Source organism: Ranitomeya variabilis, chromosome 4, assembly GCF_051348905.1.
Source record: "Ranitomeya variabilis isolate aRanVar5 chromosome 4, aRanVar5.hap1, whole genome shotgun sequence".
Lineage (NCBI taxonomy): Eukaryota > Metazoa > Chordata > Amphibia > Anura > Dendrobatidae > Ranitomeya > Ranitomeya variabilis.
In genome coordinates this window covers 124,976,984-125,121,162 of record NC_135235.1, presented here as the reverse complement: position 1 = coordinate 125,121,162, position 144,179 = coordinate 124,976,984, and the positions used below count along the sequence as shown (strand labels likewise).

At 44.8% G+C, this 144,179-nt stretch overlaps 1 protein-coding gene and 1 long non-coding RNA gene across 3 annotated transcripts; one reads left to right on the top strand and one right to left on the bottom strand.

The window, feature by feature from the left end:
* The first annotated feature begins 39,599 nt into the window (after positions 1-39,599).
* On the top strand, positions 39,600-101,197 carry LOC143770027 (very long chain fatty acid elongase 6-like). Of its 2 annotated transcripts, none has more exons than XM_077259206.1 (4): positions 39,600-39,762; positions 81,028-81,159; positions 85,936-86,087; positions 96,144-101,197. In XM_077259206.1, the coding sequence occupies exons 1-4, from the start codon at positions 39,665-39,667 to the stop codon at positions 96,563-96,565; spliced, it is 804 nt and encodes a 267-aa protein (XP_077115321.1). In that variant the 5' UTR covers positions 39,600-39,664; the 3' UTR covers positions 96,566-101,197. The 2 variants fall into 2 exon arrangements, with proteins under 2 accessions (XP_077115321.1, XP_077115320.1); XM_077259205.1 differs by lacking the exon at positions 39,600-39,762 and adding an exon at positions 64,372-64,520.
* On the bottom strand, positions 84,465-86,997 carry LOC143770028 (uncharacterized). The gene is made up of 3 exons (XR_013214524.1): positions 86,321-86,997; positions 85,509-85,641; positions 84,465-84,631 (listed from the first exon to the last, which is right to left on the bottom strand). It is a non-coding gene; the product is annotated as an uncharacterized LOC143770028 (long non-coding RNA).
* Positions 101,198-144,179: the final 42,982 nt, after the last annotated feature.

The window sequence follows — 144,179 nt, the reverse complement described above, 5'->3', positions numbered from 1 at the left end:
TAGAATAGGTATATATATATATATATATATATATATATATATATATATATATATATATATACACATATATGTCAGTGAGACACACATATACAGTAGAGACCAAAAGTTTGGACACATCACCTCATTTAAAGATTTGTCTGTATTTTCATGACTATGAAAATTGTACATTCACTCTGAAGGCATCAAAACTATGAATTAACACATGTGGAATTATATACTTAACAAAAAAGTGTGAAACAACTGAAAATATCTCTTATAGTCTAGGTTCTTCAAAGTAGCCACCTTTTGCTTTGATGACTGCTTTGCACACTCTTGGCATTCTCTTGATGAGCTTCAAGAGGTAGTCACCGTAAATGGTCTTCCAACAATCTTGAACGAGTTCCTAGAGATGCGTAGCACTTGTTGGCCCTTTTGCCTTCACTCTGTGGTCCAGCTCACCCCAAACCATCTTGATTGGTTCAGGTCTGGCGTAGCACCCCATCATTCTCCTTCTTGGTCAAATAGCCCTTACACAGCCTGGAGGTGTGTTTGGGGTCATTGTCCTGGTGAAAAATAAATGATGGTCAAACTAAACGCAAACCGGATGGAATATCATGCCGCTGCAAGATGCTGTGGTAGCCATGCTGGTTCAGTATGCCTTCAATTTTTAATAAATCCCCAACAGTGTCACCAGAAAAGTACCCCACACCATCACACCTCCTCCTCCATGCTTCACGGTGGGAACCAGGTACGTAGAGTCCATCCGTTCACCTTTTCTGCGTCGGACAAAGACACGTTGGTTGGAACCAAAGATCTAAAATTTGGACTCATCAGATCAAAGCACAGATTTCCACTGGTCTAATGTCCATTCCTTGTGTTCTGTAGCCCAAACAAGTCTCTTCTGCTTGTTGCCTGTCCTTAGCAGTGGTTTCCTAGCAGCTATTTTACCATGAAGGCCTGCTGCACAAAGTCTCCTCTTAACAGTTGTTGTAGAGATGTGTCTGCTGCTAGAACTCTGTGTGGTATTGACCTGGTCTCTAACCTGAGCTGCTGTTAACCTGCGATTTCTGAGGCTGGTGACTCGGATACACTTATCCTCAGAAGCAGAGGTGACTCTTGGTCTTCCTTTCCTGGGGCGGTCCTCATATGAGTCAGTTTCTTTGTAGCGCTTGATGGTTTTTGCAACTGTACTTGGGAACACTTTCAAAGTTTTCCCAATTTTTCGGACTGACTGACCTTCATTTCTTAAAGTAATGATGGCCACTCGTTTTTCTTTACTTAGCTGCTTTTTTCTTGCCATAATACAAATTCTTACAGTCTATTCAGTAGGACTATCAGCTGTGTTTCCACCAGACTTCTGCACAACACAAGTGATGGTCCCAACCCCATTTATAAGGCAAGAAATCCCACTTATTATACCTGACAGGGCACACCTGTGAAGTGAAAACCATTCCCGGTGACTACCTCTTGAAGCTCATCAAGAGAATGCCAAGAGTGTGCAAAGCAGTAATCAAAGCAAAAGGTGGCTACTTGGAAGAACCTAGAATATAAGACATAATTTCAGTTGTTTCACACTTTTTTGTTAAGTATATAATTCCACATGTGTTAATTCATAGTTTTGATGCCTTCAGTGTGAATTTACAATTTTCATAGTTATGAAAAAACAGAAAAATCTTTAAATGAGAAGGTGTGTCCAAACTTTTGGTCTGTACTGTATGTATATATATATATATATATATATATATATATATATATATATATATATTTATATTTAATTCAGCGCTAGATAGCAGAAAAGCCGGTAATTCAATTGCCGGCTTTTGCTCTCTCCTTCACAAACCCGACAGGATATGAGACATGGTTTACATACAGTAAACCATCTCATATCCCTTATTTTATTACATATTCCTCTTTACTAATGTAACAAGTGTGTCTGTGTACAATTTTGTGGCTCTAGCTATTACATTAAAGGGTTAAATCCCAGAAAAAATAGGCTTAGGCTCCCGCGCAATTTTCTCCGCCAGAGTGGGAAAGCCAGTGACAGAGGGCAGATATTAATCGCCTAGGGAGGTACCATGGTTATTGCCCCCCCCCTGGCTAAAAACATCTGCCCCCAGCCACCCCAGAAAAGGTACATCTGGAAGATGCGCCCATTCTGGCACTTAGCCTCTCTCTTCCCACTCCCGTGTAGCTGTGAGATATGGGGTAATGAAGGGTTAATGTCACCTTGCTATTGTAAGGTGACATTAAGCCAGGTTAATAATGGAGAGGCGTCAATTATGACACCTATCCATTATTAATCCAATAGTACTAAATTAATAAAACACACACACATTATTAAAAAGTATTTTAATGAAATAAAGACACAGGGTGTTTTAATATTTTATTATACTCTTAATCCACCTGAAGACCCTTGTCACCTGAAATAAAGTTAAACAAAACAAACAACAATATTCCATACCTTCCATCGTTCAGTCTTGTCCCACGCTGTAAATCCATCTGAAGGGGTTAAATTATTTTACACCCAGGAGCTCTGCTAATGCAGCTGTGCTCCTGTCTGTAAAACTTGGTGAATGAATGGAATGCAGGGGAATGTACTGTAGTTATCTCGAGTCGTGGTGACGCGCCCTCTGCTGGATGAACTCATATGAACTTGAGCCTGGGAAAATATTCTGAAAAGTTCTATGTTCTATGCCCTAACATGTTGATCCAGAGGAAGGCAAAAAAAAACCCATGTGGCAAATAGTAAGCTCCACATTGGGGAAAAATATTCCTTCCCGACTCCACATACGGCAATCAGACTAGTTCCCTGGATCAACACCCTAACAAGGAATCTAGTATATATACCCTGTAACATTATACTTTTCAAGAAAGGCATCCAGTCCCCTCTTAAATTTAAGTAATGAATCACTCATTACAACATGATACGGCAGAGAGTTCCATAGTCTCACTGCTCTTACTGTAAAGAATCCGCTTCTGTTATTATGCTTAAACCTTCTTTCCTCCAGACGTAGAGGAAGCCCCCTTGTCCCTGTCTCAGGTCTATGATTACAAAGATCATCAGAAAGGTCTTTGTACTGTCCCCTCATATATTTGTACATTAACATAAGATCACCCCTTAGCCTTCGTTTTTCCAAACTAAATAGCCCCAAGTGTAATAACCTATCTTGCTATTGCAGACCCCCCAGTCCTCTAATAACCTTGGTCGCTCTTCTCTGCACCTGCTCTAGTTCATCTATGTCTTTCTTATACACCGGAGACCAGAAATGTGCACAGTATTCTAAGTGTGGTCGCACTAGTGACTTGTATAGAGGTAAAATTATGTTCTCCTCATGAGTAGTGTTGAGCGATACCTTCCGATATCGGAAAGTATCGGTATCGGATTGGATCGGCCGATATTCAAAAAATATCGGATATCGCCGATACCGATACCCGATACCCATGCAAGTCAATGGGACCAAAATATTGGATTTAAAATAAACCCTTTCTTTCCTTGTAGGTTCATTCTACATGAAGGAAAACAACTAAGAATAATGTAGGATGTATTGGGAGAGGTGTTGGAGACATTAAAGGCATATAGGTTTAGCCCAATCAAATAAAATAGCAGGAATTTTTTATTTTTTTTTAATACGTTCGGAGTTACAAAGATATTGACTATGTTAAGATTTTTTTTATTTTGTCAGATATTGATGTTTCACTACTTTCATGCCCTTCACCTTTTTTTTTTACTTCTCCCACACTTTCTTCTTCATCATCCTCAGCAGCAGCATCTTTGACAATCAACTTCTTCACCTTATTCATCTTCTTCTTCATCTTCTACCTATTTTTTGTTTGTTACATTCTTCATATTCTTTTTATTAAACTATTCTTCTTCTTCGTATTCTACTTCATCATATTCTTATTTGTGACAGGCATTCCTGTAGTTGTTATCTATAAAAGTTTGAAGATTACACCTTACATTCTGCCTGTCTCAAAAGAGTTACAACAGGATTTGTACGCGTTCAGTTATGCCTGCAGCAGCAGGCTTTTTCCAGGGGCACCACGAGGAGGAACGGACTCACCCCCATACACTGCTTAGTCTTCTTCTGCTTATAATTTAGATAATATCTTTTGCTCTGATGTTTAGTCTTATGCTTAATGTTTTTCTGCTCTTTGTTCTGCAGCCTCTTGTTCTTCTGCTTCTCGGTCTTCCGGGTCGTCATCTTTAGGTCTTGAACTTGGAAATGTAGCAGAAGGTACAAGAAGGCTGAGAAAATGCCGCGAACCAGCTGATGAAACTGGAACTCGGATGGCTACCCAAAGGTCCAAGAGCCAGTGGAACTACCGAGGACCAGCTGATGTTACTGGAACCCGGTTACTAAGCAGGAGGTACCCATGCCAGAAAGCACTACCAAGGACCACCTGACGTTGGTGGAACTCGGATACCCAGAAGGAGGCACCTTAGCCAAAGGCTCTGCCCGGAACCAGCTGACGGTACTGGAACCAGGATTGGGAGCAGAAGGTACAAGAGCAAAAGACACTGCCGTGAACCAGCTGACGGTACTGGAACCAGGATGGGTAACCGAAGGTACAAGAGCCAATGGAACTACCGAGGACCAGCTGACGTTACTGGAACCCGGTTACTAAGCAGGAGGTACCCGTGCCAGAAAGCACTACCAAGGACCACCTGACATTGGTGGAACTCGGATACCCAGAAGGAGGCACCTAAGCCAAAGGCTCTGACCGGAACCAGCTGACGGTACTGGAACCAGGGGGACCTATTCAAGATTGTCTTCCTAGAGCCTCAACTAGCGGTGTTAGAGCCCAGGGAATCAAGGAGGAGCAGAGTGTAGGCTGAAGCCTGCACTGGAGGGAGGCAGCTTATTGTCTGTTGTGTCTGCGTGGCGTTTGCAGGACATGTTGCTGGCTACACAGCAGGGGAACAGCTGGCGTTACTGAACCCCACTGACACAGTGGCGAGTGTTTTTCTCTGTGCAGCCAGCACTTCCGAGCACCAACTGGCGGTGTTAGAGCCCAGGGAATCAAGGAGGAGCAGAGTGTAGGCCGAAGCCTGCACTGGAGGGAGGCAGCTTATTGTCTGTTGTGTCTGCATGGCATTTGCAGGACACGTTGCCGGCTACACAGCAGGGGAACAGCTGGCGTTACTGAACCCCACTGACACAGTGGCGAGTGTTTTTCTCTGTGCAGCCAGCACTTCCGAGCACCAACTGGCAGTGTTAGAGCCCAGGGAATCAAGGAGGAGCAGAGTGTAGGCCGGAGCCTGCACTGGAGGGAGGCAGCTTATTGTCTGTTGTGTCTGCGTGGCGTTTGCAGGACACGTTGCTGGCTACACAGCAGGGGAACAGTTGGCGTTACTGAACCCCACTGACACAATGGCGAGTGTTTTTCTCTGTGCAGCCTGCACTTCCGAGAACCAACTGGCGGTGTTAGAGCCCAGCGAATCAAGGAGGAGCAGAGGAGCAGAGTGAAGGCCGAAGCCTGCACTGGAGGGAGGCAGCTTATTGTCTGTCGTGTCTGCGTGGCATTTGCAGGACACGTTGTCAGCTACACAGCAGAGTAACAGCTGACGTTACTGAACCCCACTGACACAATGGCGAGTGTTTTTCTCTGTGCAGCCTGCACTTCCGAGCACCAACTGGCGGTGTTAGAGCCCAGGGAATCAAGGAGGAGCAGAGTGAAGGCCAAAGCCAACTGGCGGTGTTAGAGCCCAGAGACAACAGGAGGAGCAGAGTGTAGGCTGAGGCCTAATTGGAGCAAGTTGAAAGGTAACCTTTAACCCCCCCAGGCGTTTGTAGCTGAAAGAGCCAACTTGTGCAGCACTAATGCTGCAAAAGGAAAAGATGTCTCTTTTAATTATGCTCCTTGCAAACGCAGAACTAAACACTTATAAAATGTGTCCCCTGATACAGTGAAACCGTCCCGGAGGTGGGATTTTCCATCGTAATGGGATGCAGCACAGCCGTTATTCCTACCCCCTTGGCGCCGTGCGGCGCCTCCTCAGCCTTGTTTAAATCTGTCCTGGAGCCTGCGCTGTTATGTTCAACCTTGGCCTTGCGCAGTTAGCGCTGCCCGTCTTCTGACATCATTTGGTGTCAGGCTGGCTGCGCCTGTGCGTCCGCGTTGCCAGAGATCCCGCCTCGCAGTGTCATCTAATGTAATCACACTGCGGGCCTGGGATCCATGGGCATGCGCAGTGCATATCTTCGCCTCTCACTCATCTCCTTTCGGCTTCTTCAGACTGCGGCGTCACGGCCGTGGCATGCTAGTAGGGATCAGCTGACGGCACACAGTCTGAAGAAGGCGGAGGGAGATGAGTGAGAGCCTGAGGTGAAGATATGCACTGCGCATGCCCATGGATCCCAAGCCCGCAGTGTGATTAAATCAGAAGAAACTGCGAGGCGGGATCTCAGGCAGCGCGGCCGCACAGGCCCAGTCTGCCTGACACCAAATGATGTCAGAAGACGGGCAGCGCAAACTGCACAGGCTACGGGACAGATTCAAACAACGCTAAGGAGGTGGCGCATGGCACCAAGGGGGTAGGGATGACGGCTGTGCTGCGTCCCATTACGAAGGAAAGTTCCACCTCCGGGACGGTTTTACGGTATCAAGGGACACATTTTATAAGTGTTAATTCCGGCATCTGCAAGGAGCAAAACTAAAAGAGCTACCTTTTCCTTGTGCAGCATTACAGCTGCACAAGGTGGCTCTTTCAGTAACAAACGCCTGGGGGGGAAGGACTGGTTCCTTTACATTTCAGTTGTTGTGTCAGAATGGCGGTCGCAGGACACATTGCCGCAACACAGCAGGGGAGCAGCTGGCGTTACTGAACCCCAATAACAGAGGAGCAACTGTTAACTGTGCAGACAGCACTTCTGAGCACCAACTGGCGGTGTTAGAGCCCGGGGATAGCAGGTGGAGCAGGCTAGAGTTATTGCCGCAACACAGCAGGGGAGCAGCTGGCGTTACTGAACCCCAATAACAGAGGAGCAACTGTTAACTGTGCAGACAGCACTTCCGAGCATCAACTGGCGGTGTTAGAGCCCGGGGATAGCAGGAGGAGCAGGCTAGAGATATTGCCGCAACACAGCAGGGGAGCAGCTGGCGTTACTGAACCCCAATAACAGAGGAGCAACTGTTAACTGTGGAGACAGCACATCCGAGCACCAACTGGCGGTGTTAGAGCCCAGGGACAACAGGAGGAGCAGGCTAGAGTTATTGCCGCAACACAGCAGGGGAGCAGCTGGCGTTACTGAACCCCAATAACAGAGGAGCAACTGTTAACTGTGCAGACAGCACTTCTGAGCACCAACTGGCGGTGTTAGAGCCCAGGGACAACAGGAGGAGCAGGCTAGAGTTATTGCCGCAACACAACAGAGGAGCAGCTGGCGTTACTGAACCCCAATAACAGAGGAGCAACTGTTAACTGTGCAGACAGCACTTCCGAGCACCAACTGGCGGTGTTAGAGCCCGGGGATAGCAGGAGGAGCAGGCTAGAGTTATTGCCACAACACAGCAGGGGAGCAGCTGGCATTACTGAACCCCAATAACAGAGGAGCAACTGTTAACTGTGCAGACAGCACTTCCAAGCACCAACTGGCGGTGTTAGAGCCCGGGGATAGCAGGAGGAGCAGGCTAGAGTTATTGCCGCAACACAGCAGGGGAGCAGCTGGCGTTACTGAACCCCAATAACAGAGGAGCAACTGTTAACTGTGCAGACAGCACTTCCGAGCACCAACTGGCAGTGTTAGAGCCCGGGGACAACAGGAGGAGCAGGCTATAGTTATTGCCGCAACACAGCAGGGGAGCAGCTGGCGTTACTGAACCCCAATAACAGAGGAGCAACTGTTAACTGTGCAGACAGCACTTCCGAGCACCAACTGGCAGTGTTAGAGCCTGGGGATAGCAGGAGGGGCAGGCTAGAGTTATTGCCGCAACACAGCAGGGGACCAGCTGGCGTTACTGAACCCCAATAACAGAGGAGCAACTGTGAACTGTGCAGACAGCACTTCCGAGCACCAACTGGCGGTGTTAGAGCCCAGGGACAACAGGAGGAGCAGAGTGTAGGCTGAGGCCTAATTGGAGCAAGTTGAAAGTTAACCTTTAACCCCCCCCAGGCGTTTGTAGCTGAAAGAGCCAACTTGTGCAGCGCTAATGCTGCAAAAGGAAAGGGTGTCTCTTTTAATTATGCTCCTTGCAAACACAGAACTAAACACTTATAAAATGTGTCCCCTGATACAGTGAAACCGTCCCGGAGGTGGGACTTTCCTTCGTAATGGGACGCAGCACAGGCATTATTCATACCCCCTTGGCGCCGTGCGCCGCCTCCTCAGCGTTGTTTGAATCTGTCCTGGAGCCTGCGCTGTTATGTTCAACCTTGGCCATGCGCAGTTAGCGCTGCCCGTCTTCTGACATCATTTGGTGTCAGGCTGGCTGCGCCTGTGCGTCCACGCTGCCGCAGATCCCGCCTCGCAGTGTCGTCTAATATATGTAATGTAATGCTCTCACTCATCTCCTTTCGTCTTCTTCAGACTGTGCGGCGTCACGGCCGTGGCATGCTAGTAGGGATCAGCTGACGGCGCACAGTCTGAAGAAGGCAGAGGGAGATGAGTGAGAGCCTGAGGTGAAGATATGCACTGCGCATGCCCATGGATCCCAGGCCCGCAGTGTGATTAAATCAGAAGAGACTGCGAGGCGGGATCTCGGGCAGTGCGGCCGCACAGGCCCAGTCCACCTGACACCAAATGATGTCAGAAGACGGGCAGCGCAAACTGCGCAATGCCAAGGTTGAACAAAACAGCGCAGACTACGGGACAGATTCAAACAACGCTAAGGAGGCGGTGCACGGCGTCAGGGGGGTAGGGATGACGGCTGTGCTGCATCCCATTACGAAAGAAAGTCCCACCTCTGGGACGGTTTTATGGTATCAAGGGACGCATTTTATAAGTGTTAATTCCGGCGTCTGCAAGGAGCAAAACTAAAAGAGCTACATTTTCCTTGTGCAGCATTACAGCTGCACAAGGTGGCTCTTTCAGTAACAAACGCCTGGGGGGGGGGACTGGTTCCCTTACATTTCAGTTGTTGTGTCAGCATGGCGGTCGCAGGACACATTGCCGGATACACAGCTGGGGATCAGTTGACGTTACTGAACCCCAATAACACGGCAGCAAGTGTTGACTGTGCAGATGGCACTTCTGAGCATCAACTGGCGGTGTTGGAGCCCAGGGATTACAGTTCAGGTGGTAGAAACATGAACGCAGCAGGAGACCTGGATACTGTAGCCAACCAATTATTTAATCTGGAAGAGGAGTGGCAAATTCCTGCGAGATCCAGGCCTTGTTCATTTTCAGAAAAGTAAGCCGGTCAACATTATCGGAGGATAGTCGCATGCGACGGTCTGTTAGTACACCACCTGTGGCACCAAAGACGCGTTCCGATAATACACTAGCAGCAGGGCAAGCCAGCACCTCCAATGCATACTGGCTTAGCTCTGGCCATGTATCCAGCTTAGAGACCCAAAATTTGAAGGGGGAAGAGCCGTCTGGGAGTACAGTAAGAGGGCAAGACAGGCAGTCTGTCACCATCTGACGGAAACGTTGCCTCCTGCTGACTGGAGCCGTCTGTGATGGTGTAGACATGTGTGGCGGGCACACAAAACTATGCCAATGTTGGGCCATACTGGTCTTGCCTTGTGCTGAGGCACTGCTTCTGCTCCCTCTTTGTGCAGAGCTTCCGCCACTGCCTCGACGCACTGAGCTGCTTTGTAAAGCACTAGCAGCACTGCTCTAAGTTGGACTGGAGAAGATGATGGAATTCACCAGTGTGTCTTGGTACTCCCGCATTTTACGCTCCCGGTTCAACGGTGTTATGAGGCTTTGTAAGTTGTCCTGGTAGCGAGGATCTAGGAGGGTGTACACCCAATAATTAGCCGTGTTGAGAATGTTGGCGATGCGGCGGTCGTTTCTCAGGCACTGCAGCATGTAATCAGCCATGTGCTGCAGACTGCCAACTGGCCACGAAACGCTGTCCCCTGCTTGAGGCGTGATCTCTGCCTGCTCTGCATCACCCCACCCTCGCTCTACACACTGACTACTGGAGAATTGTGTAACTCCCTCCTCTGGACCGATGTCTTCCTCCTCCATTGACTCCTCCTCATCCTCCTCACAAAGTGTCCCCTGTTTAGGCCTTTGTGAGGAACCACGTAGCGCTGACTGTCCAGAAGCTGCTGGAATTGGTGACTCCTCATCCTCCACCTCTTCCACAACATCATCCCTTAGCGCTTGCAGTGTTTGTTGAAGCAGGCAGATAAGGGGGACAGTCATGCTGACTAGTGCATCATCTGCACTCACCATCCGCGTGGAATTATCGAAGGAACGCAAAACCTGGCAGACGTCCTTCATAGTGGCCCACTCATAGGTTGTGAAGTCTGAACGGCGCGGAGTGCGATTTATTTGCGCCTGATGCAGCTGGTACTCCATTACTGCTGGCTGCTGCTCACACAACCGCTCCAACATATGTAACGTGGAATTCCACCTGGTGGGTAGGTCACATATCATGCGATGTTCCGGAAGGCGGAATCGGCGCTGCAGAGCTGCAATGCGCGATCTTGCCATGCTGGAACGCCGCAAGTGAGCACACTCTAGGTGGACCTTGTGCAGCAGTGCATCAAGATCTGGATAGTCCCTCAAAAAACTCTGCATGACCAAGTTGAGCACATGTGCCAGACATGGGATGTGAGTGAGGTAGCCTAGGGCAAGAGCTGCCACCAGATTTCGGCCATTGTCACACACTACCATGCCAGGCTGGAGATTCGCTGGCACAAACCACACGTCGCTCTCCTGCTTGATGGCATTCCAGAGCTCCTGCGCTGTGTGGCTTCGATTCCCCAAGGAAATTAATTTCAAGACGGCCTGTTGATGTTTGGCCACAGCTGTGCTCATGTCGGTCGTAACAGGTAAACGTTCACGGGTCCATGTGGAGGTGGACTGTGACGGCTCCTGCAGCGATTATTCTGAGGAACTTGTGTATGAGGAGGAGTCAATGCGTACAGCCTGGATTCCTGCAATCCTTGGAGTTGGCAGAATACGTCCTGCACCACTCGCACGATCTGTACCCGGCTCAACAACATTAACGCAATGGGCAGTAAGGGAAAGGTATCGCCCCTGTCCATGGTGACTGGTCCACGCATCGGTGGTGAGGTGGACCTTGCTACTGACGGCGTTCAGTAGCACGTGTTTTATGTGTCCCTCCACATGCTGGTGCAGGGCTGGGACGGCTTTCCTGCTGAAATAAAAGCGGCTGGGCACATTGTATTGTGGGACTGCCAATGCCATCAAGTTACGGAAGCTGTCAGTCTCCACCAGCCTGAATGACAGCATTTCAAGGGACAGTAGTTTTGCAATGCCAGCATTCAGAGCCTGTGCTCGGGGGTGGTTTGCCGAGAATGGCCGCCTTTTCTCCCATGCCTGTGCTACCGATGGCTGTAGACTGGGCTGGGAGTGTGAGGATGACTGGGAACGTGGTGCTGTGGGTGGAATTACATTGGGTCTCTGGACAACAGTGCCAGAGGTTCTTCCATGGCGATCTTGTGAGGAAGCCGAACCAGCTGTGTGTGAGCTGGAGGAAGAGGCAACAACACGAGCTGAAGAGGTGGTAGGTGCCGCTGTTGGTTGGCCTAGGTCTTCAGTGTGTTTTTGTAACTCCACCGCATGCTTGGTCCGCACATGTTTCCACATAGTTGTGGTATTGAGGTTGCTGACATTTTTCCCTCTTTTGACTTTCTGATGACACTCCTTGCATTTGACAAAGCAAATGTCATCTGCAACTGTGTCAAAAAAGGACCAGGCACTGCAAGTCTTGGGAGTGCCCGTTTTGGCTTTTGGAAGAGGCGTGCTCCTAACGGGTGCCGAAGTGGAGGCTACAGGAACCGCAGTATTCCCCCTCCCTCTCTCTCTTAGGCCCGTTCGGAGAATCTCTTCCTCAGAGCTGCTCCCACCACCTTCCTGTACCTCACGCCACGATGGGTCAAGGACCTCATCATCTACACTACCCTCTGCCACCAACTGGTTCTCCTGGGTAGTCTCAGCAGCACAGTATGCACCAGAAAGTGGCACCTGAGTCTCATCATCAGATGCATACTGCTGTGTAGTGACCGGAGGCACTGGCCCACCCGTCTCTTCAGAGTCAGAGAGACAAAGCTGTTGGGCATCACTGCATACTGCCTCTTCTTCCATTTCTCCAATGCTGCTTGGCTGGCCCCCTGTTTCCAAGCCAAGAGATTCAGAGAACAGAAGTGGAGATGGCTCCTGTCCTGGGCTCTGACTGCCTGGGCAATTTGGCAGGTGGTGAAGAGACAGATGGGTGCTCTCCAGTGCTCTGTGCCTGAGAGGATGTGGCACTAATTGAAGTCGATGCCTTAGCTGCCATCCATCCGACAACGGCTTCAATTTGTTCTTCACGCAGCAGCGGTGTATGGCGATCTCCTACAAAGCTGCGCATGAAGGACTGTTCCCTGCTGAAACTGGGTGATAAAGAGTCACCGGTGCCCACAGCAGGCACAGAATCCCCATGTCCTCTCCCTGCTCCGCACCCACGCCCACATGCCTTACTCCCTGCCTTCTTCATCTTGGTTGACTGATAAAGATAAGCAGAAAAGTACTAAGGGCTTAGTGTGCTTATTCCTGAACAAGTGAACAGCTCCTAACAGGTATAAGAAACACTAATTTTCTAAAGTGTGGACTAGACTTTAATATGAGCTAATGTGGCCTACGCAACTGTAAAGTAGAGTGTTTGGTGAACTTTATTAATTTTATTTATTTTGACTACAGACTGAACTGCACTCACACACAGACCGTGCAGACAGCCGTAAACGGCGCTGCAAGGCCAAAAAAAGCTGCTCTGTGTAATCCTATGTAGTGTTTTTCCACAATTTAGCTGGATACGGATGGAAAGCCACTGTGGCTGCGGACAGACTACAGAGCGATGTGCACTCACACAGAGACCGTGCAGACAGCCGTAAATGGTGCTGCAAGGCCAAAAAAAGCTGCTTTATGTAATCCTATGTAGCGTTTTTCGAAAATTTACCTAGATACGGATGGAAAGCCACTAATAGGAAATATTTGAAAAAATGTGCAGCAGGCTGCACTAATTGCAAAAAAGGACAATGGATAGAACGGTATGAGGCAGTGACGCACTCTGAGCTGACTGCAACCGGCTGTGGCTGCAGACAGACTACAGAGCGATGTGCACTCACACACACAGACCTTGCAGACAGCTGTGAACAGCGCTGCAAGGCAAAAGCAAGGATCTCACACACATGGCCGTATTTGCCACTAGGCACTCAAGGGCACGTGCCTAGGGCGGGGACGATGTGGGGGGCGGCACGTGAGCAAGTGAGCAAGGTTTTTTTTTTTTCCACCTCCGAAAAAGAGCCAGACTGCCCATCACTAGTCTCAGCTTCTGTAGCGCGTCCTGAGTGAGCGGTCACGTGGTACCGCTCATTAAGGCTCATAAATATGCGCATATTCATGATCTTAATGAGTGGTATCACATGACCGCTCACGCAGGAAGAAGGTGCTGCGCCTGTGCGCCGGGAGTCGGGACAGAGCCGGAGGGATGTCGGCGCGCCCGCTCGGTGTGAGACAGCTGACAGGTGAGTATCAGGGACAGAGGACAGGGGGATGAAGGAGGACGGTAAGCCGCCCGCACCATGCAAGATGGGAGAAGGAGCGGGAGCGGAGGGGGGTGGTGGAGAGATGAGCCATGCATAGGGGGGGTGGAGAGATGAGCCATGCATACAGGGGGGTGGAGAGATGAGCCATGCATACAGGGGGGTGGAGAGATGAGCCATGCATACGGGGGGGTGGAGAGATGAGCCATGCATACAGGGGGGGTGGAGAGATGAGCCACGCATTGGGGGGAATATGAGTCATGCATACAAGAGGTGGGGGGGATATGAGCCATGTATACAGGAGGAGGGGGAATATGAGCCAGGCATACAGGGGGGGGATATGAGCCATGCATACAGGGGGGAATTATGAGCCATGCATACAGGAGGTGGGGGGGAATTATGAGCCATGCATAGGGGGATATGAGCCATGCATACGGGGGGGGAATTATGAGCCATGCATACGCGGGGGGATATGAGCCATGCAAACAGGAGGGAGGGGGGAATATGAGCCATGCATACAGGAGGAGGGGAGAATATGAGCCATGCATATCGGATGGGAGGAAGATGAGCCATGCATACAAGATGGGAGGGGGGCATTATACACTATTGAGCATCATGTGGGGTCATTATACAGTATTGAACATCATGTGGGGTCATTATACAATATGGAGCATCATGTGTGGCCATTATACAATATGGAGCATCATGTGCGGTCATTATACAGTATGGAGCATCATGTGTGGCCCTTATAAAGTATGGAGCATCATGTGTGGCCATTATACAGTATTGAACATCATGTGGGGTCATTATACAGTATGGAGCATCATGTGTGGCCATTATACAGTATGGAGCATCATGTGCGGTCATTATACAGTACTGAACATCATGTGGGGTCATTATACAGTATGGAGCATCATGTGTGGCCATTATACAGTATGGAGCATCATGTGCGGTCTGTTATGGTTCTCAATGGCAAGAGAACATAGCCCAGCAAACATAAGAACTAGCTCTTGGAAGGATGGAAACTAAACTGATCCAGGGGAGATCCCTAAGTATGTCCCCCTCAAGAGAGTAGACAGAACTGTTATGGTTCTCAATGGCAAGAGAACATAGCCCAGCAAACATAAGAACTAGCTCTTGGAAGGATGGAAACTAAACTGACCATGAACTAAACCTGCCGCACAACTAACAGTAGCCGGGTAGCGTAGCCTGCGTTTTATCCCTAGACGCCCAGCGCCGGCCGGAGGACTAACTAATCCTGGCAGAGGAAAATATAGTCCTGGCTCACCTCTAGAGAAATTTCCCCGAAAGGCAGACAGAGGCCCCCACAAATATTGGCGGTGATTTTAGATGAAATGACAAACGTAGTATGAAAATAGGTTTAGCAAAATTGAGGTCCGCTTACTAGATAGCAGGAAGACAGAAAGGGCACTTTCATGGTCAGCTGAAAACCCTATCGAAACACCATCCTGAAATTACTTTAAGACTCTAGTATTAACTCATAACATCAGAGTGGCAATTTCAGATCACAAGAGCTTTCCATATGCAAATTGCCTCTTCTGAGAAAAAGAGGACTTAAACTCTACAGCGCCACCTATTGGAAGTAGCGATCCTACAAGTCACAATCAACCCTTTAACGAGTCGTACAATATGACTTAGGATAAAAGCCAAATCAGTATCTCAATTCGCAGACACGGTGTTTCGGGCTGTTGGCCCTCGTCAGTGCAAAGCATGAGAACTGATTTGGCTAGGTGAGAGGCTCTGGACATGGGGTCTAAGGGGTATCGTTTCTCCTTATGGAGAGTGACATACCATCTCTGGCTTGTCAAGGTAAGGAGGCTTATTTGCCGTACAATGCTCCTCTGGGAATTTAAATATGCAAATTGCCTCTTCTGAGAAAAAGAGGACTTAAACTCTACAGCGCCACCTATTGGAAGTAGCGATCCTACAAGTCACAATCAACCCTTTAACGAGTCGTACAATATGACTTAGGATAAAAGCCAAATCAGTATCTCAATTCGCAGACACGGTGTTTCGGGCTGTTGGCCCTCGTCAGTGCAAAGCATGAGAACTGATTTGGCTAGGTGAGAGGCTCTGGACATGGGGTCTAAGGGGTATCGTTTCTCCTTATGGAGAGTGACATACCATCTCTGGCTTGTCAAGGTAAGGAGGCTTATTTGCCGTACAATGCTCCTCTGGGAATTTAAATATGCAAATTGCCTCTTCTGAGAAAAAGAGGACTTAAACTCTACAGCGCCACCTATTGGAAGTAGCGATCCTACAAGTCACAATCAACCCTTTAACGAGTCGTACAATATGACTTAGGATAAAAGCCAAATCAGTATCTCAATTCGCAGACACGGTGTTTCGGGCTGTTGGCCCTCGTCAGTGCAAAGCATGAGAACTGATTTGGCTAGGTGAGAGGCTCTGGACATGGGGTCTAAGGGGTATCGTTTCTCCTTATGGAGAGTGACATACCATCTCTGGCTTGTCAAGGTAAGGAGGCTTATTTGCCGTACAATGCTCCTCTGGGAATTTAAATATGCAAATTGCCTCTTCTGAGAAAAAGAGGACTTAAACTCTACAGCGCCACCTATTGGAAGTAGCGATCCTACAAGTCACAATCAACCCTTTAACGAGTCGTACAATATGACTTAGGATAAAAGCCAAATCAGTATCTCAATTCGCAGACACGGTGTTTCGGGCTGTTGGCCCTCGTCAGTGCAAAGCATGAGAACTGATTTGGCTAGGTGAGAGGCTCTGGACATGGGGTCTAAGGGGTATCGTTTCTCCTTATGGAGAGTGACATACCATCTCTGGCTTGTCAAGGTAAGGAGGCTTATTTGCCGTACAATGCTCCTCTGGGAATTTAAATATGCAAATTGCCTCTTCTGAGAAAAAGAGGACTTAAACTCTACAGCGCCACCTATTGGAAGTAGCGATCCTACAAGTCACAATCAACCCTTTAACGAGTCGTACAATATGACTTAGGATAAAAGCCAAATCAGTATCTCAATTCGCAGACACGGTGTTTCGGGCTGTTGGCCCTCGTCAGTGCAAAGCATGAGAACTGATTTGGCTAGGTGAGAGGCTCTGGACATGGGGTCTAAGGGGTATCGTTTCTCCTTATGGAGAGTGACATACCATCTCTGGCTTGTCAAGGTAAGGAGGCTTATTTGCCGTACAATGCTCCTCTGGGAATTTAAATATGCAAATTGCCTCTTCTGAGAAAAAGAGGACTTAAACTCTACAGCGCCACCTATTGGAAGTAGCGATCCTACAAGTCACAATCAACCCTTTAACGAGTCGTACAATATGACTTAGGATAAAAGCCAAATCAGTATCTCAATTCGCAGACACGGTGTTTCGGGCTGTTGGCCCTCGTCAGTGCAAAGCATGAGAACTGATTTGGCTAGGTGAGAGGCTCTGGACATGGGGTCTAAGGGGTATCGTTTCTCCTTATGGAGAGTGACATACCATCTCTGGCTTGTCAAGGTAAGGAGGCTTATTTGCCGTACAATGCTCCTCTGGGAATTTAAATATGCAAATTGCCTCTTCTGAGAAAAAGAGGACTTAAACTCTACAGCGCCACCTATTGGAAGTAGCGATCCTACAAGTCACAATCAACCCTTTAACGAGTCGTACAATATGACTTAGGATAAAAGCCAAATCAGTATCTCAATTCGCAGACACGGTGTTTCGGGCTGTTGGCCCTCGTCAGTGCAAAGCATGAGAACTGATTTGGCTAGGTGAGAGGCTCTAGACATGGGGTCTAAGGGGTATCGTTTCTCCTTATGGAGAGTGACATACCATCTCTGGCTTGTCAAGGTAAGGAGGCTTATTTGCCGTACAATGCTCCTCTGGGAATTTAAATATGCAAATTGCCTCTTCTGAGAAAAAGAGGACTTAAACTCTACAGCGCCACCTATTGGAAGTAGCGATCCTACAAGTCACAATCAACCCTTTAACGAGTCGTACAATATGACTTAGGATAAAAGCCAAATCAGTATCTCAATTCGCAGACACGGTGTTTCGGGCTGTTGGCCCTCGTCAGTGCAAAGCATGAGAACTGATTTGGCTAGGTGAGAAGCTCTGGACATGGGGTCTAAGGGGTATCGTTTCTCCTTATGGAGAGTGACATACCATCTCTGGCTTGTCAAGGTAAGGAGGCTTATTTGCCGTACAATGCTCCTCTGGGAATTTAAATATGCAAATTGCCTCTTCTGAGAAAAAAAGGACTTAAACTCTACAGCGCCACCTATTGGAAGTAGCGATCCTACAAGTCACAATCAACCCTTTAACGAGTCGTACAATATGACTTAGGATAAAAGCCAAATCAGTATCTCAATTCGCAGACACGGTGTTTCGGGCTGTTGGCCCTCGTCAGTGCAAAGCATGAGAACTGATTTGGCTAGGTGAGAGGCTCTGGACATGGGGTCTAAGGGGTATCGTTTCTCCTTATGGAGAGTGACATACCATCTCTGGCTTGTCAAGGTAAGGAGGCTTATTTGCCGTACAATGCTCCTCTGGGAATTTAAATATGCAAATTGCCTCTTCTGAGAAAAAGAGGACTTAAACTCTACAGCGCCACCTATTGGAAGTAGCGATCCTACAAGTCACAATCAACCCTTTAACGAGTCGTACAATATGACTTAGGATAAAAGCCAAATCAGTATCTCAATTCGCAGACACGGTGTTTCGGGCTGTTGGCCCTCGTCAGTGCAAAGCATGAGAACTGATTTGGCTAGGTGAGAGGCTCTGGACATGGGGTCTAAGGGGTATCGTTTCTCCTTATGGAGAGTGACATACCATCTCTGGCTTGTCAAGGTAAGGAGGCTTATTTGCCGTACAATGCTCCTCTGGGAATTTAAATATGCAAATTGCCTCTTCTGAGAAAAAGAGGACTTAAACTCTACAGCGCCACCTATTGGAAGTAGCGATCCTACAAGTCACAATCAACCCTTTAACGAGTCGTACAATATGACTTAGGATAAAAGCCAAATCAGTATCTCAATTCGCAGACACGGTGTTTCGGGCTGTTGGCCCTCGTCAGTGCAAAGCATGAGAACTGATTTGGCTAGGTGAGAGGCTCTGGACATGGGGTCTAAGGGGTATCGTTTCTCCTTATGGAGAGTGACATACCATCTCTGGCTTGTCAAGGTAAGGAGGCTTATTTGCCGTACAATGCTCCTCTGGGAATTTAAATATGCAAATTGCCTCTTCTGAGAAAAAGAGGACTTAAACTCTACAGCGCCACCTATTGGAAGTAGCGATCCTACAAGTCACAATCAACCCTTTAACGAGTCGTACAATATGACTTAGGATAAAAGCCAAATCAGTATCTCAATTCGCAGACACGGTGTTTCGGGCTGTTGGCCCTCGTCAGTGCAAAGCATGAGAACTGATTTGGCTAGGTGAGAGGCTCTGGACATGGGGTCTAAGGGGTATCGTTTCTCCTTATGGAGAGTGACATACCATCTCTGGCTTGTCAAGGTAAGGAGGCTTATTTGCCGTACAATGCTCCTCTGGGAATTTAAATATGCAAATTGCCTCTTCTGAGAAAAAGAGGACTTAAACTCTACAGCGCCACCTATTGGAAGTAGCGATCCTACAAGTCACAATCAACCCTTTAACGAGTCGTACAATATGACTTAGGATAAAAGCCAAATCAGTATCTCAATTCGCAGACACGGTGTTTCGGGCTGTTGGCCCTCGTCAGTGCAAAGCATGAGAACTGATTTGGCTAGGTGAGAGGCTCTGGACATGGGGTCTAAGGGGTATCGTTTCTCCTTATGGAGAGTGACATACCATCTCTGGCTTGTCAAGGTAAGGAGGCTTATTTGCCGTACAATGCTCCTCTGGGAATTTAAATATGCAAATTGCCTCTTCTGAGAAAAAGAGGACTTAAACTCTACAGCGCCACCTATTGGAAGTAGCGATCCTACAAGTCACAATCAACCCTTTAACGAGTCGTACAATATGACTTAGGATAAAAGCCAAATCAGTATCTCAATTCGCAGACACGGTGTTTCGGGCTGTTGGCCCTCGTCAGTGCAAAGCATGAGAACTGATTTGGCTAGGTGAGAGGCTCTGGACATGGGGTCTAAGGGGTATCGTTTCTCCTTATGGAGAGTGACATACCATCTCTGGCTTGTCAAGGTAAGGAGGCTTATTTGCCGTACAATGCTCCTCTGGGAATTTAAATATGCAAATTGCCTCTTCTGAGAAAAAGAGGACTTAAACTCTACAGCGCCACCTATTGGAAGTAGCGATCCTACAAGTCACAATCAACCCTTTAACGAGTCGTACAATATGACTTAGGATAAAAGCCAAATCAGTATCTCAATTCGCAGACACGGTGTTTCGGGCTGTTGGCCCTCGTCAGTGCAAAGCATGAGAACTGATTTGGCTAGGTGAGAGGCTCTAGACATGGGGTCTAAGGGGTATCGTTTCTCCTTATGGAGAGTGACATACCATCTCTGGCTTGTCAAGGTAAGGAGGCTTATTTGCCGTACAATGCTCCTCTGGGAATTTAAATATGCAAATTGCCTCTTCTGAGAAAAAGAGGACTTAAACTCTACAGCGCCACCTATTGGAAGTAGCGATCCTACAAGTCACAATCAACCCTTTAACGAGTCGTACAATATGACTTAGGATAAAAGCCAAATCAGTATCTCAATTCGCAGACACGGTGTTTCGGGCTGTTGGCCCTCGTCAGTGCAAAGCATGAGAACTGATTTGGCTAGGTGAGAAGCTCTGGACATGGGGTCTAAGGGGTATCGTTTCTCCTTATGGAGAGTGACATACCATCTCTGGCTTGTCAAGGTAAGGAGGCTTATTTGCCGTACAATGCTCCTCTGGGAATTTAAATATGCAAATTGCCTCTTCTGAGAAAAAAAGGACTTAAACTCTACAGCGCCACCTATTGGAAGTAGCGATCCTACAAGTCACAATCAACCCTTTAACGAGTCGTACAATATGACTTAGGATAAAAGCCAAATCAGTATCTCAATTCGCAGACACGGTGTTTCGGGCTGTTGGCCCTCGTCAGTGCAAAGCATGAGAACTGATTTGGCTAGGTGAGAGGCTCTGGACATGGGGTCTAAGGGGTATCGTTTCTCCTTATGGAGAGTGACATACCATCTCTGGCTTGTCAAGGTAAGGAGGCTTATTTGCCGTACAATGCTCCTCTGGGAATTTAAATATGCAAATTGCCTCTTCTGAGAAAAAGAGGACTTAAACTCTACAGCGCCACCTATTGGAAGTAGCGATCCTACAAGTCACAATCAACCCTTTAACGAGTCGTACAATATGACTTAGGATAAAAGCCAAATCAGTATCTCAATTCGCAGACACGGTGTTTCGGGCTGTTGGCCCTCGTCAGTGCAAAGCATGAGAACTGATTTGGCTAGGTGAGAGGCTCTGGACATGGGGTCTAAGGGGTATCGTTTCTCCTTATGGAGAGTGACATACCATCTCTGGCTTGTCAAGGTAAGGAGGCTTATTTGCCGTACAATGCTCCTCTGGGAATTTAAATATGCAAATTGCCTCTTCTGAGAAAAAGAGGACTTAAACTCTACAGCGCCACCTATTGGAAGTAGCGATCCTACAAGTCACAATCAACCCTTTAACGAGTCGTACAATATGACTTAGGATAAAAGCCAAATCAGTATCTCAATTCGCAGACACGGTGTTTCGGGCTGTTGGCCCTCGTCAGTGCAAAGCATGAGAACTGATTTGGCTAGGTGAGAGGCTCTGGACATGGGGTCTAAGGGGTATCGTTTCTCCTTATGGAGAGTGACATACCATCTCTGGCTTGTCAAGGTAAGGAGGCTTATTTGCCGTACAATGCTCTTCTGGGAATTTAAATATGCAAATTGCCTCTTCTGAGAAAAAGAGGACTTAAACTCTACAGCGCCACCTATTGGAAGTAGCGATCCTACAAGTCACAATCAACCCTTTAACGAGTCGTACAATATGACTTAGGATAAAAGCCAAATCAGTATCTCAATTCGCAGACACGGTGTTTCGGGCTGTTGGCCCTCGTCAGTGCAAAGCATGAGAACTGATTTGGCTAGGTGAGAGGCTCTGGACATGGGGTCTAAGGGGTATCGTTTCTCCTTATGGAGAGTGACATACCATCTCTGGCTTGTCAAGGTAAGGAGGCTTATTTGCCGTACAATGCTCCTCTGGGAATTTAAATATGCAAATTGCCTCTTCTGAGAAAAAGAGGACTTAAACTCTACAGCGCCACCTATTGGAAGTAGCGATCCTACAAGTCACAATCAACCCTTTAACGAGTCGTACAATATGACTTAGGATAAAAGCCAAATCAGTATCTCAATTCGCAGACACGGTGTTTCGGGCTGTTGGCCCTCGTCAGTGCAAAGCATGAGAACTGATTTGGCTAGGTGAGAGGCTCTGGACATGGGGTCTAAGGGGTATCGTTTCTCCTTATGGAGAGTGACATACCATCTCTGGCTTGTCAAGGTAAGGAGGCTTATTTGCCGTACAATGCTCCTCTGGGAATTTAAATATGCAAATTGCCTCTTCTGAGAAAAAGAGGACTTAAACTCTACAGCGCCACCTATTGGAAGTAGCGATCCTACAAGTCACAATCAACCCTTTAACGAGTCGTACAATATGACTTAGGATAAAAGCCAAATCAGTATCTCAATTCGCAGACACGGTGTTTCGGGCTGTTGGCCCTCGTCAGTGCAAAGCATGAGAACTGATTTGGCTAGGTGAGAGGCTCTGGACATGGGGTCTAAGGGGTATCGTTTCTCCTTATGGAGAGTGACATACCATCTCTGGCTTGTCAAGGTAAGGAGGCTTATTTGCCGTACAATGCTCCTCTGGGAATTTAAATATGCAAATTGCCTCTTCTGAGAAAAAGAGGACTTAAACTCTACAGCGCCACCTATTGGAAGTAGCGATCCTACAAGTCACAATCAACCCTTTAACGAGTCGTACAATATGACTTAGGATAAAAGCCAAATCAGTATCTCAATTCGCAGACACGGTGTTTCGGGCTGTTGGCCCTCGTCAGTGCAAAGCATGAGAACTGATTTGGCTAGGTGAGAGGCTCTGGACATGGGGTCTAAGGGGTATCGTTTCTCCTTATGGAGAGTGACATACCATCTCTGGCTTGTCAAGGTAAGGAGGCTTATTTGCCGTACAATGCTCCTCTGGGAATTTAAATATGCAAATTGCCTCTTCTGAGAAAAAGAGGACTTAAACTCTACAGCGCCACCTATTGGAAGTAGCGATCCTACAAGTCACAATCAACCCTTTAACGAGTCGTACAATATGACTTAGGATAAAAGCCAAATCAGTATCTCAATTCGCAGACACGGTGTTTCGGGCTGTTGGCCCTCGTCAGTGCAAAGCATGAGAACTGATTTGGCTAGGTGAGAGGCTCTGGACATGGGGTCTAAGGGGTATCGTTTCTCCTTATGGAGAGTGACATACCATCTCTGGCTTGTCAAGGTAAGGAGGCTTATTTGCCGTACAATGCTCCTCTGGGAATTTAAATATGCAAATTGCTTTCCAGACACAGAAACGAAACTACAGCTGTGAACTGGAACAAAATGCAAAAACAAACAAGGACTAAAGTCCAACTTAGCTGGGAGTTGTCTAGCAGCAGGAACATGCACAGAAAGGCTACTGATTACAATGTTGACCGGCATGGAAGTGACAGAGGAGCAAGGCTAAATAGCGACTCCCACATCCTGATGGAAACAGGTGAACAGAGAGGATGATGCACACCAGTTCAATTCCACCAGTGGCCACAGGGGGAGCCCAAAATCCAATTTCACAACAGCGGTCATTATACAGTATGGAGCATCATGTGTGGCCATTATACAGTATTGAGCATCATGTGTGGCCCTTATAAAGTATGGAGCATCATGTGTGGCCATTATACAGTATTGAGCATCATGTGGGGCCATTATACAGTATTGAACATCATGTGGGGTCATTATACAGTATGGAGCATCATGTGTGGCCATTATACATTATTGAGCATTGTGTGGCCATATTTTTTTGGGGTTATAATTATTGTATATGAAACAGTGTGATCAGCAGTGCTAAATGGGTGTGGTTGGGACTTGGATATGGGTGTGACTAGTTGTGAAATGGGTGTGGTCAGAGGCATGGCCTAAAATTTGCCGCAGCGCACTACGTGCGCCGCAACCTTTATAACTCTTTCCCTTCAAGAGTTGGGAGGTATGGTACCGCATTTGCCAGATCACAGCAAGTGCCGCAAATCCCATAGGGAATGAATGAAGCCAAACGCACTGTTGCCGTAAGTGATCCATTACGCGGCAGATGTGAAAAAACTGCCCGATCTGCTGCAAGAGGCGACTTTCACATCAGCGATTCTTGCCAAAGTCACTGCCGATAATGTCATACTCACCAATGGGGGAGGCAGCGCTAAAAGTGCCTAGGGCAGCAGAAACTCTAAATACGGCCCTGCTCACACAGCGGTTGATAAATTAGCCTTGGTAAAGCACAATGAAGCAAATCGCTATCTCTAAACTGGCACTCAGTCAGAACACAGCATCCTATCCCTAACTGAATTCACAGCAGAGTGAGCCATAAATGGCGGCAGCGACTTTTATAGTGCATCATGACATCATTTCAGCAGCCAATCACAGCCATGCCAGTACTTCCATGCCCAACATACAGAACAGGATGTGCCCACACTTCTAATCATTCCTCATTGGCTGAATTCGGGCACTTTGAACTGTGGGAACTTCCGATTCCGGTATCCGATATACTGAAAATATCGGAACTCGGTATCGGAATTCCGATACCGCAAATATCGGCCGATACCCGATACTTGCGGTATCGGAATGCTCAACACTACTCATGAGCATCTATGCCTCTTTTAATGCATCCCATTATTTTATTTGCCTTTGTAGCAGCTGCCTGACACTGGCCACTAAATGTGAGTTTGTCATCCACCCATACTCCCAGGTCTTTTTCATTGACGGTTTTGCCCAGAGTTTTAGAATTAAGCACATAGTTATACATCTTATTACTTCTACCCAAGTGCATGACCTTACATTTATCCCCATTAAAGCTCATTTGCCATTTATCAGCCCAAGCTTCTAGTTTACATAAATCATCCTGTAATATAAAATTGTCCTCCTCTGTATTGATTACCCTGCAGAGTTTAGTGTCATCTGCAAATATTGAAATTCGACTCTGTAAGCCCCCTACAATGTCATTAATGAATATGTTAAAAAGGAGAGGGCCTAATACTGACCCCTGTGGTACCCCACTGCTAACCGCGACCCAGTCCGAGTGTGCTCCATTAATAACCACCCTTTGTTTCCTATCCCTGAGCCAGCTCTTAACCCACTTACACAAATTTTCCCCTATCCCCATTGTTCTCATTTTATGTAACAACCTTTTGTGTGGCACCATATCAAAAGCTTTTGAAAAGTCCATATACACTACGTCCACTGGGTTCCCTTGGTCCAGTCCGTAACTTACCTCTTCATAGAAATTGATGAGATTAGTCTGACAGGAATGGTCCCTAGTAAACCCATGTTGGTATTGGGTCATGAGGTTATTCCTCTTCAGATACTCCAGTATAGCATCCCTTAGAATGCCCTCCAGGATTTTACCCACAGTAGAGGTTAAGCTTACTGTCCTATAATTTCCTAGTTCAGTTTTTGTCCCCTTTTTGAATATTGGCACCACATTTGCTATACGCCAGTCCTGTGGTACAGACCCTGTTATTATGGACTCTTTAAAGATTAAAAATAATGGTCTATCAATGACTGTACTTAATTCCTGCAGTACTCGGGGGTGTATCCCATCCGGGCACGGAGATTTGTAAATTTTAGTGATTTTTAGATGCCGACGTACTTCCTGCTGGGTTAAGCAGGTGACACTTAATGGGAAATTTTTGTTATCACTGATCATATTGTCCGTCATGGGATTTTTTTGTGTAAATACTGATGAAAAAAAGTCATTTAGCATATTGGCTTTTTCCTCATCCTCATCCACCATTTCACCCAGACTATTTTTAAGGGGGCCAACACTTTCATTTTTTAGTTTCTTACTATTTACATAGTTAAAGAATATTTTGGGCTTATTTTTACTCTCTGGCAATGAGTCTCTCTGTCTCAATCTTAGCTGCCTTGATTTGCTTTTTACAGAATTTATTTAATTTTCTGTATTTATTTAATGCCTCCTCACTACCTACTTCCTTTAATTCTCTAAATGCTTTCTTTTTGTCACTTATTGCACCCCTTACAGCTCTATTTAGCCATATTGGTTTCCTCCTATTTCTAGTATGTTTATTCTCATACGGTATATACAGTGCACAGGTCCTATCCAGGATGCTAATAAACGTCTCCCATTTTCTTTGTGTATTTTTGTCTCAGGATGTCGTCCAGTTAATTACACCAAGATCATCTCTCATCCGTTGGAAATTTGCCCTCCTGAAGTTTAGTGTCCGTGTAACCCCTCTACTACACATCTTAATAAAGGATACATGAAAACTTATTATTTTGTGATCACTATTCCCCAAGTGACTACCAACCCTTATATTTGCTATGCGGTCTGGCCTGTTGGTTAATATTAGGTCTAGCAGTGCCCCCCTTCTTGTTGGGTCCTGAACCAATTGTAAAAGGTAATTGTCTCTCATAGTTGTCAAAAACCGATTAGTACCTTTGCTGGAACTGCAGGTTTCTGTTCCCCAACCTATTTCAGGGTAGTTGAAGTCCCCCATAATAATGACTTCTCCTTGAGTCGCAGCTTCATCTATTTGCTTTATGAGGATATTCTCCGTTGCTTCCATTACTTTTGGAGACTTATAACAAACCCCTATCAGTAATTTAATATTTAATGGAGCTGTGAAATATGCCTGGCATACAGATAGTAATTATACCAACTATAAGCTTGTCTGAACGAATCATAAGACACATGTTCACTGATTGGTCATGTTCAGTGATTGGTCAGGTGAGTCATTGCTGCAGGACCAGCAGAGGCCTTGGAAATAACAAGAATTTAACCCCTTCATCCTCGGGCACTATTCTGTTTTTGCATTTCTGTTTATCACTCCCCTTCTTCCCAGAGCTATAACTTTTTTAATTTTCCATCAATATGGCCATGAGAGGGCTTTTTTTTGCAGGATGAGTACTGGAAAACGGGAAAACAATTCAAAGTGCAGTGAAATTGCAAAAAAGTGCAATTCCACAACTGTTTTTGTTTCTTTTGCCATGTTCATCAAATGCTAAATCTGACCTGCCATTATTATTCTCCAGGTCATTATAAGTTCGCAGACACCAAACATGTATAGGTTATTTTTTATTTAAGTGGTGAAAAAAATCCAAAGTTTGTAAAAAAAACAAGAAAACAAACAATTGTGTCTCCATCTTTCGGGATCTGGGGCTGGATGAAGGCTTATTTTTTGTGCTCCGAGCTGATGTTTTTATTGATTCCATTTTAATGCAGATACAATGTTTTGATCGCCGGGTTATTACATTTTAATGCAATGTTGCGGCAACCAAAAAACGTAAATCTGGGGTTTTGACTTTTTTTTCTCGTTACACCGTTTACTGATCGGATTACCGTAATTTTTTTTATATATTGATAGATAGGGCGATTCAGAATGTAACGTTACCAAACGTATACTTATTTTTTCAACGTTTTATTTTGAATGGGGCAAAAGGGGGGATTTAAACTTTTGTATTTTTTTAGATTTTTAAAAACATTTTTTTGTAACTTTTTTACTTTTTACCTGCTTCAATAGTCTCCATGTATGGCACATGTTGGAAAGGGGTAAATATAGGTGGGTAATAGTTTTTTTTAATAATTTTTACCAATTTTCTGCTCTTAGTGCCTGTGAGCTGGAAGCTGAGAGGAACCTGCAGATGTGTCATGTATAATCACACACAGCTCTGCAGTGAGATCAGGAGAGTAGAGAGCAGCCATCACATATCACCTTGGTAACTATTACACATCACACTGGTAACCATTACGTAGCACACTGGCTAATCCCCCTTCATGTAAAATAATTCCTGGAAGCAGCTTCTTATACAGATCACAGTCCGGCCCATACATCTTAACAGGGCCGGCGTTAGGGCCAGGCAGACTAGGCAGCTGCCTGGGGCCCCCACTCCCTTGGGGGCCCCCAGCATCTACAGCAGACGCTTCACTGATAATAGCATTATCAGTGAAGCTTCCGAGTAGAGACTGGTTAAGGACCTGTAGTGACATCACGATCAGGTGACCTGCCATGTGACCGTGATGTCACCACAGGCCATGTACTCTGGGAATGTTTGTAGCAGTAAAATAGGAGCCTGCAGTGAAGCACAGGAGCAGCGGCCACTGAACCTCCCCCATCAGCGTGATAGAAGTGCTCATTGGCCAGCGCCCTGTCCTGCTGTACGGAGCCTCTGAGGGGAAGGGAGAGAGACCCAGCACCAGTAACAACCTGAGCCGGCAGATAAGTAAAGAGCACCGTCCCACTGTGTGTGCTGCTCCTGGTGATGATGGCTCCTGTCCTGCTGTCAGCAACTCCTGCTCTTGTCGGCAGTCCCAGCAGAGGAGAGGGCAGGAAGGTGTCTGCTGGGAGCAGGAGGAGCTGCATCTGATAGTGTGCATCATCTCATTCCCTCCAGCATAAAGGTGTGTGTGTGTGTGTGGTGTGTATAGCGTGTCATGTGTAGTGTGTGCTTATGTGAATCACATGTATCAAATGAGCATTTGTTGTGCTGCATGTGTGTGCCGTGTATGTGTGTGTGTATAAGTGTGTCTTTGCTTGCCGTGTGTGTGTGTGTGTGTGTGTATATGTGTGTGTATGTATGTGTATATGTGTGTATGTATGTGTATATATATGTGTATGTATGTGTGTATAAATGCGTGCCATGTATGTGTTGTATAAATGCGTGCCATGTATATATGTGTGTATAAGTGCGTGCCATGCGTGTGTTTATGTGTGTGTAATATATATATATATATACATACACGCTATGTATGTGTGTATGTATAAGAATGCTATGTATGTGTCTGTGTATAAGTGCATGCAGGGGCGTAACTACTGCAGTCGCAGCGGTCGCCATTGCGACCGGGCCCCGCAGGTCAGGGGCCCCGGGTTGGCAGGTCAGTACAGGGCCGGACTGGCCATCGGGCACTTCTGGCAGAAGAGCCGGTGCCAGTAGTGGGCCGCTGCACTGTTCCCCCCGCCCCCCCCCAGTGCCGCCGCCGCATTTAACTATACCGGCGTCTATGACACCGATATAGTTGAATGCAATGATGGAGGAGAGAGCGTCACCTGACGCCCCCTCTCCCATCATTCCCCGCTCTGCCTCTGACAGTACACTGCGGGTGCGCGATGACGTCATATCATCGCACACCTGCAGTGTCCTGGGCAGACTGCAGCCGCCGGGAGCAGCGCGGGCAAAAGGAAAGGTGAGGAGAGTTTTTTTTTTTTTCTTTTTAACTGGACTGTGGGGCCATTATCGGGGGGGGGGGGGGAGATGAGATGTGCGGGCTCTGCTGTATATATCCCTGTGCGGGCTCTGCTGTATATATCCCTGTGCGGGCTCTGCTGTATATATCCCTGTGCGGGCTCTGCTGTATATATCCCTGTGCGGGCTCTGCTGTATATACCCCTGTGCGGGCTGTGCTCTATATACCCCTGTGCGGGCTGTGCTCTATATACCCCTGTGCGGGCTGTGCTCTATATACCCCTGTGCGGGCTGTGCTCTATATACCCCTGTGCGGGCTGTGCTCTATATACCCCTGTGCGGGCTGTGCTCTATATACCCCTGTGCGGGCTGTGCTCTATATACCCCTGTGCGGGCTCTGCTCTATATACCCCTGTGCGGGCTCTGCTCTATATACCCCTGTGCGGGCTCTGCTCTATATACCCCTGTGCGGGCTCTGCTCTATATACCCCTGTGCGGGCTCTGCTCTATATACCCCTGTGCGGGCTCTGCTCTATATACCCCTGTGCGGGCTCTGCTCTATATACCCCTGTGCGGGCTCTGCTCTATATACCCCTGTGCGGGCTCTGCTCTATATACCCCTGTGCGGGCTCTGCTGTATATATCCCTGTGCGGGCTCTGCTGTATATATCCCTGTGCGGGCTCTGCTGTATATATCCCTGTGCGGGCTCTGCTGTATATATCCCTGTGCGGGCTCTGCTGTATATATCCCTGTGCGGGCTCTGCTGTATATATCCCTGTGCGGGCTCTGCTGTATATATCCCTGTGCGGGCTCTGCTGTATATATCCCCGTGCGGGCTCTGCTGTATATATCCCTGTGCGGGCTCTGCTGTATATATCCCTGTGCGGGCTCTGCTGTATATATCCCTGTGCTGGATATACCACTGTGCAGGCTGTGCTGGATATACCACTGTGCAGGCTGTGCTGGATATACCACTGTGCGGGCTGTGCTGGATATACCACTATGCGGGCTCTGCTGGATATACCACTGTGCTGGATATACCACTGTGCGGGCTGTGCTGGCACCCAACACCATGTTGCAGTGCAGGAGATTCCTGCGACAGTCCAAGGCGTATCTAGGGGAAGGTGGGGGGGGGGCGGGTTGAGGCGGGGGGACCCGGGGCGGGGTGGGGGGCCCCATTTGGAAGTTCGCACCGGGGCCCATAACTTTGTAGTTACGCCACTGAGTGCATGCCATATATATGTGTGTGTATATAAGTGTGTGCCATGTACATGTATGAATGTGTGTATAAGTGTGTGTATAAGCATGTGTCATGTGCGTGTGTGTTTAATTGTGTGTGTGTGTGTATATATATATATATATATATATAATTTTTTGCATTATTCTATATAAACATACAGTGATAGTGTGTGTGTGTGTTCCATGCACATTTTAAAATAATGGTTGAACAGACTAGAGTGTATATATATATATATATATATATATATATATATATATATATATATATATATATATATATATATATATATATATATATATATACACTCACCGGCCACTTTATTAGGTACACCATGCTAGTAACGGGTTGGACCCCCTTTTGCCTTCAGAACTGCCTCAATTCTTCGTGGCATGTTTACGCCAAATTCTGACCCTACCATCCGAATGTCGCAGCAGAGATCGAGACTCATCAGACCAAGCAACGTTTTTCCAATCTTCTACTGTCCAATTTCGATGAGCTTGTACAAATTGTAGCCTCAGTTTCCTGTTCTTAGCTGAAAGGAGTGGTACCCGGTGTGGTCTTCTGCTGCTGTAGCCCATCTGCCTCAAAGTTCGACGCACTGTGCGTTCAGAGATGCTCTTAGGCCTACCTTGGTTGTAACGGGTGGCGATTTGAGTCACTGTTGCCTTTCTATCAGCTCGAACCAGTCTGCCCATTCTCCTCTGACCTCTGGCATCAACAAGGCATTTCCGCCCACAGAACTGCCGCTCACTGGATTTTTTTTCTTTTTCGGACCATTCTCTGTAAACCCTAGAGATGGTTGTGCGTGAAAATCTCAGTAGATCAGCAGTTTCTGAAATACTCAGACCAGCCCTTCTGGCACCAACAACCATGCCACGTTCAAAGGCACTCAAATCACCTTTCTTCCCCATACTGATGCTCGGTTTGAACTGCAGGAGATTGTCTTGACCATGTCTACATGCCTAAATGCACTGAGTTGCCGCCATGTGATTGGCTGATTAGAAATTAAGTGTTAACAAGAAGTTGGACAGGTGTACCTAATAAAGTGGCCGGTGAGTGTATATACATATATATATATATATATATATATATATATATACACACACACACACACACACACACACACACACACACACACACACACACACACACACACACACACACACACACACACACACACACACACACACACACACACACACACACACACACACACACACACAGCCCTGCTGCTTATAGCATGATACTATATGGGGACAGATTGATCTACTAGCGTTCTGTCCCCATCATTCGATTCGTCCTCAGACGATGTAAAGAGGCCGAGAAACAAGAGCCAAACGACTTCAATGTTGTCAATCGCACGCATCGAACGGTCTGAACTCAACGCATGTAAATGCAACCAAAATGTTTGAGCGTCATGGTGCAATATGTATGTGAGCATTGGGGGCCTCATTTTAAACTTTTGCCTAGGGCCCCACTTTGTCTAAAACCGGCCCTGCATCTTAACAACTCACTTAGAGGTAGATTTTTCTGGAATAAGACATCAGATCACAGATATCAAGGTATCATTACATTCAGCTCCCTATGACCTACATGCACATATATTACACAGGTCAACAAAAAAAAATTTTTTTTCTGGTGTCCAAAATATTTTAATGAATTTGGGGTATTTTTGGGGTGCTGATTCTGAATATGCCATCAGTTTTGCCAGATTGGCTCAAGTTTTTGAGATTTTTGGTATCTTATTTATAGCACTTGTTGGTAAATGCGACGCATCATCTCATTAATTTCTTTGGATTAGTACTTGAACTGAGCAGTTCTCAATATAGTTTTGTGTTAATTAGTGTTCTAAAAGTTTGTTCATAGCTTGATTTTTGCACTAACTTTATGTTGTTGTCTGTTTTCCAGTGAAAAGCATGAACTCATCAAGAAGAAGTTGTCTTAACGATCCAGACTCATTCTGTTACATTTGTGGTGAATACACACTGCCAAAACATAGAAGAAACATAACAGACTTCGTAAAAAAAGTGTATTTTGCCTATTTTGGGGTTATGCTTGGGGACCAAGACAAGTTTTGGGCACCACACATAGTGTGCAAAGCATGTATCAAATTATTACGAAAATGGAGCAAAGGACAAAGAAAAAGCTTCAAATTTGGTGTTCCAATAGTGTGGAGAGAGCCAAAAAATCATCATGATGACTGTTATTTCTGTGCAGTGCAAGTGCAAGGATTCAATAAGCATAAGAAACGAAAATGGGAGTAACATGGAATCTGCAAGAAGGCCTGTCCCTCATTGTGAAGATGTGCCTGTACCTGTGTTTACCATAAATAACAGTCATCATGATGATTTTTTGGCTCTCTCCACACCATTGGAACACCAAATTTGAAGCTTTTTCTTTGTCCTTTGCTCCATTTTCGTAATAATTCGATACATGCTTTGCACACTATGTGTGGTGCCCAAAACTTGTCTTGGTCCCCAAGCATAACCCCAAAATAGGCAAAATACACTTTTTTTACGAAGTCTGTTATGTTTCTTCTATGTTTTGGCAGTGTGTATTCACCACAAATGTAACAGAATGAGTCTGGATCGTTAAGACAACTTCTTCTTGATGAGTTCATGCTTTTCACTGGAAAACAGACAACAACATAAAGTTAGTGCAAAAATCAAGCTATGAACAAACTTTTAGAACACTAATTAACACAAAACTATATTGAGAACTGCTCAGTTCAAGTACTAATCCAAAGAAATTAATGAGATGATGCGTCGCATTTACCAACAAGTGCTATAAATAAGATACCAAAAATCTCAAAAACTTGAGCCAATCTGGCAAAACTGATGACATGTTCAGAATCAGCACCCCAAAAATACCCTAAATTCAATGAAATATCTTTGGCACCAAAAATGCTGTTGACCAGTGTTATTATTATTATACATTTTTAAAGCACCATTTATTCTATGGCACTTTACATGTGAAAAGGGGGCAAATATAGACAAATACAATAAACATGAGTAAAAAAACAAGGTACACAGGTACATAAGGAGGGAGGACCCTGCCCGCGAGGGCTCACAGTCTGCAGGGGATGGGTGAGGATACACTAGGTGAGGGTAGAGCTGGTTGTGCGGCGGTTCAGTAGGTTGAGGATCACTGCAGGCTGTAGGCTTGTTGGAAGAGTGTTGTGAATTCTGCTCTTGGGCTCCCTCCGGTGGTTGTAAGTGGTAGCGCTGCTGTCTCTGAATCGCAGCATTTATCAGGTGTGTTCACTTTCTGCAAATCTGACTGGGCTATTTAGTCTTGCTTCACCCTTTAGTCAGTGCCAGTTGCCCATTGTTCCTGGAGGATTCACATCTCTGCCTGGTCTCTCCTGCTTTGCAGTTCTTTTCAACAAAGATAAGTTCTGGCCTTGTTTTTTTTGCTGTCCATATGCTGTGGCCTGATTGTTCAGTTCTTTTTAATGTTTTTTGTCTTGTCCAGCTTGGTCTGTATAAGGATTTGTTTAGCCAAGCTGGTATCTCTGGAGATGCAGATATACCCTCCATATCTTTAGTTAGCTGTGGAGTTTTTGTATTTTCTGTGGTGGATATTTTCTAGTGTTTTTTATACTGACCGCATAGTACTCTGTTCTATCCTTTCTATTTAGCTAGAAGTGGCCTCCTTTGCTAAATTCTGATTTCAGTCTGTGTATGTTTTTTCCCTCTCCTCTCACAGTCAATATTTGTGGGGGGCTGTCTGTCCTTTGGGAATTTTCTCTGAGGCAAGATAGTTTTCCCTTTTCTATCTCTAGGGGTAATTAGTCCTCCGGCTGTGTCGAGATGTCCAGGGAGTGCTAGGTACATTCCACGGCTACTTCTAGTTGCGGTGTTAAGTTCAGGGTCTGCGGTCAGTACAGGTACCACCTTCTCCGGAGTACGTCTCATGCTGCTCTTAGGCCACCTGATCATAACAGTACAACTGGCCTGCAATGAGTTAACCGCATCTCAGAAGAAGGGTAGGAAAGTGCTGAGCCATTTTTTTTTTTCTGTAGCATGTTGTGTTTTTTTTTTTTTTCTTCCCTCTTTACCTCTGGGTGGCTCAAGAGTTCGGCGCTGGTATGGATGTTCAGGGATTGGCTTCTCGTGTGGATCAACTTGCTGCTAGAGTACAGGGTATTTCCGATTATATCGTTCAGACTCCGGTTTTAGAGCCTAGAATTCCAACTCCTGATTTGTTTTTTGGGGATAGGTCCAAATTTCTGAGCTTTAAAAATAACTGTAAACTGTTTTTTGCTCTGAAACCCCGTTCCTCTGGTGATCCCATCCAGCAGGTTAAAATTGTTATATCTCTGCTGCGTTGTGACCCCCAGGATTGGGCATTTGCCCTGGAACCTGGGAATCCGGCGTTGCTTAATGTACACACCTTTTTTCAGGCGCTTGGGTTATTGTATGACGAACCTAATTCAGTGGATCATGCTGAGAAGACCTTGTTGGCCCTGTCTCAGGGTCAAGAAGCGGCAGAATCATATTGCCAGAAGTTTAGAAAATGGTCTGTACTGACTAAATGAAATGAGGATGCCTTGGCGGCAATCTTCAGAAAGGGTCTTTCTGAATCCGTTAAAGATGTTATGGTGGGGTTCCCCACGCCTGCTGGTCTGAGTGATTCTTTGTCTCTGGCCATTCAGATTGATCGGCGCTTGCGCGAGCGCAGAGTTGTGCACACTATGGCATTGTCTTCCGAGCGGAGTCCTGAGCCTATGCAGTGTGATAGGATTGTGTCTAGAGCTGAACGACAAGGATTCAGACGTCAGAATAGGTTGTGTTTTTACTGCGGCGATTCTGCTCATGTTATTTCTGATTGCCCTAAGCGTACCAAGAGAATCGCTAGTTCTGTTACCATCAGTACTGTACAACCTAAATTTCTGTTATCTGTGACCCTGATCTGCTCATTGTCGTCATTTTCTGTCATGGCATTTGTGGATTCAGGCGCCGCTCTAAACTTAATGGACTTAGAATTTGCCAGACGTTGTGGTTTCCCCTTGCAGCCTTTGCAGAGTCCTATTCCTTTGAGGGGCATTGATGCTACACCGTTGGCTAAAAATAAACCTCAGTTTTGGACACAGCTGACCATGTGCATGGCGCCAGCCCATCAGGAAGATTGTCGTTTTCTGGTGTTGCATAATTTGCATGATGCTATTGTGCTGGGTTTCCCATGGTTACAGGTGCATAATCCGGTATTAGATTGGAAATCTATGTCTGTGACTAGTTGGGGTTGTCAGGGGGTTCATGGTGACGTTCCTTTGATGTCAATTGCCTCCTCCCCCTCTTCTGAAATTCCTGAGTTTTTGTGAGATTTCCAGGATGTATTCAATGAGCCCAAGTCCAGTTCCCTTCCACCGCATAGGGACTGTGATTGTGCTATTGACTTGATTTCAGGCTGTAAGTTCCCTAAGGGCCGACTTTTCAACCTGTCTGTGCCAGAACATACCGCCATGCGGAGCTATGTTAAGGAGTCCTTGGAGAAGGGGCATATTCGGCCATCTTCTTCACCATTGGGAGCAAGTTTTTTTTTTGTTGCCAAGAAAGATGGCTCCTTGAGACCCTGTATTGATTATCGCCTCTTGAATAAGATCACGGTCAAATTCCAATACCCTTTGCCTTTGCTTTCTGATCTGTTTGCTAGGATTAAGGGGGCTAGTTGGTTTACTAAGATTGACCTTCGAGGGGCATATAATTTGTTCGTATTAAGCAGGGTGACGAATGGAATACTGCGTTTAATACGCCCGAAGGCCATTTTGAATACCTTGTGATGCCATTCGGACTCTCTAATGCTCCATCTGTGTTTCAGTCCTTCATGCATGATATATTTCGGAATTATCTTGATAAATTCATGATTGTATTTTTGGATGATATTTTGATTTTTTCAGATGATTGGGAGTCTCATGTGAAACAAGTCAGGATGGTATTTCAGATCCTTCGTGATAATGCCTTGTTTGTGAAGGGGTCTAAGTGCCTCTTTGGAGTACAGAAGATTTCTTTTTTGGGCTTCATTTTTTCTCCCTCATCTATAGAAATGGATCCGGTTAAGGTTCAGGCCATTCATGATTGGATCCAGCCCACATCCGTGAAGAGCCTTCAGAAATTTTTGGGCTTTGCTAATTTTTATCGCCGTTTCATTGCCAACTTCTCCAGTGTGGTTAAACCCCTGACCGATTTGACGAAGAAAGGCGCTGATGTGACGAATTGGTCCTCTGCGGCTGTTTCTGCCTTTCAGGAGCTTAAACGCCGGTTTACTTCTGCCCCTGTGTTGCGTCAGCCGGATGTTTCTCTTCCTTTTCAGGTTGAGGTTGATGCTTCTGAGATTGGGGCAGGGGCCGTTTTGTCTCAGAGGAATTCTGATGGTTCCTTGATGAAACCGTGGGCCTTCTTTTCTCGAAAGTTTTCGCCTGCGGAACGCAATTATGATGTCGGCAATCGTGAGTTGTTGGCTATGAAGTGGGCATTTGAGGAGTGGCGACATTGGCTTGAGGGGGCCAAGCACCGTATTGTGGTCTTGATCGATCATAAGAATCTGATTTATCTCGAGTCTGCCAAACGGCTGAATCCTAGACAGGCCCGATGGTCCCTGTTTTTCTCCCATTTTGATTTTGTGGTCTCGTATCTTCCGGGTTCTAAGAATGTTAAGGCTGATGCCCTCTCTAGGAGCTTTTTGCCTGATTCTCCTGGGGTCCTTGAGCCGGTCGGTATTCTGAAGGAAGGGGTGATTCTTTCTGCCATCTCCCCTGATTTACGACGGGTTCTTCAGAAATTTCAGGCTGATAAATCTTACCGCTGTCTAGTGGGGAAATTGTTTGTTCCTGACAGATGGACTAGTAAAGTGATTTCGGAGGTTCATTGTTCTGTGTTAGCTGGTCGTCCGGGGATTTTTGGTACCAGAGATTTGGTTGGTAGGTCCTTTTGGTGGCCTTCTTTGTCACGGGATGTGCGTTCTTTTGTGCAGTCCTGTGGAACTTGTGCGCGGGCCAAGCCTTGCTGTTCCCGCGCTAGTGGGTTGCTTTTGCCTTTGCCGGTCCCTGAGAGGCCTTGGACGCATATTTCTATGGATTTTATTTCGGATCTTCCGGTTTCCCAGAGGATGTCAGTTATCTGGGTGGTTTGTGACCAGTTTTCTAAGATGGTTCATTTGGTACCTTTGCCTAAGTTGCCTTCCTCTTCTGATTTGGTTCCGTTGTTTTTTCAGCATGTGGTTCGTTTGCATGGCATTCCGGAGAAAATTGTGTCTGATAGAGGTTCCCAGTTTGTTTCTAAGTTTTGGCGGGCCTTTTGTGCTAGGCTGGGCATTGATTTGTCTTTTTCTTCCGCATTTCATCCTCAGACAAATGGCCAAACCGAGCGAACTAATCAGACTTTGGAAACTTATTTGAGATGCTTTGTGTCTGCTGATCAGGATGATTGGGTGGCTTTCTTGCCATTGGCCGAGTTTGCCCTTAATAATCGGGCTAGTTCTGCTACCTTGGTTTCACCCTTCTTTTGTAACTCTGGTTTTCATCCTCGTTTTTCTTCAGGGCAGGTTGAGCCTTCTGATTGTCCTGGGGTGGACTCTGTGGTTGACAGGTTGCAGCAAATTTGGGCTCATGTTGTTGACAATTTGGTGTTGTCCCAGGAGGGGGCTCAGCGTTTTGCTAACCGTCGTCGGTGTGTTGGTTCCCGGCTTTGGGTTGGGGATTTGGTCTGGTTGTCTTCCCGTCATGTCCCTATGAAGGTTTCTTCCCCTAAGTTTAAGCCTCGGTTTATTGGCCCTTATAGGATTTCTGAGATTATCAATCCAGTGTCTTTTCGTTTGGCCCTTCCAGCCTCTTTTTCCATCCATAATGTTTTTCATAGATCTTTGTTGCGGAAATATGTGGTGCCCGTTGTTCCCTCTGTTGATCCTCCTGCCCCGGTGTTGATTGATGGGGAGTTGGAGTATGTGGTTGAGAAGATTTTGGATTCTCGTTTTTCGAGGTGGAAGCTTCAGTATCTTGTCAAATGGAAGGGTTATGGCCAGGAGGATAATTCTTGGGTTGTTGCCTCCGATGTTCATGCTGATGATTTGGTTCGTGCCTTTCATTTGGCTCGTCCTGATCGGCCTGGGGGCTCTGGTGAGGGTTCGGTGACCCCTCCTTAAGGGGGGGGGGTACTGTTGTGAATTTTGCTCTTGGGCTCCCTCCGGTGGTTGTAAGTGGTAGTGCTGCTGTCTCTGAATCGCAGCATTTATCAGGTGTGTTCACTTTCTGCAAATCTGACTGGGCTATTTAGTCTTGCTTCACCCTTTAGTCAGTGCCAGTTGCCCATTGTTCCTGGAGGATTCACATCTCTGCCTGGTCTCTCCTGCTTTGCAGTTCTTTTCAACAAAGATAAGTTCTGGCCTTGTTTTTTTTGCTGTCCATATGCTGTGCCCTGATTGTTCAGTTCTTTTCCATGTTTTTTGTCTTGTCCAGCTTGGTCTGTATAAGGATTTGTTTAGCCAAGCTGGTATCTCTGGAGATGCAGATATACCCTCCATATCTTTAGTTAGCTGTGGAGTTTTTGTATTTTCTGTGGTGGATATTTTCTAGTGTTTTTTATACTGACCGCATAGATGTCCAGGGAGTGCTAGGTACATTCCACGGCTACTTCTAGTTGCGGTGTTAAGTTCAGGGTCTGCGGTCAGTACAGGTACCACCTTCTCCGGAGTACATCTCATGCTGCTCTTAGGCCACCTGATCATAACAGAAGAGGTGGGTCTTCAGGTTCTTTTTGAAGGTTTCTATGGTAGGCGAGAGTCTGATGTGTTGGGTAGAGAGTTCCAGAGTATGGGGGAAGCACGGGAGATATAGATGGCTTAGGAGGGTTGATCCTCCTGCAGATTCCCTTTAGTAGATCAGATCATTAATAATAAATATCTCTTATATGGATGGTCAGGGTAAAAGAGATGTATGGATTTCCATTTACAGTAATAATCGGTAGTTCTAATAGTTTGCCAGAATACATTGTAATAATTGTACTTTATTGATAACGACATTCTCCATTCTGTCAGGTGATCTGTCAACATAAAAGAGTGAAATGTCGTTATGTAATGGAGTTGCATGTCAGACCAGGGATAAGAGGCAAGTCTTCATATTCATGTTCAGGGCCGTGCAGTAGACAGTATTGTGTAATTACTAACGTTTTGTAACTGCTACCGGCTTATCTCTGCACATGATGCTGTAGGTGAGGCAGGCGCAGGCTGTGCTTAGTAAAGGGGTGGGAGCCTGTACTGATGATACTGGTTAAACAGGCTTTTCCTATACCAGTCCTGTTTCATTGAAGAAGTAGCCAGGACGGAGCACACTTGTGTTCACTTCCACCGTAGACATGGAAGAGCATAATGTTTCAGTCTTTTTCATGCAAGAATATGATTTTGAAAAAATATTTGATGACGGACAAGCTATTCAATGGATTCAGGAGAACTGGTGAGTGATGAGAAAGATGGTTCACAATTCCCTCTGCTTTGCCTTCTTAACCATATTTATTTTGTTTTAATGAAGAAACCCTACAGATATCAAAAATAGCTAAAATAACAAAACGTAGCAAAGCTAAATTTGATATTTGATGGTTGACCTTGTTAATTCTTTGCTATGACCAAGTGGTAGAATTAAGTTTTTCTGGGTTCCCCTTTGCAAAGGCTTATAAAATTACATTGTGATATGTTTGTGCTTATTAAGCCCCTCTCCAGTTCCTTGTTTTGACCCCCAATGGAAATGTTCCCTTTTGCTGACTAAAGAAAATTACTACTCACCAGTTTCCATTTGCATTGATAGAACTCTTCAGGATGGATTGGACGAGTTCAAGCTGGGTGATGTCAGCATTTGAGCCATTCACATTCATTCACTAGACAGCGCTGACACCTCATTACAGTTGTCAGCACAATGTGGGTGCATCGGAGTACTGTGCCCCCTGTAATGCTACTTAACTGATTTGGAATTCTGAAAGTCATCGATTGCCAGGACTAGTTGCATAGTTACATAGTTACGTAGGTTGATAAAAGACTAGGTCCATCAAGTTCCACCTTTCTCCACCAATTGTACATTTTGCCCCTAATTTAACTATAATCCACAATGTTATGTGTATTATGGAAATCGTCCAGACCTTTTTTAAAAGCTGTCATAGTGTCTGCCATTACTGCCTCTTGTGGAAGGGCATTCCACAGTCTGACTGCTCTAACTGTAAAGAACCCTTTCCTGTTACCTGTCGAAATCACCTTTCTTCCACCCGTAATGAGAGCCCTCTGGTCCTCAGTATGGTCTTTGGAAGAAATAAGTTATGTGCCAGTCCTTTGTACTGGCCACACATATATATTTAAACATGGAAATGAGATCCCCTCTGAAGCTTCTTCTTTCTAAGCTAAACAAGCCCAACTTTTCCAACCTCTCCTCATATGAGAGGCTCTCCATCCCTTGTAATAATCTAGTTGCCCGCCTATGAAGTGATTCTAACTTCTGAATATCCATTTTAAAATGTGGAGCCCAAAACTGGATCCCATAGTTGTAGTGGCGCTGGAAAGTAAATGTATAATATATATTCAACCTTTACATTAATCTGTAGGGACTATCCAACTAGACTTTCACTATAATTGATGGCCGCATGTGAAGTTTAGGGTATATCGACACGGAGGTTTTTATGTGGATTCAAGAGAGGATCTGCTTTAAATTCCACATCAAACAGTATTCAAAGAAAAAAATAAATGCAGTTTTTCAAGTGGATTTTGGAGTGGATCCACTTCATAATCCCCCTGAAAAACTTCCGTGTGCACCGAGCCTTAGGCTACTTTCACATTAGCGTCGTGCACTGCACGTCGCAATGCGATGTTGCGGCGCACCGACGCATAATGTGGAAGCGCCGCTCAACGGGGGCAGAGGATGCTGTTTTTCAACGCATCCCCTGCCCCATTGTGAGGTGCGGGGAGGCGGGGGAGGAGTTCTGGCCGCGCATGCGCGGTCGGAAATGCTGCAGACGATGCACCAAAAAATGTTACATGCAACGTTTTTTGGTGGCGACGGTCCGACACAACACGACACAACCGTCGCACTGAGTCGCTAATAAAAGTCTATGGAGAAAAAACGCATCCTGCAAGCAATTTTGCAGGATGCGTTTTTTCTGCAAAACGACGCCTAGCGACGTGCAGTGCACGACGCTAGTGTGAAAGAGGCCTTAGAATTCACTTCACTTTACAATAATGTCAATAACAAATATTTAAGAAGATTTGTCCTCTTCCATCCAGTTGTAAAAAAATCTACTAAACTCCTTCATTTTACCCTTATTTGAACAAGACATTTTATGTGTGAGATGACCCCATGACATCCCCCATAAAGAGATGCTATCTATCTTACTAGAGTCCTAAATAGAAGGCAAATATGTCTAATATGCATCCAATATATCTGCAAATGTAGATAAAGCTGGGTGACAATTTTCATAGGAGTAGTACTGGCGACCATATTGCTTGTCACTGTCACCCTTCTTTACAAAAAGGAAACAGATTAGAAGACTTTTGTAAAACATGATATCTGAGGACAACTAATGGATATATATTTGGAAGTGATCTATTTCAGCATCAAGATAGCCTACAAGGGTGACATCAGTACAGTTATGTATTTATTTTGATTTTTGCATGAAGAATTTGTAATTTGTAATTTCATGAAGTCAGCATGTCTGTCACATGGCATCATAGAAAGAATAAGGAAACTTTGGGTGTGTAAGGACGGGTGTGAAGGATGTTTTGCAGTAACTTCAAAGGTGGAGACAAATGTCTGTTTCATCTAAGCATAAATTATTCAATCTCTACTACTAGGCTAAAAAAAAATATTTAGAATTGAGAGTCCTCAATGGTTGATACCTTTTAATGGCTAACTGAAAAGATGGTAACAAATTGCAAGCTTTCAAGACTACACAGGTCTCTTCATCAGACAAAGACTAAAAGAAATTCTGAAGAATCACATATTTATGCACAACATAGCACAGAAAAAAAAACTGTCATTAATCTCTCAGATTATAAACCCAACAAAGTGGAACTGGCCGTGATTTCCAGAGGACTCTCATTTTGTCCTACTAAGGCCCTGGATAAAACTGAACTCTGCAGTGATATGGAACATTTTTTCAGGAGACTGCGCCTGAGGGAATATTTCACTGATACAGAAGATTCAGAACCCACCTGGACTGAAGGAAAAGGGATCCTAACAACCAAGAAGAGGTCAGACTGGACACCTCCACCTGGACACAACCCTCATTTGGATAAATATATAGACTCCTTCAGACATTTGATAAAATCCACCATCATAGATACTAACAGGAGACAAGCATCCAACATCAGTGCCCAGGAGAGAAAGGCCATACAGTCTCTGAAAACCAACAAAGAAATCATCATCAAACCTACTGACAAGGGAGGTGCAATAGTCATGATGAACACATCAGACTATATGAAGGAAGCAAACTGACAACTTATGGACACACGCTACTACAAAAAATTGGAGTCGGATCCTACACAGGACTATTACAAGGAACTAAACAAGTTGGTATCTTGTCTGCCCGACGAATCCATAAGAGCCAATGACCTGATACCAGAAAGTCCAAGAACAGGGATATTCTACATGCTTCCCAAAATCCACAAATCTGGAAATCCAGGAAGACCAATTATTTCATGTGTGGGCACCCTTACTGAGCAGGTATCTGGATGGGTAGAGGGTATTCTTAAACCACTGGTAAAGGATACACCCAGCTTCATTCAGGACACAGCTGACCTATTGAATAAACTATCAGCAATAGGTCCTCTACCAGAAGGAACCATCCTGGCCTCCATGGATGTGGAATCTTTGTACTCCAATATCCCACACCAGGATGTATTAAATGCCTGCAACTTCTACCTGGAAAACACAGGGACTGATGCAAGTTCTGTGGTGAAACTTATAAAATTCATCCTCAACCACAATTACTTTGAATTTGACAAGAAGATCTATCTACAGGAGACTGGCACAGCAATGGGAAGTAAAATGGCCCCACAGTATGCAAATCTTTTCATGGCCAAGCTTGAAAGCGACTTTTTGTCCTCATGTCCCATCAGGCCTCGGGCCTACTACCGCTACATTGATGACATTTTAATCATCTGGACAGAGTCTGAGCCACAGCTAAAGACGTTCCATGAACAGTTTAATCAATTTCATCCAACCATCAACTTGACACTCAATTACTCCTGTACTAAAATTAACTTTTTGGACACCATCATTAAGCAGCAGAACAATAAAATAGAGACATCCCTGTATCAGAAGCCAATCGACCGTCCAACATACCTTAAATGGGACAGTTTCCATCCAAAACACATAAAAAACTCCATTGTCTACAGCCAAGCCATCAGATACAATCTTATATGTTCCAACCCAATAGATAGGGATGAACACCTTGGTTGCCTCAGAAAGACCTTTTTGAATCAGGGCTACCATCCAAGAACAATTCAAAACCAGATTACAAGAGCCACCAGAATATCAAGGAATCACCTGCTACATTACAAAGCTAAAGAAGAAAATAACCGGGTGCCTCTAGTGGTCACCTACAATCCATATCTGGAGGTGCTAAGGGGATCTGCATGGAAATTACAACCTTTACTACAAAAAGATGCCCGCTTACAATCCATTTTTCCAGACCCCCCACTACTGTGTTTTAGGCAGCCCCCAAATCTAAGAAGCATCATTGTCAAGAGCTCCCTGTCCTCTCCAACAGCTGCAGGTACCTTTCCTTGCAATCAGAAAAAATGTAAAATCTGTCCATTTATAATGACCACGGACAAGATAAAGATCCTCAATTCACATCAGGACTACAAGATACTAGGTACTTTTAGCTGCAACACTTCTAATGTGGTGTACCTAATTATTTGTACTAAATGTCCAACTGGGGGTCTGTATGTGGGGGAGACAGAGCAAAAGCTTAGAACAAGAATGAATTCTCACCTCCACACAATAAGAGAAAAAAGAATGGATCTACCTGTGGCAATACATTTTTGTCTCCCAAATCATAACATTATGGACATGAAATTACTTGTGTTAAAAGGTAACTTCAAATCTAAGAGAGACAGAAGAGTATGGGAATATAAACTGATGACGACCTTTGACAGTCTCACTGCAGGAATGAATGTGTCGCATGGATTTATGTCTTTTTACATCAACCAAGGAACTTGCCCCTCAGACCATGTGGGGTCATCACAACAGAACCAGACCCCAGAGGACAATAAGACATTCCTTATCTAAGAACTGGCCCAATATTTATGGACATAACTGTTTATCACTCATGGTAATTCTGCTCCATATCACCTGTCTTATCCATGTTTTTTTTTTCTGTGCTATGTTTTGCGTAAATATGTGATTCTTCAGAATTTCTTTTAGTCTTTGCCTGATGAAGAGACCTGTGTAGTCTCGAAAGCTTGCAATTTGTTACCATCTTTTCAGTTAGCCATTAATAGGTATCAACCACTGAGGACTCTAAATTCTAAATATTTTTCTATCTACTGGCTAACACGGTACCAAGATATTTATCTTTCCTGTACTACTAGGCTTAGTCATAATTGCACATTTCTGTGATGTATGTCCTAGTGTATCTAGAGATATTTTCTAACTATTTGTAAATCCTTCATTCATTTTACTTAATATTTTTTCATTCATGTCTTTCACCTTATAATTTTAATTTGACTAATTAGTTAGTACTTATATTTGTTTGTCTTCAACTCTATGAGTTAGGCCTTGTGTTTATTTCACAGAAAAAAGAATTCAATGTAGGAGTAAGTAAATCATCGTAGAAACCCTGTACTTAGGATATTTAAATATAACTTTTAATTGATTATTAAAAATACCGTATTTCCGGCGTATAAGACGACTTTTTAGCCCCTCAAAATCTTCTTAAAAGTCGGGGGTCGTCTTATACGCCGGGTACAGATAAAATGTGCATATGGTGGGTGGGGGGGAGTGGTCCCGATGACTAAGACAGGGGGCGTTCTCACAGTAAAGTGTGAGTGGAGTATATCCCCCTATTACCTCATTGCGGCAGCGTGGGGGTCTCTGTGCTGGGAGCAGCAGCTCCTCTTCGTGCCGTGGGTGCTCTGTGCTGTGGGGCGGCGGCGCATCTTCGTGCCGTGGATGCTGTGGGGCGGCGGCGGCGACGCATCTTCTTGCAGTGTCGGGGCTTCTCCGGCATCTCCTCCAGGCCCGGAGGCACCGGCAGCCCCATTGCTTTGATGCGGTGGCCTCCGGGAAAATGGCTGCTGCTCAGATTCAGATCTCATCTCCCGAGGTCTCGGGAGACGAGATCTGAATCTGAGCATGCGCCGCCCCCAGCGGCCATTTTCCCGGAGGCCACCGCATCGCAGCTTCTGGGAAAATGGCCGCTGCTTAGATTCAGATCTCTTCTCCCGAGGTCACTGCATCAAAGCAATGGGGCTGCCGGACTGCCTCCGGGCCTGGAGGAGATGCCGGAGAAGCCCCGACGCTGCAAGAAGATGCGCCGCCGCCGCCCCACAGCACCCACGGCACAGAGCACCCACGGCACAGAGCACCCACGGCACGAAGAGGAGCTGCCGCTCCCAGCACAGAGACCCCCACGCTGCCGCATTGAGGTAATAGGGGGATATACTCCACTCACACTTTACTGTGAGACGCCCCCTGTCTTAGTCATCGGGACCACTCCCCACGCCAAAAGGCACATATTCACCGGCCCCATAAGATGACATACGGCGTATAAGAAGACCCCCGACTTTTATGAAGATTTTATATTTTAACTGGAAAAGTTGGGGGGTCGTCTTATACGCCCAGTCGTCTTATATGCCGGAAAATACGGTACTAATAAAGTGAAGACTTAACACATTACCCAACACCAAAATATCACGCAGACATTTGTAGAAGATACCATAGGGTGGTGTCTGTCACTGATTGAAAACTGAACCACCCTTACTGCCAGCGGAGGTTGGCACCCTATAACTTGCACAATGGCGCCTCCACTCATCGACGGCTTACCCTGCTGGCCCTATCAGCCCTAGGTGCATCAGGGGAGGAAAGGATGGATATAGCAATAGCTATGTCAGAATATACAGACATACGTATATTTGGCACTATAGACATAAGCACTTTGTCTATTGAAGGGCGATATTTTACACTTGATATATTCTGGTATATTTAATCACCAGACTAGATCCATATATAAAAGATATATGTCTAAAATTCCCCTATGTATCTTGTGTTGAATGTCAGCAGGGGCAGCGGGGGTTGGCACCGTAGATATGATGAGAATGGTGCCCCCCGCTCATCGGTGGCTGACCCTCCTAACCCTCACTTGCTATGTATAGCAGATAACGTAGTTTAAAGGGAGGAAAATAGGGATGGAAAGGGAGGTAAAGTGCTTAGTGCCTTATTAAAGAGAAGAGATGAAAGAGGTGCAATTGATATCACCCAAAGTTCTCATTTGTAGGGTAGTTCAAACAGCATAAGGTTCGATATCTATAACAACTACAATGAGCAGTTTATAACAATATAACACTAAAAACACCTTAAACACTAGACGCATTTCCCCTCTCTTGAGCTTCATCAGGAGTGAGATAACAGTGTAAATTCTGAAAAAAAATTAGCTGACGTTAAATGATATACATGGAAATTGTACATGAATAATTTTGCCTTTCTTAAAGGGAGCCTGTCACCAGGTTTGCCCCATATGGGATACAGCCACCACCTTTAAGGCCTCATATACAGCTTTCTAATATGCTGTGTATATGCCCCCGATCCGGCCTGCGGCGAAAGTAAAGTATGTTGCCTGCAAAGAGTAAAATACTGCAGTGACTCTTTGACTTTTCCCGGTGCATGCGCACTGCAGTACTTTGCTCTGCCCTGGTCAGGGCTGAGAAATACACCTGCGAGATGCCTGGGGACACTGTGTGGATGACGTAGTACTCATCATCCACACGAAGCACAGAAGGAGGATGGCATCACAAGAAGAAAGGAGGCGCCGGACCAGTGACACCGCTCAGACCCGACCGCCCCCAGATGAGAATAATAAAAAGTGTTTTTCTTTTGTTACAGCCTGAATCTGGGGCATAGTTGGAGCGCCCCCACTGCCGCAGGGCCGAGGGGTACCCGGTACCGGGCCTCTCTGTCTCGGTTCTGGGATTGTCACGGTGGCTAGACCCGGTCCGTGACCCTGCTGAGGGGCGTCCAGTGAGAGTTGAGAATGATGTGGTGTGGTGCAGGTCGCGGTGAATAACGAGGACACCAGGTTGCAGTCTCTTTACCTCTTTACTGAAGGCTTCAGGATCCTCAATCCGGAGTACGGTTAACAGGGCTGTCTGAGACCGGCCGGTCCGATGGCACTTCCAGAGTTGCCTTTGCAGGTGGAAATCTGTGCCTACCTTCTAGCGCTTGTGTGTTGTAGTCCTTCCCTGCTTAGCACCACGGGATAGTCCTCACAACTGTTGTGTCTGTTTCTGAAGTTCCCTCACAACTGATTCTGATGTTCTTCTCCGTCCCCCAGATGATATGGCTAGGATGCACCCGTATGACGGGTAGGCCTGGAGTTCTTCCGGGACCCTAGAGTCGCCCCTCTCCAACTGTTGCCTCCTATGTCTGCTTAGGTGACTTGGGTGAGACAGCCCCCCTATAACTGACTGTCCTGCCGTAGGTTTGAAGTAAGGCCTGGAGCTCAATACTTCCTCGGCGTTTCCGGCCACCGGCTACACGCCTCAGTAGGATGTTGCCTCGTCTTACAGCACGACTCTTACTGGTGTTTTCTCCTTGTTGCGTTGATCTTGTTTCTCACTCTTCACAATAAACTTAGCTTCTTGTCCTTTCTTGGGGTACCGCCGCAATGAAGTGCAGGCGCGGTCCCGTAACGTTCTTTCTGTTCGCTAGGCCTCTGTCAGGATCCCACCCCTGACAGGGACCCCCCTGAATCTTCCCCTGCAACACCCTCTGCCACAGGATGTTGCCTGGTTCCAACCCAGTCAGCTTTCTGTCTAACTTCCTATCTAACCCCCAGTTTTACCAGATTGTGAGGAGTGGCCTAATACATAGCACCCTTAGCTCCCCCTGGAGGCCAGACTGTGAAGTGTATTGGTGTCTGTGATACCTGGTCAGGTGAACTCCTTCAGTGCCATCAGACGTACCAACACTCCCCTTAGCGGCGGAGCATCAGTACTGCAACGACCAGGACTCTGGGGCGCTGCACTCCCCCCCGGTTAAATCCAGTACTCCTGGACTGGGAAGAAAACAACAATACATGTCAGCAAAAAGACATACAATTTTCAGAAATGCAAAAACAAGTAAATTTGAACAGAGCTTCCCTTTATGGGAGGTGAGAACATTTGAACGTTACAAACATGGTTAAATACATTAAATAACATACCATAAATAACTTCTATTACCCAGTCGGGTATTCTACTTAGTGCAATTTCCGAACAATAATTTAACTTTGCCTCTAAGGACGTATAAGCTGAATCCACTAAAGGCTTACTATAAAACACTACAAGGCTAATCAACTTTTCTTCATTTTTCCAACTTTACATTCGCAGGACCGCCTGTCTATCTGCCCCAGGCCTACTGCCTCTCGCTCTTCTGCAGGACCGCCCCATTCTCATCCGGGCCTACTGCCTTTCTCTTTCTATACACCGTATAGGACTTATCAACCTTCTCTCAGCACAAGACCACTGAGCCATCTCTGTATGGCTCCTCGGAGGACTCATCAATTAACCCCGTACGGGTTCACTTCCTGTCCTCATTCTTTAACACATTATTAAACATTTCCTACAAGCAACTAACTAACTACATATAACTTCTACATATAAATACTATCATTACTTCTTTTAAGGCAACATTATGCTTTAAGTGCTATTGGTGAACGTTCCCTTTAAGAGGGGACCAAGTCTCTTGGAGGTAGTGCAACTTCTCAAGCTGCGAGTTCGTGTAAGGCAGGGGTTCCTGTACTGTTTCCAGGAACAGTTTCTTCGCAAAGAGTCCTTTCTCTTGTAAAACCAGCAGGGAGCACCTTTAAGAAGGTGCAAACTATTTACAATAAGTTTTTAATCATGCAGTGTTCATGATCCAGCAGTTATTTTCAACAGTGATAAACGGGAAACAAAACAAAAAGGGAAAAATAGGGATCCCGGGTAAACTAAGGGATCCCTTCAAGAGTTAACCCTAATCGGGTTGCAGCAGCAGCAAGACACATAGAAAGACGAACATTTAACTATATACAGCTTGTAAAGAACTTATGCTTACTCAGGTTCTGGCTGAGCCGGAGGTGGCCTCCTTCCGGGCCTCACCTGGCAGATGGGTCGTGGTGGCGTAACAAGGCCACCTCACACCATTACTGACCCACTGCCAAACTGGTCATGCTGAAGGATGTGGCAGGCAGCAGATCGCCCTCCATGGCGTCTCCAGACTCTGTCACGTCTGTGTGAACCTTCTTTCATCTGTAAAGAGCACAGGGCGCCAGTGGCGAATTTGCTAATCCTGGTGTTCTGAGGCAAATGCCAAGCATCCTGCACGGTGTTGGGCTGTGAGCACAACCCCCATCTGTGGACGTCGGCACTCAGGCCATCCTCATGGAGTCGGTTTCTAAACCTTTGTTCAGACACATGCACATTTGTGGCCTGCTGGAGGTCATTTTGCTGGGCTCTGGCAGTGCTCCTCCTGTACCTCCTTACACAAATGCTGAGATAGCGGTCCTGCTGCTGAGTTGTTTCCCTCCTATGGCCCCCTCCATGACTCCTGGTGTACTGGCCTGTCTCCTGGTAGCGCCTCCAGCCTCTGGACACTATGCTGACAGACACAGCAAACCTTCTTGCCACAGCTCACATTGATGTACCATCCTGGATGAGCTGCACTACCTGAGCCACTTGTGTTGGTTGTAGAGTCCGTCCCATGCTACCACGAGTGTGAAAGCACAATCAACATTCAAAAGTGATCAAAACATCAGCCAGAAAGCATTGGTACTGAGATGTGGCCTGTGGTCCCCACCTGCAGAACCACTCCTTTATTGAGTGTCTCTTGATAATTGCCAATAATTTCCATCTGTTGTCTATTCCATTTGCACAACAGCATGTGAAATTGATTGTCAAACAGTGTTGGCCTCGAGGCGGCGTGTCATCTGCCGGGCCTCAGCCGCAGCCACACACTCCTCAGACGGCGGCCAGTTGGGTCTGCCCGGCGGTAGCTCCGTAAGCGCCAGTCCCTGCAACGATGGCGAGTCTGGGGCTGTGACGGGTAGTGCAGCCTCATGCTGGATCGGGTCGTCCCCATGCGGTTCTTCCAACGTCACCATCTTTGCCTCCTCCTCGGTATCGCCTTCCCGCGCTCTCTTTCGTGGGCGGCCCGTCTCCATGGTCTCCACCCTCCAAAGAGGATGAGAAGGCGGACTTTAGCTGCTGACGGGCACGTCCTCAGGATACAGAGATAATTAGACTGGGCGGCCATTGTCTTTCGCGCTCTCCAGCGTGTCTACGCCCACTCCACGCCCTTCTTCTTCTCCTGCGCTCTCCTTAGCGCTGTAATGGCGGTGGTTTTGGCGACAAGTGGCAAGACACAGTCTTTGCAATAAGTCACAGTCCAAGCACAATAAATCACAGTTCCAAGGCACACATGACCTGATTCTTCAGGCTTAAGTAGATCCTGTTCGTGACGCCAAGTTGGAGCGCCCCCACTGCCGCAGGGCCGAGGGGTACCCGGTACCGGGCCTCTCTGTCTCGGTTCTGGGATTGTCACGGTGGCTAGACCCGGTCCGTGACCCTGCTGAGGGGCGTCCAGTGAGAGTTGAGAATGATGTGGTGTGGTGCAGGTCGCGGTGAATAACGAGGACACCAGGTTGCAGTCTCTTTACCTCTTTACTGAAGGCTTCAGGATCCTCAATCCGGAGTACGGTTAACAGGGCTGTCTGAGACCGGCCGGTCCGATGGCACTTCCAGAGTTGCCTTTGCAGGTGGAAATCTGTGCCTACCTTCTAGCGCTTGTGTGTTGTAGTCCTTCCCTGCTTAGCACCACGGGATAGTCCTCACAACTGTTGTGTCTGTTTCTGAAGTTCCCTCACAACTGATTCTGATGTTCTTCTCCGTCCCCCAGATGATATGGCTAGGACGCACCCGTATGACGGGTAGGCCTGGAGTTCTTCCGGGACCCTAGAGTCGCCCCTCTGCAACTGTTGCCTCCTATGTCTGCTTAGGTGATTTGGGTGAGACAGCCCCCCTATAACTGACTGTCCTGCCGTAGGTTTGAAGTAAGGCCTGGAGCTCAATACTTCCTCGGCGTTTCCGGCCACCGGCTACACGCCTCAGTAGGATGTTGCCTCGTCTTACAGCACGACTCCTACTGGTGTTTTCTCCTTGTTGCGTTGATCTTGTTTCTCACTCTTCACAATAAACTTAGCTTCTTGTCCTTTCTTGGGGTACCGCCGCAATGAAGTGCAGGCGCGGTCCCGTAACGTTCTTTCTGTTCGCTAGGCCTCTGTCAGGATCCCACCCCTGACAGGGACCCCCCTGAATCTTCCCCTGCAACACCCTCTGCCACAGGATGTTGCCTGGTTCCAACCCAGTCAGCTTTCTGTCTAACTTCCTATCTAACCCCCAGTTTTACCAGATTGTGAGGAGTGGCCTAATACATAGCACCCTTAGCTCCCCCTGGAGGCCAGACTCTGAAGTGTATTGGTGTCTGTGATACCTGGTCAGGTGAACTCCTTCAGTGCCATCAGACGTACCAACACTCCCCTTAGCGGCGGAGCATCAGTACTGCAACGACCAGGACTCTGGGGCGCTGCATATACACAGAATATTAGTATGCTGTACATGAGGGTTGAAAGGTGGTGGCCGTATCTCTTTTAAACATGAAAAATGTATGAAATGCAGCAGTCTCTTCTCTCATTTTATGACAGAAGAATGTGACACTTTTCAGAAAACTCCTGACTGACAAATTCCATACACACCCATATTACTGAGGAAGCTCGAGAATATTCTGTAGCTTGAGTCTTCTAGGTACAAAGGTCTCTTCTACAATACAATAGTAATTCAGATTTTCACAGTCTAATTTGCCTTCTTAAATGTGTACACAACAGCTTTCACCAGGGGTGGACACTGCAAGCAAAAGGCTTGTGTGAAGGACTCATGTCTGGGTCCCTCTCATGCATGTGCACACTTGTATAAAATAAGTATCTTTATTACAGATAGCTAAAATACATATAAATACACGAATAAACAATAGACAGTGTGCCTCAAACCAACCAAAAAATTCCAAGAGAGGTCATCTGGAGCAGGACACATATATACACAGGGAATTATCTATATGTGCATGGGGTGTTAGATTACTAAAAAATAATTGAGAAGAACGTATACTTCACATGTTGGAAAGGAGATAAGGGCATAAAAATTAAAGTTTGAAAATTGCCAATAGTTCAATGGCATACTGCTACTGTCCGTTAGGCATGCAAACACATTTATAGGAAAAAAGACTAATCAACATTGCCACCTCTCAACATTCTTTATCAAAGTGCATGTAAATAAGGAAAAGCAATAATTCTGCTATGCAGTGAGGGGGCAACGCATAGATATATTTAGCCAGCTATATCAAAGTACATGCATATGACTCAATGCCGTCCTTATGTTAAATACAATGGCAGGGCTTGCACAACACCGGGACCGTATACCAACATGTTAGGCCATAACTCAAAGTGCACTCAGTGTGTCACAATAATGTTGTGGTCATGAGACAAGTAAACTTCCAACCACCCCACGCCATATACATATTACCTGTGTCTGTGCCGCTCCCAAAAATGCTCTGCCTCGTGGCATGCTGAACCTCCTAACCCCGACACGCGTTTCACAAGTGCTTCTTCCTGGGAGTGTGGAAGAAGCACTCGCGAAATGCGCGTCGGGGTTAGGAGGTTCAGCGTGCCACGAGGCCGAGTATTTTTGCGAGCGGCGCAGACACAGGTAATATGTATATGGTGTGGGGTGGTTGGAAGTTTTCTGGGGAACGGGAGGGCCAGTCCATAGCTTCAATGCCTTCATCTTGCAGGAACTGATGACACAGTCCAGCCACATGAGGTCTGGCATTGTACTGCATTAGGAGGAACCCAGGGCCAACCGCACCAGCATATGGTCTCACAAGGGGTCTGAGGATCTAATTTCGGTACCTAATGGCAGTCAGGCTACCTCTGGCTAGCACATGGAGGGCTGTGCGGCCCTCCAAAGAAATGCCACCTCACACCATTACTGACCCACTGCCAAACTGGTCATGCTGAAGGATGTTGCAGGCAGCAGATCGCCCTCCATGGCGTCTCCAGACTCTGTCACGTCTGTGTGAACCTGCTTTCATCTGTAAAGAGCACAGGGCGCCAGTGGCAAATTTGCTAATCCTGGTGTTCTGAGGCAAATGCCAAGCATCCTGCACGGTGTTGGGCTGTGAGCACAACCCCCATCTGTGGACGTCGGCACTCAGGCCATCCTCATGGAGTCGGTTTCTAAACCTTTGTTCAGACACATGCACATTTGTGGCCTGCTGGAGGTCATTTTGCTGGGCTCTGGCAGTGCTCCTCCTGTACCTCCTTACACAAATGCTGAGATAGCGGTCCTGCTGCTGAGTTGTTTCCCTCCTATGGCCCCCTCCATGACTCCTGGTGTACTGGCCTGTCTCCTGGTAGCGCCTCCAGCCTCTGGACACTATGCTGACAGACACAGCAAACCTTCTTGCCACAGCTCACATTGATGTACCATCCTGGATGAGCTGCACTACCTGAGCCACTTGTGTTGGTTGTAGAGTCCGTCCCATGCTACCACGAGTGTGAAAGCACAATCAACATTCAAAAGTGATCAAAACATCAGCCAGAAAGCATTGGTACTGAGATGTGGCCTGTGGTCCCCACCTGCAGAACCACTCCTTTATTGAGTGTCTCTTGATAATTGCCAATAATTTCCATCTGTTGTCTATTCCATTTGCACAACAGCATGTGAAATTGATTGTCAAACAGTGTTGCTTCCTAAGTGGACAGTTTGATTTCACATAAGTTTGATTTACTTGGACTTATATTCTGTTGTTTAAGTGTTCCCTTTATTTTTTTGAACAGTGTATATACATATATACAGTGGGTACGGAAAGTATTCAGACCCCTTTAAATTTTTCACTCTTTGTTTCATTGCAGCCATTTGATAAACTCAAAAAAGTTCATTTTCTCATTAATGTACACTCTGCACTCCATCTTGACTGAAAAAAACAGAAATGTAGACATTTTTGCAAATTTATTAAAAAAGAAAAACTGAAATATCACATGGTCATAACTTAAGTATTCAAACCCTTTGCTCATATTGAGTAGAAGCACCCTTTTGAACTAGTACCAACATGAGTCTTCTTGGGAATGATGCAATAAGTTTTTCACACCTGGACTTGGGGATCCTTTGCCATTCTTCCTTGCAGATCCTCTCCAGTTCTGTCAGGTTGGATGGTGAACATTGGTGGACAGCCATTTTCAGGTCTCTCCAGAGATGCTCAATTGGGTTTAGGTCAGGGCTCTGGCTGGGCCAGTGTAATAATTATAGGGGATAACTCAGGACACTCTTTGCGTGGAACAAGACAACTACAGGACACAGTTTTGTAAGTGGTAAAGTCTATATTATCACACGGTGATTCAAACAGGTGCAGAGAGAAACTCACGTCCACAACACTTGGAGTAAATATTAAATGCAGCTTAGCAGTCTTTAGGAAACTTCAGAGGAAAATGCAATCACGCAGAAAGTCTATGAAGCACAATTATTCTTGAGGATACTTGACACGAATAAGTCCTTGCTTAGTCCAAAACACAGATAGATATGCTTATAAGGCAGTTCAAATAATATCTTAGCTCAACCAGGGAGGCCTGGGTAATAGTCTCAGGTTCTTGCAGAGCAGCAACAGCTTACATGTCCAGCAAATGCAGATGGAAGTAAACACGAGCAGCAGATGAAGGAGGATTACTGGAATTGGTGTATGCAGCAGGAACTCAGAGCAGAGTAGCAAGATAACCCCACAGGTTCACAGGAACAGGTATATAGCCAGGAAGTCACTAGAGGTCAGGAGCTGGATGCAAGGCAGAATACTCTAGCACAGACTGAAGGCTGGGGTGGAGTTTTATAGCAGGAAGACACATTGCACATGAGACCAAAGACGCCATCTTGGAAAAGGGCAGTAATGCACAAAAGGTAATCAAAAATGTTCAGAGTCCTGACAGCCAGTCAAGGATGGTCACAGAGTTGTTCTGAAGCCACTTCTTTGTTGTTTTATCTGGGTGCTTAGGGTCATTGTCTGTTATGATCCCAATGGCAAAGGATCTCAGAGATTACAGCAAAGTCTGCAAACATAAATACCAGCTCATAGGGACGTGGTAACTAGGCTGACCATATACCTGATCCTAGCACAAACACTAACAGTAGCCGGGGAACGTGCCTACGTTGATCCTAGACGTCTCGCGCCAGCCGGAGAACTAACTAACCCTATAAGGGAAAATAAGACCTCTCTTGCCTCCAGAGAAAAGACCCCAAAGTAATACAAGCCCCCAACAAATAATAACGGTGAGGTAAGAAGAAAAGACAAACGTAAGAATGAACTAGATTTTAGCAAAGAGAGGCCCACTGACTAATAGCAGAATATAGTAAGATGACTTATATGGTCAGCAAAAACCCTGCAAAATATCCACGCTGAATATCCAAGAACCCCCAAACCGACTAACGGTGTGGGGGGAGAATATCAGCCACCTAGAGCTTCCAGCGATATCAGGAATCACATTTTGTACTAGCTGGACAAAAATATAAACAATGCAAATGATCAAAAATAAGAAAGCAGGACTTAGCTTATCTTGCAAAGAACAAGGACCTGAAGACAGGAGCAAACAGAAATGAACTGATTACAACGATGCCAGGCACTGGACTGAGAATCCAGGAAGTTTAAATAGCAACACCCCAGGCCTAACGAAGCAGGTGAGTACCAACCTGGTAAAAGACAATCCAAGTGCCAAATCACTAGTGACCACAAGAGGGAGCCAAGAAGTATAGTTCACAACAGTACCCCCCCTTTAAGGAGGGGTCACCGAACCCTCACCAAGACCACCAGGGCGACCAGGATGAGCAGCGTGGAAGGCACGAACCAAATCGGCCGCATGAACATCAGAGGCGGCCACCCAGGAATTATCCTCCTGACCATAGCCCTTCCACTTGACCAAATACTGAAGCCTCCGTCTAGAGAGACGAGAATCCAAGATCTTCTCTACCACGTACTCCAACTCGCCCTCAACCAACACCGGAGCAGGAGGCTCAACAGCAGGAACCACAGGCACAACGTACCGCCGCAACCAAGACCTATGGAACACGTTGTGAATGGCAAATGACACCGGAAGATCCAAACGAAAAGAAACCGGGTTAAGAACTTCCAAAATTTTATAAGGACCAATAAAGCAAGGCTTAAACTTAGGAGAGGAAACCTTCAGAGGGACATACCGAGAAGACAACCAAACCAAATCCCCAACACGAAGTCGGGGGCCCACACCGCGGCGGCGGTTGGCAAAACGCTGAGCCTTCTCCTGTGACAACCTCAAGTTGTCCACCACAAGATTCCAAATCCGCTGCAACCTATCCACCACGGAATCCACCCCAGGACAGTCAGAAGACTCAACATGACCCGAGGAGAAACGAGGATGAAAACCAGAGTTGCAGAAGAATGGCGAAACCAAAGTAGCGGAACTAGCCCGATTATTAAGGGCAAACTCCGCCAATGGCAAGAAGGTCACCCAATCATCCTGGTCCGCAGAAACAAAACATCTCAAATAAGCCTCCAGTGTCTGATTAGTTCGCTCCGTTTGACCATTAGTCTGAGGATGGAAGGCAGATGAAAACGACAAATCAATGCCCATTTTAGCACAAAAAGATCGCCAGAATCTGGACACAAACTGGGATCCTCTGTCGGACACGATATTCTCCGGAATGCCGTGTAAACGAACCACATTCTGAAAAAACAAAGGAACCAGATCGGAAGAGGAAGGCAACTTAGGCAAGGGTACCAAATGGACCATCTTGGAAAAACGATCACACACCACCCAGATGACAGACATTCCTTGAGACACCGGAAGATCAGAAATGAAATCCATGGAATTGTGTGTCCAAGGCCTCTTCGGGACGGGCAAGGGCAGAAGCAACCCGCTAGCACGAGAACAACAAGGCTTAGCCCGAGCACAAGTCCCACAGGACTGCACAAATGACCGCACATCCCGTGACAAGGAAGGCCACCAAAAGGACCTAGCCACCAAATCTCGGGTCCCAAAAATTCCCGGATGCCCTGCCAACACCGAGGAATGAACCTCGGAAATGACTTTGCTGGTCCATTTATCAGGAACAAACAGTCTGTCGGGTGGACAAGAGTCAGGTCTACCAGCCTGAAATCTCTGCAACACACGTCGCAAATCAGGAGATATGGCCGACACGATTACTCCCTCTTTAAGAATACCAGCTGGCTCCGAGACTCCAGGAGAGTCAGGCACAAAGCTCCTAGAAAGAGCATCAGCCTTAACATTCTTCGAACCAGGCAGGTACGAGACCACAAAGTCAAAACGAGAGAAAAACAATGACCAACGAGCCTGTCTAGGATTCAGGCGCTTAGCAGACTCGAGATACATCAGATTTTTGTGATCAGTCAAGACCACCACACGATGCTTAGCACCCTCGAGCCAATGACGCCACTCCTCAAATGCCCACTTCATGGCCAACAACTCCCGATTACCAACATCATAGTTCCGCTCAGCAGGCGAAAACTTCCTAGAGAAAAAAGCACATGGTCTCATCACAGAGCAACCAGAGCCTCTCTGCGACAAAACAGCCCCAGCACCGATCTCAGAAGCATCCACTTCAACCTGAAAGGGAAGTGAGACATCAGGCTGGCACAAAACAGGCGCCGAAGTAAACCGGCGCTTCAGCTCCTGGAAGGCCTCCACGGCTGCAGGGGCCCAACTAATCACATCAGACCCTTTCTTGGTCATATCCGTCAAAGGTTTAACAACGCTAGAAAAGTTAGCGATAAAGCGACGGTAGAAATTAGCAAACCCCAAGAACTTCTGAAGACTCTTAACAGACGTGGGCTGAGTCCAATCATGAATAGCTCGGACCTTGACTGGGTCCATCTCCACAGCAGAAGGGGAGAAAATAAAACCCAAAAAGGAAACCTTCTGCACTCCAAAGAGACACTTTGAGCCCTTCACAAACAAAGCATTATCACGCAAAACCTGAAACACCATCCTGACCTGCTTTACATGAGAATCCCAATCATCCGAGAAAACCAGAATATCATCCAGATAAACAATCATAAATTTATCCAGATACTTCCGGAAGATATCATGCATAAAGGACTGAAACACTGAAGGAGCATTAGAGAGCCCAAAGGGCATCACCAAGTATTCAAAATGACCTTCGGGCGTATTGAATGCAGTTTTCCATTCATCTCCCTGCCTAATGCGCACAAGGTTGTACGCACCACGAAGATCTATCTTGGTGAACCACTTGGCACCCTTAATCCGAGCAAACAAGTCTGACAATAGTGGCAAAGGATACTGAAACTTAACAGTGATTTTATTCAGAAGCCGATAGTCTATACAAGGTCTCAAAGACCCGTCCTTCTTGGCCACAAAAAAGAATCCCGCACCAAGAGGGGAAGAGGACGGACGAATATGCCCTGTCTCGAAAGACTCCTTGACATAAGAACGCATTGCGGCATGCTCGGGTACAGACAAATTAAATAATCGTCCCTTAGGAAATTTACTGCCAGGAATCAAATCTATTGCGCAGTCACAGTCCCTATGAGGAGGAAGAGCACTGGACCTGGACTCACTGAATACATCCTGATAGTCACACAAATACTCAGGAACCTCTGAAGGAGTAGAAGTAGCAATAGACACCGGCGGAGAATCGCAATGAATTCCCTGACAACCCCAACTCGACACCGACATAGCCTTCCAATCCAAAACAGGATTATGGGTCTGTAACCATGGCAGACCCAACACGACCAAATCATTCATTTTATGCAGAACAAGAAAACGAATCACCTCCCCATGGTCAGGAGTCATGCACATGGTCACTTGTGTCCAATACTGCGGTTTATTTTCCGCCAGTGGCGTAGCATCAATTCCTCTGAGAGGAATAGGAACTTTTAAAGGCTCCAGGACAAAACCACAGCGCTTGGCAAACGACAAGTCCATAAGACTCAGGGCAGCACCTGAATCCACAAATGCCATAACAGGGTAGGAAGACAATGAACAAATCAAAGTCACAGACAAAATAAATTTAGGCTGCAAATTACCAATGGAGACAGGACTGACAACCTTGGTTAGGCGTCTAGAGCATGCTGATATAACATGTGTAGAATCACCACAGTAAAAACACAGCCCATTCCGTCGTCTATGATTTTGTCGTTCGGATCTAGTCAGGATTCTATCACATTGCATTGCTGGATCGGGGTTTCTATCACATTGCATTGAAACAGGTGTCTGTTCAGACAACACCGCCAGAGGATTAACGGATTTGCGCTCCCGCAAACGCCGATCAATCTGAATAGCCAGCGCCATAGAATCATTCAGACTTGTAGGAATTGTGAAACCCACCATCACATTCTTAATGGCTTCAGAAAGACCATTTCTGAAATTTGCGGCCAGAGCACATTCATTCCATTGAGTAAGCACGGACCATTTCCGAAATTTTTGGCAATACACCTCGGCTTCATCCTGGCCCTGAGAGATAGCCAGTAGAGCTTTTTCTGCCTGAATTTCAAGATTAGGCTCCTCATAAAGCAATCCGAGCGCCAGAAAAAACGCATCAACATCCGCCAATGCCGGATCTCCTGGCGCTAACGAGAAAGCCCAATCCTGAGGGTCGCCACGCAAAAAGGAGATAACAATTTTAACTTGCTGAGCTGAATCTCCAGATGAACGAGGTTTCAAAGATAGAAACAATTTACAATTATTCCTAAAATTCCTAAATTTAAATCGATCTCCAGAGAACAGCTCAGGAATAGGTATCTTAGGCTCAGACATAGGACTGCTAACAACAAAATCCTGAATGCTCTGCACTCGTGCAGCAAGCTGATCCACACTAGTAATCAAGGTCTGAACATTCATGTCTGCAGCAAAGCTTACAGCCACTCTGAGAAAAAGGGGAAGGAAGAAAGAGGAAAAAAAACCAAAAAACTCAGAACTCCTTTTCTTTTAATCCCACTTCTGCAATGCATCAACTATTCATTGGCCTGGCATACTGTTAAGATCCCAATGGCAAAGGATCTCAGAGATTACAGCAAAGTCTGCAAACATAAATACCAGCTCATAGGGACGTGGTAACTAGGCTGACCATATACCTGATCCTAGCACAAACACTAACAGTAGCCGGGGAACGTGCCTACGTTGATCCTAGACGTCTCGCGCCAGCCGGAGAACTAACTAACCCTATAAGGGAAAATAAGACCTCTCTTGCCTCCAGAGAAAAGACCCCAAAGTAATACAAGCCCCCAACAAATAATAACGGTGAGGTAAGAAGAAAAGACAAACGTAAGAATGAACTAGATTTTAGCAAAGAGAGGCCCACTGACTAATAGCAGAATATAGTAAGATGACTTATATGGTCAGCAAAAACCCTGCAAAATATCCACGCTGAATATCCAAGAACCCCCAAACCGACTAACGGTGTGGGGGGAGAATATCAGCCCCCTAGAGCTTCCAGCGATATCAGGAATCACATTTTGTACAAGCTGGACAAAAATATAAACTATGCAAATGATCAAAAATAAGAATGCAGGACTTAGCTTATCTCGCAAAGAACCAGGACCTGAAGACAGGAGCAAACAGAAATGAACTGATTACAACGATGCCAGGCACTGGACTGAGAATCCAGGAAGTTTAAATAGCAACACCCCAGGCCTAACGAAGCAGGTGAGTACCAACCTGGTAAAAGACAATCCAAGTGCCAAATCACTAGTGACCACAAGAGGGAGCCAAGAAGTATAGTTCACAACAATTGTCTTGTTGGAAGGTGAACCTTCGGCCAAGTCTAAGGTTGAGAGCACTCTGGAAGAGGTTTTTATCTAGGATGTCTCTGTACTTGGCCGCATTCATGTTTCCTTCAATGGCAACAAGTCGTCCTGTCCCTACAGCTGAAAAAGACCCTCATAGTATGATGCTGCCACCACCATGTTTCACTTTTGGGATTGTATTGGGTAGGTGATGAGCAGTGCCTGATGTTCTCCACACATACCGCTTATAATTATCTCCAAAAAGGTCTATCTTCGTCCCATCAGACCAGAGAATCTTATTTCTCATAGTCTGGGAGTCCTTCATGTGTTTTTTAGCAAACTCTATGTGGGCTTTCATATGTCTTGCACTGAGGAGAGGTTTCCGTCGGGCCACTCTGCCATAAAGGCCCGACTGGTGGAGGGCTGCAGTGATAGGTGACTTTGTGGAACTTTCTCCCATCTTCCTACTGCATCTCACGTTGGTAACTATTACACATCACACTGGTAACCATTACGTAGCACACTGGTTACTCCCCCTTCATGTAAAATAATTATTGGAGGCAGCTTCTTATACAGATCACAGTCCGGCCCATACATCCTAACAACTCACTTATCTATAAGAAAAAGGTAGATTTTTCTGGAAAAAGACATCAGATCACAGATATCAAGGTATCATTACATTCAGCTCCCTATGACCTACATGCACATATATTATTATTATTATTATACATTTTTATAGCGCCATTTATTCCATGGCACTTTACATGTGAAAAGGGGGCAAATATAGACAAATACAATAAACATGAGTAAAAAAACAAGGCACTAACAGGTACAGAAGGAGTTAGGACTAGTGTTGAGCGATACAGTCCGATACTTGAAAGTATCGGTATCGGAAAGTATCGGCCGATACCGGCAAAGTATCGGATCCAATCCGATACCGATACCCGATACCAATACAAGTCAATGGGACTCAAGTATCGGACGGTATTCCTGATGGTTCCCAGGGTCTGAAGGAGAGGAAACTCTCCTTCAGGCCCTGGGATCCATATAAATGTGTAAAAGAAAGAATTAAAATAAAAAATATCGCTATACTCACCCTCCGACGCAGCCTGGACCTCAGCGAGGGAACCGGCAGCATTGTTTGTTTAAAATTCGCGCTTTTACTTGGTTACGTGAAGTCCCGGCTTGTGATTGGTCAGGGCGGCCATGTTGCCGGGACGCGGACCAATCACAGCAAGCCGTGACGAAATTACGTCACGGCTTGCTGTGATTGGTCCGCGTCCCGGCAACATGGCCGCCATTAACCAATCACAAGCCGGGACGTCACGGGAGGCTGGACACGCGCCCATTTTAAAAAGCGCGCGTGTCCAGCCTCCAGTGACGTCCCAGCTTATGATTGGTCACGTCGCCATGTTGCCGGGACGCGGACCAATCACAGCAAGCCGTGACGAAATTACGTCACGGCTTGCTGTGATTGGTCCGCGTCCCGGCAACATGGCCGCCATTAACCAATCACAAGCCGTGACGTCACGGGAGGCTGGACACGCGCGCTTTTTAAAATGGGCGCGTGTCCAGCCTCCCGTGACGTCCCGGCTTGTGATTGGTTGCGCCGCGGTCAACCAATCACAAGCCGGGAGGCTGGACACGCGCGCATTTTAAAATTTTAAAATGTGCGCGTGTCCAGCCTCCCGGCTTGTGATTGGTTGATCGCGGCGCAACCAATCACAAGCCGGGACGTCACGGGAGGCTGGACACGCGCCCATTTTAAAATGCGCGCGTGTCCAGCCTCCCGTGACGTCACGGCTTGTGATTGGTTGCGTCTCCCATGTGACTGCAACGCAACCAATCACAAAGCCGGGACGTAATTTTAAAATCCTTAAGGACCTGAAATTACGTCACGGCTTGCTGTGATTGGTTGCGTCGCCCATGTGACTGCGACGCAACCAATCACAACGCCGGAACGTAATTTTAAAATCCTGAAGGACCTGAAATTACGTCACGGCTTGCTGTGATTGGTTGCGTGCCGGTCACATGGGCGGCACGCAACCAATCACAAGCCGGGACTCACGTAAAGGAAAGAAAAGCGCGAATTTTAAACAAAGAACGCTGCCGCTTCCCTCGGTAAGGTGCAGGCTGCGTCGGAGAGGTGAGTATAGCAATATTTTTTATTTTAATTCTCTCTTTTACACATTTTTACATTAATGTTGTTTCGATACCGATACCCGATATCACAAAAATATCGGATCTCGGTATCGGAATTCCGATACAGCAAGTATCGGCCGATACCCGATACTTGCAGTATCGGAATGCTCAACACTAGTTAGGACCCTTCCCGCGAGGGCTCACAGTCTGCAGGGGATGGGTGAGGATACACTAGGTGAGGGTAGAGCTGGTTGTGCGGCGGTTCAGTGGGTTGAGGATCACTGCAGGCTGTAGGCTTGTTGGAAGAGGTGAGTCTTCAGGTTCTTTTTGAAGGTTTCTATGGTAGGTGAGAGTCTGATGTGTTGGGTAGAGAGTTCCAGAGTATGGGGGAAGCACGGGAGATATAGATGGCTTAGGAGGGTTGATCCTCCTGCAGATTCCCTTTATTAGTACATCAGATCATTAATAATAAATATCTCTTATATGGATGGTCAGGGTAAAAGAGATGTATGGATTTCCATTTAAAGTAATAATCGGTAGTTCTAATAGTTTGCCAGAATACATTGTAATAATTGTACTTTACTGATAACGACATTCTCCATTCTGTCAGGTGATCTGTCAACATAAAAGAGTGAAATGTCGTTATGTAATGGAGTTGCATGTCAGACCAGGGATAAGAGGCAAGTCTTCATATTCATGTTCAGGGCCGTGCAGTAGACAGTATTGTGTAATTACTAACGTTTTGTAACTGCTACCGGCTTATCTCTGCACATGATGCTGTAGGTGAGGCAGGCGCAGGCTGTGCTTAGTAAAGGGGTGGGAGCCTGTACTGATGATACTGGTTAAACAGGCTTTTCCTATACCAGTCTTGTTTCATTGAAGAAGTAGCCAGGACGGAGCACACTTGTGTTCACTTCCACCGTAGACATGGAAGAGCATAATGTTTCAGTCTTTCTCATGCTAGAATATGATTTTGAAAAAATATTTGATGATGGACAAGCTATTCAATGGATGCAGGAGAACTGGTGAGTGACGGCAAAGATGGTTCACAATTCCCTCTGCTTTGCCTTCTTAACCATATTTATTTTGTTTTAATGAAGAAACCCTACAGATATCAAAAATAGCTAAAATAACAAAACGTAGCAAAGCTAAATTTGATATTTGATGGTTGACCTTGTTAATTCTTTGCTATGACCAAGTGGTAGAATTAAGTTTTTCTGGGTTCCCCTTTGCAAAGGCTTATAAAATTACATTGTGATATGTTTGTGCTTATTAAGCCCCTCTCCAGTTCCTTGTTTTGACCCCCAATGGACATGTTCCCTTTTGCTGACTAAAGAAAATTACTACTCACCAGTTTCCATTTGCATTGATCGAACTCTTCAGGATGGAGTAGACAAGTTTACGCTGGGTGATGTCAGCATTTGAGCCATTCACATTCATTCACTAGACAGCGCTGGCACCTCATTACAGTTGTCAGCACAATGTGGGTGCATCGGAGTACTGTGCCCCCTGTAATGCTACTTAACTGATTTGGAACTCTGAAAATCATCGATTGCCAGGACTAGTTGCATACTTACATAGTTACATAGGTTGAAAAAAGACTAGGTCCATCAAGTTCAACCTTTCTCCACCAATTGTACATTTTGCCCCTAATTTAACTATAATTCACAGTGTTACGTGTATTAAGGAAATCGTCCAGGCCTTTTATAAAAGCTGTCATAGTGTCTGCGATTACTGCCTCTTGTGGAAGGGCATTCCACAGTCTGACTGCTCTAACTGTAAAGAACCCTTTCCTGTTACCTGTCGAAATCACCTTTCTTCCACCCGTAATGAGAGCCCTCTGGTCCTCCTCAGTATGGTCTTTGGACGGAATAAGTTATGTGCCAGTCCTTTGTACTGGCCACACATATATATTTATACATGGAAATGAGATCCCCTCTGAAGCTTCTTCTTTCTAAGCTAAACAAGCCCAACTTTTCCAACCTCTCCTCATATGAGAGGTCTTCCATCCCTTGTAATAATCTAGTTGCCCGCCTTTGAACTGATTCTAACTTCTGAATATCCTTTTTAAAATGTGGAGCCCAAAACTGGATCCCATAGTTGTAGTGGTGCTGGAAAGTATATGTATAACGTATATTCAACCTTTACATTAATCTGCAGGGACTATCCAACTAGACTTTCACTATAATTGATGGCCGCATGTGAAGTTTAGGGTATATCCACACGGAGGTTTTTATGTGGATTCAGGAGAGGATCTGCTTTAAATTCCACATCAAACAGTATTCGAAGAAAAAAATAAATGCAGTTTTTCAAGTGGATTTTGGAGTGGATCCACTTCATAATCCCTCTGAAAAACTTCCGTGTGCACCGAGCCTAAAGGTACCTTCACACGAAGCGACGCTGCAGCGATAGCGACAACGATGCCGATCGCTGCAGCGTCGCTGTTTGATCGCTGGAGAGCTGTCACACAGACCGCTCTCCAGCGACCAACGATGCCAAGGTCCCCGGGTAACCAGGGTAAACATCGGGTTGCTAAGCGCAGGGCCACGCTTAGTAACCCGATGTTTACCCTGGTTACCAGCGTAAAAGTAAAAAAAACAAACAGTACATACTCACCTGCGCGTCCCCCAGCGTCTGCTTCCTGACACTGACTGAGCTCCGGCCCTAACAGCACAGCGGTGACGTCACCGCTGTGCTTTCACTTTCACTTTAGGGCCGGCGCTCAGTAAGTGTCAGGAAGCAGACGCTGGGGGACGCGCAGGTGAGCATGTACTGTTTGGTTTTTTTACTTTTACGCTGGTAACCAGGGTAAACATCGGGTTACTAAGCGCGGCCCTGCGCTTGGTAACCCGATGTTTACCCTGGTTACCAGTGTAAAACATCGCTGGTATCGTTGCTTTTGCTTTCAAACACAACGATACACAGCGATCGGACGACCAAATAAAGTTCTGGACTTTATTCAGCGACCAGCGACATTACAGCAGGATCCTGATCGCTGCTGCGTGTCAAACTAAACGATATCGCTAGCGAGGACGCTGCAACGTCACGGATCGCTAGCGATGTCGTTTCGTGTGAAGGTACCTTAAGAATTCACTTCACTTTAAAATAATGTCAATAACAAATATTTAAGAAGATTTGTCCTCTTCCAACCAGTTGTAAAAAAATCTACTAAACTCCTTCAGTTTACCCTTATTTGAACAAGACATTTTATGTGTGAGATGACCCCATGACATCCCCCATAAAGAGATGCTATCTATCTATCTATCTTGCTAGAGTCCTAAATAGAAGGCAAATATGTCTAATATGCATCCAATATATCTGCAAATATAGATAAAGCTGGGTGACAATTTTCATAGGAGTAGTAATGGCGACCATATTGCTTGTCACTGTCACCCTTCTTTACAAAACAAATGATACAAAAAGGAAACAGATTAATAGACTTTTGTAAAACATGATATCTGAGGACAACTAATGGATATATATTTGGAAGTGATCTAATTCAACATCAATATGGCCTACAAGGGTGACATCAGTACCCTTATGTATTTATTTTGGTCTTTGCATGAAAAACTTGTAATTTGTCATTTCATGAAGTCAGCATGACTGTCACATGGCATCATAGAAAGAATAAGGAAACTTTGGGTGTGTAAGGAGGGGTGCGAAGGATGATTTGCAGTAACTTCAAAGGTGGAGACAAATGTCTGTTTCATCTAAGGATAAATTATTCAATCTCTACTACTAAGCTTAGACATAATTGCACATTTCTGTGATGTATGTACTAATGTATCCTTCATTCATTTTACTTAGTATTTTTTCATTCATGTATTTCACCTTATAATTTGAATTTGACTAATTAGTTAGTACTTATATTTGTTTGTCTTCAACTCTATGAGTTAGGGCTTGTGTTTATCTCACAGAAAAAAAAGAATTCAATTAGGAGTATATATTTAGAGGTAAATCATTGTAGAAACTGCGTAATTAGGATATTTAAATATAACTTTTAATTGATTAATAAAAATACTAATAAAGTGAAGACTTAACACATACCCACGACCAAAATATTATGCAGACACTTGTAGTAGATACCATAGGGCGGTGTCTGTCACTGATTGAGAACTGAACCACCCTTACTGCCAGGGGAGGTTGGCACCCTATAACTTGCACAATGGCGCCTCCACTCATGGACGGCTCACCCTGCTGGCCCTATCATCCCTAGGTGCATCAGGGGAGGAAAGGAATATGCCCCATATAATGCTGCACAAATGTTGATTATGACCCCATAAGATGCTCCATAGACACATTTGCCCCATATAATGCTGCACAAATGCTGATTATGGCCCCATAAGATGCTCCATAGACACATTTGCCCCATATAATGCTGCACAAATGCTGATTATGGCCCCATAAGATGCTCCATAGACACATTTGCCTCGTATAATGCTGCACAAATGCTGATTATGGCCCCATAAGATGCTCCATAGACACATTTGCCCCCATATAACACTCCGCATGGCCCCATAAGATGCTCCATAGAGATATTTGCCCCCATATAACGCTGCACATGGCCCCATAAGATGCTCCATAGAAATATTTGCCCCATATAACGCTGCACATGGCCCCATAAGATGCTTCATAGAGATATTTGCCCCCATATAACGCTACACATGGCCCCATAAGATGCTCCATAGAGATATGTGCCCCATATGCAGTTGCTGCGATTTAAAAAAATGACATACTCACCTCTCGTTGTTCAGGCCCCCAGCACTTGCTATATTCACCTGTCCTCCGTTCCACTACTGGACGCCGCTGTGTCTTCCCCGTCCTCCGCACTGACGCTCAGGCAGAGGGCGGCGCGCACACTAATCGCGTCATCGCGCCCTCTGACCTGAGCATCACTGCAGGGGAATGAGGAACAGGTGAATATAGCACACTGCCGCCGTCATACTCACCTTCTCCCGGCGCGGTCCCTGGACGTCCCTGGTTCTCCGGGCGCCGGCATCTTCTTCCTGTATTGAGCGGTCACATGGTACCGCTCATTACAGTAATGAATATGCGGCTCCATCCCTATGGGAGTGGAGTGGGGTCCATATTCATTACTGTAATGAGCGGTACCATGTGACCGCTCAATACAGGAAGAAGCTTTCAGCGCCCGGCGAACGAGGGACGTCCAGGGACCGCGCCAGGAGCAGGTGAGTATGATTAGACAGCTGCCGCTCCCCCTCCCCTGCCGACCCCTGGGAATGACTCGAGTATAAGCCGAGAGGGGCATTTTCAGCCTAAAAAATGGGCTGAAATTCTCGGCTTATACGATATGTCATACAATGTGGACTCTTAGGCTGCCGTCACACTAGCAGTATTTGGTCAGTATTTTACATCAGTATTTGTAAGCCAAAACCAGGAGTGGAACAAACAGAGAAAAAGTATAATAGAAACATATGCACCACTTCTGGATTTATCACCCACTCTTGGTTTTGGCTTACAAATACTGATGTAAAATACTGACCAAATACTGCTAGTGTGACAGCAGCCTTATTGTGAGTGCAATGAGCTGATCCATTAGAGAGGAAAACAGTAGCAGGGAGTAGATGCACACACTGTGCCTCTCTAAACTGTCTGCTCTCAGACATTTTTCGCCCTCCTTCCAGATCCCGACTACCAGGTTTCCCACAGGATGAGCTTAACTGACATGAAGTTCTTGCTGCAGCAATGGGTGAGCTGTGCTCTATATTGTACACTGACGCCCTTGTGCTGCAGTGTATAAATGGAAATCGCTGTGCAAAGTGGCAAAGATTTAGCCTAGGTCAAAACTGGGCCCCTGCTATCCACAGAATTCTTTGGGCCCATACTGTAACTCCATGTACCTTTGATTTTACATGTAGAGGCAGTTAAAGTTTTTTCTCATGGAGTATACATTTTAGGGTGGAATATGGTGTGTGATTGGGGCACAATGCTGCAGCATATGCACTGTCTAAAGATAATGGCACCTTAGACCTTAAAGGGAACCTGTAACCATTATTATGCAGTCCAATCTTCAGGCACAATGTTATAGAGCAGGGGAAGCCAAGAAGATTGATATATAGGTTAGTGAAGAAAGTTTCAGTATAACCTGTGTTTTAATCATTTAATCCTCTTCTCTTTCTGGGGATTTTAGATCCGGTGGGTGATCCAATCAGTGACTGACAGCTTTCTTTGTATAAGGCCGGGATCACACATACGCGAGATACGGCCGAGTCTCACAGGTGAAAACCCAGCTCTGGCGCTGGCACTCCGGAGCGGAGCATGCAGCCACACAGCAATACATGGAGCCGCACGCTCCGCTCCCAAGTGCTGGCGCCAGAGGAGGGACTTCACCTACGAGACTCGGCCGTATCTCGCGTATGTGTGATCCCGGCCTAAGAGTGCGTAGAGGGATTGCTGTCACTGATAGGACGGCCGACCGGACTAAAAGTCCCAGAAAGAGCAGAACCTTAATTATTAGGGCCAGGTGCACATGTTGGGAATTTGATGAGTTTTGTACTTTACTTCAGCATTTGAAAGCCAAAAACAGGAGTGGAACAGTTGGAGGAAAAGTATATTGGGAAAAACTTGCGCCACGTCAGCATTTTTTGCCAACTCCTGGTTTTGGAAAAACTTTCCACATACTCAATGTGTACATGTGGCCTAAAACAGAGATTATACTGAATCTTTTCTCAGAAGACGTGTTTGCGTGGGTTTCCTCCGGGTTCTCCGGTTTCCTCCCACATTCCAAAGACATACTGATAGGGAATCTAGATTGTGAGCCCCAATGTTGACAGTGATGATAAAGTATGTAAAGCGCTTCAGAGCATGATAGCGCTATATAAGAATAGCATAATAAATAAATAATAAGACTATATATCAATCTGCTCAGCTCCCCCTTCTCTATAACATGATGCTTGCAGATCAGACTGCATTTTCCTGGTGACAGGTTACGGTCACACTAGCAGTATTTGGTCAGTATTTTACATCAGTATTTGTAAGCCAAAACCAGGAGGGGAACAAACAGAGGGGAAAGCTATAATAGAAACACATCACCAAGTCTGTATTTTTGACCCACTCCTGGTTTTGGCTAACAAATACTGATGTGAAATACTGACTAAATACTGATAGTGTGACCATAGCCTAATGCTGGGGCTACACAGACACTTGTTCTGGCCAACAAGTCTCATGAATCGATGTTACAAGATTATAAATAAAAATGTTTAAATTAAAACAATAAGATTGAAGCAGTGTGAACAGGGATGATTTACAGCAACAGATCCACCTCAAGAATGAATAGAGCTTCATGCCTGCGGGGCGAATCGTTTTGTTAAATCACAGATTCCTCCATAAAGAAGAATTTTTTTGCAGGTAAAGAATGCCATAAATGTTCTGTACAAGCATTTTATTCTACTCACGTGCTTTACTTTATACATTTTTCAAATAGAAAAGTCTATAGAAAAACACATTGTGGCAAACTGCAATACTTAAGAGTATTTCATGTTTAAAAATACGCCAAAGGCCCAAGAATGATTATTGAGTATGAAAAAACCTCCAGAAATCTGCAATATTTGTAGAGCATTTAATATTTTTCTATTACTTACATCAAAAATGCGGCGGCAACAATTGGCGCAAAAAAAAAGACAAATTATCACAGAAAACTGCTACAAAAATCTGTTCTGTGTGAAACACTACCACATGTTCAAAATTTTGTGTTGGGACTAGAACACGAACTCATTACAGCCCATCACCTCATTCACATGCCCTTTATTTTTGCAGATTAATGGTGGAGACAAAAAAATTTGATCTGATTTGCTGACAGACTCACACTTGTCAATGAATGGGTCCATGGTGTACATTGCTTTAATCACATATGCAGCTATTGCTACAGTTTTTTCGAGCCAATGACATCAATAGATCCAGCAAGAAAAAGAAGTATAGGTTCTTCCTTAAAGTAAATCTGTACCAGGTTTTTGCTACCCCATCTGAGAGCAACATAATGTAGGAGTATAGACACTGATTCCAGTGATGTGTCACTTACTGGGCTGCTTGATGCTGTTTTAATTATAAACTGAGTTACAGTATCTGCTGAAGATCTATCAGTTCTCTAAATGCTGAGCTCTGTATAACCCCACCCACACCATTGATTGGTAGCTTTCTGTGTACACTGTGCATAGACAGAAAGCTGCCAATCAGTGCTGGTGGCAGTGGGAGTGTGATTATACAGAAAATTATGAATATGGTAGATTACCTGACAGCAGGTTTAATAGTCCTCCGATAATTATCTCTTGCTGATAAAACATTGACTTTATGAAATATGCACTAAACATCCCATTAAATAACACATCACTGGAGTCAGGGTCTCTGCTCCTACATCATGTTGCTGTCAGATGGACTAGTAAAAATCCACTCTCAGCTTCCCTTTAATAATTTTGAATCTGCTCCTCTGGCTGAAAAAACTGTCTTTGCAATTAAGCCATGTTTCTAATTACAAATATGTATATATATATATATATATATATATATATATATATATATATATACACACACCCTTGCATGCCTAGGGTTTTCTTATGTGTGTTTGCAGTTGAATGCGTCCCGTATGAATAGTTTCACACCCACAGCTCATCCTATCTGTATTTTACGTGTGTTTTTTTCATTGTGCATTCTCATGGATACTCCCAAATAATTAACCTGCTTCTTTATTTTGTTTTTGTCATGCTATCTTTAGTTTTGTGCTTACAAATTATCTGTTAGTATTATAATTCTGTATATATAATTCATGTTTATATTCTAGATGAATTAAATGAATTATATTACAGGGACCTTTTTATTCCCTTAAAGTGGCCTGACAGTGTTCTAGCTCATATTTAACCCTTTCTAAATATTTACCTTTCTATCCCCAGTAGGGCACCAAAAAGAAGTTGTAAAATGTTCTAGTAATGTTATAAATGAGCCCTGAATTGTCTGCTCTGCAGGGTGTATACTCAGCTTGGAAGTGTCTGCCATTTTTCTCTGTTACCCAACCCATGTAGTAGATATGCTTGATTCCAGTTGTGTCATTCAAACTCCATTTTGTGTGCAGAGGATTCAGTTGCCTTCTTTCCATTGCAGAATTTTGGGGGGATGTCAGAAATAAGAAAGAGCATTTGTATTTTTCCAGAAACAGACCCATATCTGTCCAGCTGTGTCTGTTAGTGCTTGTGAACACTATCGATTTTCTCAGACGAGTGCTATCCGTAATTTTCACGGATAACACTCTTACCTATGATATTCTACGAGGCTGTGCACATGTCCCTTTTTTCCTTGCTCTATGGAAAAAAATCAGAAACGTCCAATTTTGATCCCAGTGTCGGATCAAAATCAGCAATGCAGGTCTAATGTTCCGTGAAAAAAAATCGGACCGCACTTGGATGACATTTTGATGGACTGAAAAAATGGAGAAACTATCCACGTCAAAGAAAAAATGATTCCACTCTGATCAAAGTATTATCAGAATAATGGGAACATTTTTCTTGAGTGTACAGAAATCGATCATGTGAACCTACCTTCATTGCGACTCATCCTTATTTAAGACAGGGAGCTGCAATACCATAGACTGTACATGGAAAGATGTGGCGTCACTTCTGGAAACAAACAGTCATGTTGCTAATCCTTGACAACTTCTTGAAGTATTTAACAGTGAGAAATGTAACATTCAACATCTGGGCAAATTACATCTACAGAATGGGAGGAAGAAAACTAAGTGACAGCATGTGTGAAAAAGACTTGGGTGTACTAATAGATCACAGGCTGTACATGAGTCCACAGTGTGATGATGCAGCAAAAAAGGCAAACACCGTTCCATATTAAGAGAAGCATATAGTTTAGTTCACGTGAAATAATTATCCCCCTCTTCTCCTCCTCGGTCAGTCCACATCTGCAATACTGTGTCCAGTTCTGGGCTCCACATTTAAAAAAATACATCAACAAACAGGAGCAAGTTCAGAGAAGAGCTACCAGGATGGTGAGCGGACTGCAAAGTATGCCCTACGAGGAATGGTTAAAGTATCTGGGAATGTTTCGTACCTGGGAAGATTTAATAGCTGTCTACAAATATCTGACGGGAAGTCACAATGTAGAGGGATCATCTTTATTATCATTTGCACATGAAAACATGAGAAACAATGTACTGAAACTGAAAGGGAGAAGATACAGATTAAATATTAGGAAAAACATTTTGATAGTGAGAGTGATCAACGAGTGGAACAAGCTGCCACGAGAGGTGGTGAGTTCTCCTTCAAAGGAAGTCTTCAAACAGAGATGGTTAAGTGAATACTGCACTGAGCAGGGGGTTGGACACGAGGACCCTTGAGGTCCCTTCTAACTCTAACATTCTATGATTCACATTCTATAATTATATAATGCTCAACCCATAGTCATTCATTTAGTAGAGTGCACAGCCCACAGTCATCCATGTAGTATAATGCACAGCCCAAATTCATCCTTGCAGTAGTATGGCCATCCTGTACTCGCCGACATAAAAAATAAATAAATCACCACTCACTTTCCCTCTGCTTCCCCGCCGCACAGCATCATCTTGTGAAACCAGAAGTTGACTTCAGCGTGCAAGCGACAGGAGAGCATGATGTCACTGCCATGCGTCCCCGGTCATGTGCATGCCGACATCAGATGTTTGCCTCTGATTGGTTGGCACCATGTATTGCCACCCACAGACTCGATGGGCCTGTGCGTCGCAATACACTTCAGCTGAATGTGTTTCCAAAGACGCACATCCAGCTAAAGTATTTGCTGGATTCGGTGTGCTCCTCACATGTCAGGCCCGGTTGCAATGGCGACTGCTGCAACTGCGGTAGTTATGCCCTGCAGTCAAGTTTAGGTTGGAAAATCTACAGGTGGTCCGATTCATCAGTGTATGTTGTGCAATTAGGTGCTTGTTATGTAACATCACAAAATATGAGGACTGTCATGGTTCACAATGGCAAGGGAACGTAAAAAACACATAAGTAACGAACGAGCTCTCGGGTGATGGAAACTCGAGTTGACCGTGAGCTAAATCTACCACACAACTAACAGTAGCCAGGGAGCATACCTACGGCTTCCTATATGCCACGCGCCAGCCGGAGGACTAACTACGCCTGGTAGAGGAAGAAACAGACCTGGCTTACCTCTAGGGAAATACCCCATAAGATGATAGCAGCCCCCCACATGTAATAACGGTGAATTAAGAGGAAAAGACATACACAGTATGAAAGTAGATTTAGCAAAGAGAGGTCCACTTTCTAGATAGCAGAAGGATACAAAAGAGGACTTCACGGTCAACTGAAAACCCTTTCAAAAAACCATCCTGAAATTACTTTAAGACTCCTGTGTCAACTCATGACACAGGAGTGGCAATTTCAGCCCGCAAGAGCTTCCAGCTACAGAGAATCACAAAAACTGCAAACTGGACAAAAGGTACAAAACAAAAGGACAAAGTCCACTTAGCTGATCAGCAGACTAGTAGCAGGAACATGCAACCGAAGGCTCTGGTTACAATGATGACCGGCAAGGAAATGACTGGAGAGCAAGGCTAAATAGGAAACTCCCAAACACTGATGGAAGCAGGTGAACAGAAGAAGCAAAGTGCAAACAAGTCACCAGTACCACCAGCAACCACCAGGGGAGCCCAAAAAGCGGATACACAACAGTACCCTCCCCTTAAGGAGGGGGCACCGAACCCTCACAAGAACCGCCAGGGCGATCTGGATGAGCCCTATGAAAGGCACGAACCAAATCCGAGGCATGAACATCAGAGGCAGTCACCCAAGAATTATCTTCCTGACCATAGCCTTTCCATTTAACCAGATATTGAAGTCTCCGTCTGGAAATACGGGAGTCCAAGATCTTCTCCACGACGTACTCCAATTCACCCTCCACCAGCACAGGAGCAGGAGGTTCAGTAGAAGGAACCACCGGTACCTCATATCTCCGCAACAACGACCGATGGAACACATTATGGATAGCGAAAGATGCCGGGAGGTCCAAACGAAAGGAAACAGGGTTAAGAATCTCCAAAATCCTATAAGGACCGATGAACCGAGGCTTAAATTTGGGAGAAGAAACCCTCATAGGGACAAAACGGGAAGACAACCACACCAAGTCCCCAACGTGAAGGTGGGGACCAACACGACGACGACGGTTAGCAAACTGCTGAGTCCTCTCCTGGGACAATTCCAAATTATCCACCACTTGTCCCCAAATCCGATGCAACCGATCCACCACCGCATCCACTCCAGGACAATCCGAAGATTCAACCTGACCAGATGAAAAACGCGGATGAAACCCTGAATTGCAAAAGAAAGGAGAAACCAAAGTGGCAGAACTAGCCCGATTATTAAGAGCAAACTCCGCCAACGGCAGAAAGGCAACCCAATCATCCTGATCCGCAGACACAAAACACCTCAAATAAGTCTCCAAAGTTTGATTAGTTCGCTCCGTCTGGCCATTGGTCTGAGGATGGAATGCAGACGAAAAGGACAAATCAATGCCCAACCTGGCACAGACTGCCCGCCAAAATCTAGACACGAACTGGGTACCCCTGTCAGAAACGATGTTTTCCGGAATACCATGCAAGCGAACCACATTTTGAAAAAACAGAGGGACCAACTCAGATGAGGAAGGCAACTTAGGCAATGGCACCAAATGAACCATTTTAGAAAAACGGTCACACACCACCCAGATGACAGACATCTTCTGAGAAACAGGGAGATCCGAGATAAAGTCCATAGAGATGTGCGTCCAAGGCCTCTTCGGAATAGGCAAGGGCAACAACAACCCACTAGCCCTAGAACAACAAGGCTTGGCCCGAGCACACACATCGCAAGACTGCACAAAAACACGCACATCTCGAGACAGGGAAGGCCACCAGAAGGATCTAGCCACCAAATCTCTGGTGCCAAAAATTCCCGGATGACCTGCCAGAGTAGAAGAATGAACTTCCGAGATGACTCTAGTGGTCCACTCGTCAGGAACAAACAGTCTACCAGACGGACAACGATCAGGTCTATCCGCCTGAAATTCTTGCAAAGCACGTCGCAAATGTGGAGAGACAGCAGACAAAACCACTCCATCCTTAAGGACACCAGCAGGTTCAGAATTCCCAGGAGAGTCAGGCTCAAAACTCCTAGAAAGAGCATCTGCTTTCACATTCCTAGAACCCGGTAAGTACGAGACCACAAAATTAAACCGGGAAAAGAACAACGACCAACGTGCCTGTCTAGGATTCAGGCGCCTGGCAGACTCCAAATAAATTAAATTCTTGTGATCAGTCAAAACTACCACCTGATGTCTGACACCCTCAAGCCAATGACGCCACTCCTCAAATGCCCACTTCATGGCCAAAAGCTCCCGATTACCAACATCATAGTTTCGCTCGGCGGCCGAAAATTTTCGCGAAAAGAACGCACAAGGTCTCATCACTGAGCAGTCGGAACTTTTCTGCGACAAAACCGCCCCCGCTCCGATCTCGGAAGCATCGACCTCAACCTGAAAGGGAAGAGAAACATCAGGCTGGCGCAACACAGGGGCAGACAAAAAGCGGCGCTTAAGCTCCCGAAAGGCCTCCACGGCAGCAGGGGACCAATTGGCAACATCAGCACCCTTTTTAGTCAAATCCGTCAGAGGTTTAGCAACGCCAGAAAAACCAGCTATAAATCGACGATAAAAATTAGCAAAGCCCAAGAATTTCTGGAGACTCTTCAGAGAAGTAGGCTGCGTCCAGTCGTAAATAGCCCGAACCTTGACAGGGTCCATCTCAATAGAAGAAGGGGAAAAAATGTACCCCAAAAATGAAATTTTTTGAACCCCAAAAACACACTTTGAACCCTTTACACACAAAGAATTCTCCCGCAAAACCTGAAAAACCCTCCTGACCTGCTGAACATGAGACTCCCAGTTATCAGAAAAAATCAAAATATCATCCAAGTACACAATCATAAATTTATCCAAATATTCCCGGAAAATATCATGCATTAAGGACTGAAAGACAGAAGGTGCATTAGAAAGGCCGAAAGGCATTACCAAATACTCAAAATGGCCCTCAGGCGTATTAAATGCGGTCTTCCACTCATCCCCCTGCTTAATTCGCACCAAATTATACGCCCCACGAAGATCAATCTTAGAGAACCACTTAGCCCCCCTTATGCGAGCAAACAAATCAGTCAGCAAAGGCAACGGATACTGATATTTGACTGTAATTTTATTCAGGAGACGATAATCAATACAAGGCCTCAGAGAGCCATCCTTTTTAGAGACAAAGAAAAAACCGGCTCCTAAAGGTGATGAAGAAGGACGAATATGTCCCTTTTCCAGGGACTCCTTAATATACTAGCGCATAGCAGCATGTTCAGGTACAGATAGGTTAAACAAACGACCCTTTGGAAATTTACTGCCAGGAATCAGATCTATGGCGCAATCACAATCCCTGTGAGGAGGGAGTGAACCAATCTTAGGCTCTTCAAAAATATCACGATAATCAGACAAAAATGCCGGAATCTCAGATGGAATAGATGACGAAATGGACACCATAGGAGTGTCCCCATGAGCCCCCCGACATCCCCAGCTTAACACAGACATAGCCTTCCAGTCAAGGACTGGGTTATGAGACTGTAACCATGGTAATCCAAGCACCAAAACATCATGTAAATTGTACAACACAAGGAAGCGAATCACCTCCTGATGGTCTGGAGTCATACGCATAGTCACTTGCGTCCAGAACTGTGGTTTATTACAAGCCAAAGGTGTAGAATCAATACCCTTCAGAGGTATAGGGACTTCCAGAGGCTCTAAATCAAACCCACAGCGCCTGGCAAAGGACCAGTCCATAAGACTCAGAGCGGCGCCCGAGTCCACATAGGCATCCACGGTAATAACTGATAATGAACAAATCAAGGTTACAGACAAAATGAATTTGGACTGTAAAGTGCCAATTGAAATGGACTTGTCAACCTTCCTAGTACGCTTAGAGCATGCCGATATAACATGAGCAGAATCACCACAATAGAAGCATAACCCATTTTTACGCCTATAATTCTGCCGCTCGCTTCTGGACATAACTCTGTCACATTGCATTTTCTCTGGCGTCTCTTCAGAAGATACCGCCAAATGGTGCACGGGTTTGCGCTCCCGCAAACGCCGATCAATCTGAATTGCCATTGTCATGGACTCATTCAGACCTGTAGGCGCAGGGAACCCGACCATAACATCTTTAACGGCATCAGAAAGGCCCTCTCTGAAATTTGCCGCTAAGGCGCACTCATTCCACTGAGTAAGCACAGACTACCTACGAAATTTTTGGCAGTATATCTCCGCTTCATCTTGCCCTTGAGATAGGGCTATCAAAGCTTTTTCAGCTTGAATCTCCAAATTAGGTTCCTCATAAAGCAACCCTAAAGCCAGGAAAAACGCATCCACATTGAGCAACGCAGGATCCCCTGGTGCCAATGAAAATGCCCAATTTTGAGGGTCACCTCGCAGCAAAGAGATTACAATCTTAACCTGCTGGACAGGATCTCCTGAGGAGTGAGGTCTGAGAGAAAGGAATAATTTACAATTATATTTGAAATTCAAAAACCGAGATCTATCTCCGGAAAACACCTCTGGTGTAGGGATTTTAGGTTCAGAAATAGGAGCATGTATAACAAAATCTTGTAAATTTTGAACCTTCGTAGCAAGATTATTTAAACCTGCAGCCAAACTCTGGACATCCATGTTAAACAGCTAAGGTCAGAGCCATTCAAGGGTTAAGAGGAGGTAAGAAGCAGCTAGACAGCAATTAAGGGCTAGGCAGCAAAACTCTGAGGGAAAGAAAAAAAAATTTCCCTTCAACACTTCTTTTTCTCCTGCTTCAGCCCAAACAATTAACACTTTGTAGGCCGGTCATACTGTCATGGTTCCCAATGGCAAGGGAACGTAAAAAACACATAAGTAACGAACGAGCTCTCGGGTGATGGAAACTCGAGTTGACCGTGAGCTAAATCTACCACACAACTAACAGTAGCCAGGGAGCATACCTACGGCTTCCTATATGCCACGCGCCAGCCGGAGGACTAACTACGCCTGGTAGAGGAAGAAACAGACCTGGCTTACCTCTAGGGAAATACCCCAAAAGATGATAGCAGCCCCCCACATGTAATAACGGTGAATTAAGAGGAAAAGACATACACAGTATGAAAGTAGATTTAGCAAAGAGAGGTCCACTTTCTAGATAGCAGAAGGATACAAAAGAGGACTTCACGGTCAACTGAAAACCCTTTCAAAAAACCATCCTGAAATTACTTTAAGACTCCTGTGTCAACTCATGACACAGGAGTGGCAATTTCAGCCCGCAAGAGCTTCCAGCTACAGAGAATCACAAAAACTGCAAACTGGACAAAAGGTACAAAACAAAAGGACAAAGTCCACTTAGCTGATCAGCAGACTAGTAGCAGGAACATGCAACCGAAGGCTCTGGTTACAATGATGACCGGCAAGGAAATGACTGGAGAGCAAGGCTAAATAGGAAACTCCCAAACACTGATGGAAGCAGGTGAACAGAAGAAGCAAAGTGCAAACAAGTCACCAGTACCACCAGCAACCACCAGGGGAGCCCAAAAAGCGGATACACAACAGAGGACACAGTGGTAACTTAACCAAAGACTATTTGTTACTCTAATACAGCAATTTGAATGATTTGAATACAAAATTGAACAAGGTTAGCAGATTGTTAGAGCACAATAAAATTTCTTGCAATTGAAATGTAAGTCACCTTGTGTATCGTACTTCTGCACCTCACATTGTGGATATCATGAGTGTCCCTTTAGCATGATCTGCTTGCTTCTCTTGGCTCCGGTCCAGCTCACTTGGTTCTGGAATCGTTCAATTGGCTCTGGTCTTGGTCGCATGGCTCTTCTCTCATTTCTGGTTTCGGTCTGGTCACTTGGTTCTCCACTTGGCTATGATTACTCAATTCTTCATTTGGGTATGGTCACTAGGTTTTCCACTTGGTTCTGGTTACTCAATCCTTCACTCAGGTCTGGTCACTTGTAATGGTAATAAGCCAACTTCGCTGAACTGGTTCAAGTTCCAACTTCCAACGCCTCCCCTTCACTGACCTCCTGGGCTTTTTATAATTGCTAACTTCGCTATCACTTTACCTGGTGTCTCCTCCAGTCTCTTCCCCTCAGGAACCATGCGCTTTGTTATACAGTTCCTAATGGTGCAATTCTTTCCACTTTCTCTTATTTTCAGACACCCTGTAATACATTAACTGTGGAAATCTTCCATTTGTCCATCTCCGTACAGTTGGACATGTGAATCCAGTCTAACAGTTTGCTTCAGGTTTAAAACAAACCTTCAATCCAATTTGTTCTGCTGCAGATCGTGTTGAATATACTCTGGTTTACTATTACATTTTCTATCTAGTCCAGATTATTTTTCTGCTGCTCTGGGTGTTTGAATTTTATTTAATTCTAATTTTTGCTTTGACTGTTAGATCTATGCTTCTTCTCATTGCAGGAGTAAGGCCTTCTTTTTGTCACTTCTCTATGCCGCTCTGATATTTGGAGGCCAGCGTGTCATGAAAGAAAGAAAAAGGTTTGAACTGCGGAGGCCTTTGGTCCTCTGGTCCCTCAGTCTTGCAATATTCAGGTAAGGTATTTTTAAATATTATTGTTCATGATTACTTACAGTATTACAATTTAAAAGGGTTTGTTGACTACTTCTTGGACAATCCCTTCTCTATCCCTATGTTTCCCTTTTGAAAAATAATAACACCTACACACGTGGTCAAAATTGTTGGTACCCCTCGTTTAATGACAGAAAAACCCACGATGGTCACAGAAATAACTTGAATCTGACAAAAGTAATAATAAATAAAAGATCTATGAAAATGAGCAAATGAAAGTCAGACATTGCTTTTCAACCATGCTTTCACAGAATTAAAAAAAAATTAAAAGTCATGAAATATGCATGGACAGAAATGATGGTACCCTTGAAAATAACGTGACAAAAGGGACATGTTAAATCAAAAGTGTGTTCACTAACTAGCATCTCAGGTGTCTACAATCTTGGAATCAGTGAGTGGGCCTGTATAGAGGGCTACAGATACTCACTGTGCCGTTTGGTGACATGGTGTGTATCACACTCAACATGGACCAGAGGAAGCGAAAGAAAGAGTTGTCTCAGGAGATTAGAAAGAAAATTATAGACAAACAAGTTAAAGGTAAAAGTTATAAGACCATCACCAAGCAGTTTGATATTCCTGTGACTACAATTGCACATATTATTCAAAAATTTAAGCTCCATGGGACTGTAGCCAACCTCCCTGGACGTGGCCGCAGGAGTTAAATTGATCACAAATCAAGGAGACGGATAATACGAATGGTAACAAAAGAGCCCAGAAAAGCTTCTAAACAGATTAACGGTGAACTTCAAGCTCAAGGAACATCAGTGTCAGATCGCACCATCCGTCGTTGTATGAGCCAAAGTGGACTTCATGCTTCATGGGAGACGACCAAGGAGGACACCATTGTTGAAAAAAAATAATAAAAAAGCCAGACTGGAATTTGCCAAACTACATATTGACAAGCCACAAAGCTTCTGGGAGAATGTCCTATGGACAGATGAGACAAAAATGGAACTTTTTGGCAAGGCACATCAGCTCTATGTTCACAGATGGAAAAATGAAGCATAACAAGAAAAGAACACTTTCCTTATTGTGAAAATTGGAGGAGGCTCTGTAAAGTTCTGGGGCTGCTTTGCTGCATCTGGCACAGGGTGTCTAGAATCTGTGCAGAGTACAATGAAATCTCAAGACTATCAGGTTATGTGCACACGTTGCGGATTGATGTGCGGCTTTTTCACACTGTTTTTGCAAAATCCGCAGGTAAAGCGCACTGCGGATTACCCGCGGATTTACCACAAATTTACAGTGGTGTTTGTGTGGTTCCTATTGAGGAGCAGGTGTAAACTGCTGCGGAATCCACACAAAGAATTGACACTGCTGCATTTCCGCGCGTTTTATTCCGCAACATGTGCAGTGCGGATTTTGTTTTCCATATGTTTACATTGTACTGTACAACGCATGGAAAACAGCTGCAGATCCGCAGCAAAATCCGCAGCGTGTGCACATAGCCTCATGGGATTCTAGAGAGAAATGTGCTGCCCAGTGTCAGAAAGCTTGGTCTCAGTCACAAGTCATGGGTCTTGCAATAGGATAATAACCCAAAACACACAGCTAAAAACACCCAAGAATGGCTAAGAAGAAAACATTGGACTATTCTGAAGTGGCCTTCTATGAGCCCTGACCTAAATCCTATTGAGCATCTTTGGAAAGAGCTGAAACATGCCGTCTGGAAAAGGCAACTTTCAAACACGAGACAACTGGAGCAGTTTGCTCTTGAGGAGTGGGCCACAATACCTGTCGAGAGGTGCCGAAGTCTCATTGACAGTCACAGGAATCGTTTGATTGCAGTGATTGCCTCAAAAGGTTGTGCAACAAAATATTAAGTTAAGGGTACCATCATTTCTGTCCAGGCCTATTTCATGAGTTTTATTTTTTTTTATTCTGTAGAAGAATGGTTGAAAAGCAATGGCTGACTTTCATTTGTTCATTTTCATAGATCTTTTATTTATTATTACTTTTGTCAGATTCAAGTTATTTCTGTCACCATTGTGGGTTTTTCTGTCATTAAACGAGGGGTACCAACAATTTTGACCATGTGTGATTTTGGCTGGCTGGCATATTTATGAAATATTCACAAAAGTTTTATGTAGAAGTTTGTAGTGAGCTGCAAAGTCTTCATGCAGTGCTGTATAATCTCAGTTAGGTGTCATATGTACAGTATGAACATATTCAATGACTATAGCGGAAACTACCTCTCTATATTTAGAGTCCAATGGAGCATGCTGCAATTTTTGTGTCATGTCACATTTTTGGGACCCATCTAATCTTAATCAGAATTTGAATCTGAGAGAAAGGTTCGGTAGAAATCTAAATGCAGATAGAGGTACAGTAGATGCCTGCACAATCTGCTTCAAATCATTCCCCAAAAATGCTTATGTTGTTTGAGAGCCTTGTTCTGCATAGTGATTAAAGTCATTGTTTTACTATATTGCTCTTAGATAAGACACAAGTAAATAATTTAGTGGTGTTCTCCATCCTACAGTACAACATATGTTGTTTGCAACATTGATGGTGAAGTCTTTTGTTGCAATGACATCTCAGATATACAGCTCTGGCAAAAATTAAGAGACCACTGCAAAATGTTCAGTTTGTCTGATTCTTTTCTTTATAGGTATATTTTTGAGTATAATGTAAATTGTTCTTTTATTCTATAAACTTTTCAAAGCATGTCTCCGAATTTCCAAGCAATAAATTTAGTATTTTTTTCAGACAAAGAAAAATGGTCAAAATTTAAAAAAAAACAGTGCTTTCAGACCTCAAATAACCGCAAAGAAAACAAGTTCATAATCATTTAGAAACAACAATACTAATGTTTTGACTCAGGAAGAGTTCAGAAATCAATATTTTGTGGAATAACCATGATTTTTAATCACAGCTTTCGTGCGTCTTGGCATGCTTTCCACCAGTCTTTCACACTGCTTCTGGCACAAAAATTTAACCAGTTCTTCTTTGAGGGCTTGTGACTATCCATCATCCTATTGATTACATTCCAGAGGTTTCCAGTGGGGTTCAGGTCTGGAGATTGGGCTCCTCATGATGGGGTTTTGATGTGGTGGTCTCTTAATTTTTGCCAGAGCTGTAAGTACTGTTAACTTCTCACAATTAGTATCACCTTTGTACAGTATGATGTAATGATCATGAGATAATGACATCAGCTATTTTATTCCACAAATATGTTAAGATGCTTGAAAAAATATATTTTCACCAGTGCAACAATATATGAACAACCTAAAATTATTTCTGCAAACTAATGTGATTTGTTACCTGCAGTGGATGTACTTTAACCATGCAATGGACACACAGGTTCACTGAAATATTAGAGCTTCTATGTCTTGTAATGGGACAAGGATCTTTGTGCCCACTACATGGACCACATTTTTTATCTTCTGAAACTGAACAATATTGGTTTGTGCGGAATCACAGCAAGCTGAGATCCTGAAAAATGTAAGCAATCGTTAGGCTACGTTCCCAGGATGAACTTTTGCTGCGTTTTTGAAGCTGCACATTTTTGCTGTGTCAAAAACCCAGCGTCTTAAGGTACCTTCACACTAAACGATATCGCTAGCGATCCGTGACATTGCAGCATCCTGGCTAGCGATATCGTTGAGTGTGACAGGCAGCAGCGATCAGGATCCTGCTGTGATATCGCTGGTCGTTGGTTAAAGTTCAGAACTTTATTTGGTCGTCAGATCGCCGTGTATCGTTGTGTTTGACAGCAAAAGCAACGATACCAGCGATATTTTACAGTGGTAACTAGGGTAAATATCGGGTTACTAAGCGCAGGGCCGCGCTTAGTAACCCGATGTTTACCCTGGTTACCAGTGTAAAATGTAAAAAAACAAACAGTACATACTCACCTTCGCGTCCCCCGGCGTCCGCTTCCTGCACTGACTGAGCGCCGGCCGTAAAGTGAAAGCACAGCACAGCGGTGACGTCACTGCTCTGCTGTTAGGGCCGGCGCTCACAGTCAGTGCAGGAAGCGGACGCCGGGGGACGCAAAGGTGAGTATGTACTGTTTTTTTTTTTTACATTTACACTGGTAACCAGGTTAAACATCGGGTTACTAAGCGCGGCCCTGCGCTTAGTAACCCGATGTTTACCCTGGTTACCCGGGGACCTCGGCATCGTTGGTCGCTGGAGAGCTGTCTGTGTGACAGCTCTCCAGCGACCAAACAGTGACGCTGCAGGGATCGGCATCGTTGTCTGTATCGCTGTAGCGTCGCTTAGTGTGAAGGTACCTTTACAGTTCCATCAAAGTCAATGGGATTGAGAGAAATCTCAGGCCACTGTGCTTCTTTTTAACTAATCTTACCTACGGTTTGTGTTTCAAATCCCCAACATGTCAAGTTCTCTTGCGGGTATGTAGAGTTTTCTGTGCGGAATTTCCCCATAGACTTGCATTAGGTGCAGGAATTCTGCAGCCAAAAAACGCCTGTTGTCTGCACCTAAATATGGCAATAAAGTTTTGTCAAAGCCAAATAACAGGAAGTATCAAAAACAAAGCATCTTTATTTAAAACATGACACACTAACAAAAGACAAAAAGGCAGAGTCAAAAACGCATGTTAAACAACGCACAGAAAAACGCAATAAAAAACGCAAGTAACCTAATTGAAATAATAGGTGTAGAAATTCGGCAACTCCAAAAAGGCACCAAAAGCTCATGGTGGGAACGTAGCCTTGTAAGTGAACAAGGATGAATAGTAGATGTAACTGTGGCTATTTATATTGTATTTTCAGTATCATTGGGGCGATCCGCACTGGCTGGTACATGTTTCACTTACTCCTCGATAATGGTTTCAAACACTCGATTTGTGACCGTGGATTTTATAATGGACCTGTTACCAAGTTTTGGGCGTATGCCTTCGTCCTCAGTAAAGTTCCCGAGCTTGGTAAGTCAATGGGTTTCATATCATATATCCGCATCAGAATGAACTCTTTCACTCCATCAGACATTCTTTTAATTCTCCAAATCATTCTGAAGATACTTGCTGTTGGTAAAGGTAGTATGTCTGAGGTTAAAGCCCATGCTGGCTGAACTCTGATGAACCATACAGAATTTCCTTAGCTTAGTAAGAGGCTATGTACAATGCGGGTTTGCAAGTCATATCAGGCACATTCCTACCTTAGATAGGCATCAAATGTGGAGGAAAAAGCTGTCATATTAATAGTAGCCACAACACCACCACCCTGACTATAGGTAGGAGCTTTGGAAGAGATTACGCTGCTCTGATGTCACAAAGACTCTCACTTTGTAATGAAGATGGGAGGTGTTATATCATTTGATGCCTCATGAAGCAAACTGCTGCATCATCAGAAACCAGTTTTTTAGCAATGCAGAAGAACCAGTCTTTCAAGAGCACTTCTTATCAAAACTGTCATTGATCTAGGCTAGGGTGTAGTGGGAAAGAAGGAACATTTGTTTGTATTAAAGAAACTTTTGTTACCTCTCCCATCTTTCTGTAGAGTAATGGCAGTAAACTTTTAAAGACACTTCCTTGTACCTAATTGTGATCCAGCTATATTATAGAAAATCCTTAAAAGGTTAGTCTCAAAAATCAAATTTTAGTTTCTGATTGCTGTTTGTCCGACCATTGGGAACTCCAGAGATTCTGAGATCTGGACTTTTGAGCCCAGTAACCAGGCTCTGCAACCATTTTCAGAACAGAGGTGCACATGCACAGCCTACGCTACATTCATTGTCTATTGGACTGCCTAGTACAGGGCCCTACATTTTCTGGCAGTCCCATAGATAAAGAATGGTGCTGAGGCCGCACATATGCACCTCTACTTCATTCAGGATGGGGCTCTGTTTCATAGGGAATAATTAGATTTTTTTAAGAACAACGCTTTAAGCAATTCTGACCTACGTTAGTGATTAGCAAACAGTGGTTTTGATGTATATTTAAATGTATTGAATTGGGAGAGACAGAGTGTTTCAGTCATTACACATTTGTAAACAATATACCAATTTAATTTGAAAAGGATGGTCCTTGTGCAAAAAAACTATTGTACAAAAATCACGTGGATGCCAGTACCCAAGATTTCCCAACAGTGCATTGCCCTACAATGGCTCATCATTTTTCCATAGTGAATCTTGGTGTCTTTCTCAGCTAATCTAAGGTGCTTAGAAAAAGTATTCATACCCTGTAAACTTTTCCACATTTTTTCACATTACACTCATAAACTTAAATGTATTTTATTGAGCTTTTGTGTGACATACCAACACAAAGCAGCACATCTTTGTGAAGTGTAAAGGAAATGATACATGGTTTTCTAATTACTAAAAAATATAAATCTGAAAATTTTCAAGGCAATATATTTATGTATGAAAAACTAAGCATTCCCTGTCAGGGCACTGTACATACACGTGTCACTCCATGCTCATTATGTAAAAAGAATGTGATTTATTGGATCACCGCTGTTCCATGGTCAAGTTCAGATGTCCAGATGCCCACTGTTGGCTCTTTGGTGATAGACAGGAATCAGCGAAGACAACCAGACCAGTCCGTGACTCCAGAGCACCATAAGCTGCAAACTGCGATGCATTGTGTGCTTTAACACTTCTATATCACAGTCACCTTTTTCAGTCATTTGTGCTATAGTGGCCCTTCTGTGGGATCAGACATTTCCAGCTGGCGTTAGCTCTCCACATGCATCAATAACCTTTGGGCAGCGATGACTATCTTCTTTTTTCAACGTTTAGTAGCTACTAACCACTGCATGCTGGTAACTACAGAAAAAAAGGTATATTCAGCTCACCCTTTAGATGAATTTCCTTATGAGTCCAGGAAATCTTGAGCACGGATTCGCGTCTCTGCCAGACGCCTAGAGATGCACATATAGAAAAAAGGGAATCCAGCTCCAAGAAATAAAATCACTTAACTTTAATAGTATTCATTTAACCCCTTTCTGCCATCTGACATACTACCCTGTCGAGGTGACCTGGGATTTAATTTTCCATGGACGGGATAGTACGTCATAGGCGATCAGCCGTGCTCACGAGGGGAGCGCGGATGATCGCGCCTGGGTGTCAGCTGATTACTGTGAGCCCTCGCGGGCAGGGTCCTCTCTCCTCCTGTACCAGTTGTGACTTGTATTGTTCAAGATTATTGTACCTGATTTTATTATGTATACCCCTCCTTACATGTAAAGCACCATGGAATAAATGGCACTATAATAATAACACTGGTCAACAGCATTTTTGGTGCCAAAGATATTTCATCGAATTTAGGGTATTTTTGGGGTGCTGATTCTGAATATGTCATCAGTTTTGCCAGATTGGCTCAAGTTTTTGAGATTTTTGGTATCTTATTTATACCACTTGTTGGTAAATGCGACGCATCATCTCATTAATTTCTTTGGATTAGTACTTGAACTGAGCAGTTCTCAATATAGTTTTGTGTTAATTAGTGTTCTAAAAGTTTGTTCATAGCTTGATTTTTGCACTAACTTTATGTTGTTGTCTGTTTTACAGTGAAAAGCATGAACTCATCAAGAAGAAGTTGTCTTAACGATCCAGACTCATTCTGTTACATTTGTGGTGAATACACACTGCCAAAACATAGAAGAAACATAACAGACTTCGTAAAAAAAAGTGTATTTTGCCTATTTTGGGGTTATGCTTGGGGACCAAGACAAGTTTTGGGCACCACACATAGTGTGCAAAGCATGTATCGAATTATTACGAAAATGGAGCAAAGGACAAAGAAAAAGCTTCAAATTTGGTGTTCCAATGGTGTGGAGAGAGCCAAAAAATCATCATGATGACTGTTATTTATGGTAAACACAGGTACAGGCACATCTTCACAATGAGGGACAGGCCTTCTTGCAGATTCCATGTTACTCCCATTTTCGTTTCTTATGCTTATTGAATCCTTGCACTTGCACTGCACAGAAATAACAGTCATCATGATGATTTTTTGGCTCTCTCCACACCATTGGAACACCAAATTTGAAGCTTTTTCTTTGTCCTTTGCTCCATTTTCGTAATAATTCGATACATGCTTTGCACACTATGTGTGGTGCCCAAAACTTGTCTTGGTCCCCAAGCATAACCCCAAAATAGGCAAAATACACTTTTTTTTACGAAGTCTGTTATGTTTCTTCTATGTTTTGGCAGTGTGTATTCACCACAAATGTAACAGAATGAGTCTGGATCGTTGAGACAACTTCTTCTTGATGAGTTCATGCTTTTCACTGGAAAACAGACAACAACATAAAGTTAGTGCAAAAATCAAGCTATGAACAAACTTTTAGAACACTAATTAACACAAAACTATATTGAGAACTGCTCAGTTCAAGTACTAATCCAAAGAAATTAATGAGATGATGCGTCGCATTTACCAACAAGTGCTATAAATAAGATACCAAAAATCTCAAAAACTTGAGCCAATCTGGCAAAACTGATGACATATTCAGAATCAGCACCCCAAAAATACCCCAAATTCATTAAAATATTTTGGACACCAGAAAAAGAAATTTTTTTTGTTGACCTGTGAATATAAATAATAATAATTACACAGGTCTGCAAAAAAAGATTTTTCAAGAGCTGTTTTGGTTATTCCACGTAATCTTTATGTTTTCAAGTGCACTGAACCTGAAAATGACCTCCGTTTTGTCATAGGACATCACATTTTCTGACAATTTAAGTAACTATGTTAAATAAGACAATACCTCAAAATAAATTAAAATAAACTCATAAAATTAATTTTTTATTACAAATGTTTCATGAATATCATTTTTTAGCTGCAATGAGCTCACTAACACACACTAAAATCGATTCTTCTTCCCTGTGAGGCTTCTCATGGTACATTTACGCTTGTGAGTAGCATCTGGAATGTCTCTCTGAAGCGTCCAACAGTAGTCTGCCATCATTGTAATGCTCCATCTTCCCTGGTATCTTCTTTCCATCTCTTTAATGTCCTGGTGGAATCGTTCACCTTGCTCTTCACTCACAGCTCCCAAATTTTCAGGAAAGTTGTCAAGGTGGGAATGGAGGAAATGCACTCATCAGGCAACCTAAAGCATTTCAAGCTTTGAAATGCTTTCAGCATTCGTCCGATGATTTTTTTGTAGTCAGGGTCTTTGTTATTGCTTAAAAATTTCTCTACGACCTATTTCAATGCAAACCACCCTTCTTGTTGAGGATGCGTCATAGTATTGATAAACTCTTGATCAGCCATAAGCCTTCTAATGTCTGGTCCGACGAACACACCTTCCTTCAATTTTGCCTCCGAGAGGCCTGGAAACTTGGTGACCAAGAATTTGAAGCATTCTCCATCTTTTGGAAGTGATTTTACGAATTGCTTCATCAATCAAAAATTGAGAAAAATATACTAAATTTGAAGAGAATTTAGCATTTTGTGGCAAATCCTGACGTCCAGGATTTTTTTCAATATTTTTTTCGTTTTCAGCACACCAAAATACATGGAAATTAGATTAAAATAATCAAACAGCTTTTTAGTCGCAGACCTGTGTTATTACAGCTGACATCCGGCACTATGTGCCAAGAGTGGTCACGGACCGTTCCCGGCATTTTAATCCCCGAAACACTGCAATCAAACATGATCGCAGCGTTCCAGTGGCATAGGGAAGCATCGCGCAGGGAGGGGGCTCCCTGCGTGCTTCACTGAGACCCTCGGAACAACGCGATGTTATCATGTGGTTCCAAGCGTCTCCTCTGTCCTCCTCCCTGCAGGCCCTGGATCCAAGATGGCCATGGGGGTCCTTCCGGGTCCTGCAGGGAGGTGGCTTGCAAGCGCCTGCTGAGAGCAGGCGCCGGCAAGCCTCCTGCACTGCCTGTGAGATCGCTGATCTGACACAGTGCTTAGCAAAGTGTCAGATCGCGATCTGACACTATACAATGATGTCCCACCCTGGGACTTAACATGTGTAAAAAAAAAAAAAAAAATTGTTCCAATAAATACATTTCTTTATGTAAATAAAATAATAAAAATAAAAGTACACATATTTAGTATCGCCGCGTCCGTAACGACCCGACCTATAAAACTGTCCCACTAGTTAACCCCTTCAATGAACATCGTAAAAACAAACAAAAAAAAACGAGGCAAAAAACAATGCTTTATCATCATACTACTGAACAAAAAGTGGAATAACACGCGATCAAAAAGACGGATTTAAATAAACATGGCACTGCTAAAAACGTCATCTTGTCCCGCAAAAAATGAGCCATCATACAGCGTCATCAGTGAAAAAATAAGTTATAGCCCTCAGTATAAATGAATTGCTGGTTTTTGTTCATTCTGCCTAACAAAAATCAGAATAAAAAGCGATCAAAAAATGTAATGTGCCCAAAAATGGTTCTAATAAAAACGTCAACTTGTCCCACAATAAACAAGACCTCACATGACTCTGGACCAAATAATGGAAAAATTATAGCTCTCAAAATGTGGGAATGCAAAAACTATTTTTTGCAATAAAAAGCATCTTTTAGTGTGTGACAGCTGCCAAACATAAAAACCCGCTATAAAACCCCGCTATAAATAGTAAATCAAACCCCCCTTTATCACCGCCTTCGTTAGGGAAAAATAATAAAATAAAAAAAATGTATTTATTTCTGTTTTCCCATTAGGGTAAGGGCTAAAGTTAGGGTTAGGGTTGGGGCTAAATTTAGGGTTAGGGTTTTGGTTAAAGTTAGGGTTAGGGTTTGGATTACATTTATGGTTGGGATTAGGGTTGGATTAGGGTTAGGGGTGGGTCAGGGTTAGGGGTGTGGTTAGGGTTATGGTTGGGATTAGGGTTAGGGGTGTGTTGGGGTTAAGGTTGGAGTTAGAATTGGGGGGTTTCCACTGTTTAGGCACATCAGGGGCTCTCCAAATGCGACATGGCGTCCGATCTCAATTCCAGCCAATTCTGCGTTGAAAAAGTTAAACAGTGCTCCTTCCCTTCCGAGCTTTCCCATACACCCAAACAGGGTTTTACCCCAACATATGGGGTATCAGCGTACTCAGGACAAATTGGACAACAACTTTTGGGGTCCAATTTCTCCTGTTACCCTTGGGAAAATACAAAACTGGGGGCTAAAACATAATTTTTGTGGAAAAAAAAGATTTTTGATTTTCACGGCTCTACTTTATAAACTGTAGTGAAACACTTGGGGGTTCAAAGTTCTCACAACACATCTAGATAAGTTCCTTAGGGGGTCTACTTTTCAAAATGGTGTCAATTGTGGGGGGTTTCCACTGTTTAGGCACATCAGGGGCTCTCCAAACGCGACATGGCATCCTATCTTAATTCCAATTTTGCATTGAAAAGTCAAACAGTGCTCCTTCCCTTCCGAGCTCTGCCATGCACCCAAACAGTGGTTTACCCCCACATATGGGGTATAAGTGTACTCAGGACAAATTGCACAACAACTTGTGTCCAATTTCTCCTGTTACCCTTGGGAAAATAGAAAATTGGGGGCAAAAATATCATTTTTGTGAAAAAATATGATTTTTTATTTTTACGGCTCTACATTATAAACTTCTGTGAAGCACTTGGTGGGTCAAAGTGCTCACCACACATCTAGATAAGTTCCTTAGGGGGTCTTCTTTCCAAAATGGTGTCACTTGTGGGGGTATCTACTGTTTAGGCACATCAGGGGCTCTTCCAGCCAATTTGGCATTGGAAAGTCAAACGGCGGTCCTTCCCTTCCGAGCTCTGCCATGCGCCCAAACAAAGGTTCGCCCCTACATATGGGATATCTGTGTACTCAGTACAAATTGTACAACAACTTTTCGTGTCCGACTTCTTCTGATACTCTTGGTAAAATAAAGCAAATTGGATCTGAGGTAAATTTTTTGTGAAAAAAGTTAAATGTTCATTTTTTTTTAAACATTCCAAAAATTCCTGTGATACACCTGAAGGGTTAATAAACTTCTTGAATGTGATTTTGAGCACTGTGAGGGGTGCAGTTTTTAGAATGGGGTCACACTTGGGCATTTTCTATCATATAGACCCCTCAAAGTGACTTCAAATGTGATGTGGTTCCTAAAAAAAAGATGATGTTGTTAAAATGAGAAATTGCTGGTCAAATTTTAACCCTTATAACTCCCTAACAAAAAAAAGTTTGGGTTCCAAAATTGTGCTGATGTAAAATAGACGTGTGGGAAATGTTACTTATTAAGTATTTTGTGTGATATATCTCTGCGATTTAAGGGCATGAAAATTCAAAGTTTGAAAATTGCGAAATTTTCAAAATTTTCGCCAAATTTCCATTTTTTTCACAAATAAATGCAAGCAGTGTCAATGAAATTTTACCACTAACATGAAGCACAATATGTCACGAAAAAACAAGGTCAGAATCACGGGGATCCATGCAAGCGTTCTTGAGTTATAACATCATAAAAGGACAGTAGTCAGAATAATAAAAATTGGCCCGGTCATTAACATGCAAACCACCCTTGGCGGTTAAGGCGTTAAAATAGAAATAGGCTATAAGTCATACAAAAACTGGATATACCAGAAGGAGAGTGCCTGTGTAAACTGTACGCGTTTCGAACACACAGGTGCTCTTAGTCTCAGTTTACTGAGAATCAGAGCACTTGTGTGTTCGAAACGCGTACAGTTTATATAGGCACTCTCCTTCCGGTATATCCGTTTTTTTGTATGTCTTATAGCCTATTTCTATTTTAAATGAATACTATTAAAGTTAAGTGATTTTATCTCTTGGAGCTGGATTCCCTTTTTTCCACTTGTGCATACTGTTAACTACCCAGAGACGTTTTGAATATATTCTGATCCAGTGGTTTAGGCTGCTTTCACACATCAATTTTTTACCGTCAGGCACAATCCGTCGAATGTTGAAAAAAACGGATCCATCGCAGATTGTGAAAAACTGATGCGATGGATCCGTTTTTTCAATGGATCCGACTAGCTGATCCAGCTAATTGGATCACAAAAAATTGGAGCATGCTCAGTTTAAAAAAACGGAATCTGTCTCCGGATTCCGTCATTTGACGGATCCGGCGCCATAGGGTTCCATTGTAGCAAAGGCAGGATCCCGCCGGATCCAACGCTGTTCGGTTTTTTGCCGGAGACAAAAAAACATAACTTTGTACTTTTTTCCCGCCGCCGGATCAACAATTTTTGCCGGATCTGGCGAACGACGGATGAAACGTGTGGCCATCTGGAACAATTCATCGCTAATACAAGTCTATGGGGAAAAAACAGATCCGGCGGCATCATTCGCTTGCTTCCTAATACATCACACCTCTTGTCAGGAACAAGTTGTCATCTATATATGTAATTGTCTAAGGGGTACTTCCATCTTTCTGTCTGTCTTTCTGTCGGCAACTTCCGTCACGGAAATCCCACGTCGCTGATTGGTCGCGCCAGCTGCCTGTCATGGCTGCTGCGACCAATCAGCGACGGCCACGGTCTGATTAGTCCCTCCCTACTCCCCTGCAGTCAGTGTCCGGCGCCCGCTCCATACTCCCCGCAGTCACGGCTCACACAGGGTTAATGCCAGCGGTAACGAACCGCGTTATGCCGCGGGTAACTCACTCCGTTACCGCCGCTATTAACCCTGTGTGACCAAGTTTTTACTTTTGACGCAGCCTATGCAGCGTCAATAGTAAAAACATCTAATGTTGAAAATAATAATAAAAAAAAAAAATCATTATATACTCACCTTCCGCCGCCTTTCCCGCTCCTCGCGATGCTCCGGTGACCGGTCCATGCAAGAGGCACGTTCCGGTGGCAAGGATGGTCTGGGAGAAGGACCTGCCATGACATCACGGTCATGTGACCGCGACGTCATCAGAAGTCCTGCGCGCCTGCGCGAGAAGGACCTGCCGTGACGTCATGGTCATGTGACCGCGACGTCATCAGAAGTCCTGCGCGCCTGCGTGAGAAGGACCTGCCATGATGTCACGGTCACGTGACCGCGACGTCATCACACCCTGGGACCGGAAGCTGCCGCCTGCACCCCTCACAGGCGACAGAACTACAACGGAAAATGAGTATATTTTTTTTGTAACCTGTGACAAACGTTGCTGGGCAATATACTACGTAGCTGGGCAATATACTATGTGACTGCCCAATATACTACGTGGCTCTGTGCTGTATACTACGTCACTGTGCAATATACTACGTGGCTCTGTGCTGTATACTACGTCACTGGGCAATATACTACGTCACTGGGCAATATACTACGTCACTGGGCAATATACAACGTAACTGGGCAGTATACTAAGTCTCTGGGCAATATACTACGTCGCTGGGCAATATACTACGTGGCTGGGCAATATACTACGTCACTGGGCAATATACTACGTGGCTGGGCAATATACTACGTCACTGGGCAATATACTACGTGGCTGGGCAATATACTTCGTGGCTGGGCAATATACTACGTCACTGGGCAATATACTACGTGGCTGGGCAATATACTACGTCACTGAGCAATATACTACGTGGCTGGGCAATATACTACGTCACTGGGCAATATACTACGTGGCTGGGCAATACACTACGTGGCTGGGCAATATACAACGTGGCTAGGCAATATACTACGTGGCTGGGCAATATACTACGTCACTGGGCAATATACTACGTGGCTGGGCAATACACTACGTGGCTGGGCAATATACTACGTGGACATACATATTCTAGAATACCCGATGCGTTAGAATCGGGCCACCATCTAGTGAGATTATAAATGGTATTTATTTCACCTGTCTGGTATTAACGTTCAAGCAATTATGGTCTAACCAGTTCAGTAGAAAATGGGATATAATTATCAGGTGATACCTCCACTATAACTCTGGATCTGAGCAAGAATGTGACCATCAGCAGATATAAGACATGTCCACTACTACATTACATGCTACTATTATACAGTCTGCTCCGCAGGCATGGTAGCTGGAATGCAATGTGAATGTATAATAATATACTTCATGCTAAGGATAGATACTAAAGAGCTTTTCTGTCTTTCTTTACAGGTGACACTTTGTTCATTGTTCTGCGCAAGCAAAAGCTAATCTTCCTTCACTGGTACCATCACATCACAGTGCTGCTCTACACATGGTTCACATATAAGGATATGGTAGCGGGGGGAGGGTGGTTCATGACCATGAATTTCACTGTTCATGCCTTCATGTACTCTTATTACACCCTACGTGCTGCAGGAATTCAAGTGCCACGTCCATGTGCCATGTTCATCACAATCACCCAGATCTTGCAAATGTTCATGGGCACTTTCGTCAATGTCCTGGTGTATAAGTGGATGCAGGGCGGGACATGTTCAAGTACCATCGAGAACATTTTCTGGTCTACTATGATGTACACAAGTTATCTCATCCTTTTCTGTAGCTTCTTTTATAAATCTTACATGAAAACCCCAACAAAAAGTAAGGGCGATTAACCCGAATTCAAGTCATTTTTACCACCCAACATTTCCTAATGTAAAATGTGACTAGGGATTACATATTATATTAATATACATGAGTGATGTTATACACAACATTTGTCATATGTCTATTGCCAATATTACTCTTAGCTTAAAGGGAACCTGTCATCAGGATTTTATATCCCAAAGTAATGGCATGTATATGAAGGTGTTTTAATGCTGAGTAAATCCTTACCGTACTTGTAGAAATCAGTTTTGCTGTTCTAGAGAAATCCATAGTTGAAATGATATGGTAATGAGTAGCAAGTGCAGTGGGCTCGTCTGCCGTCTCCCTTTCCCCTATCTGCTGACCACCTCCTGTTTCTGACTCATGGGTCACTGCAACATGGTGACCTGGAGGCAGGCAATGGAATAGGGAGAAAGGCAGGAGAGCTGTATGGGCAAGGCCTGTCCACTGCACTTATTCATAGTTTCATAGTTTTTAAGGCTGAAGTCCATCGAGTTCAACCTAGAGCCTAACATAAGAAAAGCAAAAACCCCAAGAAGCAGATGCTAATTGTCCAATACTAGGGGAAAATTCCTTAATTGTACCATCCCGAAATGTAGTAGCCATAACCTATAATATTATATCTTTTAAGAAAGGCATCCAGGCCCTCCTTTTTTAGTAACTCAACCATTTTAACATCATGTTTCAGAGAGTTCAATAGTCTCACTGCTCTTACAGTAAAGAATCCATCAGCTCACTGCTCTTACAGTAAGGAATCACCTTCTGTGACTATGATTAAACTGTCTTTCCTCTAGACCAATATTCCCCAACTCTGGTCTTCAAGAGCCACCAACAGGTCAAGTTTTCAGGATTTCCTTAGTATTGCCCAGGTGATAATTGCATTACCTAGAAAGGCAAGAATTACATCACCAGTGCAATACTAAGGAAATCCTGAATACGTGACCTGTTGGTGGCTCTTGAGGACCGGAGTTGGGGAGCACTGCTCTAGACATTGATGATGCCCCCTTGTCATCATTGCAGGCCTAATTATAAAAAACAATTAGAAAGATTTACTCAGCATTATAGCGGCTTTATATACATCAATCATTTGGGGTGTAAAATCCTGATGACCGATTCTCTTAAGTATTTTCTATGGAGATGCATCAATTTAATTTGCAGTGCTAGATATCTACAGACATGCTCATACCAGACCTGAGCACATATACGGTAATCAACCTGGACCTGACAATTATTCCAGCAGCAATCAATGCAGCTTTATAGTATTTCCCGCTACACAACCTGCAGATACAAGTCCAGCACTTTCCTCATATATACTGTAAGTATTCATACATGTTAAGGTTTCTTAAGGAACTTGTAAAGGGTGATATTCTTCAGAAAAGTCATTCATAAAAACATTCATTCTCAAATCACTGCCCATGACAAATAATAATTTTCATTTTTGTCATTGGTTGCATCTTTTATGTTGACTAAACAATGATCAGATGTAATGGATAGTAAGCATCATGCTAAATCATGAGCTTGTTAGCATGCTAGCACGCCCCTGTGAAGAACAAGAGAAGTGAAGACTTCCGATCATGCGCAGTGCACCTCTCGGCAGCTACACCACCCTTCAGAAGATCAGTGCAGTGAGGGAAAGGAGCCGTGCACATGCACAATGTATGCTTTTGCAGAAAATGGAGATCTGGAGGAGCTTCCATATGTAGGAGGGATCAGGTATAGACATCCAGAAACCATATAAGGGTTTTTCTATATTTTTTATCCAGCACTCAGGGTGCAAAAAGAATGTCCGCATACAAGTGGGCCAAATTAAAACATGCATTTTTTTTTTTTTTTTTTAAATTGCACAAGGCGTTTCAACTATATAAGCCTTCATCAGGTGCCTAGAGATATATAGCTCATGGAAACTATTTATACTTATCTTCATTATTTTCGGGTGCGATTTCACACAGAGAAGATCCAATCATTATTTCTCATTCTAATGAGGCTCTCATAGGATAGAATTTTAACTAAAACTTACCAAAAAAGACCTGCCCAATTTGTTGAACTGGTACACGTTGAAATAAAACATTTACAAAATTACATAAGGGTTATTGTATATACGTACCATGCTTGAAGTTTTAGCTAATGAGATTTTATTACACGGTACTCCTAGCATAAATTTTAAAATTATGATCAATTGTTTTTCTGACCAAGGTTTTGGATAGTGGATAGTGGGATAGTAAGTGCAATTAACCAGAAGGCGCATCACATGATACCTTCAGTTATGTCCCACCGCTAATGACGCTGGCTGCGATCTCCTATTGTCGAAAGGGCCGATCACCGCCGACAATGATGGGAGATCGCAGCTAGGGTCATTACCGATGGGAGAATTCCAACCCTGTAACATGCAGATGACTCAACACCATTAATATTATGAAATTTGATTTTAGCCAATGAAAGGTGTCCCGATGTGTTAGAACTGCGGCACCGACTAATATACCTAGTTTGTTTCCATACTTTCTAGTACTTTTGTGTGAGCCCTGTTACTCTTTCATACAAATTCAAGCTTTGACATAACTGTGTCCATTAGTTTTATACCTTGGGTTCTGTTCACATCTGCCTCTTAATTCTGTTATTCTGCTCTGTTATAGGAGTAGTATGACCAAATTAATGGCGATGTCAGAAGCCTCATATGCCAGACACCAGTGGTTCTCAATGAAGCCCATTGACTGTAATGGGAAAAGAGCCTTAAAGCTCATATCCACTGTACCAATTCCGGCATTACATCAATGACAGAGCTGCCTGGCATCATGCAGTAGGCCATGACTTGTGCAGTATTACTCTAGTAGGTAACAAACGAGCAGCCATCTTATACAAATTCTATCAAATATTTGTTATGATACATTTTTGTCCACCTCTTGTACTTTTGCCGTTACTGTCTAATACCGCTATTACTTATCAGTTTAAGCACTGTATTGAATAGAGATAACAGTCATGATGGCCATGTAAATGTTTTGGAGGTTGTAGCAATGGCGCTGTTATACAATAATTGGAAATAGAAGAATAATGTGAAAATCTTGGTCCATGGTGCCATGTATTCACCGAGTCCCATCTCCTAGGCTTCACAAGCTTTCTAGTATTCATAAGCAAAGTGTATTCATGAGTATAGTAAGGCTATGTGCACACGTTCAGGAAAGTTTGCAGAATTTTCCTGAGTAAATCCAGACTACTTTCTCAGGAAATCCGCATGCATATTTTTCACGTTTTTATTGCGTTTTAAACGAGTCTGTTTTGCGAATTTTTCACGTTTTATTCCAGAGGTTCCGGAGGTTTTTTCTGGAAAAAAACACGGCATGGGCACAAAAATTGCGGAATTAATTAAATTGATGGGATGCTTAATGTAACGAAAAATCCGGAACGTGTGCACATAGCCTAATAGAGATCCATGTGCCGATATGAAGCGCAATCACAGTCCCTGTATGGTACTAATGCATGAATTATTATAGCTTTTGTACCCTCTCACGCACCAGAATTCATGCGCAACTGCAACCTTTGCACGTTACGTCACTGCATTGGAGAAAAACTATATGCAATAAATGTCCTCATCTATACGTGACATTTTTTTTGGCTTGTCTAGCACATTTTTTTTTATGTACACTCAGTATGGTGAGAAATGATATCTGCTAATGTCGTCTTTTCCTTTGGTTTTTGAAGGTGTGCTCTGTAGACTTAAGGATGGCACTAATTTATTACAGCTTTGTATAACGTGCTGCTAATTAAATATGTTAATTTTAAGAGTATTTATTTTATTGTTAGATACTAAATGGTGCCTATGTTTAAGAGACTAAACTTTTAGTCCAGTTGTACATATTTGACTTTCACGTTCTAAGAATGGACCTCAATGTCCAGACTGGCCGATGGTCCTCTAACTGGAACCAAACAGTCTCATATGCATAAATAAGCCTGTTGAGATCAGGACATGAGACCTGTGGCCTTTCATTACTCAGAAACTGGCCTAATGGTGTAATCTCATTAAAGATAACCCCTTTCATAATAGAACCGCTGTCATCCAGCCACTTCCCTTGATCACAGGATTCCTCCATGACATCGATATGCCTAAATAGGACATATGGACAGGGGTTGTCGCTTTAAATTTTAAATTAAATAAAAAATGTAAATAGCATCCTTGGCATTTAGACAGTCACATTTACTGCTTTTACCCTTTTCAGTCATAAAAATAGTTTTACACAAAATCGCTGACATCTCAAAGTCAAATATAAAGATCTATACTACAAGAATAACATACTTGAATAGATAGAGTACAGGAGAAAGAAGACGGGTTTCCCAAAGCCCAGGGAAACTTCTGCAGTGGGTATTCTATTATCTTTGTGCGCAGCAATTCTTGAATGAAGAAATGGGTTCTTTTATGATCAGAATGTTTTAATACCACGTTGTGACTTACCCCATTTTCTGATAAAGGATCATCAATGTATTGAAATATGAATTTGATATGGTTGTTCTTTGTCATTTAAATTGTGTATGTACAGGATAGTAACAAATTTATTTTTTGATTTGGAACTAATGCACAAATATGTTGTACAAGCAAGTGACATTTATATTTGTGTCAATAACTTAAAATAAAGGATATTTTATATATTTTACAGCTTTGTGTTGTGTGGAATAATTTTTTTTAATGGAAGGGGTCAATATAAACTGCCTTACCTCCACACTGTGGTCAGTCTCAGTGCTGTTCCCGCCTTTGCGGCCAAGTCCTCCCCTTCCTGCCCTACTCTGACATCAGTGCATAGAAGTAAGAAGAACATGATAAGCACAGGAGTGCATCTTCCTGTAAGGGCATACACACCCTACAGTTGGTGTCCAAATGCTCATTTGGCCATCAGTTATTTCCCCAGAATTGTTACATACACAGGCTCCCTCAGTTGAGCCAAGCATGCGCGTGTACTGCCAGGCAACTCTAGGGGCGGGTCATCATTTTGGCACTTGAAACAAATTAATCATTGAAATTGAAAGAGGTTGTCCACTACTTTAACATTGCTGGCCTCCTTAGGGTAGCCTATCAATGTCTGATTGGTGGTGGTGCAACACCCGGCACCCCCGACAATCAACTGTTCTCTATGTTGACCGTAACTGACCGGTTATGGAGCTGCACAGTGCAGCTTCATCTACATTATAGTGGCCGCAATCAGATACTGTACTTTTGCCTCCTATTCAAAATAGGGGCGGATGTGCAGTACATGGCCATGACCACTATACAGCAGATGGAGCTGCGCTCTGCAGCTCCATAACTGGTCAGTTCCGGCTGCCGCTGACACTGAGAACAGCTGATTGTCCCCTCCTGCCGATCAGGCATTGATGACCTATTCTAAGGATAGGCCATCCCCTTGAGGAAGCAGCGCGAAAACGCTGCGAAACGCGCGTCGGGCTCGTCCACCTGCGGGACCCCCTTCTCCTCCTGTCCTCCATGCTTGGGTAAGCATTTTGCTATCTTTGCTGCACTGCCATATGGGGGCTCACTTATGATAGCCAGCGGTTGGCACATGCTCCATACCTTTCAGCCCATATGCACACAGCAGCATTAATCCTTTAGCTTCCCTTGCTTACATTTGCCCCTGATCCATGGGGGCTGCGGTGCTTATGTGATACCTTTCCCTGCTACATTTGATTAATGATATGTACTATTTTTAAGCAGTTCCATTTTGCACCGCTCTTAACATTGGGGGTCTTGAGGTGTAGGGTGGTTTTCTTTCCCCCATTTATGTGGTGTTGTGGAACACCTGTTATGGATACTCGTGTCTTGTTTTTAGCATTGTTAAATTAATAAAGATTTTTATGTCATTTACTTCCGGCTCCTGGTTCTCCTATTTTCTAACATCAGTGTTAAAGTAGTGGACAACCTCTTTAACTTATTCAATTCTTTAGTTCATCAAGACCCTGCTAAAACACATTAAATGGACTGGAAGTCTAAACACTAGGTATGATTAACCTCTTAACCTCATTTAACCACCAGGGATGCTTACATTAAACCCTTTACTAACCTAGACCACCAGGGGTAATTACAGTAAGCCTTAATATGTCCTACACCACCAGGGATATAACTATATTAAACTTTTACTACCCTAGAACAGCAGGGATGCCAACATGACTCTAAACTACCAGGGATGCTGACATGAATATCTTCCCTGCCCTTAATCACAAGAAATTATGACATTCAATCCTTTACTACCCTGGACCACAAAGATTACCAGGGTCACTATCCACCTTCAGTGCCATAGACCTGCAGGAATCTTGACATTAACTACTTCAAGAAACTAGACAACAAAAAATACTGACATAGACCTCTGTACTATCTAGAAAACCATCAATCCTTAGAAGGCGTTCACTTTCATCATTCATTGAACTACTTGTTTCTGCTTGATTTCCCACATGTGTTCAGCATACTAACCTATCCTGAATTGCAAACTGCCACACCTGACATACAGGCAGCCACAGCCTTTTACTGATGAGTCCCATCCCTTTACCGCAAAACCGGTTATACTTGACAGTGTGTGGAATGTGAAACGAGCAAAGTGCAAAAATGGAAAAGTAACAAGTGTGTAAAAGAAAAGAATGTACAGGTTATTATATGGTGATATCATACTACATATATTGTAAAAATACCTGAAACACCTAATGGGTCAGACTGCTGAATCAGTAGGGAATGAGTGACTTTGGCCCTGGGAGTGTGAGTTTTCAGTGTTAAAGTGCACAGAGACTGATTTTAAAAGTAGCAGATGGTTAAACTTTACAACTCTAAAACATTGACATAATGCATATCCAATTTTTAGACCATTTATCTGATGAGGAATGTTGAATTCCAGTCTAATCTGTACAAACAACAGATTATACAAGTAAATATTGGGCAACTCCTTTACATTACAATTAAAATCCTAAGCACCTACATGAAGCTGTCAGTGTGAAGATAGAAACCGATCTTGCTATTCTTGTCAATGGAAAGCAGGTGTGTCTCAATTTCTGGCACTTTGCCTGAACCAAAACTGTTCAAAGTCCCTTGTTTTTTATGTAAAAAAAATAACATGAGGAACATCAATTAAGGAGGAAATACTCATAAAGTCATCATAAATGCATAGTACACACAACACCTTGTGAAACCAGGTTACTCACGAGAACACACGGACATCTTTTCTTATAGCTTATTCATTGGGTAGTTCCTGTGCAGTTTCTCCAAAGAATTTATGAATAAATTAACAACTGGGTTTTATAAGTTGGGAAAATGTTCTTGTACACTCTGACACTGGCCAATCAGTGCTGACAACTCCAGACTGTAGGGAAACACCGCTTTGACAATGTGGGGCTCTGGGCAACAGTTTAACCCCTTTACCAGCCAAGCCTGTTTTCACCTCATGACCAGGCCAAATTGTACAATTCTGACCACTCTCATTTTATGTGGTAATAACTCTGGAACGCTTCAACGGATCCCACTGATTCTGAGATCATTTTTTCGTGACATATTGTACTTCATGACGGCAGTAAAATTTATTAGATATGACTTGCGTTTATTTGCGTAAAAAAATCCTAAATTTTGCAAAAATGTTGAAAATTTGGCAATTTTCAAAATTTCATTTTTATGCCCTTATCTCCTTTCCGACATGTGAAGTATACTTTCTTCTCAATCGCGTGGGCTAACGCTGAGCACCACCGAGATCGATTGCCGGTGTCAGCTCTATATGAGAACTGACACACATAAGCAATGCTCACAATCGGTGCTAGCACCGATTGCGGTCGTTTAACCCCTTTGATGCTGCTGGCAATAGTAACAGCGACATCGAGGAGCATGGCAGAGGGAGTGAGCTCCCTGTCTTCTATCAGCACAACGTGATGCAATCGCACTGTGCTGATGGTCTCCATGGTGACCCCGGGATGCAAGATGGTTATGGGGTTCTTCAAGGAAGGTGGCCTTTGAGTGCCTGCTAAGAGTAGGAGCTAACATGCCTACTTCCTGACTGTCAAATGCTGCTCCGATGCTCTGCAGTGCAGAAACACTGCACAGTATCAGATGAGAGACCTGTTGCTGTACAGTGATGTCCCATAGTGGAACAATCTAAAAAAGTAAAAAAATAAAAATTTTAAATCGTAAAAATATTTTTAAAAACCCAAATGAAGAACAAAAACAAAATGAAAAAAATATTATTCCAATAAATACATGTGCAGCGCCCCAGAGTCCTGGTCGTTGCAGTACTGTGGCTCCGCCACTATGGGGAGCCATGGTGCGTCCGATGGCACTGAAGGAGTTCATCTGATCAGGTATCACAGACACCAATACATTTCACAGCCGGGCCTCCGGGGGGAGCTAAGGGTTCTATTCATTAGGCCACTCCCCACCATAGTGGGTAAACTGGGGGTCAGGCAGGAAGTTAGATGAGAAAGCTGACTGGATTGGACGAAGCAACACCTAGTGGCAGAGGGTGTTGTGGAGGAAGAGACAGTAGGGTCTCTGTCAGGGGTGGGATCCTGACAGAGGCTTGGCATTGGAAAGAACGTAACGGGTCCGCGCCAGCTCCGGGAAGCGGCGGGGCCCAAGAAAGGACTAGAAGCGAGATAGATTGTGCTGAGTGAGAAACGAGATCAAGCGATAGGAGAATTCCAGTAGGGGTCGTGCTGTAAGACCGGAGCAACACCCTACTGAGGCGCACTACCGGTGGCCGGAACGCCGAGGGAGTATTATCACATTCAGCTTCAAGCAATACTCTAAACAGCGGCAGGACAGTCAGTTTAAGGCGGGCTGTCTAACACATATCACCTATGAAGTCTTGGGAGGCAATTGCGGGAGAGGGGCGTCTCTAGAGTCCCGGAAGAACTCCAGGCCTACCCGACAAACGGGTGCCGTTCTAACTGTAACATCAGGAAGGGACGGACGATTAGAAGAACATCATTTAATCGAGTTGTGAGGGAACTTAAGAAACAGACACAACAGTTGTGGGGTACTTTCCGTAAGCACAGCAGGGAAGGACTACAACACATAGCGCTAAGAAGGAAGGCACCGATTTCCACCTGTGAAGAGAACTCTGGAGGTGCCATTGGACCGGCCGGACTTGCGCAGCTTGGTGAACCGTATTCTGGACTGAGGACTCAGAGATCTCCAGTAAAGAGGTAAAGAGACTGCAACCTGGTGTCCTCGTTATTTACCGCGACCTGCACCCCACAACTGCACCGTTACAACACCACTTACTGCACCGGACGTCCCCCACTGACACACAGGGCCACGGACCGGGTCTAGCCACCGTGACAACCCCAGGACTGAGACCTAGTAGCCCGGCTCCGGGTACCCCTAGGCCCTGCGGCGGTGTGGGGGCGCTCCAACATGGCGTCACGAACAGGATCTACTTAAGCCTGAAGAATCAGGTCATGTGTGCCTTGGAACTGTGATTTACTGTGCTTGGACTGTACTTTATTGCAAAGACTGTGGATTGTCACTTGCCGCCAAAAGTTCGTGCCAAAACCGCCGCCATTACAGCGCTAAGGAGAGCGCAGGAGAAGAAGAAGGGCGTGGAAGTGGGCGTAAACAAGCTGAAGAGCGCGAAAGACAATGGCCGCCCAGTCTAAATATCTCGGCCCCTTGAGGACGTGTCCGTCAGCAGCCGAGATCCGCCTCCTGATCCTCAATGGTGGGCAGAGACAGAGAAAACGAAACCGCCCACGAAGGAGAGAGCGGGAAAAGGACCAGGAAGAAGAAGCGAGCAACATGGAGGACGCCATGGCCAGCCGCCCGGAGCCGGAGCGTGGGGTCGGAGCCGAGGACTCCCCCAGCTACCCGGAGAGGCACCGCAGCCAGACCTCCACAGTTGATGCTGACCTCCTGCAGACCGGAGCGGACGAGCTGATCCACCAACCCCGGCGGATGCAGCTGAGCACTGAGGCCGGGTGGAAGAAGACCATCATCGGGAGCCTCGCCAGACGTCTGTCGGCAGCCTCGTCTGGTCCGGAGCAAGAAAGAAGTTCCAGCGCTCCGAAGCCAGAAAGCAAGGCCCTGCCGGAAAGCGAGGTGCTGCAAGCAGAGATGACAACGTCGCAGCACAAGGCCCTGCAACCAGCGTTCCAGACCCCAGCGCAGACGGGGCAGACCGGCACCGGAGGGACCGCATCTGAAGCAGGTATGAAGGACGACCCTGCCCTGATGACTGACACCACTCCCGTGACTGCTGGTGCCACAGCTGCTGACTCCGTTCCAGTGACTGATCTTGCAGCATCCGGTGCCTCTGCTGCCGCAAATGCCCCTACTCAAGCTGCGCAGACCTCCACCGCTGTGCATGACCTAACCGTACATGAGAGACGGATTAACGGCGTTTGTCCAGCACTGGGTGCAACCCTGGACTTCACCCTTCCCGGGCCAAGAGGGGTTAAGTGCCAGGTGCAGCCCTGGAAGCCGTCCAACTAAGCCTCGGAAACCTGAAACTGTAAATAGTTAACTGTTTATTTCCTTGCTGTTTTGCTGCTAAAACCCGTCCTGGGTTAACTCTTAAAGGGATCCCTTTGTTTACCCGGGATCCCTATTGCTTTTTATTTTTGCTTTCACTTTCATTTTTGCTTTTTTGTTCCACAATGTTATAAGAACTGCCGTAATCATGAACAGTGCATGATACAAACTTCCTGTATATAGTTTGCACCTTCTTAAAGGCGCTTCCTACTGGTCTTACTTGGAAAGAGACTCTTTGCGAAGATACCATACCGGGACCTTTGCTGAGTAAGGACTGGTAGCTTGAGAAGAAATGCTACCTCATAGAGACTTGGTCCCTTCTTAAAGGGGATGTTCAATTGTTGCACTTAAACGGTGATATTGCTTTAAGACAGGTAGCAATAATGTCAATGGAAGAAAATGATGATAATATTTACATGTAAAAGTTATATGTATGCCATTAGTTAATTGTAAAGGAATGCTGATAATGTTCTCTGAAAGAAAAAAAAAAAAAAAAAAGGAAGTAATGAGAAAGTTTAATGTTGTGAAAAGAAGATAGTTGATAATGTTGATAAGAAAAGGGGGGGGGGGATAGAAGGTAAACCCTGCGTTCCCCATCGAAAGTTAGTAATGTGTTACTAAGGACAGAAAGTGAACCCGTAAGGGTTAGTGGGTGAGTCCTTAAAGGAGCCAAGTAGAGCCGGCTCGGTGTTCTCAAACTGAAAGAAAAGTTATGTTCTATACTGTGTATAGTAGTTGAAAAGGCAGTAGGCCCTGGCTGAACGGGGCGGTCCTGTAACAGAAGGGAGAGGCAGTAGGTCTGGTGCCGATAGGACAGGCGGTCCTGCAGATCCAAAGTAGGAGAATGAAAAAGTTAAAAATACCTTGTAATGTGATTATAGGAAGGTCTTTAGCGGACTAAGAGTGTATATCCTTAAAGGCAAAGTTAAATTATTGGTTAATAATGTTTGCACTTAGTAGAATACCCGGTTGGGTAAGAAAAGTTAATTATAGCATGTTGCTATGATATTTTTGCCATGTTTGTAACGTTCAAGTGTCCTTACCTCCCATAAAGGGAAGCCTGTTCAAGTATACTTATTGTCATTGCACTCAACAAAATTGTATGTCTTTTTGCTAACTTGTATTGTTGTTTTCTTCCCAGTCCCGGAGTACTGTGTTTAACCAGGGGGGAGTGCAGCGCCCCAGAGTCCTGGTCGTTGCAGTACTGTGGCTCCGCCACTATGGGGAGCCATGGTGCGTCCGATGGCACTGAAGGAGTTCATCTGATCAGGTATCACAGACACCAATACATTTCACAGCCGGGCCTCCGGGGGGAGCTAAGGGTTCTATTCATTAGGCCACTCCCCACCATAGTGGGTAAACTGGGGGTCAGGCAGGAAGTTAGATGAGAAAGCTGACTGGATTGGACGAAGCAACACCTAGTGGCAGAGGGTGTTGTGGAGGAAGAGACAGTAGGGTCTCTGTCAGGGGTGGGATCCTGACAGAGGCTTGGCATTGGAAAGAACGTAACGGGTCCGCGCCAGCTCTGGGAAGCGGCGGGGCCCAAGAAAGGACTAGAAACGAGATAGATTGTGCTGAGTGAGAAACGAGATCAAGCGATAGGAGAATTCCAGTAGGGGTCGTGCTGTAAGACCGGAGCAACACCCTACTGAGGCGCACTACCGGTGGCCGGAACGCCGAGGGAGTATTATCACATTCAGCTTCAAGCAATACTCTAAACAGCGGCAGGACAGTCAGTTTAAGGCGGGCTGTCTAACACATATCACCTATGAAGTCTTGGGAGGCAATTGCGGGAGAGGGGCGTCTCTAGGGTCCCGGAAGAACTCCAGGCCTACCCGACAAACGGGTGCCGTTCTAACTGTAACATCAGGAAGGGACTGACGATTAGAAGAACATCATTTAATCGAGTTGTGAGGGAACTTAAGAAACAGACACAACAGTTGTGGGGTACTTTCCGTAAGCACAGCAGGGAAGGACTACAACACATAGCGCTAAGAAGGAAGGCACCGATTTCCACCTGTGAAGAGAACTCTGGAGGTGCCATTGGACCGGCCGGACTTGCGCAGCTTGGTGAACCGTATTCTGGACTGAGGACTCAGAGATCTCCAGTAAAGAGGTAAAGAGACTGCAACCTGGTGTCCTCGTTATTTACCGCGACCTGCACCCCACAACTGCACCGTTACAACACCACTTACTGCACCGGACGTCCCCCACTGACACACAGGGCCACGGACCGGGTCTAGCCACCGTGACAACCCCAGGACTGAGACCTAGTAGCCCGGCTCCGGGTACCCCTAGGCCCTGCGGCGGTGTGGGGGCGCTCCACATTTATTTATGTAAAAACAAAACAAAAAAAACAAAAAGTACACATATTTGGTATCCGCGTCCGGAACAACTCGACCTATAAAACTTTGCCACTAGTTAACCCCTGTAGTGAACACCATAAAAAATAAATAGCAATGCAAAAAACTATGCTTTGTCATCATACTGATACAACATACTAATCCCACAGTTAAATACACTATGGTCAAAGAAGTGTCACATAGATATCTTAAAAAACAAAATATCTTTATTACAGATAGCTAAAATACATTTAAATACACGAATAAACAATAGACAGTGTGCCTCAAACCAAGCAAAAAATTCCAAGAGAGGTCATCTGGAGCAGGACACATATATACACAGGGAATTATCTATATGTGCATGGGGTGTTAGATTACTAAAAAATAATTGAGAAGAACGTATACTTCTCATGTTGGAAAGGAGATAAGGGCATAAAAATTAAATTTTGTAAATTGCCAATAGTTCAATGGCATACTGCTACTGTCCGTTAGGCATGCAAACACATTTATAGGAAAAAAGACTAATCAACATTGCCACCGCTCAACATTCTTTATCAAAGTGCATGTAAATAACGAAATGCAATAATTCTGCTGTGCAGTGAGGGGGCAATGCATAGATATATTTAGCCAGCTATATCAATATCAAAGTACATGCATATGACTCAATGCAGTCCTTATGTTAAATACAATGGCAGGGCTTGCACAACACCGGGACCGTATACCAACATGTTAGGCCATAACTCAAAGTGCACTCAGTGTGTCACAATAATGTTGCGGTCATGAGACAAGTAAGCTTCCAACCACCCCACGCCATATACATATTACCTGTGTCTGTGCCACTCCCAAAAATGCTCTGCCTCATGGCATGCTGAACCTCCTAACCCCAACACGCGTTTCACAAGTGCTTCTTCCTGGGGGTGTGGAAGAAGCACTCGTGAAACGCACGTCAGGGTTAGGAGGTTCAGCGTGCTGAGTATTTTTGCGAGCGGCGCAGACACAGGTAATATGTATATGGCGTAGGGCGGTTGGAAGTTTTCTGGGGAACGGGAGGGCCAGTTCATAGCTTCAATGCCTTCATCTTGCAGGAACTGGTGACACACTCCAGCCACATGAGGTTTGGCATTGTACTGCATTAGGAGGAACCCAGGGCCAACCGCACCAGCATATGGTCTCACAAGGGGTCTGAGGATCTCATTTTGGTACCTAATGGCAGTCAGGCTACCTCTGGCTAGCACATGGAGGGCTGTGCAGCCCTCCAAAGAAATGCCACCCCACACCATTACTGACCCACTGCCAAACCGGTCATGCTGAAGGATGATACAGGCAGCCGATCGCTCTCCATGGCATCTCGTCTGTCACATGTGTTCTGTGTGAACCTGCTTTCATCTGTAAAGAGCACAGGGCACCAGTGGCGAATTTGCCAATCCTGGTGTTCTGAGGCAAATGCCAAGCATCCTGCATGGTGTTGGGCTGTGAGCACAACCCCCATCTGTGGACGTCGGGCACTCAGACCATCCTCATGGAGTCGGTTTCTAAACCTTTGTTCAGACACATGCACATTTGTAGCCTGCTGGAGGTCATTTTGCTGGGCTCTGGCAGTGCTCCTCCTGTATCTCCTTGCACAAATGCTGAGATAGCAGTCCTGCTGCTGAGTTGTTGCCCTCCTACAGCCACCTCCATGACTCCTGGTGTACTGGCCTGTCTCCTGGTAGCGCCTTCAGCCTCTGGACACTATGCTGACAGACACAGCAAACCTTCTTGCCACAGCTCACATTGATGTACCATCCTGGATGAGCTGCACTACCTGAGCCACTTGAGTGGGTAGTAGAGTCCATCTCATGCTACCACGCGTATGAAAGCACAACCAACATTAAAAAGTGATCAAAACATCAGCCAGAAAGCATTGGTACTGAGATGTGGTCTGTGGTCTCCACCTGTAGAACCACTCCTTTAATGAGTGTGTCTTGATAACTGCCAATAATTTCCATCTGTTGTCTATTCTATTTGTACAACAGCATGTGAAATTGATTGTCAAACAGTGTTGCTTCCTAAGTGGACAGTTTGATTTCACAGAAGTTTGATTTACTTGGACTTATATTCTGTTGTTTAAGTGTTCCCTTTATTTTTTTGAGCAGTGTATATACATATATACAGTGGGTACGGAAAGTATTCAGACCCCTTTAAATTTTTCACTCTTTGTTTCATTGCAGCCATTTGATAAACTCAAAAAAGTTCATTTTCTCAATAATGTACACTCTGCACTCCATCTTGACTGAAAAAAAAACAGAAATGTAGACATTTTTGCAAATTTATAAAAAAAGAAAAACTGAAATATCACATGGTCATAAGTATTCAAACCCTTTGCTCATATTGAGTAGAAGCACCCTTTTGAACTAGTACCACCATGAGTCTTCTTGGGAATGATGCAATAAGTTTTTCACACCTGGACCTGGGGATCCTTTGCCATTCTTCCTTGCAGATCCTCTCCAGTTCCGTCAGGTTGGATGGTGAACGTTGATGGACAGCCATTTTCAGGTCTCTTCAGAGATGCTCAATTGGGTTTAGGTCAGGGCTCTGGCTGGGCCAGTCAAGAATGGTAACAGAGTTGTTCTGAAGCCACTCCTTTGTTGTTTTAGCTGTGTGCTTAGGGTCATTGTCTTGTTGGAAGGTGAAAAACACCTAAACAACACAAGGATCCCTAAAATGTAACTTTTATTTAGCAACAGTTAAAAAACTCTCTTAACATAAATAATCAAAAATAATAACAAACAACAAGTTATGTACCTGTTAGGTCCTAGGGAGTCACTGCACTTAATCCTACCTAGCAGTGGGGGTTAGCACCCTAATTTACTGCGGTAGGCGCCCCCACTCGGCGTCGACTTACGCTCAAGCGTCCCTAGGAATCCCTAAATAGGGAATCCTGAAAAAGTCCTAAAAAATCCCTATGGGAAAATACTACCTAACAGTGGGGGTAGGCACCCTAATGTAAAATGGTAGGCGCCCCCACTCCGCGTAGACTGACCCTAGGGTCCCTATAAAGTCCCTAATTAGGGATAAAAAGATAAAGAAATGTACCAAAAACACCCCTACACCCAAAAATAAGAACACCAAAAAAAAAAATCAAAAACCAGTGAGAAAGTGTCTCACCTATTGCGTAGATATACAAAGATATTCATATATCGGGCATCTGTGAATAGAACAGAGTATGCCCCACCAAAATTACAACAGGTAGGTGAACGAGATGTAATAGTATCAGTATTGTCCAAAAGATGAAGCGTATATCCAGCTTCCTTGGTAGTAGAGTAGATACATATAGGATATAGGACTGTTGGAGGGCTGCAGTGATCATTAACTTTGAGGAACTTTCTCCCATCTCCCTACTGCATCTCTGGAGCTCACACACAGTGATCTTGGATTAGCAGCATCTCTGCGGAAAGGTGAAGTTCTTTACCTCTCTCACCAAGGCCCTTCTCTCACGACTGCTCAGTTTGGCTGGACGGCCAGGTCTAGGAAGACTTCCAGTGGTCCCAAACTTCTTCCTTTTAAGGATTATGGAGGCCACTGTGCTCTTAGGAACCTTGAGTACTGCAGAAATTCTTTTGTAACCTTGGCCAGATCTGTACCTTGCCACAATTCTGTCTCTGAGCGCCTTGGCCAGTCCTTTTGACCTCATGATTCTCATTTGGTCTGACATGCACTGTGAGCTGTGAGGTCTTATATAGACAGGTGTGTGCCTTTCCAAATCAAGTCCTACCAGTTTAGTTAAACACAGCTGGCCTCCACTGAAGGAATAGAACCATCTCAAGGAGGATCACAAGTAAATGGACAGCATGTGACTTAAAATGAGTGTCTGGGCAAAGGGTCTGAATACTTATGACCATGTGATATTTCAGTTTTTCTTTTTTAATACATATGCAAATATGGCACCCCAGGGTCCTTGTCGTCACAGTGGCATTGCTTTCCTCCCTGGGAGAGTGATGCTACGTTTGGAGGCAAGAAAGGATAACGGTAACCAGGTACCACAAACATGCAACACATTCACACTCCAGGCCACCAGGGGGAGCTTTTGATCCTATTTACTAGGTGACTCCCCATATATATATAACTGGTAGCCTGTAGGGAAAGGCAGTTAGTTCCAGACATCCGTCTGAGGAGGACAGAGGGTTTACAGAGCTGTGCATGCCCCCAGAGTTGCAGCTCCCAGAAAGAGACATTTTGAAAGCAGAATTGATTGCAGTGAGCGTGCAGGAGAGAAAGCACAGGAGAGGATACCAGAAGGGGACCAGCCCCGAGCAGGCTGCCTCCTTCTGAGGCGCAGAACACTGAGGTTGTGAGGACCTCCACACCTTACATCAGAGACCGGCAGGACAGCTAAATGCACGTTACCTGTCCGCACCCACATCCAGGAGGCACGGTGACACCCCGCAGAGCTGGATCATCTAAGAGATCCTTTAAACAGGCTCAAGTCACCAGTCATACGGGTTTTGTCCTATCTTATCCGGGGGACAGAGAGAGATAACATCTGTGAGGACCTTATGTGAAGCTTAGCAGTAAGGGACTACACCACTAAAGGTACCGTCACACTAAGCGACGCTGCAGCGATAGCGACAGCAATGCCGATCGCTGCAGCGTCGCTGTGTGGTCGCTGGAGAGCTGTCACACAGACCGCTCTCCAGCGACCAGCGATGCCGAGGCCCCCGGGTAACCAGGGTAAACATCGGGTTGCTAAGCGCAGGGCCGCGCTTAGTAACCCGATGTTTACCCTGGTTACCAGCGTAAAAGTTAAAAAAACAAACAGTACATGCTCACCTGCGCGTCCCCCAGCCTCTGCTTCCTGACGCTGACTGAGCTCCGGCCCTAACAGCAGAGCGGTGACGTCACCGCTGTTGCTTTCACTTTCAGTTTAGGGCCGGCGCTTTAGTGTCAGGAAGCAGAGGCTGGGGGACGCGCAGGTGAGTATGTACTGTTTGTTTTTTTAACTTTTACGCTGGTAACCAGGGTAAACATCGGGTTACTAAGCGCGGCCCTGCGCTTAGTAACCCGATGTTTACCCTGGTTACCAGTGTAAAATATCGCTGGTATCGTCGCTTTTGCTGTCAAACACGGCGATACACGGCGACCTAGCGACCAAATAATGTGCAGACCTTCTAGCAGCGACCAGCAATTTCACAGCGGGATCCAGATCGCTGCTGCGTGTCAAATACAGCGATATCGCCATCCAGGTCGCTGCAACGTCACGGATTGCTGGCGATATCGCCTAGTGTGACGGTACCTTAAAGCGCAAAGGAAGGCTTCTGTTCTCCACCTGGATAAGGGGACTCTGGACTTGCCTCCGAACCGGCCGGACCCTGCCTGCCCTGTGGTCTGGTGCCCTGGACTGTGGCTGCTGAAACCAACAGTAAACAAGGTAAAGAGACTGCAATCCTGTGTCCTTGTTCCTCTCTGCACCTCTCACCATACCACCATCTACACATCGGGAGCCCTGGAGATATACTTCACCTTTGTGAAGGTATACCATTTAGCTGCCATAACATCACCCCAGCGGACCCCTTAAAGCAGCGTCTGTCACCCTGACCGAATACCACAGGTGGCGTCACGAACATGAACTCTATCCCTTTAAAGACCTTTTCCTTTTACATGGGCGCCCAGGGCCACAGACTGGGTCACAGCCACCGTGACATTCCCCTGTGAACCGCAGGACCCGGTACCGAGTACCCTCGGAAGGGAAGGAGGGCTCGGAAGGGAAGGAGCGCCATTTCACTTTTTCAAAGAAAAATTGGCTCCAATCTTTAGCGGACACCATGTCGCGTTTGGAGAGCCCCTGTGTGCCTAAACATTGGCCCCAAGGAGCTTATCTAGATGCACAGTGAGCACTTTTTTAGCCTCAATGTTTTCATTTTCACATGGGCCACAGGATAAAATGGATCCTAAAATGTGTTGGGCAATTTCTCCTGAGTACAATGATACCTCACATGTGGTTACAAACTACTGAATGTGCACATGGCACGGCTCGGAAGGGAAGGAGCGCCATTTGACTTTTGAATGAAAAATTAGCTCCAATCGTTAGCGGACACCATGTCGTGTTTGGAGAGCCCCTGTGTGCCTAAACATTAGAGATCCCCCACAGGTGACCCCATTTTGGAAACTAGACCCCTGAAGGAATTTATCTAGATGCATAGTGAGCACTTTGAACCCCCAGGTGCTTCACAAATTGATCCGTAAAAATGAAAAAGTACTTTTTTTTCCACAAAAATTACTTTTAGCCTCAATTTGTTTATTTCCACATGGGCAACATGATAAAATGGATCCTAAAATTTATTGGGCAATTTCTCGTGAGTACACTGATACCTCATATGTGGGGGTAAAACACTGTTTGGGCACACGGCAGGGCTCGGAAGGGAAGGAGCGCAATTTGACTTTTTGAATGAAAAATTAGCTCCAATCGTTAGCGGACACCATTTCGTGTTTGGAGAGCCCCTGTGTGCCTAACCATTGGAGCTCCCCCACATCTGACCCCATTTTGGAAACTAGACCTCCCATGGAACTAATCTAGATCTGCAGTGACCACTTTAAACCCCCAAGTGCTTCACAGAAGTTTAGAGCGCAGAGCCGTGAAAATAAAAAATCATTTTTCTTTCCTCAAAAATTATTTTTTAGCACTCAATTTTGTATTTTCACAAGAGTAACAGGAGAAATTGGACCCAAAAAGTTGTTGTCCAGTTTGTCCTGAGTACGTTGATACCCTATATGTGGGGGGAACCACTGTTTGGGCACACGTTGGGGCTCAGAAGGGAAGTAGTGACGTTTTGGAATGCAGACTGATGGAATGGTCTGCGGGCATCATGTTACGTTTGCAGAGACCCTGATGTGCCTAAACAGTAGAAACCCCCCACAAGTGACCCCATTTTGGAAACTAGACCCCCAAGGAACTTAGCTAGATGTGCAGTGAGCACTTTGAACCCCCAAGTGCTTCACAGAAGTTTATAACGCAGAGCCGTGAAAATAAAAAAATCATTTTTCTTTCCTCAAAAATTATGTATTAGCAAGCAATTTTTTATTTTCACAAGGGTAACAGGAGAAATTGGACCCCAATAGTTGCTGCCCAGTTTGTCCTGAGTACGCTGATACCCCATATGTGGGGGTAAACCACTGATTGGGCAAACGTCGGGGCTCGGAAGGGAAGTAGTGTCGTTTAGAAATGCAGACTTTGATGGAATGGTCTGCGGGCGTCACGTTGCGTTTGCAGAGCTCCTGATCTGCCTAAACAGTAGAAACCCCCCACAAGTGACCACATTTTGGAAACTATACCCCCCAAGGAACTTATCCAGATGTATGGTGAGCACTTTGAACCCCCAAGTGCTTCACAGAAGTTTATAACGCAGAGCTGTGAAAATAAAAAAATCATTTTTCTTTCCTCAAAAATTATGTTTTAGCAAGCAATTTTTTATTTTCACAAGGGTAACAGGAGAAATTGGACCCCAATAGTTGCTTCCCAGTTTGTCCTGAGTATGCTGGTACCCCATATGTGAAGGTAAACCACTGTTTGGGCACACGTCGGGGCTCAGAAGGGAAGGAGTGCCGCTTGGAATGCAGACTTTGAAGGAATGGTCTGCGGGCGTCACGTTGCATTTGCAGAGCCCCTGATGTGCCTAAACAGTAGAAACCCCCCACAAGTGACCCCATTTTGGAAACTAGACCCCCAAGGAACTTATCTAGACATGTGGTGAGCACTTTGAACCCCCAAGTGCTTCACAGAAGTTTACAATGCGGAGCCGTGAAAATAAAAAATCATTTTTCTTTCCTCAAAAATTATGTTTTAGTAAGTAATTTTTCATTTTCACAAGGGTAACAGGAGAAGTGGACCCCAATATTTGTTGCCCTTTTTGTCCTGAGTACGCTGATACCCCATATGTGGGGGGAACCACTGTTTGGGCACACGTCGGGGCTCGGAAGGGAAGTAGTGACGTTTAGAAATGCAGACTTTGATGGAATGGTCAGCGGGCATCACGTTGCATTTGCAGAGCCCCTGATCAGCCTAAACAGTAGAAACCCCCCACAAGTGACCCCATTTTGGAAACTAGACCGCCCCACGGAACTTATCCAGATGTATGGTGAGCACTTTGAACCCCCAAGTGCTTCACAGAAGTTTATAACGCAGAGCCATGAAAATAAAAAATCATTTTTCTTTCTTCAAAAATTATGTTTTAGCAAGCAATTTTTTATTTTTGCAAGGGTAACAGGAGAAATTGGACCCCAATAGTTGTTGCCCAGTTTGTCCTGAGTATGTTGGTACCCCAGATGTGGGGGTAAACCACTGTTTGGGCGTACGTCAGGGCTCGGAAGGGAGGGAGCACCATTTGACTTTTTGAACGCAAGATTGGCTGGAATCAATGGGGGCGCCATGTTGCGTTTGGAGACCCCTGATGTGCCTAAACAGTGGAAACCCCTCAATTCTAACTCCAACACTAACCCCAACACACCCCTAACCCTAATCCCAACTCTAGCCATAACACTAATCACAACCCTAACCCCAACACACTCCTAACCACAACCCTAACCCCGACACACCCCTAACCCTAATCCCAACCCTAATCCTAATCCCAACCCTAACCCTAATCCCAACCCTAACCACAACCCTAACCCCAACACACCCCTAACCCTAACCATAACCCTAACCACAAGCCTAATATTAACCCTATTTCCAAACCTAGCCCTAATTCCAACCCTAACTCTAATTCCAACCCTAACCCTAGACCAGTGATGGGCAACCTTTTGAGCTTGGTGTGTCAAAATTCGCCAAAAAACCGAACATAACTTGGGTGGTGTGTCACCTTGATAAAAAAAAAACATAATTTTGCGACATGTATAGTTTAAATAACAAATATGTATAATTATATTTAACTTACCTGCTTAGTGACTTCTTTGTTCATCTGTCAGTTGGTTTCTTTTGTTGGTCTTGCTATTATTTAACTTGTGTGGGATGCCATGAACTAAGATAAGTGAGGGGGAGGGGGAATTCTTCCAGTGATGGCGAACCTGTGGCACTCCAGCTGTTGCAAAACTACAATTCCCATCATGTCTTCACAGCCAAAGTTTTTGCTTTGAATGGCCAGGCATGATGGGAATTGTAGTTTTGCAACAGCTGGACTGCCACAGGTTCGCCATCACTGAATAATTTAGAGACTTTTTTGTTGCTGAATTTCATTGGCTAAATGTTCAATTGAAGGTTGGTATTTTGTACACTTCAAGCCCAAGCAAGCGCTACTAAGTTCATCTGTCAATCTGTTTCTTTTGTTGGTTTTGATATTATTTAATGCTGAGAATAAGGTCTCACAAAAGTAGGTAGAGGGAAAAATAGTGAGTAAAGCCATTGCTATATTTTTCAGGGTGCTAAAAGTGTCTGGTAACCTATTCCAGGCACTCCAAATTTCCTGTTCATAGTGGCACTCCTCTTGATTCTCCAAGCGGCACCTTTCTAGATTCTCAAGCTTTGACCTCAAGTCAACAAACACCTGAGCCCAGATGCTGTCCTGAAATTCTGCAAGTTGCATCTCCAAATCATCAATTTGTATCCACTGGAAACCATTTAATTCCAAACTACTGTAGACTACTACATGAGGATACTTAATTATTTTCATGGTCTGTTCTAGGCTTCTAAATTGATGAAATCTATCACTGAACTGGTCAAGTAACGAGTCTAAAACATGCTGATACTTTATATGCAAGGTTCCATTTCATTTTGTACAGCTGCACTGGCCTTCTCAAAATACTTTGTTACTCGAGGAAAATACTTATAAGTTTTAGTTTCTACATCTCGCTTGAAAATTTTAAGTTTACTTTCAAAAGCTTTTATGTATCCAAACATAACGTCAATACTTTTGCCAAAACCTTGTAGCTTTAAGTTCAGTTCATTAATATGAACAGAGAGATCTGTAAAAACCATCAGGTTGTTGACCCACTTAGAATCATAGAGCTGAGGAAAGTTTCCCAGATCCTTATCCTCAAGAAATACCTTAATTTCTTCAAAGCACTCCACAAAGCGCTCAAGAACTTTGCCTCGGCTCAGCCATCTTACATTATTGTACATCAGCAGTCCACTGTAGGTGGAATCAACCTCCAGTAAAAGTGCAGAAAATTCTCGCTTGTGAAGGGGGCGAGCAGCTATTAAATTAACTATTTTTGTAACAACTGACATTAAGTCGTTTAAGTCAGTGAATCCTGCTTTGGCACATAAAGCCTCCTGATGGATAATGCAATGAAAAGGCACAATCGGATGTCCAATACCTTCCGTAAACAATTAACAAATCCGACTTTTTTCCCCACCATGTTTGGTGCCCCATCTGTCGTCACTGACACAACTTTAGAGATATCAATGCTTAGGTCACAGAATGTTTGCATAACAACCTTACATATTTCACTTCCTGATGTACTTGTTGGCACTGATACTAACTGTATCAACTCTTCTCTCATTGTGAGACCATCAGAATATCGACCAATAATGGCCAACTGAGCATGTGATGTGACATCAGTAGTTTCATCAAGAGAGATCGAAAAATATTTACAATTACTTATGTCTCTCTTTAATTGATGTTGTACGCTTGTGTTCAGTCTCATTATTCGGTCTTTTATGATATTTCTACTGAGTGGTAACTCAGATATTCTCTTAATAATTGCATCTTTATTCTGCATATCATGAAATAGAACTGGTGCACATCTTTCTTTAATAAATTCTCCCTCACTGAGTACTTTTCCATGCTGAGCTATGGAGTGAGCAATGCTCAGACTTGCAGATGTTAAATTTGTAGAGCTTTTTACAAATTTAAGGATGGAATTAGATTGGCTCTTATGAAGGTGTAGCTGCCTGGAAATGTATTCCTTCCTTTCATCCTCACTTTTTTTCAAGAACTGGGAATGATTAGTTTCAAAATGTCTATTTACATTCCACGTTCTGCTTACTACCGTTTCACTACATAGAACGCAAAATGATCTGCCATTTTTTTCTATAATGCCATACACCTCAGTCCATGTCTCTTGAAAGGGTCGGCTACTGCTACTACCACTCCCTTTACTTAACTTTGTTTTTTTATTTTGTGGCTTCTCCATGAGAGGGGCAGTGAGAGAAGATTTATAGTTAGCCCTGCAGGCAATTAGGGGTTAACTAACCTAACTGACCATATGATGGCACATGTAATGGTGGTGAAATGGAGTCTGTACTATGCTGCAAGATGGCGTTCCTAATGGCGGGAAACGGCACCCATAGCACAGGCCTCTTCCAGCCTCCCCCTCACTTATCTCAGTAATGGCCAATGACACCCCACAGTTCACTGGATGATGGTTGCTGTAGTAGTCACAGCCTGCAGACAGCAATCACAGGGCCTGCAGACAGCAATCACAGGGCCTGCAGACAGCAATCACAGGGCCTGCAGACAGCAATCACAGGGCCTCCAGACAGCAATCACAGGGCCTGCAGACAGCAATCACAGGGCCTCCAGACAGCGATCACCTCAGGCCTCAGAAGTGCGTCCCAAGCGGCATTGCGCAGAGCGTCTAGGCCTGGGACTTCCGGTAGGCCCGAACTTCCGGCCGGCACAGCAGGGAGCAGCACAATGCCGCCCAAACAACAGAGCTCCGGCGCAGAGTGTCTAGGCCTGGGACTTCCGGGAGCTGCGCCGGGTCTACCGGAAGTCCCAGGCCTAGACGCTCTGCGCCGGAGCTCTGTTGTTTGGACCTACAGGCCTCCTGCATGGCATCCGATCCGATAAAAAATCGGAACGGCTTGCCATGCAATTTAAGGATGCAATTTCTATGGGGCCGCGTTGTGGATTCGTGTGAGATTTTTCTGCACCATTTTTGAAAAATCCACAGGTAAAATGCACTGCGTTTTACCTCCAGATTTACCGCAGATTTCCAGTGTTTTTTGTGCGGATTTCACCTGCGGATTCCTATTGAGGAAATGACATGACTGCAGAAAATACAATGCAGCGTTGCCGTGAGGTATTTTCCGCACCATGGGCACAGCCTATGGTTTTCCATAGGTTTACATGGTACTGTAAACCTGATGGAAAACTGCTACGAATCTGCAGTGGCCAATCCACTGCGGATCCGCAGCCAAATCCGCACCGTGTGCACATAGCCTAATTCTAACCCTAACCCTAGCCCTAACCATAACCCTAGCCCTAACCCTAATTCTAACCCTAATTCTAACCCTAGCCCTAACCCTAACCCTAGTTCTAACCCTAACCCTAGTGGAAAAATAAAAGTAATTATATTTTCTTTATTTTTATTATTGTCCCTACCTATGGGGGTGATAAAGGGGGGGTTCATTTACTATTTTTTTTCTTTTGATCACTGTGATAGGTTTTATCACAGTGATCAAAATGATCAAAGATTCGGCGGGCGCACTGCGCATGCGCCCGCCATTTTGGAAGATGGCGATGCCCATGGAGCAGACGGACGGACATCAGGAGGCTCGGTAAGTATGAGGGGGAGGGATCGGAGCATGGGGGGTGGGATCGGAGCACAGGGGGAGCGGACAGGAGGATGGGGGAGCGGACAGGCAGACGGAGGGGAGCGGAGCACAGGACAGAGGACTGGGGAGGCGATCGGTGGCGGTGTGGGGGGGCTGATCAGGGTTTCCAGCCATGGCTGATGATATTGCAGCATTGGGTATGGCTGGATTGTAATATTTCACCATTTTCATAGGTGAAATATTACAAATCGCTCTGATTGGCTGTTTCACTTTCAACAGCCAATCAGAGCGATCGTAGCGATGGGGGGGTGAAGCCACCCCCCCTGGGCTGAAGTACCACTCCCCCTGTCCCTGCAGATCGGGTGAAATTGGAGTTAACCCTTTCACCCGATCTGCAGGGACGCGATCCCTCCATGACGCCACATAGGCGTCACAGGTCGGATTGGCACCGACTTTCATGACGCCTACGTGGCATCGCAGGTCGGGAAGGAGTTAATATTGCCATGGCTGGGGCATGCTCACATTCCATGTACCATGCTTCTATTTCTGCCCTACTGTGTATAGTGCTCGCTTCCATCTCTGCTTTCTTGTGCTCTGCTTTCACTGCTGCACTGACTTCCAAGGCATCCATTTCTGCCCTCTTGAGTGCTGCTTCAGCCTCCATCTCTGCTGTCTTGCATGCTGATACGGCTTCCATTTTTGCCTTCTTGTGCGATGCTTCCGCTGCTGCACTAGACTTAATATTATATACTGTGCGTTCTCTCTCAGAATTAAGTTGCTGTAAACTTTGCAATTCTTCAAGAGAATCATGTATATTGAGCTTCTTCAGAGTTTTAATATACCTTTGCCTTTGATGGGCTTAAATATCATAAGCTGAACACAGTTTTCCTAGAGCTCCCTCTAGTAGTAGTTTATGAGAAGTAGGCTGGGAGATGGTGTTGATGTGACTCTTTTTGGCATAAGTCTGATAGATTACAAGAAAGTGTATGTTTAACCTCTTCAAAGTGTTCTTTAAGCTTCCATGTGAGCTTGATAGTGTATTTAGCCTTCTCATTGGACTGTGGATAGGACTGGACTGTGGACCTAGGCTTCCTTTATCTGACTGTGGATCTTGCAAAAACTATGTAGTCTTCCCTTCAGCCATATTCTTCTCATGCAGAATGGACCTGTATAGTGATGTGAGTTGCTGGATTGTAGCAGGATCTATACTGAAGGAAGCTGTTCTGTGATTGCTTTACGCCCACACTGAAGATTCTTATATGCTGTGAGCGGACGTTCTGATGTCTGTGCTACATCTATACAGAAGATGTACCTGGCAAAAGTATTTTTTGGTATTCTGACTCCATTACTAGACTGTGAGAGTAGGGCGTTTTAGATGTTTTTTTGACTGTCTCTATGTACTATTACTCACATGAAAAAATTTAATCAGATAGCATTCCTCAACTGCAGGAGGCACGTATGAAGATTGCAGAAGAAGGTTTGTTTTCAAGCTGAATTCTTGTAGTTATGCACAATTACAGTAGCAGTAGCTGTAAGGGAGCTGTTAATGACATTAGAGCAAAATATTTACCACCAGACCCACTGCCACGCGCTGTGCACTATGGCTTCCTCAGAACGGGTGTATAATAGATACTAGATAGTAAAATACACCATCTCTGAAGAAGCTATAGTGCATCTGTTGGTAAATATTTTGCCAGAGGCATTTAACCCCTCTCATGCCGCTGTCAGTAGTGACAGCAACATAGAGGAGCATGGTGCATGGAATGGGTTCCCTGTGCGCTTCCATCAGGACAACGCAATGCAATCGCGTTGTCCTGATGGTCGCCATGGAGATCTCTGGCCGCAAGATGGCCACAGGGTCCTTCAGGAAAGGTGGCGTGTCAGTGCCTGTTCAGAGTAGGACCTGAGACGCCTCCTACCCTGCCTGTCAGACGCTTCTCCGATACTCTGCAGTGCAGAAGTATTGCAGAGCATCAGATCAGTGATCTAATGATATACAGTGATGTCCCATCCTGAAACAGTGCTAAAAAGTTTAAAAAAAAATATTAAAAAGTGTAAAAATATATATTTTTTAAAATCTCCAAATAAAGATAAAAAAAACAAAAAACAAATATTTTTTCCAATAAATACATTTATGTAAATAAAAAAATAAAAAAAATCCAACAAAAGTACACATATTTAAATCTGTAACGACCTGCTCTATAAAACTGTCCCACTAGTTAACCCCTTCAGTGAACACCGTAAAGAAATAAATAAAAAATGAGGCAAAATAAAATGCTTTATGATCATACTGCTGAACAAAAAGTGCAATAAAAAGCGATGAAAAAGATGAATGTAAATAAAAATAGTACTGCTGAAAATGTAATTTGGTCCCACAAAAAACAAGCCACCACACAGCTCCATCAGCAGAAAAATAAAAAAGTTATAGCTCTCTGAATATAATGATTTAAAAATAATTATTTTTTCTATAAAATAGTTTTTATTGTGCAAAAGCGCCCAAACATAAATAAATATAAATTGGGTATCGCTGTAATTGTACTGACCTGAAGAATAAGGCTATGTGCACACGTTGTGGATTTGTTGTGGATCAGCAGCGTTTTTTCTGCGTGGCATTGCACCAAATCTGCAAAGGATTGCTCAAGCAATGTTAATCAATGGGAATCCAGAATTGGTTTGCATATGCTGCGGAAAATTCCATCCTGATTCGCAGAGTTTTATTTTCCGCAGCATGTCAATTCCTTTTGCGGATCTGCAGCGTTTCTGCACCCATTGACTTACATTGAGTCAGTCAAATCTGCAGCCAAACCGCAGGTGTCTGTCTGTGTCTGAGGGTGTTTGTGTGCGCATCTGTCTGCGGGTGTCAGAGTCTGTCTGCGGGTGTATGTGTGTGTCTGTCTGTGGGCATTTTTGTGTGCATCTGTTTGCAGGTGTCTGCATCTGTCTTCGGGTGTGTGTCTGTCTATGAATGTCTGTCTGCGGTTGTCTGTGTGTGTTTGTGTACCCAGGCGTTGTCGGATGGGACTACTACTCCCATCTGGCTATGTCTGCTGTCACATATAACAGTGACAGCATGAGCCGATGATGGGAGAGTAGTCCCATCATCCGGCACCTGTGTTCAATTGTAAAAAAAAATAAAAACATTTACATAATTACATACACAATACACATGTGCTGTTCACTTCATGTCCTTTTCATATCTTTCAATTTGCTATTGTATTGTATTAATAGCTTGTTCCTTCATGCTTGTCTGCTGCCACCTACTGACCGAAGGCTTTGTGTCACTCCCTCGCTCCTCCTTTTACATTTTTCTAGAATGTGGGAGTGTCCTGCAGCCTTGTGTATGAGCTCACTTCCTGGCATCCATTTTACTTTCAGCCATCGTGTGAGAAGTACACATCTCTTTTGGGCTGCAGAAAGCAAAGTCTTTTGACCACACATTCAGTAGTGGCTCCAGGGGTGAACACCCACAAGACAACCACAGGAACAGCTACTTGTACCATCTACATCATACCACCTCATGTCTTTGGGTTATGGTTCAAATTAACCATCACTGATACATCTCTCTGTGTCCACGTTTGAATCCATCCACCCAGGAGCGACACCTGGTCCTGTCTGCCCTGCTGCAAGGACACAAAGGTAGGGCTTCTCACACCATTGCCAAACTATCACAATACGAAGGATGAGCTATGTGACAACCTGGAAGAGCTATGGGAACGGGTTTCCTTTCACATGTCAAGACTTCAATCCTCTTCAGGTGACACTGCAAGCTTACAAGCCACCGTTCAATGACTGAACACAGCTCAAGAAAAATACAAGAGGCTGTTCGCAAGGTGCACTACCTTTATAAAAGGCTCTAATGTCGATGAAGAACTTTTGGACCAGACCAAGGCAGAATCGGTGTACAGGGAAAGAGACGCCAAGGTGCAAGATGTCAAAGACAAAGCGGAATACCGTATCTCTCACCAGCAAGAAACTAGATCTCACAAAACAACTTCATCTAGATGCTGCTCTCAGTCATCCAGAGCATCATCCTCAAGAAGCTTAGCCCTGAGCAATAGAATACTAGAGGCCAACATAAGAGCAGAACAATCCAAAATAAGATGTTTCTTTACAAGAAAGAAAGCAGAAGCAGAGGCAGAAGTCAAGAAAGCAACGGCAAAAGCTTAGGCTCTGGCAAAGATTCTTCACACAGAAATGGAGGAAGAAATGGCACTAGCTGAAGTAAAAATACTCGAGCAAGCATTGAGTCAAGGTCCTAATCCAGTTTGCTCCCCACCACAAGAAATAGATGATCCTGTTGATTGCACCAGAGACTATGTACTGAACCAGTTACCTGAGTCAACCCCAGGTTGCAACACCATCCAAGCCAACAATGCTGAGACTTCCAAGTCAGCTCTAACTGTAGCGCCAGTGCCTTCCACAGCACCCAAGTAAATTAATAACAGTCACCAGGAGGTGCCTTCTCAAACCCAGTCACTACAGCAAGCTAGCTCACCAAAAGAGACCCTCGTCTGTCCGGCCTGTGATACATGGATACTGCACACGGAGTGAACCCAATTGTGGTAAAGCTACCATATAGTCTGCATGAGAAGTGGGCAATGTCAGTCACAAAGTATAAAAGAGTGCATGACATCACCTTCCCCAGTTATTCACTTCTGCAGGTTCATCGAAGAGCAGTCCCAGATGAGGAATGACCCCAGCCTCGACCTCCTAGAGCTCAACACAGCAACTTCAACTACAACATCATCAAAGTATGAAGGCGTCATACAGAAATGTAGAGACTTTCAGAACACTGTGTTAGAAAGACTAATCTCCCATCACGTGCAGTACCCACAGGTAAACAGTACACCCACAAATCTCTCCACAGTGCGGCACACTCTTACATCTTCTCCCTCATTTCTGTCTATCGGCCTAACCGAACACTACACTGTGCTCTGCAAACAACTTTTGACTAACTTATGCACTAATCCGTACCTCCTGCTCCCGAATCCAAGACTTCTCCCATGCTGCGCCAATCCTCTGGAATGCTCTACCCCAAGATATTAGGACCATCCACAATTTGAATAGTTTTAGGCGCTCCCTCAAAACACATTTGTTCAGAGCGGCCTATCACGTTCCTTAATCAAAGTCATTTTAGGTTTGTGTGTAGCCCATTCACTACTTTCATCTATCCCCTTCCCCTGAAGATGGCTGGACCATCATTGTAAATACATAATTGTAAATACACACCTGTTCTTTGCATCTCCCCCACCTCATTGTAGATTATAAGCTCTCACAATCAGAGTCAGCTTATTTTGCTTTAATTATTGTATTGTTAACGTTGTTACTTATGACTGCTGAGTTTGAAACTGTTAAACTGTAAAGCACTGCAGAATATGATGGCACTATATAAATAAAGATTATTATTATTATTATTTTTACACCACCTCATTGGGAGACAAGTCCTTCAATTGGGAATGTCCTATTCCTAAGAAACCTCACTCACTGAAGAAGTGCAGAGGGTTTAGATCAAAAAGCCTACAGGAGCGCTAGAAAGTCCTCACCAAGCTTGGGGTATGTTTCAGATGCTGTGCTTCACTGGAGCACATGGCCAACGACTGTAAAGTGGTCATCAAGTGTGAAGAGTGTCATAGTGAAAAACATGCCTCAGCTATGCATTGAACCCCTCTCGCCAGAGATTCATCAGCTGCAGTCACTACAGCTGCTCCCTCTCCAAGTCATGGCGGGGAGCCCCAGAATCAGACTAACACTGCCACAGCCATCTCATGCTTATGATCTGTGTGTGGTGATGGCCAAAGGGAGAAATGTTGAGCCCGAATATGTCTAATCAACTTCTATCCAGAGGGGCTTCCAGAAAAGGCAATGAAGATGTATGCCATCATAGACGACCAAAGCAACCTGTCCTTAGCAGGACCCAAGTTCTTTGAAGCCTTTGGAATTAAAGATCCATCAGAACCCTACACCTTAAACACCTTACTCACCTCTACAGCTCAAGCAGCAGTCATCAGAATCAGAGGCTAAACCACAGCTCAACCCTGCAGCACCATAATTCTACCCAGGAACATTTCACCCTTTCAAGCCAGGCAGCCCATACGCCCAAGGGGAATCAACAAGCAGTGAGAAATGTGATATGTCGGAGTTTGCCAGGTTTATGGTGAGCAGAGAGATAATCAACACTAGCCTCTCAAAATTCGATGATCGTGCAGAGAGCTACAGGGCCTGGAAAGCAACCTTCAAGGCAGCCATCGTCAATCTCAACCTAACCGCAGAGCAAGAAGTTGACCTCATGATTAAATGGCTGGGCCCAGACTCTACAAACCATATCAAAAACCTTAGAATCGTCTATGTGGGACAGGCAGGAGCAGGTCTTGCTGCTGCCTGGCAAAGACTGGAACCTACCTTTGGCAGCACAGAAGCATTAGAGAAAGCCCTATTTGAGAGACTTCAGAACATCCCAAAGATCAACCTCAAGGAAGTCAGCAAGCTTCAAGACCTAAGTGATTTTCTCATGGAGCTGGAGCTCACCAAAAGAGACCCTCGTCTGTCCGGCCTGTGATACATGGATACTGCACACGGAGTGAACCCAATTGTGGTAAAGCTACCATATAGTCTGCATGAGAAGTGGGCAATGTCAGTCACAAAGTATAAAAGAGTGCATGACATCACCTTCCCCAGTTATTCACTTCTGCAGGTTCATCGAAGAGCAGTCCCAGATGAGGAATGACCCCAGCCTCGACCTCCTAGAGCTCAACACAGCAACTTCAACTACAACATCATCAAAGTATGAAGGCGTCATACAGAAATGTAGAGACTTTCAGAACACTGTGTTAGAAAGACTAATCTCCCATCACGTGCAGTACCCACAGGTAAACAGTACACCCACAAATCTCTCCACAGTGCGGCACACTCTTACATCTTCTCCCTCATTTCTGTCTATCGGCCTAACCGAACACTACACTGTGCTCTGCAAACAACTTTTGACTAACTTATGCACTAATCCGTACCTCCTGCTCCCGAATCCAAGACTTCTCCCATGCTGCGCCAATCCTCTGGAATGCTCTACCCCAAGATATTAGGACCATCCACAATTTGAATAGTTTTAGGCGCTCCCTCAAAACACATTTGTTCAGAGCGGCCTATCACGTTCCTTAATCAAAGTCATTTTAGGTTTGTGTGTAGCCCATTCACTACTTTCATCTATCCCCTTCCCCTGAAGATGGCTGGACCATCATTGTAAATACATAATTGTAAATACACACCTGTTCTTTGCATCTCCCCCACCTCATTGTAGATTATAAGCTCTCACAATCAGAGTCAGCTTATTTTGCTTTAATTATTGTATTGTTAACGTTGTTACTTATGACTGCTGAGTTTGAAACTGTTAAACTGTAAAGCACTGCAGAATATGATGGCACTATATAAATAAAGATTATTATTATTATTATTTTTACACCACCTCATTGGGAGACAAGTCCTTCAATTGGGAATGTCCTATTCCTAAGAAACCTCACTCACTGAAGAAGTGCAGAGGGTTTAGATCAAAAAGCCTACAGGAGCGCTAGAAAGTCCTCACCAAGCTTGGGGTATGTTTCAGATGCTGTGCTTCACTGGAGCACATGGCCAACGACTGTAAAGTGGTCATCAAGTGTGAAGAGTGTCATAGTGAAAAACATGCCTCAGCTATGCATTGAACCCCTCTCGCCAGAGATTCATCAGCTGCAGTCACTACAGCTGCTCCCTCTCCAAGTCATGGCGGGGAGCCCCAGAATCAGACTAACACTGCCACAGCCATCTCATGCTTATGATCTGTGTGTGGTGATGGCCAAAGGGAGAAATGTTGTGCCCGAATATGTCTAATCAACTTCTATCCAGAGGGGCTTCCAGAAAAGGCAATGAAGATGTATGCCATCATAGACGACCAAAGCAACCTGATGGGTAGTCAAAGGAAATGTATGTGCGGATCGTTCAGGAACTAACTCCTTCAAGACTTATGTGTGTGGAGACGGACGCACAGTGTTCATCAAGCCTGGTCCTCATCATTACGGGGTGAAAGAGAAGTATCCACATTCTACAAAGACATCTGCCATCACTTCTTCTCCATGTATCGACAACTTGGGAATTTCAGTCTTTCAAGCAACTAAGGACGACGATAAAGTATCCCTGTCAGTGTAGGACAAAGAATTCATCAAAATAATAGACTGTGAGTTCTCTAAAAACTAAAGCAACCACGGTTTCTCCATTAGCCTTCCGAGCTACTAGGGCAAGACTCCTAAACAATTGGGACAAGCTCTGTCTAGATTTAATTCTCTTCAGCGTACCATGAACAACAAGCCTGAAATGAGAGAGCACATCGTTGCCTTTATGGACAAGGTATTCTGCAAAAACCACGCAGAACCTGCCCCGTCTTTAAAGAAGAACGAAGAGTGCTGGTATTTGCCCTCATTTGGCGTATACCACCCGCGGAAATCCAATCAAATCAGGGTTGTCTTTGACTCCAGTGCCAAGTATCAAGGCATCTAATCCCTGACGCCCGCATCTCCAACATATACTCCCTGTCCACCATAGTCCATTTAAAAACGAGAGTCCCACGATGATCTCACATGTAGAATAGTCACATCGGTTAGATGTGACTGCTCTACCCAGCCTCTGACGATACACTGACTGTAGGCAATCCCTCCTGCAATGTGTCACTGAGTCGCCACAAGAGTTCACCAGAGTTAATCAGCTGATCAGCTCTGGTGCTCTCATTTGCGGCACCTCTGCCTTAGAAAATTCTCAAGCAGTGGTGCGGTAAGTGACAGCACCGGAGCTGATTAACTCTCGCGGCGACTCAGTGACACACTGCAGGAGGGATTACATCTCCCAATGTGACTGTTCTACACGTGAGATCGTCAATATTAAATGGACTACGTCAGACAGAAAGTATTATATGTTGGTTTATTATTTTAAATTTTGTTGCAGGAGACAAGGGTGTCAGGGATTAGGCGTGACATCAACCCCACAAATATGAACTCCACTTGCCACTGCTACAGGGCAAATGGGAAGAGCGAGGCTAATGCCAGAAGTGGCGCATCTATAAGATGCGCCATTTCTGGGATGGCTAAGAGCTGATGTTTTTAGCCTGGGGGGTGCCAATATCCATGACCCTATCCAGGCTATTAATATAAGCCTGCAGCTGTCTGCCTTGCCTTTGCTGGTTCGATTTTATAGGGGCACCCTATGTCAATTTTTTTCTGGCCAGCAAAGGCTAAGCAAACAGCTGTGAGCTGATATTAATAGCCTGGGAACCTTTGTGGCTATTGGCTCCTTCACAGAATTTTAACATCTGCCCTCAGTCGTCAGCTTTCCCTCTGCTGGTTATTAAAAAAAGTTTTAATTTTTTGAAAAATAAACAGATATTGCATTTCATGCAGATTTCTGACAGTTGCATTTTTGCTATAGCATATGTAGGTTAATTATGTGAGGGTATGTTCCCATGGTCAGTAAAGGCTGTGGGTTGGACACTGCGTACATCTGCAGTGTTCAACCCACAGTGGCCATATGTTGCAGCATAGTGGATAGGATTTCAAGAAATCCCATATCCACTATGCGTGCAAATACATCTCCGGCTTCCTTGCCAAGACAGACATCTCTCCAGACCGCAGCATGTCTATTTATCTTGCGAAGACGCTAAGTCTCCCCAAGATGAATATCATTAGTCCAATGTATTGGACTCAGTGATACTGCATGGTTCAATGAACATATGCAGAATCACTTGCGTTCAAAAGCTGGCAGTGCTGTGGACGGAGCAAACATTTGCTGTGTCCAAAGCGCTGCCGATTACTGACTGTGGGAACATACCCTTAATTCTCCTACATAGGCTGGTGTGTGTGATGGTGTGTGGTGTTTTTAACTCTGTGTTTTGGGTCATTATCCTGTTGCAAGACCCATGACCTGCGACTGAGACCAAGCTTCCTGACACTGGGGAGCACATTTCTCTCTAGAATCCCTTGATAGTCTTGGGATTTCATTGTACCATGGATAGAATCTAGACACTCTGTGCCAGATGCAGTAAATCAGCCCCAGAACATAACAGAGCCTCCTCCATGTTTCACAGTAGGGACAGTGTTCTTTTCTTGATATGCTTCATTTTTCCGTCTGTGAACATAGAGTTGATGTGCCTTGCCAAAAAGTTCAATTTTTGTCTCATCTGTCCATAGGACATTATCCCAGAAGCTTTGTGGCTTGTCAACTTGTAGTTCGGCAAATTCCAGTCTGGCTTTTTTATGATTTTTTTTCAACAATGGTGTCCTCCTCGGTCGTCTCCCATGAAGTCCACTTTGGCTCATACAATGACGGATGGTGCAATCTGACACTGATGTTCCTTGAGCATAAAGTTCACCTTTATTTCTTTAAAAGTTTTTCTGGGCTCTTTTGCTACCATTCGCATTATTCGTCTCTTTGATTTGTCATCAATTTTCCTCCTGCGGCCACGTCCAGGGAGGATGGCTACAGTCCCATGGACCTTACATTTCTGAATAATATGTGCAACTGCAGTCATGAGAACATCAAGCTGCTTGAAGATGGTCTTAGTTATAACTTTTACCTTTAACATGTTTGTCTATAATTTTCTTGCTAATCTCCTGAGACAACTCTTCGCTTCCTCTGGTCCATGTTGAGTGTGATACAGACCATGTCACCAAACAGCACAGTGAGTATCTGTAGCCCTATATCCAGGTCCATGGAATCATTGATTCCAAGATTGTAGACACTTGTGATGCTAATGAGTGGACACACCTTGATTTAACATGTCCCTTTTGTCACATTATTTTCAGGGGTACCATCATTTCTGTCCAGACCTATTTCATGAGTTTTTTTTTTGTTTTTTTTAAATTCTGTGGAAGCATGGTAGAAAAGCAATGTCTGACTTTCATTTGTTCATTTTCATAGATCTTTTATTTATTATTACTTGTGTCAGATTCAAGTTATTTCTGTGACCATTGTGCATTTTTCTGTCATTAAACGAGGGGTACCAACAATTTTGACCACGTGTGTAAATCTGGTATCACTGTAATTGAACTGATCTGAAGAATAAAGTTGCCTAATCACTTATACCACTCGAGGAAAGGCGTAAAAAATAAATAAAACCAATTCTTCACACGCTGTTGATTTTTTCATTCTGCCTCTCAAAGATTGCATTAAGGCTCAGCGCACATTTATCCTGCACTCTACGCTGAGCGCCTACACAAGGATTTCCGCATAAATCTCTGAAACACGTGATTCAGACAGAATCCCAGATGGAAGATTCCCTATAACGAGGCAGATGGAGGCACTGTGGACGCCATCTGACCTGTGATCCTGCGGCGTCCATCTTTTTAGTATTGCATAAAAGTGCCGTCGGCCACAGTTTTGTGCACTTCTGAACAGAATGACATCGCTAAACAGAGGCCAGACAGAGTCCAGAGTAACTGTGCTGCTTCTTTATAGTGAATGGATCACTCAGGGGCTTCATCCGAATCACATCACTCAGAAATTTAGATAGAAACCCCAAAGTAAGTGGTCAGCGTAGAGCGCTAGATAAATGTGATCATAAATGTTATGTAAAATGTTCCCAATAAAAGCTTCAACTTAATCCACAAAAAAAGCAAGCCCCCACTCTAACACCCATCTGTTAACGAAAATATAGGGGGCTTCAACATTACTGGTAGCACAAAGGCTCTGGAAAAGGGAAATGTCTCCTCGCTCCCCAAAAGAAATTTAGCAAACTCTCTGCTCCCAAATCCAAATGCCCCCCTCCCTTCTGAGCCCTATTCTACCTAAACCACATTTAGCACCCACGTTTGGAATTTCTTTAGTGATGAGAACCCGCCTAATTTACAGGTGCGTGTCTCCAAAAGCATGAGCTGAGTATAATGTATTGGTCACTACACTGTGTGCAGAATTATTAGGCAAGTTGTATTTTAGAGGATTATTTTTATTATTGATCAACAACTATGTTCTCCATCAATCCAAAAGACTCATATATATAAAAGCTTAATATTTTTGGAAGTTGGAGAGGGTTTTTTTAGATTTGGCTATCTTAGGAGGATATCTGTTGGTGCAGGTAACTATTACTGTGCAGAATTATTAGGCAACTTAATAAAAACCAAATATATTCCAATCTTACTTGTTTATTTTCACCAGGTAAATCAATATAACTGCACAAAATTTAGAAATAAACATTTCTAACATGCAAAAACAAAACCCCCCAAAATTAGTGACCAATATAGCCACCTTTCTTTATGATGACACTCAACGGCCTTCCATCCATAGATTCTGTCAGTTGCTTGATCTGTTTATGATCAACATTGCGTGCAGCAGACACCACAGCCTCCCAGACACTGTTCCGAGAGGTGTACTGTTTTCCCTCCCTGTAGATCTCACATTTTATGAGGGACCACAGGTTCTCTATGGGGTTCAGATCAGGTGAACATGGGGGCCATATCATTATTTTTTCTTCTTTGAGACTTTTACTGGCCAGCCACGCTGTGAAGTAGTTGGAGGCATGTGATGGAGCATTGTCCTGCATGAAAATCATGTTTTTCTTGAACGATACCGACTTCTTCCTGTACCACTGCTTGAAGAAGTGTCTTCCAGAAACTGGCAGTAGGTCTGGGAGTTGAGCTTCACTCCATCCTCAACCCGAAAAGGTCCCACAAGTTCATCTTTGATGATACCAGCCCATACCAGTACCCCACCTCCATCTTGCTGGCATCTAAGTCAGAGTGGAGCTCTCTGCCCTTTACTGATCCAGCCTCTGGCCCATAAATATGGCCCATCAAGAATCACTCTCATTTCATCAATCCATAAAACTTTTGAAAAGTCAGTCTTAAGATATTTCTTGGCCCAGTCTCAACATTTTATCTTATGTTTCTGAGGCGCCCCAGTGTCCTGGTCATCACAGTAGCATTGCTTTCCTTCACCTGGAGAGTGATGTTACGTTTGGAACCGATGAAGGATATTTTTTATCAGGTAACCACCATGCATACAACATGTTCACACTCCAGACTAGAAGGGGGAGCTCTAAGCCTAGTTTAGGGTGTATTCCCCTATAAATACATTCTGATCTGGAGGGAAGAGAGTTCAGTTCAGTTCAGAAAGTGACAGACTGAGGAGAGAGCAGACCGACATAGAGTGTCAGAAGGTCTGAAGGGGCCGTGTAGTCAGAAGTACTACAGCTCCTGGAAAGAGACATACAGAAAACCGAACATTGTTCAGTGAGCGTGAAGGAGAGCGAAGCACAGGAGAGTAACATCAGAGGAGACCAGCTAAGAGCAGGCTACCTCCCTCTGAGGCGCAGATAACCGGTAGCTGGACCACCGAGATTGTAAGGGACTCTACAACTTACAGCAGGACAGCTGAACTGCAAGTTACCTGTCTGCCACACACACCTGAGATACAGTAACACATAGAGCCCAGGGTGTGATAGAGTCCCTGTAAAAAGGCTTGAGTTACCTGTCATGCAGGTGTTGTCCTATCCTTTAAGGGGGACAGAGAGAAAAACTGTGAGGACCTTAGCTGAAGCCATAGGCAGTGAGGGACTACAACACCACCGCGCAAGAGGAAGGCTTTTAACTCCACCTGGTAAAGGGGACTCTGGATTCGCTTCCAAACCAGCCGGACTCTGCCTGCCCTGTGATCTGGTACCGTGGAATGTGGCTGCCTGAAGTCTTCAGTAAACCAGGTAAAGAGACTGCAAACCTGTGTCCTCATTCTTTACTGCGCCATTCACCATCTTCCATCTACCCACCGGGAGCCCTGGGTGTACACTTCACCTGTGAGAAGTTATACCATCTAGCTGCCATAACGTCACCCCAGAGGACCCCTTAAAGCAGCGTCGGCCCCCACTGACCGAATACCACAGGTGGCGTCACGAATATAAACTCTATTCACTAAATCCCTTTAAAGACTTTCCCCTTTTACATGGGCGCCCAGGGCCACTGACCGGGTGGCCACCGTGACATCCCCCTGTGAACACCGGACCCGGTGCCGGGTACCCCACGGCCCTGGCGGGCGACTCATTTCTTGTTCAAAGGTGGTTGCTTTTCAGCCTTCCTTACCTTGGCCATGTCCTTGAGTATCGCACACCTTGTGCTTTTTGTTACTCCAGTAATGTTACAGTTCTGAAACAGCTTCATGCTTGATTTTCCTCAATTCATGGGCAGTTATTTTGCACCTTTTTTTGCCCAACACACTTCTTGCGACCCTGTTGGCTATTTGCCATGAAACGCTTGATTGTTCGGTGATCACGCTTCAAAAGTTTGGCAATTTCAAGACTGCTGCATCCCTCTGCAAGACATCTCACAATTTTGGACTTTTCAGAGCCCATCAAATCTCTCTTCTGACCCATTTTGACAAAGGAAAGTGTAACAACCCTGCCGGCATCACTGCATGGCCTTCCATTCCCCACCTGCCTGTTACATCAACTCACTCACCCAGTGCCATGCTGTGAGATCTGTCTGCTGCCGGCTTTATGCCATGTGCTCCATGGTCGCTCACTCTGTGTACACTTCCTGGCTGTGAGCATAGGGACTATTGAGACATATTGAGACTGTGTGCACCTCCCTAAGGTGTCCCTGGCCAATGGCCTAGAGGCCTTTGATACTTAAGGCATCCTCACCCATTGGAGGATGCCTGAGCAAACTATTTCCCTCAGTTAGCATTTGCTACTGAGCTGCCAGGTCGTGTCTGTTTCCTGTCTCTGAGGGCTGCAATTCGCAGGCCTTTATCTGTGTTCTGTTTGTGTCTCTGTGTACGCAACTCAGTGGGGCGTTGTACCCTGGTCTGAATCTGTGTTCCGTTACTTCTGTGTCTGAACTCTGGTCTATGTCCGTTCCTGTTCCTTCTTTGCATGTTTACCATTCTCACTCTGCTGTGTTTATCTCTGCGTTTCCTCTGCTCTGCTTGCTACTATCAGTGGCTCTGCATCTCTCTGCTCTGTTCGCCACTACCCATGGTTCTGTGCTTCTCTGCTCAGTTCTGCCACAACCTGTGGTTCTGTGTCTCTCAGCTTTGCTCGCCACAACCTGTGGCTCTGCACCCTCTGGCTCTTGGCGTTGCCTCCTGCGGTTCTGCCTCTTGACGTTGCCTCCTGCGGTTCGCTCTTGGCTCCGCCTCCAGCGTCTCCGCTCTTGGCTCCGCCTCCAGTGTCTCCGCTCTTGGCTCCGACTCCAGCGACTCCTTTCTTGCTCCGCCCCAGCGGCTCAGTCCTTAGCTCCGCCTCGTCCTCTGCCTTCTCCTTCTCTGCTCTTAGCTCTGCTTTCTCCTTCTCTGCTCTTAGCTCTGCCTTCTTCTTCTCTGTTCTTATCTCTGCCTTCTCCTTCTCTGCTCTTAGCTCTGCTTTCTCCTTCTCTGCTCTTAGCTCCACCTCCTGTTCTTACTCCGCCTCCTGTAATTCTGCTTTGCATCCGCTCTTGCTCTACCTCTGTTCAGCAACTTGCCGTACAGGTCTCTACCATGTTCACCAGTCTGAACAGGTTCTTACCTGTTTCCATACATCCGCCTGTATACCAATTCCTACCAGAGTATGAGCCCTGTCTGCCAGAGTGCCAGCCGTGCCCGCCTGTCTGCCAGAGTGCCAGCCATGCCCGTTGGCCTGCCAGTATCCCTGGCAAGCCAGTCTGCCCATCAGGGCCTCTGCCGTACCCATCCCTCAGCCAGTGTCACAGCCGTGCCTGCCTGCCTGCCTGTGTCTTGTCCCTGGTGGGATCAGCATCCACAGTCAGACTCCACCCTGGAGTGGTACCTGGTAGCTTCCTATTGCACAAGTCTGACCTCACCATCAGAGGCTCCAGCGAACACCTAGGAAGCTACTTAGTTACGCCCCTTCCAGGGAAGTATGGTCTGTGGTCCAGTGGGGCCACACCCCCAGACGCCCACGCCAACCAGTCTCAGCGCGAGCGTTACAGAAAGGAAGTTGCCTAATAGTTAAGCACACCTTATATAGGGTTTTGATGTCATTAGACAACACCCCTCCTCATTACAGACATGCACATTACCTGATTTACTTAATTGGTAGTTGGCTCTCAAGCCTGAACAGCTTGGAGTAGGACAACATGTATAAAAAGTATCATGTGATGAAAGTACAACTTGCCTAATAATTCTGCACACAGTACTGTGCAAATTGCCTCTTCAGAGAAAAAGGGGACTTAAACTCTATAGCGCCACCTCTTGGAAGTAGCGATCCTACAAGTCACAATCAACCCTTCAAGGAGTCGTGCAATATGACTAAGGATAAAAGCCAAATCAGTATCTCAATTCGCAGACACGGTGTTTCGGGCTGTTGGCCCTCGTCAGTGCGAAGCATGAGAACTAATTTGGCTAGGTGAGAGGCTCTGGACTGGGGTCTAAGGGGTAAGGTTTCTCCTTGTGGAGAGTGACATACCTGCTCTGGCTTGTCAAGGTAAGGAGGCTTATTCGCCGTGCAATGCTCCTCTGGGAAATTTAATATGCAAATTGTCTCTTCAGAGAAAAAGAGGACTTAAACTCTATAGCGCCACCTGTTGGAAGTAGCAATCCTACAAGTCACAATCAACCCTTTAACGAGTCGTGCAATATGATTAGGGATAAGTGACCAGCGTACTGGTCACTACAGCGGCAGTTTGCAATTTTCTCTCAGCAACATCTACTGCTCCTTTCTGGAAAACACCCATGGAGTCAAAATGGTCACTACATCTGTAGGCAAATTCCCAAAGGGTTATAATTTCCAAAATGGGGTCACTTGTGGAGGGATTCTGCTCTTAGGGGCTCTTTATATGGAATCCGCAATCTATTCAAGGAAAATCTGCGTTACAGGAGGCAAATAGCGCTTCTTCCCTCCCGAGTCTCTCCATATGGCTAAGCAGTACTGTACATCCATATATGGTGCCATTTTTACCTATTTCCCCATGTAAAAATGTTAAACTTGGGCCTAACACACAATCTTGGTGGTAAAAATGTAAATTATTTTTTCTTCACTGCCCAATAGTATAAAAGTCTGTGAAACACCTGTGGTGTCAATATAGTCACTGCACCCCTACATGAATTCATTGAGAGGTTTAGTTTGTAAAATGGGGTCACTTATGGGGGGTTCTCCTGTATTGGCACCTCAGGGGCTCTGCTAATGTAACATGACACCCTCAAACAAGTGCTTAATAGCCATCTAGACAAGTTTCCAAAGGGGTCAAGTTTCCAAAATCACTTTTCACTTGTGGGGGGTTTCCACTCTTTAGGCACATCAGGGGCTCTCTAAGGCCTCTTTCACACATCAGCTTTTAGCCGTTAGGCATAATCCGGCTAAGGCTACTTTCACACATCACGTTTTTGCCATCAGGCACAATCCGTTGAATGTTGAAAAAACGGATCCGTCGCAGATTGTGAAAAACTGATGCGACGGATCCGTTTTTTTCAACAAATCCAACTAGCATATCCAGATAATTGGATTAAAAAAAAATTGGAGCACCCTCAGTTTAAAAAAACGGAATCCAGCGCCAGGGTCCATCATTTTCCAGATCCGGCACCTTCCGGCTCCCATAGGCTTCCATTTTAGCAAAAAGCCGGAAGGCCGGAGACAAAAAAAGTTACTGTGTACGTTTTTTCCAGAAGCCGGAATTGAAATTTTAGCCGGATCCGGAAAAAAAAATGGAAGAAACTTTTGTCGGATCCGTTTTTTCCAAAATTCGCCAGATTGTGCCTGATGTGTGAAAGGGGCCTAAACGAGACATGGCATCTGCTAATTATTCCAGCAAATTTTGCATTTAAAAAGTCAAATGGCGCTCCTACCCTTCCAAGCCTTGCCGTGTGATACCCTTATGAAAATGCAAAATTTTGAGCTAAAAAATAAAAAAGATTTATCTGGGAAAAATGTGATTTTTTTTTAATTTTCACAGCTCTACGTTATAAACTTCTGTGAAGCACCTGTGGTTTCAAGGTGCTCAATACACATTTAGGGCTGTCCCACACGTCCAGATAATTCCGGTACCGGAATAAATCGGTACCGGAGTTATCCGTGTCCGTGTGCCTGGGAACTCACGGAGGCCATACGTGCGGCACACGTGTGCCACCCGTATGGCGAGTGGGTACCACATGGAGCGTGTGGTACCCACTCTGCATGGTGCTGAAGCTGCGATTCATATCTTCCCTGCAGCAACGTTTGCTGTAGAGAGAATATGAAGAATAGTGTTTAAAATAAAGATCTATGTGTCCGCCGCCCCCCCCACCCCCTGTGCGCCCCCCCCGCTGGTCAGAAAATACTTACCCGCTCCCTCGCTGCTTCCTGGTCTGGCCGCGGCTTCTCCTGCATGCGGTCACGTGGGCCCGATCATTTACAGTCATGAATATGTGGCTCCACCTCCCATAGGGGCGGAGCCGACTATTCATGATTGTAAATGATCGGCCCCACGTGACCGCATACAGTAGGAGGCGCGGCCAGACCAGGAAGGAGCGAGGGAGCGGGTAAGTATTTTCTGACCAGCGGGGGGGCCACAGGGGGTGGGGGGGCGGCGGACACATGGATCTTTATTTTTAACACTATTCTTCATATTTTCTCTATAGCAAACGCTGCTACAGGGAAGATATGAATACCGGCTTCAGCACCATGTGGGGGGGACAGCGCTTACTGTAGCGCTGTCTCCTGCACGCACACGGACCCCAGACGGAGAATGTCCGTGTGAGGTCCGTGTTTTACGCGGACCCATTGACTCTATTGGGTCCGTGTAAAACGTGCGCTCCCATGAACACTGACATGTCTCCGTGTTTGGCACACGGAGACACGGTCCGCAAAAAATCAATGACATCTGAACAGATGCATTGATTTTTATGGGTCTACGTGTGTCAGTGTCTCCGGTACGTGAGGAAACTGTCACCTCACGTACCGGAATCACTGACGTGTGAAACCGGCCTTAGATAGGTTCCACTGTTTAGCCAGGGGCTCTCCAAACGCGACATGGCGTCCACTAATTATGTCAGCAAATTTTACATTCAAAAACTGAAATAGTGCTCCTTCCCTTCCGAGTTCTGCCGTGTGCCCAAACAGTAGATTTTCCCCACTTATGGGGTTTCAGCATGCTCAGTAGAAATTGAACAACAAATTGTGAGGTCCATTTTCTCCTGTTACCCTTGTGAAAGTAAAGAACAATTAAGTCTAAAGGAACATTTTTGTGAAAGAAAAGTAAATATTTATTTTTTCCTTCCTCATTCCAAAAATTCTTGTAAAGCACTGGAAGGGTTAATAAACTTCTTGAATGTGGTTTTGAGTACCTTGAATAAATGCAAGTCATGTCAAAGAAATTTTACCACTATCATGAAGTACAATATGTCACGAGAAAATAATCTCAGACTCAGTGGGATCCGTTGAAGTGTTCCAGAGTTATTACCACATAAAGTGACAGTATTCAGAATTGTAAAAATTGGCCGGGTTAGGTAGGTGAAAACAGGCTTCAGGGTAAGGCTCCTTTTACACTTAGGGCTTAGGCCGGCGTCACACTGGCAAGTTTTACGGACGTATAAGCGCAGAAAATACACCCGTAAAATACGCATAACACACGGCCCAATGATTCTCTATGGCTCAGCTCCTATCAGCCGTATTTTACGGATCCGTATTATACGGTCTTCTACGGCCGTACAAAATCACAGCATGCTGCGTTTGTCACCGTATTGCGCAAAAAAAATCACCAATGAAAGTCTATGGGGGCGAGAAAAATACGGATTACACACGGAGGCGAGAAAAATACGGATTACACACGGACCAGCAGTGTGACTTGCGAGAAATACGCAGCGGTGTTCTATAGAAAAGCCGGTAATTCAATTGCCGGCTTTTCATTTCTCCTTCACAAACCCGACATGATATGAGACATGGTTTACATATAGTAAACCATCTCATATCCCTTTTTTTTTTTTTGCATATTCCACACTACTGTTAGTAGTGTGTATGTGCAAAATTTGGGCACTGTAGCTTGTAAAATAAAGGGTTAAATTGCGGAAAAAATTGGCGTGGGCTCCCGCGCAATTTTCTCCGCCAGAGTGGTAAAGCCAGTGACTGAGGGCAGATATTAATAGCCTAGAGAGGGTCCATGGTTATTGGCCCCCCTGGCTAAAAACATCTGCCCCCAGCCACCCCAGAAAAGGCACATCTGGAAGATGCGCCTATTCTGGCACTTGGCCTCTCTCTTCCCATTCCCATGTAGCGGTGGGATATGGGGTAATGAAGGGTTAATGTCACCTTGCTATTGTAAGGTGACATTAAGCCAGATTATTAATGGAGAGGCGTCAATTATGACACCTATCCATTATTAATCCAATAATACGAAATGGTTAATAAAACACACACACATTATTTACAAGTATTTTAATGAAATAAAGACACAGGTTGTTGTAATATTTTATTATACTGGTAATCCACCTGATGACCCTCGTTCTGTAACAAAGGAAAAATAAAAAAACAACATCTCATACCTTCCGACGACGCTCAGGTCAAGTCCCACGAAGTAAATCCATCTGAAGGTGTTAAATAATTTTACAGCCAGGAGCTCTGCTAAAGCAGTGCTCGTGCCTATAAAACCCCCGGGAATGAATGGATTGCAGGGGAATGACCTGTAGTTACCTTGAGTTGCGGTGAGGCTCCCTCTGCTGGATGTCCTCATATGAACTCGAGCGTGGGAACTTTTACCAGGCTCCAGTTCATGAGGACATCCAGCAGAGGGCGCATCACCGCAACTCAAGGTAACTACAGGTCACCCTGCTTTCCATTCATTCCCGGGGGGTTTACAGCCACGAGCACTGCTTTAGCACAGCTCCTGGCTGTAAAGTGGTTTAACCCCTTCAGATGGATTTACTTCGTGGGACTTGACCTGAGCGTCGGAAGGTATGAGATATTGTTGAGTTTTTATTTTTCCTTTGTTACAGGACGAGGGTCATCAGGTGGATTACCAGTATAATAAAATATTACAACAACCTGTGTCTTTATTTCATTAAAATACTTGTAAATAATGTGTGTATGTTTTATTAACCATTTCGTACTATTGGATTAATAATGGATAGGTGTCATAATTGACGCCTCTCCATTATTAATCTGGCTTAATGTCACCTTACAATAGCAAGGTGACATTAACCCTTCATTACCCCATATCCCACCGCTACACGGGAGTGGAAAGAGAGTGGCCAAGTGCCAGAATAGGCGCATCTTCCAGATGTGCCTTTTCTGGGGTGGCTGGGGGCAGATGTTTTTAGCCAGGGGGCCAATAACCATGGACCCTCTCTAGGCTATTAATATCTGCCCTCAGTCACTGGCTTTACCACTCTGATGGAGAAAATTGCGCGGGAGCGCACGCCAATTTTTTTCCGCCATTTAACCCTTTATTTTACAAGCTAGAGTGCCCACATTTTGCACATACACACTACTAACAGTAGTGTGGAATATGCAAAAAAAAAGGGATATGAGATGGTTTACTGTATGTAAACCATGTCTCATATCATGTCGGGTTTGGGAAGGAGAAATGAAAAGCCGGCAATTGAATTACCGGCTTTTCACATACATCGCGCTGAATTAAATATAAATACAGTATATATATATATATATATGTGTCCCAATGACATATATATATACATACTGTATATATGTTTTAACAAACATTTGAGCACATAAATCCATTAGATGTCCATTTTGCAAGCCTGCGAGAAAATATCGCAGTATGGATGCCATACGGATTACATATGGAGGATGCCATGCGCAAAATATGCTGCCACACCCTGACTACGGATGACATACGGATCACTATTTTTGGAACATTTCTGCGTATTACGGCCATAAAATACGGACCGTATTTTCATACGCTGAGTGTGACGCCGGCCTTATACTCACTTGCGAGAAACTTGGATGAGTCTCGCTCGGCAATACCTGGCCCTGCACCCGGCACTCAGGAGCGGAGCGTGCGGCTGCATGTATTCCTATGTGGCCGCACGCTTCGGTGCCGGGTACAGCGCCGGGTATTAACATGCGAGACTCATCTGAGTTTCTCACAAGTGAGTATGAGCCCTTACCGTGATTTTAGGGGCCTGTTTTTGCGGGCCATATTGCCGTAATTTTCCCGGTCTGCTGCAAAAATCTTGCGGCTCACCGTTTTTCTGGATTAGAATAGGTAGGGAAAAAGTAGGGGCCAAAAAAAAATGGTGATCCGAAAAAATGGAATTCACGGTGCATCGCAAATACAAGCTTCCGTTGTTTTTGCGGCCCCATTGATTTTCAATAGGGGCCATGAAAAATATCGAGCGGGCTCGATATTTTTTCACGCCCGTAAATATGGCCCTCATGGCCATACTGCGTACGGCGCTCCGTGGAATTATTGCAG

Excerpts from the sequence above, each read along its gene's own strand:
- LOC143770027 (XM_077259206.1), top strand. The coding sequence starts at position 39,665 with ATGGAAGAGCATAATGTTTCAGTCTTTTTCATGCAAGAATATGATTTT. Across the intron at positions 39,763-81,027 it reads CAATGGATTCAGGAGAACTG|GAGTAAGGCCTTCTTTTTGT; the intron begins GTGAGTGATGAG and ends TTCTCATTGCAG. Across the intron at positions 81,160-85,935 it reads CTCAGTCTTGCAATATTCAG|TATCATTGGGGCGATCCGCA; the intron begins GTAAGGTATTTT and ends TTGTATTTTCAG.